Source organism: Xenopus laevis, chromosome 3S, assembly GCF_017654675.1.
Source record: "Xenopus laevis strain J_2021 chromosome 3S, Xenopus_laevis_v10.1, whole genome shotgun sequence".
NCBI lineage: Eukaryota > Metazoa > Chordata > Amphibia > Anura > Pipidae > Xenopus > Xenopus laevis.
This window is the reverse complement of record NC_054376.1, coordinates 64716779-64855881: the sequence shown is the minus strand read 5'-3', so window position 1 is coordinate 64855881 and position 139103 is coordinate 64716779. Positions and strand designations below refer to the sequence as shown.

At 38.6% G+C, this 139103-nt stretch overlaps 2 protein-coding genes across 10 annotated transcripts; both read right to left on the bottom strand.

The window, feature by feature from the left end:
- Window positions 1-27010: 27010 nt before the first annotated feature.
- nrf1.S (nuclear respiratory factor 1 S homeolog) lies at window positions 27011-63356 on the bottom strand. 2 transcript variants are annotated; one of them, NM_001093407.1, is given in 12 exon segments: window positions 27011-29983; window positions 38550-38600; window positions 40006-40130; window positions 46040-46197; window positions 46673-46774; window positions 47678-47872; window positions 49342-49500; window positions 51575-51715; window positions 53200-53326; window positions 53500-53614; window positions 54914-55157; window positions 63200-63309. In NM_001093407.1, coding segments are annotated over 11 exon segments (1572 nt in total). In that variant the 5' UTR covers window positions 55149-55157; window positions 63200-63309; the 3' UTR covers window positions 27011-29819.
- Window positions 63357-65471: 2115 nt separating this feature from the next.
- ahcyl2.S (adenosylhomocysteinase-like 2 S homeolog) lies at window positions 65472-132420 on the bottom strand. Of its 8 annotated transcripts, none has more exons than XM_018254314.2 (17): window positions 131987-132420; window positions 96501-96612; window positions 93162-93290; window positions 91518-91618; window positions 89902-90004; window positions 89519-89613; window positions 84024-84130; window positions 82459-82575; window positions 79704-79767; window positions 77295-77383; window positions 76472-76542; window positions 75462-75556; window positions 74967-75065; window positions 74619-74687; window positions 73899-73977; window positions 71638-71758; window positions 65472-70234 (listed from the first exon to the last, which is right to left on the bottom strand). In XM_018254314.2, exons 1-17 carry the CDS (start codon window positions 132281-132283, stop codon window positions 70228-70230), a joined length of 1755 nt encoding a protein of 584 aa, XP_018109803.1. In that variant the 5' UTR covers window positions 132284-132420; the 3' UTR covers window positions 65472-70227.
- Between the last annotated feature and the right edge of the window lie 6683 nt (window positions 132421-139103).

The following is a 139103-nucleotide window of genomic DNA, read 5'->3' as shown; positions in this document are numbered from 1 at the left end:
ATATTTGCAATTTGTACGCGGGATCTCTCTTAGGAATCCAGAGCAGAAGCAGAAACAAGAGAAACTCTTCAGAGGGTGAGTAGAACCGTCCCCTCATCCTTTGCATTGGTACATTGAAGAGCCAGGTGGCTTGTCCCCAACAGACTGTCATTTTTGCATATACCTGCCCTGCACTGATTTGCCTCTGTCTGCAGCTCTGGCCTTGTCTCTCTCATGCAAATACCTGGCAGCCGCTCTGTCTCTCCCTGACTGTGGGCAATAGGCAGATGTACAGCAGCCAGGGAACAGGTGGGCTGGGGATAAAGAGTTGGGATTTGGGCGCCTCAGACAGCTATAAAAGCCACACAAAGGCAGAGACATCTGCCACTACCTGCTATTTGCCTGAAATAGCCGCCTTATAGTTTATTTAACTTATTCGATTGTAATAATGGGAAATACCGGTATCATTCACCTCTTGTCACTTCCCTCTTATGTTAGAGATTGTCAGCTCTTATGCGCATCCTGCTGCTATTATACCTCGTGTTATATTCATTTTATATTCCGCTTCACATACTAGCTTGGTACCAGCCTTAGACTGATATTGTATCAACGTACTGGTACCAAACCAAATCTGCCATTGTATACAACCTATATATATATATATTATAAATCTAGCCAGCTATTCTATTATACCCAGCCCTATTACATCAGCAGGCTTGTACTATATATATACAGTAAATATGCAACCATATAATAATAATATACAAGATGTGTATTATAGCTAGCTTGATATTATGGGGGCAATTCGTTTTAGGCTAAAAAGGTATATAAACTGTATGCTGACTTGTTTATAATTCATTAACCAGAATGATATTTCTATGGTGTTGTAATTATAACCGTCACATGACATTTAGTGTGTGTTAGGCTCCAGCAGTTTATGTAATATACTGTCTGATATGATGATATAGTGGTATTGTATAAAGAGCCTTATGTGCATATTGTGAGCATGAGGACGTGCAGTCGTGTTAGAGAGGGAAATAGTCTCAATGTAACACCCACTTGCCAAGCTTGCTGATGCTGAGCCCAAATAATATAGGGATCTCTACCTGCCCCTGACTAGTAAGTGCACAGTCTCCCTAGCCCTGCTATCATTATTAGAATGCTACTAAATTGCCTATAAACGCTTTACATTACCTAGATCCCCAACGTTTTTGCTTTGAGAGACAATCAAACCCTGCTCAGGCTTAGATAAACATCTTTTCGCTAGTGCCCTGAGGGTGGCGCTAGGGAGAGGCACTGCAGAAGGACATGATCCACACCCAGCTTGTTTCTTCTGTATGTGGCTGCAGGGGAGAGGCTCTAGCCCCAAGGTATCAGCTGCCAAGTGAGTGCAAGTCATCAGCTCAGTGTATTATCCGCAGGGAGAGCAGAGGAAGGGGCTGCTGGTGCTACTGGGACTTGTTAATACTATACCCAGGGGGGAGGCACTTAACCCAAGCAGCCTGGAGATGTTGCTCTGTCCAGGGTGATGAAATGATATGCTGCATCTCTGGGCCTGCTCAGGTATAGTGTCTTGTGCACGGAGATTAGGCCTTCTTATAGCATTACTCCATTTTATATATATATATATATATACATACATATATATATCTCAATTGGCATGGTATGTGGCTTGCCTTGACTTTAACAGCAGAGGTGGGAGGCCAAGGCTGAATGAGATGGCAAGACATGGGTAACTAGGCATTGCTTGGCACACAGAGCTGGCAGAGTCACTATATTGCTTCTGAAATCAGCAACGAGACAAGAGATGAATTGACCTTTATATAATCTGATCCCCACCCATACTATATTCTATTTCCATTTGTCAGTATGGAGGCAAACAATGCTTTCTTGGGCAGATGGCCCTAGTCTCACCATTCAAAAAGCCAGATAGTCTCCCAATTAGATACATACACAAACAGATAAACTTATATACTGTCTAGTTACAATATCACTCCAAATCCTGCGCTACTTCTCAACGGGGCAGTGCACTGAACCTCTCACCTGCAGTTACCAGACACCCCAACCCGACTCACAGACATCATTTCTCTTATAATTACTCCCCATTCCCTATTCACGCAAATACACATAATTGTACAGTGTCACTCGCATTCCCACAAACTGCCATAAGGACATTACATTCATTATTTGTTTTGCTCTACCCACCCATAAGAGCCAGGCGTGTGTGTATATATATAATATACACACGCACACACACAATATTCATCCATTCGTTCGCATTAATTCCCTGTTAGATGGAATCGAAAATCCCCAGCTCCGTAACACAATTTAAAGGCATATATTAATTAATCATTAATAGTAATACACAATAAATTTGATTTTCTGTGAAGCAGATTTATGGTGTATTACTATTTATGATTAATTCATTTTACAATACACACTTTTGAGATTATTATATCATTGGCTTGCTTATGTCCTCGTAGAAGTCTTTATTTATCATTTATTATAACTACACATAGTACAGTTTATATTCGCATGTTACTTATTTTAAACCCATTCTTACCATTGCATCTGGTAGATAGGTAATTGTTTTGTCCATCTATTGCTTGTTTTCTAAGTTATATATAACTAATATATATAATTCTAGTTATATATTTGTGTTATGTTTGTGCTAAAACGAAAGCTGTCCTTTGCGAGCCTTATTATTATAGGCTTACCTGCAGATATCATCCAAATTATAAGAGAAATAGTGAAGCAGGGGCAATGAGAAAGTGAATGTATATGTGAGTTTCTACAAATTAGACGATTTATTGAACTCTGCTGTATATTGCTAGTATGTGTACATCACAGCTATTGGGATACAGTTTCTAGCACAGTATAATATAAGATGCAAATTGTTATGTTTTTTTTTTATATTTAAATTGCTCTTTATTTTGATTAGTCTCAGTACAACAGGAAACAAAGTCAAATCGTTGCCATTTCACAATTAATCTTGGTGGGGGTAACATTAATGCGTTTATTTTTCTACTGTAACAAAAAGAAAGATATTTGTATTCTAAAGTTTGTTTAAACGACTTACACTATACGGAAATCATTTTCGATTAAGAGCTATGTTTATGCGAATAGGAAAAAAAACCCCCCCGAATATCTAGAAATGTAAGATCTGAAAATGTAGACGTCGCTTAATGGATTTCTATGATTAAATGAAAGCCGCTGTACAAAATACAGGTTGTATAGAATAATCGGATTGAGTGCAGTAATGAATGTATTATGTGTGGGGTAGAGAGGGATAATAAAAATAATAATAATAATAATTTCCAGCAATCTGCTGCTTGGCACAGTTGCACCAGGGTATAATAACTATTATTATTGTTCTCAAAGCAAAGCTTTTCGTATCGATATGACTAAGGGATAATAATGTTTAAGGGACGGCGGTGGCCAGACGGCTAATTGAATGTGGCCAATGATTGCCCCATGTTGGCAAGAGAGAAGGCGCAGAGTGTTGCTGATGGGGAGGCACAGCAGGCTGCTCGTGTATCTTTAAATATTAATCATCTTCTTAAGTGATCCTAATTGATGCCTCGGGCAGATCCTTGGCTGGGTGGGGGGAATATTATTCTTCGCATCCTTCTGACCCTGACATCTTTTAGGCGGTATTGATTTCAGAAGGAAATGTGCGAGGAGAAGATGACCTGTTAAGGGAGCCATTTGGCTACCTAAAAATCACTTAGTGTGGCAGGATCAATGCCATGTGTCTTTTGTTACTGGGGACACTGAGGAGTGACACAGAGATTAGGAAACATAAAGGGGATGATGCCAAGGGAGAGCTGATTATTGACTGGGGAAGGGGTGAATATAATGTGCAATGCTGCTGCCCCAGGTCTATAGGTGGTGTCCAAGTTCCAGACTGTGCTCCTGATCCACATTATCTCTTGTTCCATACATTTATATTTATTTTATTTATATCCACTAGTGATTAGCTACTGCAACTTTCCTGCTAGGGATTATGGGACTTGTAGTCTAATAACCCTGCCTTTTCTTTTTTTTAATTAATTTTTACATGCAGATAACAATCAGATGTATTTTGAACCAAAAAAAAGTTGTAATACAGCAGGTACAAAGAGTCAGTTGAAATCTGTAAACATTATCAAGATAACCCTGCCTCTACTTTTGAGTACATAGCTGCCAGGCTAGTGGGTATTCCTTATATGCCAAGCGGAAACATATTAAACTGTCTGGGTACAGCTAAAGGGAAAATAAACTGTTTAAGAGAAGACAGTATTAGTGGCTGCTGTATACAGAGAGCTGGTGGCTTTTATGTGCCAGTACCTTCCTGGGCTGCCGTGATGTAACCCACACAATCATCAGTACCAGCACCTGCCTCTAGAGCTGTGCAACGCTATATATTTAGCAATTTAGGTGCTTGTAATCTCTCTCAAGGTCAGAGGAAGGTGATTGCTGCTGCATGATCAGCATGTCAAAGTGCTGTATTCTAATAATGACTAAACAGGTAAAGCAGTAAGGGATCATTTACTGTACATTTGTTTAAATTTACTTATTTCCAAATATTTCTCATGTATGGTGTGATAACATTTTAACATTCTTTCAAAGGATGGAACATGTCACACCGAGTACCAATGATCTCTGTATTACTTTACAGACAGGGAAGTGGCTAGAAGCCTTGGGCACTGTGTAAAATATGTCATAAGGACCAAATGCATAATCTGTGCCCAGTGACCTCCCGCTTCTTAATGATCTTAATTGGTGGACAGAGTTTTTTAAAGTGTGTTCTTCCTTTTTTTTAATATGTTGGCACTTTATAAATATATGTTAATACTTATATTGCCTTTCAATTATAAGCACTTAGTAACTGGTCATTTGTAGCACTGTTTAGTAAATCTTGACCAATAATAATTCCCTCCCCTGCAGGCACATTTTCAGAAACTGATTGAACGTCAGTTATTTGCACCAGATACATGCACTCTATCTCTTGTTTGGTGCTGTGCAATGGGACTTAAAAGAAGAAATTTAGATAGTACAACTTTCTTATCATATGTGCAGTTTATCCAGCCAATCACTGTGCTATATCTACTTTATGTTTCCTGTGCCTGTAAAATAAAGCTGTCCATACCTGTACCAATGAAATTGTACAAAAAATGAGTTTCAATCTGACCAATGTACTTGTTCCTTGGATATCAGTTGGAAAAATTGAACTACAACTTCCAGCAGAAGCCTTTGGCTGTCAGTGGGTGAGAGCTGTGCTGTAATAACAGAAGGGGTGCAGATTGGGCACCACTGATACAAAGTCTATAGTATAAAATGGTATTTTCAACTTGATTGCTATTATCTGGTTAATGCTAATAGCTGATTTGTATTGCAGAGCCGTGATTCTGACAATAACATAAGTAAAGTTCTTCTGTAGCTGAGTGCAGGTACTCACCCCTCTCTCTTGTTTGGCTCAACTACCAAGCTACAAATATGGCAGAAGGCTTCCCTGTTACTGAGCTCCTCCAGGATCTTTATAGAGTCCCTTTCTGTTTCTGTACAATGGAGAGATTGTTAGGGGAATGGCTCGTCGGCACTTACACCAGAAATATCTACCTGCTATTCACTGCATATTGGGCTTGGCAAAACAAACCATGGCATGGTATGTTTAGGTGCACTCTACTCAAAATTCTGCCAGGAGAATGCTGGGAGTTTTAGTTCAATAATAACTTGAGGTTCACGGTTAATGGGAATTATCTACAGTATATATTATGTTTTTATTGTTTAATGCACTTAGTGATTATTGCTACTCAGACCACAGACTGCAGGGCTAAAATGTAAAAATATTTTATATAATTGCATATTTACATTATGAATTTATATTCATAATATTTATATTTATAAAACCAGCAGTGTAAAAGGTGATAAGGTATATTTTCCAATATTTATATTTTTATATATATATTTTTTTTACATTTTTAAATCTGCAGCCTTGCAGTTAATGGATTAATTTCCGTGCAGATGAACAGATAAAATATTCCCCTAATTTGCCAGGATTCCTTTCTGAATTAAATACTGGAATTTTTGACAATATTATTCCTGGCCCATTTTGCAAACCACAAATCCCAGCATTACTTTAAATGGGAACAATTACCCTAAGAAATAATTCCAAATCTTTTTCTATGGTGTTGCTCAAACCAAATAAACTTTAATCACACTATATACATTATTTATATCTTGTTTTCTTCAGTCTTGGACTTCACAGTCACAATATGAAAGCTGCTGCCTTTGTGGACACTGTTATAAAGGCAAGCTTTTTGCATCTTCCCAACATTTTGTTTATGGGTGATGTGATGCTCATGCCCTTGCACTGGTTACACAAATATAAGCAGTGAAGAGGGAGGGGAGTGCTAAGAAGAACAGAATGGAAAGTGAAAGTGTTTCCTGCCCACCTCTATTCCCAAGGCCAGGCAGGCAATATGTGATTGGCAGCTACGATTTTTAAATACCTTTATAACAGATAAGGTATGGGTGCTTTATTTAAATAAATGGGTTGGGGCTCATGTATAATAATAATATAATTGTATTAAAGGATCCCCTTTAAATTAAGAAATTTGGACGTTGCAGTTTACAATAACATACCTCCCAACATTTTGGAAGTAAAAAGAGGGACAAAAAAATTTTTCCCGCACGTAGCGCAGCAATATTTTGACCACACCCCTTTCAGTGGCCACACCCCCTAATTACCATGTTTGTTTTACAAAATTTGGCAGGTTATGAAAGTTTGAAAATATTTCTCCTTATCTAAACTGTGTTTTTGTGTCTCAAAATTGTTACAAAGTATCTTATTTGCACCTGTTAGGTGTTCTGGGCTCTCTGCTTAAAGCCAATTAAGTGAGAAACTTTGTTTCTTTTTCTGGCTGTTCAGTGCATAGATAAGAGAGACTTTCCAGTACAAATGAGGGACTTCGGGTTGAGCTGTCAAAAGAGGGACTGTCCCTCCGAAAAAGGGACAGTTGGGAGGTATGCAATAATAGGAGGCTCCTACCGCTCTTCACTCATATTCTGTTCAAATGGTTTACATTTTTTTTCTAAACTATATAGATAACTACAAATTATCATGGTGTTGCCAGTTATAACAAACCAGCATATTAGAGGTACCAGTATCTGAAGGATTGTAGATGCAGAAATGTTCACAGTACAGCAGCCAACATAAATTAATTGAGCCAAATTAGATACTTATTTTATTAGAGGGCCTTGCATGCTCTGTGTTTTAGAAGACAACAGGAAAGCTAAATGTGTTGCTTAATGGTATTGTTGATGCCTGGTTCCTTTTATTGTTTTCCCATCTCTTGATATAGCAGTTAGGCCAAACCTGAACTTCATACATTTGAAGCAAGTCATTAATTGGCTCCCATTGAGGTCAGGAGTAAATTGCAAGAGTGGAACCCTGCCAAGCATTACTCTGGACATTTAGCAGTGCTCCTCATTGGAAAAAAATGTTGCTATAGGTTGTCATTCACAGTTCTCTATTAAATTGACTGGAGCCAAATTTTTTATCTCTTATTTAAAGTGGGCAAATTAAGTACCTAAGTGATCTTGCAAATATTAATTGAATTCCTTTATAGATAACTTTAAACTGCAGGTTCTTGCAGAACTACCACTCCAGCCACCCTACTACATGAGGGGTGAGTAGTAGTAGTAGTAGTAGTAGTAGTAGTACACTAAACCTGGAGGCCAGGCACATGGCACTTTTATTTTTGTGAACGTCAACGTTCATACTCCTTATTAGCCTTTAGCAGTCAGGGATAGTCAGACTTATAGCTTCACAGCTTCTAGAAGGCCTCCTGTGTCTAGAACCATAGGAAGGGATTATTACTCTACCCTCATATTGTTATACATCAGCTTTAAACATGCCACTACAATACTGACAGCATGCAATATTTCTGGTTGAAATCTAATTACAATAACATTAAACATGTACAACTGTAATATGATGAAATAATGAAAACAAGGTTTGGGATCCATTATCAGGAAATCCATTATCCAGAAAGCTCCAATTTACAGAAAGGCCATCACCCATAGACTCCATTATAATTAAATTATCCACATTTTGAATTTGTTCCTTTCTCTGTAATAATAAAACATACGTATTTGATCCAAACTAAGACATAATTCATCCCTATTGGAAGCAAAATCAGCCTATTGGGTTTATTTATTTATTTTTTACATGATTTTCTAGCAGTCTTAAGTAGGAAAATCTGAATTATGGAAAGACCTATTATCCGGAAACCCCAGGTCCCTCGCATTCTGGATAACAGGTCCCATAGCTGTGTATGATATGCAGACACAGTCTGCTCTCTACTCTTAAAGTGCCCAAAATGTAATGGAATTGTAACCAAAGTAGTATGTAATCCTGTAGTGCTATATGCAAAAAATAGGAAATGTTTTTTAGGTGTATGTTTGACAACGATATTAGTAATTAAAAACATTTTGTGAATAATAGTAGTGAATAATAGTAGTTGTGAATATTAAAAGTGAAACCTTGGCATGTGAATAAAGTACACAGTCCCACCTTCTGCTGACCACACATTTGCTTACTCCAAATATTTTCTTTCCAGGCCAACGCTGGGTGAGCATCCCTCCTGTTCTGTGTATGGCACTGGTAGAATTCACTGTGAAAACACAAAATCAGTGAATTACCATAGGGCCATAAACAGAGCAGAGAAAGAACCACAAGACCACGTAACTGTTAATCAAGATTTACAAGACCGCCCAATATCAGCTTTGTTTCCCTACAGGAAGGAGGGGCCAGAGAGAGTATCTTGGTTAGAATGAGTATGGAACTCACAGAAGAGAAGAACCAAGCCACTGTAAAAAAAATCTTGCCAGGAGCACAAAATGCATTTGGCTGTGTTACATTTTTTTTTTTACACTGTGTTACCCTGAAGACAAAATTTTCTTAAAAAATATCAATCTACATTATAAGTTACCTATAAGTCACGTTGATTTTTTTCGCTGATAGTTCTGCTTTTGTACGTAATTATTACTTGGAAGTTTCTAAACCTGACTGTTTTGCCAACCTGAATGCCCCATCTCAGTCTGTCAGTTAGAGTTTCTAATGCTAACAGACTCCTGCTGCACAAATATGGCAGCCCCCTTTTTAGAGGAACATGGGGGTAAGAAAGGTAATGTAAAAGCATCTGTAAATACTTTTATGGCAAAATGATAAATAGCATTCAAACATAATGTTATGATGGTTATACAAAAGGTTATTTTCTGGTGGCAGTATCTCTTTACATCCCAAATACAGAATGAAGTTGAAAAGTCATAGATCCTGCTTGTTGGTTGATGAAAACATTGCTGTCTGTATTATATATATATATATATATATATATATATATATATATATATATACATATATATATATATATATATATATATATATACAAATAGAGGTATGAGACATAGCAGGTGATGTACACTATAACCAGGCATCTGGAGAGAACTCTGTCTGGCCTGCTTTGGCACTAGCACATTTTTGCTTTTGTATATATACTTTGAGCAATTATGTGTAGTGCCAATATAGGACAATACAGAATATTCTGCAACTAGCCTAAGAAACATACAAATGTCACTGTCTTGAGCACATTCTACCACCAGGAAGTTCACTAATTTCTTGTACTTTCCAAAGATTTCTGATCCTTTTATGATGTATCCAATGTTATTCCAGTCATGTGTGGTTCTAGTATGGTTTAGCGCTAAATAAGTCATAGAAAATTGTCAGTATTGTTGCATTCTTTTTAACAAATAAGGCTTGTACCTTCTATCCTTTCACTGTCTGGCACAGAGAGTACTATGAACACTATGATCTGTTTTTTTTTTGCAAATAATCTGCCTCAGGCTTTTTTGTATCCATGGATATAAGGCAAATTTTATAGAGAGGGAGGGTAATTCCATGCAGGCTTAGGCTTGTCAGGGAAATCTGACATGAAGTGATCCAGTTATATATTAACTCCCAATCAACCATCAACACACACTCCTTGGTCAGTAGTAGTTCTGGGAGTCCTCGTTGAAAGACCACCGTGGACCTGCAAGCATTTCTATGTTATACTCAATATTTTACTAACTGTGTTTATGTTCCATCTGAAACGTTTTTATTTGTGTGTGTGTGTGGGGGGGGTCAACATGTAGCATACAGCTATTACAGGAGTAGGGCCAGATTTATTGTGTGCCGAAATAACATTCTTCTTCTTCTCTTTTTAGTACTGACATTCAACATTGCAGAGATTACACATCATTCACAAGTAAAAGGCGATTTTGCGCTGTAGCCTATGGGGAAAAAACGCTGAGGCAGTTTGGGGAGATAGTCGCGCAAAAGACGTGGCAATAAGTCGCCAGGCGATAAAATCTCCCCGAATCTCCTCGTCTGGCCTTACTAGTGCAAATGTCAGTGAGGCTTGTTCATTCTGGCAGTTATCCTGGTTTGGTTGGTTTGAATGAGTGTAACCGGTAATATGGAAGTCTAAGGGGTTGATCACATTACTGTGAGTGGTAACTGCTGCAGTTAGATATATTTACAGATGACTGCCACTCACAGCTATTGTGGTAATTCAGTGACATAGGTAATATAAGCACAGGACATAAGTCTCCTTTGCTGCATTGGAGCATGGATATGAATGTTATGCTGAGGGTTTTTTTCTTTAAAAATAAACCAGATATTTTTCCTGTTTCTGAAGAGTGTATCCTCTGTTAGTTAGTTCCTGTTAAGTATTGGTTTCTTCCTGACTTCACAGCTGTAGGATGTATAGGACAAACCCAGTCAGTATATAATACAAATCAATACAGAGCAGCATCTCCAATCACCATCATCCCTTACTATGGCCCTGACAGGGCCGGATTTACATAGTGGGCGCCCCTAGGCCCACTGCCGTTAGTCGCCCCTGTCTGCCCCTTTATTCGTGCAAATTTTCATCATCTGGACTGGAGCAATGGGGATTGGCGCACGGGAAATTTAAAATATTATTGTATCTCCAGTGCCTCCCCAGTGTTTTTGAACCAATGTGGGTGTGGTTGGGCAGCATGCCGCCCCCCTAAAATCCTGCCGCCCTAGGCCCAGGCCTAGGTGGCCTTTCCACAAATCCGGGCCTGGGCCCTGAGTGCATAAATGATTAATATTACTCTGTAGCTGCAGCTCCAATGCAAACTGAAAGTTCAGGAGGTAGAACATATGCAACTGATGCCAGCAACCTTCAGTTTGGTGCCTGGGGGAAGGTATTCCTGTTGTTAAATGGCAGGCCACACCTTAAGATTTAGAATAGACAGAGATGGTTTACAAGAGAAAATCAACTGAAAGAAAGGTTGGAAGAAGAATGGTAGCCAAGGGCATATTATATGAAAAAAAAAACAAGTAGAAAAGAGGTGTATGGGACATTGCTGGGCAATATGCCACTAATGTGAAAATGAATTAATGATTCTGCTAAATAAAATGAAAACATTATCTTAAGAGGTGAGTTAATTGAGCTTGTTAATTAGGCATAAAGAAGACAAACATGATGATACAACATTAGCAGAAGGAGATTCTTTATGGCATAATGTCAGTATATTTTCATAAACAATCATTTGCCAATATTGCCCTGAATTCATTACTTCTATTAAAATCTGTTTAAATGCCACGTGCTGGGCAAACCATTCTGCAGGAACAAACACATATCCATATAGTAAGTCAGGGTTCCCCAACCTTTTGAACCCGTGAGCAACATTCAGAAGTAAAAGGATATGGGGAGCAAAACTAGCATGAAAAATGTTCTTGGGGTGCCACATACAGTAAGTGCTGTGATAGGCCATTTGGTGGATTGTCAACCTACATTAAGGCTCTGTTTGGCAGTACACCTGGTTTTTATACAACTAAAACTTGAATTCAAAAATCAACTCCTGCTTTGAGGTCACTGGGAGCAACATCCAAGGGGTTGGAGAGCAACATGTTGCGCGCGAGCTACTGGTTGGGGATCACTGTAGTAAGTGATACAGCAAACCTTATCAGTAAATGGGACATTTTAATCACACAAACTGTGATGTCATGGTTTATATACACAAATACAATGATACGAGAAATCTGTGCATTTAATTTGGATCTTAAAAAAAACCTGTTTTGTGTGTATATGGGAGCAAGCATATTCAAAAAACGACCTAGTAATACAGGCTAAATATTTATTTTGACACTTTGTACCTAGGGAGAACAATTTGCTGTAAAAGTAGAAGTCAGACAGAGCCAGGGACTGTCTCTAAAATATCTACTGATAGTCTGGACCAAGCTATTCATTAGATTAGGGTTTCTGACGGCAAGAAATGCAACCACGGGTCAGAACACAGAAAGCTAATGGAAGTGATCTTGGCAATGAATGTGCTGGGAAAGATCTCCATTGGGACTGTGCTCTAAGTTCTGTTAGGAACAGGGGTTTAAGGTTTCCAGCAATAAAACATAAGGTGTCTGCAATTTAGAAATAATATGCAGCTAGACAGGTTCTGGATATAATTACCATTACCATGGCTATATGCAATAACCTGCATAATATATATATATATATATATATATATATATATATATATATATATATATATATATATATATATATAGTATTTGGTATTACTTCCTACATAAAACATGATGTGCTATGAATACTCTCAGCTGGTTCCACAAAAGCTGGTATCACACCCATTGACTTTAATAACTTTTTTCAGCAATTTTTTTTTAATTTGAGCAATCATAAAGATAAATGGGCCATAACACCAGTATTCATCATGAACCTATGTACTTAATTGGTGTACTAAATAGTTGCAATTACAATTAGTGCAGCTGGAGAATGGATTGTTTTATAGATATACTTACACCTGCACTCTTGGTTATTAGGATGAGGAGCATATAATCAGTCAGATTCTCTTTCTTAGTTTAACCCAAGTATAACAATCTATTGACGATTTATTCTGCCTGAAATATAGTACCACAGAACTGATTTTCACATCTTAAACTACAGATGCTGAGTGCAGAATGGGTGCAGGATAGAATAAGAACTACTGAACTTAATATTGCTCCTTTAAATTTGAACAGATGGTTTTACTACTCTTATTTGCTTAAAATGTCAATGGAGGGCTGCAAGGAAGACATATTTTAAAGCATAATACATATTTCAATATATTTATTGTATATGGGCACTTTGTACTTATTCTATTTTGTTTTCTCAGGGTCAAATCATCAGGAACAATGACTTCTCTGGCAGTGTTTGGCAATGGTAGAACTCACACTGGTGAGCTATGTAGATCCGGTGGTTCTAGACTTGCCAACTATGGCCTGAGAATAAAGCAACATTTGCATCGAGAGTCTTTCCAACAGGTTTGGGACTTAAAATCAGCAGCTTTAATTGAGACACTGTCGTTGGAAATAACTAACAGGCCTGGCTATGGTTACATTATTTTACTGTACAGTATTTACAAACGGCTGGAAATATATACTAGTTATATTCATTATTCAAGCAAGAATATGTACAGTGTGTTAGTTAATCCTTTTAGACATCATGGGAGTTTTTCTTTTTATATTTTAACATATGTCTCAACATTCAGTGGCTGAAGGTCGTGCAGTAGGGCTCAGATTATATATTCCTCTGCACACCTAAAGTCACAGGATCCATCGTCTTTGAATCACCATATGAAAACCCAAAAGCACATAAACAAATGTATTTTTTTTTTCATTTAATGTGGAGAGAAGTAAATGTACACAATCAATAAAAAAAGGTGTTTTTTTTTTAAAATACATTAAGGTCATTAGAGTCCAACATTCACAAATGTCTTGGGGTTAGATAGCATTATTATTATTAATATTATTAATAATTTTAACAATAATTATTACATATTATTATTATTATTCTGCTTGTGCTTTATTTAAATAAAAATATTTTAGGTAGGAAATCTATTCATTAACAGATGAATAGAAGATGTCTATTTCATTTCATGCTTCCTTATCCAGGGTTTGTCTGGGCTGCTATGTTAGCTAATACTCTAGAGGGGGCAGATTTATCAAGGGTCGAATTTCGAAGTGGAAAATACTTCGAAATTCAACCATCGAATTGAATACTACGAAATTCGAAGTCGAATTCGTAGGATCGTACTTTGAATCGTACGATCATATGATTTTCCTTTGGAAAACAAAAAACTTAGAAATATGCTCTGGAAGGTCCCCATAGGCTAACATAGCACTTCGGCAGGTTTAAGTTGGCGAAGTATTGAAGATTGAAGTTTTTTTAAAGAGATAGTACTTCGATTATCGAATGGTCGAATATTCAAACGATTTTACTTTGAATCGAAGGTTGAAGTCGTAGTAGCCTATTCGATGGTCGAAGTATCCAAAAATTTTTTAGAATTTCGAATTTGTTAACTTCAAAAATTCCCTTGATTTCACTTCAACCCTTGATAAATCTGCCCCTAAGTTTCTGATATAGAGATACACACACATAGCACTATTTCTATAACCTACGTATTTGATTTATTGCAGACCTCCATTCAAGTGGAAGCTGTGGCTTCTGATAGGCTTCATTTTATATAAGCATACATTTAAAATATGCTGTCACGGATGTATTTATTATACAAGAGATATCTAAGATAATATAAATGCAACCTACAAGAAGACAAGAAATGAAGAAAGAACTCTATGTACAAGATGCATCAGTAAAGCTGGCAGGGTTAGACAGGTAACAAGAAATTTGTTGTATTCCAGAAAACTGGGACCTGAAAATGAACACAAAACTGAATTAGCATGTCTATGACCAGTCTCAACAAAAACTGTACCATCACAAAGCTGGAATTTATGGCAAGGCGCCATTTAGTATCAACATGCAACCAGGACCAACACCAAAAGACACAAAACCCGATGTAAGGTGTGCAACATCTGGAAATCTGAACAATGGAAAATGTACATTTTTCATCTTTTTTTCTATATCGAGATATGTTTAGTTTTGGAGAAAGACAGATACTACTGGCAACCATCTTGTCTAAGTCGCTGTACCCAGGGATTGCTCCTCAAGGTTGTATAAGAACTAAAGACATAGTAGACCCTTTTACACTACTGAATGTTCTCTTTGATGCGAACATGGTTGCCTTATGATATTCCCATACTGCAAGATTATAGTAGCACCATGAACTGAATATCCTAATCTGGGACCCAGCTCTTCTAGGAGCCAGAGTGATCTATGAAAGAATTACAGGAAACAGTTGTGAATAGTATGGGGGCAGTGACTGTAGGATAAAATGTAAATAAGTAAAGTAAAAGTAAAGATAGTATTGGTGTTGCCCAGATAAATAGGTCAGGATGTGGCTCAAATCAGTTGTACTAAACCTGGAACAAGTTGAAGAAGTGAATATAGTGGCCATTTCATAAAGACAAAAAGTGTTGGTGATAATGTACTGCTGTTGCTACAGATAGAACTATTTGCTGCAAAGTGTAAATGAAACCCTTAATTGTATGTTCTGGTTTATACAGAGAAGCTTACACTAAATTCCTGTGACAGACCATGTCTCCCGCAGGTTATATTTTATGGCAAACACCCTCCCATCCAGTTAACATGGAAATCCATGGATCCTACACCTATACAACTGGAAAAACATGAATACAATGTCCTGTCATTAAAGAAGATGACACGCCATGCTAAGGGATGTCCGTGAACATTTTGCAAAATATGGGGTAACTGGATAGTTTTTAGAATTTTAAGAGCCTATCATTAATGGACAGACGTAACTGGAGGAAGCCTATGAGACCTCTCCTCCCCAACATTCAGTAAGGAAGGAAATTAAGATAAGAATTGAGGAGATCAAGCCTGAATATTTATCTGTGGTTGTGTAATCTGGAATTCTGTACTGCAGTAATATACAATATAAATGTAATTGACAATGTGTTAAAATATATCATCGTTAAAACACAAAAATACCACCCTTCTGTTTACATTCATTAACTCCAACTGAAAATGGCAACGTTTGTTTCTGAACGTTAGTGTATATATATGTGATGCTCTTTCCTGGACAGATATTACAGTCAATCAATACTCTATTATGTGATACACTGCTCTGGCTTTCTTGTGTAATCAGCATTAAACTGTAAGGATTTTTAGAAAGAAAAATTCAGCTCTACAAACCTAGATCTGCAAATTTTTTTATCTCCATTCATAAAACCTTTAGAAATGCCAAAGTATCAAATGTAAGAAGTTCCTGGCACACCATAAGCTGTGGTTTTGGCCCAAGTCCTAAAACCACAAGAGGATGCACTGCAACTGCACAGCTTAGCAAATGGATCATTAAATAAATCATAGTAAATTATTTACAGAAATAAAATGAGAAGAAATGGAAAGGAAATCAATTTTCACTCATAAAATGTCCAATAAGGGGTGTAGCCAGTCTGTAGTTGAGATATGATAAGAAGCTACTCTGATTGGACTTACCTATAGGGTGGGGGTTCCAAATCTTTTCACATTCAAATGAAAAAAGAGTTGGGGAGCAACACAAGCAGGAAAAAAATTCCTGGGATGCATAATAAGGACTGTTATTGGCTATTGGTTGCCACTATGTGAACTGGCAGCCTACAGGAGGCTCTGTTTGGCAGTATACATGGTTTTAATGCAACCAAAACTTGCCTCCAAGCCAGGAATTCAAAAATTAGCACCTGCTTTGAGGCCACTGGGAGCAACATCCAAATACATTGGGGACAACATGTAACTTGCAAGACACTGGATTGGGAGCACTGCTATAGGGTATTCCATGAAATGGGAATTTTAGGAGTAAAAGTTGATATCCATCCTAGGAATACAGCTGTTCTGCATAACAGTTAATGGGATTGCTCACCTTTAACTTTCAGTTTGATGTAGAGGGTGATTTGATTGATTATTTGCAAATCGTTTTCATTTTTTATTATTTGTGGTTTTCAAGTTATTTAGCTTTTTGTTCAGCAGCTCTCCTGTTTGCAATTTCAGTCCACATTCCATAGCAGCTGCGCACTGACTTGAATAAGAGACTGGAATATGAATAGGAGAGGGCCTGAATAGACAGACGAGTAATAAAAAGTTGCAATATAAATAAATTAGTAGCCTTACAAAGCATTTGTTTTTTAGATGGGGTCAGTGACCCCCATTTGATAGTTGGAAAGAGTCAAAAGAAAAAGGCAAATAATTCAAAAACTATAAAACAAATAATAATAATAAAGATCAATTGAAAAGTTGTTATTAGTCATTCTTTAATATACTTAGGGGCAGATTTATCAAGGGTCGAATTTCGAAGTTGAAAATACTTCGAAATTCGACCATCAAATTGAATTACTTTCGACTTCGAATATCAAAGTCGAAGTTTTTTCGAATGATTTTTTCAAATGATTCGAATGACAATTTTTCTTCGACTTCAAAAAACGTAGAAAACTGCTCTAGAAGGTCCCAATAGGCTAACATAGCACTTCGGCAGGTTTAATTTGGCAAAGTATTGAAGGCGAAGTTTTTTTTAAAGAGACAGTACTTTGATTATCGAATGGTCGAATATTCGAACTATTTTACTTCGAATCGAATTCAAAGTCGTTGTATCCTATTCGATGGTTGAAGTATACAAAAAATTAATTAGAATTTCGAATTTTTTTTACTTCGAAAATTCCCTCAAATTCACTTTGACCCAGTGTCGGACTGGGACACCAGGGGCCCACCAGAAAACCTTAGGTTGAGGGCCCACTTTCTAAATTATTATACCTCTCTTCAGTCAACCTCTCTTTTCTCTACATACTATACTCTATTCTTCCATTAGTATGCCTATTTATTCTTAAAGAAATAGAGAATGAACATGAAATAGGCTAAAAGGTTAGAAGAAGGAGGGGCCACTGAAACCTTGGCCCACCGGGAGTTTTCCTGGTATCCCAGTGGGCCAGTCCGACAATGCTTCGACCCTTGATAAATCTGCCCCTAAAAGTTATCATAAAGGTGACCACTCCTTTAAAGGAGAAGGAAACTTAAAAAACAACACCTACTTCATTGTGTTTGCCATCAGGTCCCCTCCTGAAACGCCACATTAAAAACTGCAATATTGATACTGGTTTTGTGCACCAGTGCTCTGAAGTTTCGCGTAGTTTAAAGTTTGGCGCCGACATTTTCCGTCCTGCGTTTCCTCGCTCCTGCGCCTCCTTTGTCACCCGGGGATGCAAACGTACATCAGACAGACCGGAATGCTGGCTTGATTTACTTGAGCTCTGCTCCTCAGCTTTTGCGCTCGCTGCGCAGGAAGTTCAAAGCTTCCCTGTGTTACCAAGCAATGGGGAAAAAGGAATGCAGAGGTCAACGATGACGAACAGCTGCATCATGTGACCTCAACGTCATCGCTTCACAGGGAAGCCACAAGATCCTTGTGCGCATGTGTAGGGCTTGCAGAATTTCTTCTGCGCATGTGCGAGCCCTAATAGAGCTGGATTTGTTAGCGAGAGGGATGTCTTTTGTATTACATGCACACAGCAAAATTTTTTACTTTGATCTTTGAATACAGCTGAAGGGAAAACATATAGATGCCCAATTCTTGTAAGCTTAATATATACAACATTATTTGTTTTTTACCTTTCCTTCTCCTTTAATTTATAAAAGTTATCATAAAGGTGAAAATTTTTATTTTTATCCAACTGGCTATAGCATAGCAAACAACATGTATTAAAGCATGCCATAATCAATCATTACTTTTCTTATAAGACCCATCTACTAAGGCATGTCATTTTTTTAAAGTCCATTAAAGAAAGAACTATGGATAACAACACAGTCTTACATTAGTCATATGATCACTGTCCAGTAAACAGCTATACACACTCCCTTTCTGCTCACTCTCTCTACTCTTGGGACCACCAAATGTAACCTGAAACTTGATGTCTAGGGAACATTAAGCTCTTCAGTCTTTTGCAAGTGAGAATACAAAGAAAGTATAAGCATGTTTATGGAAAAGCTTGTGCTTTATGTTTCTGATAGCAGCACAGACAAATAGGCACATCAGTGAATAAAAGAAAGATACGCTTAATTGACAGTCAGTTCCTCCATAAAGGGGACCCGTCAACCAAAAAAATGATTCAAAATCCTATTTTATCACATTAGTCAAGCAAAATAAACTTCAATTACACTATATAAGTTATTTGAATCTTGTTTCCTTCAGTCTGGGAATTCATAATTATAGCAAGCAAGCAGGAGCCATTTTGTGGACACTGTTATTAAGACAAGCCTTCCATTATCTCAAAATCTTGTTTGTGCACCAGAATGGGGGACCTGATGTCCATCCCCATGCCCTGGCTACACAATTAAACTGTGAAGAGAACGGGGAAATGTGGGGAGAGCAGTGACATCTAGAAAGTTCTGAATGGAAAGTGAAAGTAATTGTCTGCCCTACCTCTATGCCTAAGGCATAGAGGAGGGGCAGGCAATATTTTATTGACAGCTGAGATTTTTAAATGAGTTTACAACAGCTAGAAATTGGATTTCATGTTTAATTTGAAAAGAACTTTTATTATACAGATTTTTGTGTCTGGCTGACAGGTCCAATTTAAGTTTTAAAAAAATATCCCACATTTATTTGAGAGCAATCACTTATCGTTGTATTAACCAGGTGCCTTTCAGGCTGTAATACCGCCCCCCCCCCACCATCGCAGAGAGTGAAATTGTGCTCTCTGTGCTAGAAAAGCCGAAATTCCAGTTTAATAACCTGGAAATTCGACTCTTAAAGTTACCAGATCGGCTCTTTGCTGCCCCTGGTAACTTCTGGGGAGCTGCCATCTGAGGCAAGGCAGAAACGCCCCTGATAATAACTTTTTAATCAAATTTGGCAATGTGAATTGTTTTTCATTATGTGTGTGCATAGTAACATTACTGTGTACTTCATAAAATGTATTCAGGTGTACCTGTATCATGTTGTATTATTTTTTCTTTTTGTTCTTAAAAATGTTCTATAAATAAAGAGACATTTTTTAAAAAAAAAAAAAAATGTATTCAGGTAGATATATCAGGTGGGTGGCAAAATCCCTTCAAGCCGTGACTGCACTGGGCCGTAGATGTGGTTCTTTTTCGAGGGGCATGCACAGGGCCAGTCATTAGATCTGATCATTGGGGCTAATTGATCAAATTAGTCCAATTTAGTCCAGTGTATGAACAGCTCGGTTCTTAAGAAGTCCATAAGTAATTCAGAAAGGCTTGCCTTAACCAACAAAAAATCAAAATCATATTTTTATGCAACCTCTATTCTTGCAGCTCCTATTGACCCAACTCCCTTCATATTACAGCTGTCCAAATAGTTTGGGAATCCACAGTTTTTTTTTCTACCAGTGAGCCACATATAAATGTTAAAAGAGTCAGTGAGCAACACAAGTGTGAAAGTAGTTCCAGGGGATGCCAAATAAGGGCTGTGGTTAGCAATTTGGAAGTCTCTATGTCAGTGATCCCCAACCAGTTGCTTGTAAGTAACATGTTGCTCTCCAACCCCTTGGATGTTGCTCTCAGTGGCCTCAAGGCAGGTGCTTATTTTTGAATTCCAGACTTGGAGGCAAATTTTAGTTGCAAAAAACAGGTGTATTGCCAAATAGAGCCTCCTGTAGGCTGACAAACCACATAGGGGCTACCAAATAGCCAATTGCAGAACTTATTTGGCATCCCCTTTTTCATGTTTGTGTTGCTCCTCAACTCTTGAATTGTTGGATCTCTATGTGCACTGGCAGCCCACTGGAGGTTCTGTTTGGCAGTACATCAAAACTTGCCTCCAAGTCAAAAATTCTTGCTCTTTCTCACGGGAACCAAATTACATCAAGCTATGCTCCCCAAAAACTGGTGTAGAACAAGTTTTGCAGCTAGTTGTAACTACTATTCTATATGATGATACATCCTAAATGGCATGGTCTAGTTCTATTAAGAAAGCAGACATTTTAGTAAATGGGTGAAGTTAGTAGATTTTTAGAACATTTTTATTCCAATTCAACTCTCCTTCCTTTTTGCAAATACTAATTTTTACTCACTTCATTGTATTTATAAAGTGAGTCATTTTATTAAATTAAAATATAACTGATGATATCTCCCCTGCATAGACCTGGTGAGATAATTTTTATTTTTTTTGGAATCGTTTGGTAAAGTCATCCGTATTTTACAGCACGCAAATGGCCTTGGTGAAAAAGTTGAAAGGTTATTGATATAATGGCATTGCAATTATATTGTTTGACTTTGACAATATTTATGACCACTACTTTCTCTGATTTTACTGGAAAATGTGTAATGCATTAACAACAGGGATATAGTCTCTCATATTTAAGGTGGCCACTCACAAACATACTCATACTTTCATATGAATAGCCCAGTGTCGGACTGGGATGCCAGGGGCACACTGGAAAACCTTAGACTTTCCAAACTATTATTCCTGCTCTCCTCATTCAACCTCTTTATTCTGGTAGTCTGTTATATCGACTTACTATACTTCATTCTTCCATAATTAAGCCTCTTTTTTCCCATAAAGAAATAGGGAATGACCATGAAATAGGCCAAATGGTTAGAAGCAAGAGGCCCACTGACACCCAGGCACGTTTCAGGCATGAACGCCGCATGAGGCGGCGTTCGCAATGCCGCCCCAAGGCTTAACTTAAGATCTCCGACGAAATATCCAGTGAGGGGCGCATTGCTAGCGCAGAGTGCGAAATATCGCTCTCTGTGCTAGAAAATCCGAATTTCTGGTTTAATAACCGGAAATTCAGCTCTTAAAGTTACCAGGAGTGGCTTTTTGCCACCCCTGGTAACTTCTGGGGAGTTGCCGCCTGAGGCAAGGTACTCACCTTACCTCATGGCTGAAATGCCCCTGCTGACACCTGGGCCCACCGGGAGTTTTCCTGGTATCCTGGGACACTGGAATAGCCCACTTTCCGACCAGACTCTATGATCATCTGTACATGCATGACATTTTACAACATGTTTGGTAAAACAACCTCTGATTTTTCCAAGAGGATAGATCAAAGCAGAAATATGAATAGACCTACAGTAGAATAATTGTACCAAAAACCAATCATCCAAAAATAAGCATTTTAAAAACCATTTTACCCTAAAGTGTAGAATCCACAGAGCTCAAATCAGGTTTAAAACATGTTTTTTTTTTTCCAATTTCCAAGGTGGTCTTTGGAGTACCCAACATACCTGTGCATAGAAAATACATCTTGGTAAATACACTTAGGTCTGTTATAGGGCCATCAGAACATTATTTTATTTTTCCAGCACATTTGCTTTATGAAAATAACAAGATCTGAAAGCTATTTATTTCCCATTTGATTAATTTCCCCCAAGTATTTTCTCTCTCTCTCTGGCTAGATGCAAGCTTCCTATTTTGCTTATATCCCCTTTACAAGAAACTATAAGGGGAGTGGTCTTATAACTTGATGGGCGTGGCTTGATATAACTGGAGGCTTGACCAGCCAAGCAGGACACTAGTTATAGAAGAATAAACCCCTAAAGATTTCTTATAACCTGTAATGACAAATACCATACATTTATTCCAGTGCCAGTCCCATGGGCTAATTACATTTTTACTAGAACATTGCAGTGCATATTGGTACACTATTTTATTGATCATTCCCCATGAAAATACAGTCCTATTTTTTCATCCTTAAAGGTTGTTCACCTTCTAAACACTTTTTTCAGTTAAGTTGTTTTCAGATTGTTCACCAGAAATAAAGACTTTTTTCAACTGTTTTCTATCATTTATTTTTTATTGTTTTTTTTTTCAAATTTGAAGTTTAAAGCTTAATCTTTATGCCTCTGGGGTTTCAATACGGGGCAGCTTCTGATCTGTTACATTTTGCTACATTGAGTTGATCCATTTCTCAGCAGTATCTGTGGAACATTAGCAACTATTGTATCAATTCTAACAGCTGCCTTTAATAAAACTCAGGGATTCTGCTCAGCAGGGACAAAGATAAGAAGTGTATCAATTAAATGTATCAGTTTAGAACAGTTAGTTACTATGGACACACGTGCGGATTTTTTAAAAAGCTGCCTAGTAAATATGGTAGTGTAATGTGTCATTGCCTAAACTTGAAACGCTAGCGTATTTACGCAAACAAAACTTTACACTTCAATATTAGAAAAACAGTCACAATTAGAAAACATTAGAAAACAGAAAGCAATCTTTATTTCTAGTGAACAAGGTGAAAAACCCTTTAACCAGTAACCCATGTCAAATTGTAGGTTTGCCTTTCTACTGTGTGTAGTTGTCAGGCTATATAAATATCTGTCAATCAAAAAAATTATCAAAGATATAAAAATATCAGATGACTACAGTACAGAATTACTAATCCAACCTATTTGCATACGCAGTTTTGGAATGAATAAGATTGGGTGCAGATTTATAGGAACCCCCAACAAATGACCCCCAGGATCGTTCTTGCTGTCTGTTTTGTGGGAACGATGGGCACGTTCCATTTTTCAACAGTTGTGGTAGGAGGTCACAAAGATTTTGCACAGTCCCAGGCACACTTGCAGAGCATGCTATTTAGTTTTGTTCCTGGGTTATTTAAACACAGCCCAGGATTAAACACAGACCTACAATGAGCAGAAGGTGGAAGCCAGCAGGTGGGCCTGACCCTCTCATTTAAGAGCGATTAGTGAAGATTAAAGTCACTATTCATCTGTTAACAAGAAAGACTCCCTGCCCACTTACTCCCCTTCACACTGACATGTTCAGGCACATATTGAAACATCATATACAGTATTTAGATCACAAGGGCTGCTCCATTCACTCCCTTCAGACACACTAGGTGTTCTATGTATATTTTGTGTAAATATTTCAGACTATACATTGATATTTACAACCTGCACTCATCTGATTGTTGTTAAATTGCCATATCAGTGATTTTAGAGAATCAGAATATGAAGCCTTTCATTCAATGGAACTGCCCATGCTGCTAAATGTCAGGCTCCTGTACATTGGGGCTGCTGGTTCCAATTACTATGTTATATTTACCAATGTTGTACTTTCTATGTATGAAAAGTATAAAAACAATCAATGAAATATGGTGTGAGACGTTATGATTTATGCCTTTAATAAACGCTGCTCGCTTTGATTTCTGTGAATAATATTTAATCCACATTTAGGTCAATGGAGATGCCTATTAATATAACATCAAACACTGTGTATATGTATGATATTACTAGGATTGTGTGAGCTACCTGTATGCATACACAGCCTTATTTGAACAAAACCATACAGGATGTATTATGGCTCTAAACTGCACATTGTAGGCACACAAAAAACAGGTGCTGGTGCAACGAAAAAAAGGGAGTCCTGTATTTACTCTCTGGTTAAGAGCAAATGTAAATGTAAAGGCAGGACCCCTAACTGCTCAGGCTGCAAGAAAACACGCACAATCCCTTTATGTTTGATATTTTGGCATGTTTGTGAGATATTTTGTTCCCAGTAACACTCCTGCTAATAGTAAATAAATAAGGCCTCAGATTTTTTTATCTATCATCATTCAAGGGTAAGTAAATAAAAATGATCATGGAAGCAAAAAAACCTTTCTTCAGCAAGAGCTGCAAGTTTAAATGTTATTTCCAAAGATGATATGGGGAAGAAGTAATAAATACACTTTTATTAGACAAATCCACAGGGTTCCATTTAAAGTATTTTACTGGCTGTGTATGGTATAGAAGGTTTGTTCCCTCATAGCATGACATGTTCCCTTAGCTGATCACTGGCAAAGGTATTTGGTGGTGCATCCGACAGTTGTGTTGCGTCGGATCAACGCTGCGACACCATCCAACAATGCATTCACTTACCTTATTTCCATTGCATGTGATTTGACGCCTGCGTCTTTGCACATCGCGTCGGATTGCACAGAAAATTAAATAAAGTCGTCTGTAGTCCTACCCTTAGTGAGGTGATCACTGCCGGGGTCACCTGTAAGATCCACAAGTATCATAAAATAAAGTAGAAGCAGAGCACTCAAATAGAAAAAAAACCAGTACTTTATTAGAATTACATATCAAACCCAAACACATTTCAACCCATCATAGAAGGGGAACTAAAAAAAATGCAGGCAGATCTTAAGGTGGGGATACATTAGAAGATCTGCTTTTGTTCGGGTGGCTGTCAGTGGGCACCATACACAGGAGGAAGCGGGAAGAACCAATTAGGCGGCGCTAATCAGTCCAAGTCTGGCCGACTTTATACCTATTCTTAATTTCTTCATATACTTTAGATCTATCCTTGATCACAAGGGATTTTCTTTTTTCGTAATTGTTAAAAATGTGTAAAGAGCTTTGAATCTCAAAGGAAAAACACTATATTAGCCACTATCTGAATCACTGCTCATTTCATCACCTATCTCATATAAGTGCTGGATCCTCAGATCAATTTCCTAATGCTTTAATATTTATTATTCATCTCATTTGCTGTATTTTTTTTTCATAAAGCATCCCTAACAAATAACAGGCCCTATAAGCCGTTATTTGTGCACTGCCAGTTCTGAATATATATTATTCAATATACTTAAATATCAATATCATTAATAAATGTTGCAGCAGTCCGCTCCTCTCCAGCCAAGACATCACACACAAGACCTTGTAGATGCTGGGCTTTCCATCTCATTGGTTCTGGCAAATCAGGTCATGATCTATAAAACTGGGTAACATTTAAGGTCTAGCACAGGTCTTCTTGTGAAGAAGTGGAAGAATCCACATGAAAAGCCTGGAGTGAAACAGGTCTGGTTAGGTGGTCAAGCTGGTAATGCTAGAGCCACACAGAGGCCAAAATAGAATGGCTGAAGCCTCATCTCTTTTTTTGCATTGGATCAGCTCTGATTCAGCAAAGAACTAAGAGTCTCTGCATTTTGAGCCGAAAGTCTGTTTGCAAATTCAGATTGGAAGAGAGTTGAGGCTACTGCTGGTGGTAGGGTTGACAATGTGAAGTGCAACAGTTTTGTATATATATAATAGGCTAGTGGGCTGCCATAATGGTCTTAGAATTCTAACTTGAAATTTTTATAATTTATCATTTGAAGAGTCTTAAAAATTTGAAAAAGAAAATCGTCCGAGTAAATGGGAGATTTATTTTCAACAATCAATTTTATTTTAGAGGTTTTAAAAAATTTTTTACAAATAGTTTTCATTATGTTTACCATGACAAATTGATCTCGTTTTTCCAGTTTGAGTTTTACCGTATCTGTGCAAGAAAACAAAATCTGTGGTGGCAAATAGGCCAGATAGAGTTTAATCACCATTTTCTCCTTCCTTTTTTTCAGTTATTTTAATTGATGTTTTAACATAAGCATTTGGACAAGTAGCAGCGGTTTTCCATGATTGTGTTTTGAAAAAACTTTGATTGATAAATGGGTCTCAAATAATCTGGACAGATTTTAATTCATTCAGGGCAGGACTACACAGCCGAATGCGCCACGATCCAATGTGCTGTGTAAAATCGCAGGCGTCACGTCGGATGCGACGGAAATAAAAGTAAGTAATTCAATTGTCGGACCGTGTCGCAGCGTTGATGTGACACGATCCGACACTGGCATTACTTACCTTATTTCCGTCGCATCCACATGCCCGCGATTTTGCGGATCGCGGCGGAATCGGCTGTGAAGTCCTGCCCTTACAGATGCACTGCCTCTTTAGCTTTGCAGCAACAGGGGGCAACCCAACCGAATATTTTCTATCCACAACAATGGTGGAATTAAAATTATAGGCCCCACAGCAAAATCGTTTTAGGGCCCCTTAAAATCTGGGAACAAATATTTTTAATAAAGCAAAAAACAACTTATCCAGTTGGGTCAGACCCAACAGCAGTCACAGATTTTCTTTAAACAAATAACTGGTGAAAATCAAAATATTCCTCCATCTTTGCCCAGAAATTGATATTTGAATATGGCTGAAAGACTGGCACCTCATCACATGATGTGCCAATTCACTGAGCTCTCTCTCCTTTAGATTGCTACCAAGTATTCAATTCATTCAGCAACTGGACCCACCAGCAATAAACCACACACGGGTCTGTTGAACAATTTATTTGCTCAATGCACACTGAAAGACTGGAGAAATTAATCGGACAACTTAGAACAGTTTATAAAGTTTCTTGCAGTAAAATTTTAGTTGCATTAAACAAATAAGTCATTGGAAACGGACAACACTGATAAAAAAAAAGTTTAACAAGCTAGACCTGGCATATTTATATATAAATGTTACCCTAAACATACACAAAAACTATTGCTATACAGGTTATATGTCATTTGAGAAAACAAAACCAGAAGATAAGGGACTGATATATAGTTCACATCACTTCCTCGCCCTGGTGCTATTGATTCTTTTGCTTTGTTTTGGGACAGGGACAGAAAGCCAGACAGGAGGTAAGGTTTGACACATGCAAGTCTGGACTATATTTTGGAGGCAACGTTTTACAATTGTCTCAAACTTAACTTACTGGCTAAAATTCTAGGAGCACATCAAACTACATGAATCTCCAAAATAAAAAAATTCAGCTGTTAGCAGGGAATCGTGGTGCTAATTATATACCTTTAATAATGGAAATTGCTTAATGAAACAGTGTTGGCCATTGCAAGCGCTCGCATACATTTTTAATACTTAATACTTTAATACTTAAGTCCAATAAGCGTATTATGGGGTTGAAATTAATTTTGCTGTGAAAATGTCATTTACATCAAAAGATTTCAAATGATCAGTCGATAATGGGTTAAAATGTCATACACGTAGATGGAGAAATAAGAATACAGAGCCTGTAATGAAAATATCCGATCTGAATCAATGTAAACAAAATGTATTTACCGATTATTTTAAAATGCAGGTGAGAGATATATTTGTACCATGGGATCATTTCTTTTTATTTACTGAAGTCTGGCTGGTTTGATCCAATTGTTCCCAACAAACACAAATTGTGCGAGAAAACAAACAAAAACAAAGGAAGAAATCAGTGCAACCATTTGGCAGAACCCACTAAAATGCGTGCCCCCCCAAAATTACCCCCATGCCCCTAAGACCCTCACCTCTCATATTATTCAAACCTCTTGCTTTTATAGGATTTTTAAAAGGTTTATTTTAGGGAGATAATCATTTTCGAAAACAAGTGAAAAGGGTCCAACTCTTGTGACAAGAGCACAGTGTTCCAGTGAAGAATTGTCTCCTTACAGTATGTATCTTCTACTCATGATGGGACAGTTAAAAACAAGATATAAACAGAACCTATGTGGAATTTAGCTTTCAAATGAACATTATTTAAAAGGATAGCATATATTGTTGTTGTATTTAGTAAATGAAAGATCAACAGTGGGACTAGAGGACTAAGGATAAGATCACATGGCCTGTTCTGCCATAACACAAGAAAATGCAGCAGCCAAAATACCACTGGTCCGTTACCACTTTCCATATTAATGTAAGGGAAACTTGTTTAAGCACGGGTGGAGGAGCGTAGGCCTCAGCTCAAAATACTCCGTTTCCCAGTTGAGAACCACCTGTTACTGCTACACGTGCTTCAAGACCAATGTTTCCTACAGATAGAAAGAAACAGATGACACACGGGGTGTTTTGACAGCTTTATCAGCATAAGTCTTTTCCATTTCTATTTACCAATCACTCTTTAGTGAATGGCTTTAACCATGATCACCTGCTCTGAAATCGTTAGGAAGCAAAGCTAAGCATGACGTTCTAAAAAGAAACCAAAGATAATCACTGTTTTTCCCTTTTCAAATACCTAAGAGAAACAAACTGCAATCATTTTGGTACATAAAAAGCCAAAATATCTGGGGAATTTGCCAAAGGATTGCTCTGTAGAGTTTTTATACAAAAACAAAAAACTCCACCGTGTCACTCCAACTAGAAGTATGAACAGATGTGCCAGCCTTATCAGCCACATTCCCAGTGCATACCGGCACCTGCCAAACCAAAACTGCCAGTGTTTCCACTACCACATGACCTAGATAATGTGGCTGGATACAATGAAACATTTAAACAAATCATTTAGTGCAATTCTGGTTGTCCTGTGGCTTTTATTTGTTATACCACTATGGACTGTCCATAGAGGAGACTAGAGATATAAATAAGGGAGCCACTGTATCCCCCGAGGAGTCTCACAACATGCTCAGCCTCATTTAACAGATTTCCATTCAGCTAGAAACATGATGGTCTCCCAAAAACAACACCGTTCAACATCTGCCCTTACTCTCGTTGTTTTGCTAGAAGGCACCATGCTTATATGTAGTGATTCCATGCTCTTTGTTACAAATCCTGCCCATTGCAGGTTGGACACGCCATTAGAGAACATGAAAAAAGGAAGCAAGCTATGACTGTTCCTTCAGCAGAACTGCCATGCTAGTTACAGGTGATCAGCAAATCTGATGCACAAATGAGAATTTAATGATGGTATTACTAAAACACCCAGACCCTGCTCCCAGGGATACTACGAAAGCTTTGCTTCTAAACTCATCTGTGTTATGGGCAGATATCTGGGATAAAGCAGTTTATAAATACAAGATGAAGGCATCAGCCATGGGTTTGCTGCCCATCAGTGAGCTGTGTGACCTTCCCCGAGCTTAGAATTTTAAACCGGAAACATATTTTGTTTTGTTTTTTATGAAATAAATTAAACATTTTAAGGAAAGAACAAGACCAGCACATGGGAATATATATATATATATATATACACAAAGTTCAATGATAAAAATATGTCTCTGACTTTTGGTAAGCCTTTCTGTCACACCAAAAGTGTGCATGTTTTGTTGATGCCCGGAAGAACTCCTTAGAACTTTGTGTACTCAAAGATCATATAACGTGTTCTCCAGGGCCCGACAGTCATTGCTCCAATGTCACTACCTCCACTGCCTGCCCATCCACCGTCATTGTAGAGTCAGATATTCTTGCAGTGACTGGTGCCATTGCCACTTGGACAGGCCCATTACCCTGGGTAAGGCTGGTGACCACAGTCTGGTACATACTGACAGGAATCTGGACTAGACCTGAAAAGAAACAAAAATAAAATGTTTAATAAAAAACAAAAAGGAGCTATTGAATAGTTTCACCAATAGGACAAACTGAGAACATTTGAACACATTCACCAGAACACTTGGGATTTCCTACCTTTCAAGTTGGGATGGATTTTAACTGAACTGAAAAATGCACAGAAGGGCAGTCCTTTAACATATTACACTGTACCAGTGCCCGATATCCCAGCAGCAGAGCACATTACTTTATAAACCTTCTGAAATACGTCCAGTTCCACTCCATTTTAATAGAACGCATGAATAAGCTCTCATGTCCCCGACTTTAGTTTTCACAGCCACTTCTAACATATTGAATGTTTTCATAGAACAATAGGTCATCACTTAAACAATATAGATACGCCCACATGCCTGGACTGGAATTCAAAATAATCCCTAGCAAACAGCCCCCCCCCCCCAGCCCAATAAATTGTGGCATCTTACAGCAGCCACAGAAACAACATACTGGCTATAAAACAAAGTACTTAAGAAGAAAAAAAATAATGCAATACAGGACTGAAGTATACACAAGGTTTAGGTGCGGCAACCCTCAGCAAAGGGTGCAGAAAAACTGTATACCTCAGACACAAAAATGGGGATTCAGGCACTTAAAAACGACAAATAAGCCACCAAAAAAAACAAGTTAAAGGAGAAGGAAAGGTACTGAAGCAGTTTATTGTTAATAGATTAGCCACAATAGTGCAAGCTAGTGCAACACTAGTTATTCTGTGGAATGCTTTACCATACCTGAGTAAACGGCTCTAGACACTCTCTCTGTTTGTTTAGGATAGGAGCTGCCATATTCACTTGTTGTGACATCACTTCCTGCCTGACTTTCCCTGCTCAGTCATAGTACTGGGCTCAGATTACAGCAGGGAGGGGAGGAGGCAGGGGGAAAAGGGAGCAAACTGAGCATGCTCAAGCCCTGCCCTGGAGGTTTATGCTGAAAACAGGAAGTCTGATATAGAAGCCCATGTGTACACAATAGAAGGAAAGAAATGCTGTGTTTCTTCAGAGCAGCATTACTTTGAGGGTTTACTGGTGTATTTATATAGACCTTTCTGATAAAGCTTACTTAATTTTAACCTTTCCTTCGCCTTTAAAAAAAAAAAAAAATCTATTTAAACAACATCTGCATTATGTTTTTCACACTTTCTACACAGAGGTTTATTTATTATAATCCGAATTTATCTTATTATTTTCTGAAATATACACAGACCAAATCAGCACGGGTTATTAACCCCTTACTTATCAATACATTTTCCCATAAAATTCCAGTGTGGGGAAAAAAAACCCCAAAAAATTTAGAAAATTGTATGAAGATTCGAATTTTTCAGATTTTCCGCCTCATTTCTTTTTCCAGATTTTTGCCAGGAAGCTGCGAAATCTTTGGATATTTGCATGAAACCCAGTGCAGATCAGGATACCTTCAGGACTGCTCCCATTGACTTATATACAACCGTGGCAGGTCTGAGATGACAGATTTTCAGATTCTGACTTTTTCTATCCACGGTGTATAATAGATCACGAAAAAAAAGTTTTTTTTTAAACTAAGAATTCAGATTTTATATTAAACAAATGCAAATTTTTGAGTTTTTGGCATTCGGACTTTAGTAAATAATCCGCCTTAGTCATGGTAAATCATGGTTTTTGAGTGACTGAATCCCCATTTTTGTGTCTAAACTTACAGTAGCCCCTCTGGCATTTGCCATAGAATTATAGAGTTATATTAAATGATTGAAAGCCCAAATGTGAGTATAATAAAATATGATGTGGCTTCCGAACCCAAGTGCCAGTTTTAGCTCAGCTTAACAACTAAAGTGGCAGTTCACCATTGCATTAACTTTTTGTATTTTATAGATTGTCCTGCTGTCAGCAACTTTTCAACAGGTTTTATAGTGTCATGTTAGATCCTGAGCACTGTTAAACCATACCAGAGAGTCTACACTCCCTAATGTAATGGATGGTGCCAAAGCTGCTCACACAGCAATTATGATGATATTGCATTACTAAAACATGACATTTCTCACAGAGGTCAACATTTAAGTTAAAGTAACTGCCCTTTCCCAACAAAGAAAAAATGACACAGCATGTGTGCTTGCTTAAAATGACATGTGCATGGAAAGCAATAGACTGGAGAGGCAGCATTCTTACAGTGAAGAAGTGATGCACAAGACAAGAGCAATACAAAGGGAGCCCTATACAAGAGCTCGAGAGACACAGAGTGGAATGATTAAGTCCTTGCCGTGTATTAATCAGGTTTGTGTTAGTCCCGACACTGCATCTGGTCAGGCATGGGGCTTTGATTAGGCTAATCTACTCTGCACATGTTCATAATCCAAAGAAGGGGGATTAAGACCCTTTCAATTTTATTAACAAGACAGACACATCTCTATGAGACTGTGTCAAGACTAAGGTGTCTTTTTCTCCCCTAAAATAGATCCAGTTATAAAGGGATCCTACGCATATGACCACAGAAGGAAAAGAAAAACAGAAATATGTTGCATAGCAATGACAAGAATTAGAATTGCGTCTCCAAAATGAAGCCTTCTTTTATAAAAATGGTTTGACAGTATCATATTCTATACATGTTACTATACAGTGACAACCCCCCCCCCCCATATTTTGAATGACCAAAAAAACAACACAATCAACACAACATTTGGTACATGAAACCATTTGTTTTCCCAGCCCTCTGTCAAAGCAAACATCCTCTCTGCAGTTTGACCATCGTAAATTAATATATATTTCTAAAGCAAAAATAATAATTATGAACTTAATCCCTACTACTTTTTTTAATATAGACAGTACATAGCATGTCCCCTCCTGTAACTCTGATTTTGCAAAATAAAATTAGGAAAGACCATGTCCTACTATTTCCTGCTGTTAAAACATTTAGCGAATAAAGTACACCCTATTGTAAAATATAAGGCTATTATAAGTCACCAAGGAGCTCCATGACCATATAAAATCACTAGGCTGAAGGCCAAGTGCTGTTATACAGGTCATGGAACTCCAAGGTGACTTCCAATATCCTCATAATTTGCAACAAGGGGTACTTTATTTATAATACACAAGTTTCAGTGAGTCATGTGACAGGAATGACATCACTATGCTCCGTTTATAACTACTGACATCACTAGTTACCGTTGTCTTGATAAGAATATAATTTACAAGATGTTCATGGCTTTTGTGTTTTATAAGGATATAACTTACAGGATATTCATGGCTCTTGAGTTATATATATATATATATATATATATATATATATATATATATATATATATATATATATATATATATATATATATATATATATATATAAATACATACATATATCTCAAAAGCATCACAGAGTTTGCAGTGCTTTCATAAAACACAAGTGATACTGAAAAAGCAATCATACTGATTAGAGATCCGTGATCAGAGTGACAATTACTAGCTGATTACCAATGAGCTATTAAAGTATGTCTGCAGGAAGCATGAATATAATGGAGTCCTGACTTGGTGCCATTTTAAGGTGATTTTGGAAATACAAGGTTTCGTTGTAACAAATAGGCAGGCAGTGCCAAAAACAGGGTACCACAGATATAATGCAAGAATCTAACAGGGCAGTTCCAATTTAAATGAATGTTACATAAGACTTCTTTATGCTTGGGAAAAGAATGGGTAGCAGCACCCTAAATAAGTCCCAAAATATCAAGTTTTCTATGCTCTATGCAAAGCACCCAAGTTGAGCAGCCCGAGACGCTTCTGCAGTGCAGAACAATAGGCTTGATTCATCCTGCAATGTTCCTAAATACACAGCTGTTTACTGGCTCCGGATTACTGCAGTCACATGAGCTTCTTTACAGCACAGCAAGCTGTCAGGGACTGGGAAGGTCATGGAGAGGAGAGGGGAATCAGGACAGGGGAACTGCACTGCGGTACCACACAAGGAACGGAGAGCAGGGCCTCCATCCACATAACAACCTAGGGCTTTCCATACATCCACACCCGGGATGTAAAAATAAAAGTACATTTGGAATGTTCTAATCTTGTTTATTTATATATAAATATATATTTTTTTAAATTAAGGGTTAACTTTATCTCCTACGGCTCAGGCCATTGGTTGACACAAAAAAACAGTAGACATTTTAACAGGAAATTAATATATGTGATTGTAAAGAAAATTTACAAAGGCTGACAACATAAAAGGAATAATATATATCAGGACCCCAATATCACTGCCCTATCCACAATGCTATCTGTCCCTCCCCTCCATTTATTGTGGTTTAGCTGCAGGAAAGGTGCCATCCCTATTCACCAGCCAATAGAATGCCATAGAATGCTGGACATAATTACAGTGGCCTTTTGGGACTGCAGCCAACTTCCCTTTTGGATCATATTTCTACTCATCTGATCCTTACCAGGGTTATCTAATAAAGCTAATTTATAAGCCTCTGATGCTTTAGGAAACATGAAATATGTTCAGTGTACATGAGAAAAGCGGTTCTTTTTTTTCTCACAGATGTTTATTTAAGGCCATTTTGCAGTTAAATGAAGAATTCTGCAGACATGGAGAAATGGGGCAGGGACAAGCCTTGCACTTAAAATAAGTAGGGGTTTTCTTGTTAATAATTGTGAAATTTAAGGTCCCTAATTTGTGGCACGTGGAGAGGAGCTGCACCATGATTCAAAAGCAGCACTGACAGCTGGTAGCTTAATCCCCAAAAACAGATTATGGTATGAGTTTCAGTGGGCTTTGGGGATGGGTGGTTCGGGAACTGGTATTACAAAATTTAAGAGGGAATTCTCAAGGTCATTAGAGATAGGAAGCCATAATTGTGGAATATCATCAAGTCTTGGATCAGGGTAGGAAGTCAAGTGGAAAATCTCAAGCTGGCAAATTCAGATAGGAACTGTTAGCTATACAAGTATGGCACAGTGGTTTGACACAATGATCTAGAGAACAGGCTCTTTTTGTTGAATTCCTCATTGGTACAGAATTTAGTCAGGGTCTTTGCTCATAAATGAGACATATTAAAATATTCAGATAGGAGCAGTTGACCTTTGAATTAAGTTTTGGCATGTTGTAGAATGTTCTACTCTATGGGGCACATTTACTAAGGGTCGAATATCGAGGGTTAATAAACCCTCGAATTCGACCCTCGAAGTAAAACCCTTGAATTCGGATATCGAATTCGAAGGATTTACCGCAAATCCTACGATCGAAGGATTTTCCTTCGATCAAAAAAACCTTAGAAAAGTGATGGGGAAGGTCCCCATAGGCTAACATTGTACCTCGGTAGGGTTAAACTGCCGAAGTATGTAGTCAAAGGTTTTTTTAAAGAGACAGTCGAACAATTTTTAGTTCAAATCGAAGTCGAAGGTCGTAGTAGCCTATTCAATGGTCGAAGTACCCAAAAAAATACTTCGAAATCCGAAGTTTTTTACTTTGAATCCTTCACTCGAGCTTAGTAAATGTGCTCCTATGTGTTTTAAAAAGTTTTTAAAATATTTGCCCTCTTTTACTGTCTCTTTCCAACATTGAAATGACCCCAAAAGCGAAAAAAACTATTGCTTTGTAAGTATATTTTATTATTGTTGTTACCTATCAATTATTTTTCTATTCATCTTCTTGTTTCTCATTCAAATAGGGATGCAGCGAATCCACTATTTTGGATTTTGCCAAACCCCAAATCCTTTGTGAAAGATTTAGCCGAATACTGAACCGAATCCTTATTTGCATATGCAAATTAGGGGTGGGAAGAGAAAAACATGTTTTAATTTCTTTGTGACAAAAAGTCATGCAATTTCCCTTCTGTCCCCAATTTGCATATGAAATTAAGATTTGGTTTGGCCAGGCGGAAGGATTCTGCCGAATCCTGCTGAAAAAGGCTGGATCCTGGCCGAATCCTGGATTTGGTGCATCCTACATTCAAATCACTGTCTGGTTTCTATACTAAATAAGACCCTAGCAACCAGATATCTGCTAAAATTCCAAATTGTAGAGTAGAGTTGCTGAACAAAGTGCTAAATAGTTTAAAAAAGCAAGAATAAAAAAAACAAAGATTAATTGCATATAGTCTCAAAATCTCACTGTCCCCAACATACTAAAGTTAATTTGAAGGTAAACAGCCTCAGTTCCAGACTGATATTCAAAATAGGCCCTGGCATTTCAAGTACACAGCCCCCTAACAAGCCCAATAAATAGTGACTGTCTATGGCATCTTAGAACAGCCCCTCCACCATTTGCCAGAACCCACAGATTGCCAGTCCAGGCCTGAACCCCTTTAAATGACCCTCTGCTTAAAAATGTATCTAGAAGAGCTAACAGGCAACCACACCAAAAGTAGCTGTCAGGCTGGATCTCCAGCTTGATGGAAGAGTGAGCAAAGGAAATAATTGCTATCAGGCGCTTGTTTTTCCTTCAGAAAATTATTCATTCTCTGCATATATAAGAAAAAATAGGGTTCAGGCAGCAGTGGCAGAAGGAAATCCAATTAAGTGTATTAATTGCAGTCTCAATATACTGTTGCCATAGATTGTCTCAGGTGAGTGTCTGGGTTACAGAAAAGTAGTGGGTGCGTCTAAATGATCACTGCCTGGAAAGGGAGTAGGATATGAGTAGCCAATCAGAGTACTGCCTTCAAACAGCAAAATATACACTGCAGTACTGAGAACTTGAAACAGGCAGACGGCACTTCTGGAAAGGGTTTTATTGGGGTTACTGCTGTAGAACCTTACGCGTTTCGGGAGTAAATCCCTTAGTCTTAGACCTATGACTAAGGGATTTACTCCAGAAACGCGTAAGGTTCTACAGCCAACGCCGGATTCCACTTTTGGGCGCCCCTAGGCCGCGCGGTCCGACCAGGCGGCCGCGCGGTCCTAGCGCCTGCCTTCCCAGCGCGCCGGCGAAAAAACGCCGGCGCAGCTGGTGCATTTGAACGGCGGCTGGGCGGCATGCCGCCCCTATTTCTTTGCCGCCCTAGGCCCGGGCCTATGCGGCCTTGCCGCAAATCCGGGCCTGTCTACAGCAGTAACCCCAATAAAACCCTTTCCAGAAGTGCCGTCTGCCTGTTTCAAGTTGATTGGAAGTTCGCAGTGGGGACACTGTTCGACAGAGCACCTGGTCAGGAGTAGCGGTGAGCAGTAGCGGTCCCTTCTCTTTGTTTTCTATCTGCAGTACTGAGAGCTGCAAACTCTACGGCAAAGCCTGGGAAAGCAGAGCAGTAAGTGGAACAGATGGAGTTCCAAGAGTTGGCGGGTTTTGGGGTAAATTTTCATAAAAGGTTCTTTTAAAATCCTTGTTCTTAGCACTAAATACCCCTCTCAAGTATTGCTATTATTCAGTGTTATATGAGCCTTGAAACATGGTCTGTAATGTACTACAAAGGTGATGTTATACTGTAGGCAAATTTTAAATACATGATGTCATATACTTCAATAAATGTTTTTTTTTTTACCCTAAAATGTATTTATTTTAAAAATAAGTTCATTACAAAGAACCAGGGGAAATTCTGAAATGGGCTGAAAGTAATTAAAAAAATTGATAAAATGCCTTGGAATTCCAAGAAAGTTGAAGAAAGCCAAAGGGAGACCTTACTCATAAGAGAGAGCCCAGTGGCACCCACTAAAAGAGATGCTGCCAGTTCTACTGCAAAGATACCTTGGACTGGGCACCTCTAAATAGTAGAGACAACCAGATTCTGATTCACTATTTTAAATTAGCAGAGCATCAAAGGTTTTTTTTGCCTAAAGACAAATTAATTCTAAACAACTTTCCAATATACAATTTTAATGATTTTAAAGTAATGTGTCAATGTAACTGAAGTTACAAGTACTTTTGTTTTATCCCTTTCTGTTCTCTAGGTCTGACCCTTAAAGCAATGTAACAGGAGTTAGGTCATCCCCAGGTCTGTTTATCAGTAGGCTTAGTGTTGTTAGAGCCAGGACTGCAGAAAATATAAACAGCCAGACACTGCTCTCAATAGCAATCAGACCAAGATCTGATTGTTTCACAACCTTTTCAAAAAAGCACATGTGACATGTACTGCTGTAAGAGTCCTGCGCGGGTCCATTTTTCGGGACCTGTACCCGCATTCTTACCCGCTTGGAACAGCTACCCGACCCTACCCGCAAGTACCTTATCCGCAACCGGGACCCGCTGATCATCAAGAATCAGGAAGTGTTGTCATTGTAAACTGGAAGTGACATCATCGGAAGTAGTCATGATCAGAAAAAAACAGGAACTTCATTGGAATTAGCCGTGACCAGAAAAAAGGAGTAAATATCGCAGTTGAGAAGACCAGTGGCCCGACCCGCAGAACCACGACCCGTGTCTTTACCCGCACCCAGAACTTCTCCCCTCAACCCGCAAGGTACCTGACCCGCTGCAGGACTCTAACTGCTGTTACTATGTCAGGTTATCATTGTTTTTAAGATGTTGTTGTGTGCACTGAATGGCCTGCAGAAAACAAGTTAGATTACTAAAAACAAGAGAATACTATACAAAGCCAGTAAGGGCAAGTACTGATCTGAAAATTTGAGTAGGGTTTACTACCTTTATTTCTGCCATCACTCTCCTTCATCACAATTCTTTTCCAAATTGTACCTGGAACAAGAGAGTGTGCACAAATCTAAACACTAGAGCTAAGCAAATGAAAGGCAAAACAAAATTCTTCTATAACCAAAGTGTAAAACCCCCAAATATTCTGTTTAATTAAAGCTCCAATGAGGTACTACAAACATAAAAATATGCTATCCCTGTGTCATTTGAGAAATGTCTCAGAAACTGTATCAACTAAAGCAATGTCAGTAGGTCTTAGAACTGAGATGGAACAGTGACTGCTCCAAGCTCTACTCCCCCGAATAGAGATGTGCCCAATAATCCCTTCCTGCTTGCGTCAGTCAGCAATAATGCATGGCTGCTTTCAGTATTAATTGATAATCTGGGCTCACTATAATGTAATCCGCTGCACGTTGTCTTTGAAAGAAGTGTGACCAGAGTTTATGCAAAAGCCAAAATTAAAATACAGATGCAAGTAAAATGGTTTGGGGTCAGTCACAAATGTGGGTAAAACACATTATCTATTTTAATACAAACCTACAGTTAAAAACAAAATTCTCTTCCTATGGGAGCTGGTCCAGTTTACATACTGAGAAAATAATTCTCATCGACAAGAATAGTCCATTATCAATGATAACCTTCTATTCATGTCTGTAAGCAGAAGAATCAAAGAATGCAGCAGAGCTTTATGTGCCACAGATAGTAAACTCATGCTTGTGACTCACAGAGAACTGTGTTCTATATTAGGCATACAGGCTAGAAGCAATGCACTGATCCTATAGTGCAAGTCAATTTGATGGTACTAGTTAGTCATTTCTTAACTGTTAAAAGTTTGTGTATATATTTATATAGTGCTGTGCTGTTTTACAAGAATTAGTACTGACAGGGGCTAACAAACAAACAATAAATAAATAAATAAATATACACAGTTAGAGAGATTAAAGGCCAGTGTACCCCCTTGCTAAACCACTAAAACTAAATCACAAACATCTATGTTAGAACTTAATGCATATTATTGGTTGCCAAAGGGTACTATAGTCACTGGGCAACACAAGTAATAATAAGCGATAAGATCGTTCTAGTCTAAAATAGATAAAAGTAGCCCTGGCCACTAAAGGACCTAGAGTGACATACCTTGCTGGGCTGAGTATGTTGGTGGTTACATGTTGGGCCACATTAAACTCCATGAAGAAAACTTACTTCCAAGTAAATATATTCCACACAGATTACTATGGAATTTTCCCATTATAAATTATTTTCATTTAACTGAATCTGGTCTATTATGCTCCCAAATAATTTTAACTGAGCTGCAGTTTTTTGGAAATCTATGAGCAACCAAGACATATATGTGTGTGTGTGTGTTCTTTACACATAACCAATTGCTGACAATCTTTGCTGCCTTCTATGAAAGATATAGCAGACTGTCTGGTCGAAAATGAAGAGCTCCTACCATTAGCATCCTGCACTCCGGTCAGGGCTCCAACAGCTGCTGCAGTTTCTCCAGATAAAACAATCTGTCCTCCCCCCTGCAGGGTGGCTTCGGCTAGGGTGGCTACAGCATGTGCCGCAGCTTCACTGCAGTCAAGCAAAGATAGAAGGAAACAAAAATACAGATATAAAACATACTGCCATTTTCAGTTTTACATTTATGTATGAATTAAAGGACCTACGGTTAAAAACAGTTTGTGCAATAGCACCATGTTTACACATATGCATGCATATTTACCATGTCTTCTTTTATAAGATATGATTAAGTAATGCTTTAAATTGAGATGATCAATATTTTGCTACTATTCAGTTGCATTCCATAGCCCTAACTGAGCTGCATTTTTTGGGAATCTGTGAGCAATTATCAATGGAAGCAATTTGCATATCTGGCAGGTGAATAAGCTGACCATTTTCTCAAGTCTTGAGAAAGGTCCCAAAAAGGACCAAAACGCTGACAATAAATTCTCTTTGTGTTAGACTACATAATGAAGTCGTGGAGTGCGTCAATTATGGGGAACAACTATCTACAATATACAGTTAGGTCCATAAATATTTGGACAGAGACAACTTTTTTTTAAATTTTGGTTCAGTACATTACCACAATGAATTTTAAATGAAACAACTCAGATTCAGTTTAACTGCAGACTTTCAGCTTTAATTCAGTGGGTTGAACAAAAAGTTTGCATAAAAATGTGAGGAACTAAAGCTTTTTTTAACACAATCACTTAATTTCAGGGGCTCAAAAGTAATTGGACCATTGACTCAAAGGCTATTTCATGGGCAGGTGTGGGCAATTCCTTCGTTATGTCATTATCAATGAAGCCGATAAAAGCCCTGGAGTTGATTTGAGGGGGGGGGGTGCATGTATGTGGAAGATTTTGCTGTGAACAGACAACATGTGGTCAAAGCAGCTCTCCATGCAGGTGAAACAAGCCATCCTTAAAGGAGAACTCAACCCATTTGTAAAAAAACAGAATACCTCCCACCCCAGGTAGACCTCCCTCCAGGCTAACTGCCCACTGGGGGAAATGCCCCATACTTTATACCTACCCCATCTTCTGGGTCCTCACTAATCGGCGCATGCGCAGTTAGAGCAGTTTGCGACAACTGCGCATGCGCGGAAATTACAGTCAGCTTACCGAGGACTGGAGGAGGGAGGTCTACCTGCAGGGGGGGGGGTTACTCGTTTTTTTACAAATGGGTTGAATTCTCCTTTAAGCCTCAAAAACAAAAAAAAACCATCAGAGAAATTGCTACAATATTAGGAGTGGCAAAATCTACAGTTTGGTACATCCTGAGAAAGAAAGCACTGGTGAACTGAGCAACGCAAAAAGACCTGGACGTCAACGGAAGACAACAGTGGTGGATGATCACAGAATCATTTCCATGGTGAAGAGAAACCCCTTCACAAAAGCCAAACAAGTGAACGAAACTCTCAAGTAGGTAGGCGTATCAATATCCATGTCTACCATAAAGAGAAGACTGAATGAAAGAAAATACAGAGGGTGCACTGCGAGGTGCAAGCCACTCATAAGCATCAATAATAGAAAGGCTGGACTTTGCTAAAAAAAAATCTAAAAAGCCAGAACAATTCTGGAAAAACAAACATTCTTTTGATGAAACCAAGATCAGCCTCTACCAGAATGATGGCAAGAAAAAAGTATGGAGAAGGCATGGAACAGCTCATGATCCAAAGCATACATCATCTATAAAACATGGCGGAGGCAGTGTGATGACTTGGGCATGCATGGCTGCCAGTGGCACTGGGACACTAGTGTTTATCCATGATGTGACACAGGACAGAAGCAGCCGAATGAATTCTGAGGTGTTCAGAGACACTGTCTGCTCAAATCCAGCTGAATGCAGTGAAATTGATTGGGAGGCGTTTCATAATACAGATGGAAAATGACCCAAAACATACAGCCAAAGGAACCCAGGAGTTTATTAAAGCAAAGAAGTGGAATATGCTTGAATGGCCAAGTCAGTCACCTGATCTGAACCTAATTGAGCTGCATTTCACTTGTTGAAGACTAAACTTCGGACAGAAAGGCCCACAAACAAACAGCAACTGAAAGCCACTGCAGTAAAGGTCTGGCAGAGCATTTAAAAGGAGGAAACTCAGAATTTGGTGATGTCCATGAGTTCAAGACTGCAGGCTGTCATTGCCAGCAAAGGGTTATCAACCAAGTATTAAAAATTAACATTTTATTTTCAGTTTTTTTATTTGTCCAATTGCTTTTGAGCCCCTGAAACAAAGTGATTGCAAAAAAAACAAAAAAACAACTAAAGCCTTTTTTTAACACAATCTTTTTGTTCAACTCACCGAATTAAAGCTGAAAGTCCGCAGTTCAACTGCATCTGAGTTGTTTCATTTAAAATTCATTGTGGTAATGTACAGAACCAGAATTAGAAAAAAAAATTGTTTGTATACGACAGCAGCCAGGCATGAGCTGAACTTTTACCGGAGTGCACCACATATGGAACTATATATATCTATGTATACACCTATACACTGAGTAGTACACACTCAACACTGCTTAATTATATTAATCTTGGATCTTGGTATCTAAGAGCTTTGAAAACAAATGGTCTGCACTTGAGTGCCCTCTGCTGGTCAGAATATGCATTTGTTTTAGAATCAGACCTATACAACCAAATTGTTGTTGTTTAACCAAAAAGTATAGGTTTTATTTCTGCTGTGTATGTTTAAATAATTAAGTTGAAGGTATGAACAACTGTTAGATTCAACTTTTTTGTAGTGAAATATTTTATTTTTGAAAGTATTCAGTTCAGCCAAAGTCAATGGATGCTAACAAATGAATCTGAACCCTGGTTTCTCTGACTTTAGACCCCAAAGGATGTTTGCCATTCAGTAGCAGAAATATAACCAATCGAAATCTTAAGGTTCAGTTTCAGTGCAGTGCTTGGCAAATCTCTTATGGAAGATTAAGTATTCATATCACACACCATAAATTTGCTGAGTTCCTATTTCTTACATTTTGCTGTACCTAAAACAAGTCTACCACAAAATGAATTATGACCCCCACCCTCTTATCTCCTCTCTGATGAACTCTTGTCTGAAGGATAAGATTCAGATGATTTTCTGTACATTATACACTGCTGCTCAATTTGTTGATTTTAGAATGACATATAAGAGTATTTCATTCTGGAAATTAATTCCATGAGATTGTTCTCTTTGACTGGAAAGAAAATGAAGGCTAAAGAGCAAACCTGGAGTTTTCAGTGGTAACAAACCTTTGCTTCCCTTGATAAATCTGAAGCTAACAAGACCTTAGGGACCCAGATTCACACACTTCCATCCTAAGTTAAAATGACATTGATTTGTACCATGTGCCCTTTGTGTTATTTACAGAATTATAACATACAATACTGGATTTTTGATTATCACTTCCAAAACAATAACATTATTTAAATAAAAACCTGAAACTCAAAAGCATGACTTTATCACAAAAAAACCAATGGTCTGTCTTGCAAACCACAGATACATCCATATTCATATTATACAGGTAAACCTGTATGTATTATCTACAAAGACACAGCTGTACACATTGTCGGAGTCAAAAGTCAGAAGAACCAGAGTTTGCATCCATTTAGCAGCATCCATTGACCTTGGCTGAATCAAATAGTTTCAAAGATAAAATATTTTGCTTTAAAAATATTAATCTAAACCGTAGCTCTACAATCTGTAATTGAAACAGATATCGAATTTTTCCCTAGAAACCAGGCAGTGGTCTGAATAAGATACTGGAAGGAGAATGGGCTAGGGTCTGAACAGAAGAAATACAGTAGGTACATTTAAATACAATAATAATAAAATTGAAGCCCAGAAGAGCAGTCGTTTCTTGGCTGATGGGGGGTTGATGAACACCCCACTTCAAAGCTGGAAAGAGGCAAATATTTCTTGAACTGTAACCCACAATTGGGGTTACGTTTTTAGATTTCTCCGTTTTGTTTTCAGAACAGGACTGCCATTATTTTTCAAGGATGACCATGGAGTAAATTCTTTCTTGATTACTGAATTATGTATATTGTTGTAGGTTGTAAAACAAGTTGTGAATCATTGTCATTAATATGAAGCATTTTTGCTTCCAAGCAATTACAGGTATGGGGTTTGGTTATCTGAAAGCCCATTATCCAGAAAGCTCTGAATTATGCGAAAGCCATCTGCCATAGAACTCTATTTTAATCTTTTTTTTTTAAAAAAAAACCTTTTCCTTTTTCTCTGTAGTAATAAAAGTGTACTTGATCCAAAAATTTAATGAAGTCACTTCTGCTGTCGATAGACGATGCTTGGATGTTTATGAAAAGTACAGTTATGGGACTTGTTATCCTGAATGCTCTGGTTCTGGGGTTTTCCAGATAAGGGATCTTTCTATAGTTCGAATCCTATACCTTAAGTGTACTTAAAAATAAGTTGAACAATAAACAAATTATCAATTATTTATAACTTAAGATCAAGTACAATGAACTGTTTTATTATGACAGAGAAAAAGGAAATCTTTTTCAAAAATATGAAATTATTTGATGGATGGAGTCTATGGGAGATTGCTATTCCATAACTCTGAGGTTTCTGTATAACAGATCCTATACCTGTAGTAGACATGGGAAAGGTACAGTCGACATGATCCTTAACCTGGTACATCCCACCACTGACATGCTGCCCACTAACCAACATACTGCAAAGGTTTTGCCAGGATTGCTTTTTTTATATATTACATGGCTCCATGGTATGCATGGTTTTTAATCTCATTATGACACTAAATATATGTATGTGTGTATGTAAGTGTATTCCCTTACAATATGGTTAATGGACCTGCAGCGGCCCATCATTATGCCGCCATCAGTATCAACATGCATTTGTTTCTTTCTACTACAGATCTGCTTATAACATTAGATCCAAGTCATGTTGGAACACTGGTTGTTTACATTGCATACTATGTTAACTGAGATTCTTTTGGTGCCATTTTTACATTAGGGATGGGTATTTATTGGTTTGTACTGGCTACAGTTGTTTGTTTATTCCTGAGAAATAAGTTATCGAAATATGTAAGTAAAAATTATGAACTATTTTTTTTTAAGACTAGAACGGTGTCATGGTTCCATGTTTTTGTCAATTAGTTAGGCATTATAAAATCACTTAAATCACTAACCTTTTACCCTGAGAGCCTCTTAACATTTACCAGCACAATAACCTTTTTCCTGTAGATTTTGCCACCACCATGTTTTCCCTAACCTCAAGTGTGCTTTGTGATACCTAGGAGGAGGGAAAGCATGGTGTCTCTGCACTGACCGATTTGTTTTTTTTAAAGAAAAAAACAAAAAAAAAAAACAAGCATTCTAGTTTGGGGAACAAGGTTAACGGTTTTAGTGCCTGTAAGGTACCTAACACAATTAGTACCACCAAATGATTATTACTTTTCTCCATCTTTTTGAACTGGTCTTTTTTTAAGTTTTTTTTGCCTACATATGCTGCATCTTTTTAGTTGCTAATGGGTGTCACTGACCACAGCAGCAAGAAAAAAATATAGCTCTGTGAGGGTACAGCTTTATTGTTTCACTACATTTTTATAACTTATCTTTCTATTTAAGTCTCTGAATTCACACTGGTTTCTAGGATAAATGGGACCGAAGCAACTAGATAATCAGCAAAAAATTCAAAAAGTATGGAGATGCTAAACAAAAAGCTAAACAAACTACAAAAATGTTAAAACAAATTGCAAATAATATCACACTATCACTGTGTATATCATACTAAAAGTTAGTGAAAAGAAAGGTGAAAACTTTAAGACATTTACACGGCTGCATAAAATCTACACAGCACCATAAGTGCACACCATGAAGTGAAAGAGCAGTTCTGTGCTTGCACTGCTAAGTGGCTTACTAATGAGCTTGCCCTAGTGTTGAGGCTTGAGGACAGGTTTTACAGTCTATATTCTAGTGTATTTATGCTATGATGAAAAAAAAAATGTAACCACCTGTTCAATGCCATTGTCACGGTTGCTCCTGGTGCCATATCATGTGATGCTGCCACTGCTGCTTCTGCCAAGGATGCTACTGCTTGGGTCGCCTCCGATGCCTGTGTTGTCTGGATGGTCATCTCTCCCCCTTGTAGCGTTGCCCAGTTCTGCTCCACCTGAGGGAATTTATGAATAGTGTTTTATAAAGACTAATAAGAGCATATCCGGTATAGACCACAACTACTTGAATAATTAACAAACCTACGTTAACATATTAATTGGGAATTATGAGTGGAACTAGCAGCATTTGAATATCATGTCTAATTGCACATTTTACCGGGACCACATTTTTTTTTTCAACTCAAGGTAAGGAGAAATACTAATTTACAAATAGACAATTTAAAATCATATTTCTTTTTAAAATAAACATTACTAATAAACATTATCACCATACTGAACATTTTACAGTTACAAACTGCCTTTGCTTGGTGATTAATCTGAAATATTTGTCTTCCCTAAGTATTTTCTGACACTAAATATGACACACACTACACTGCGTATCTTGACAGCGCTATACAAATAAATGATGATGATGACTACACAATATTTTAGCATACAAAATTGAAAAAATGCTACGGAGAGAGCTCTTACCTCACCATCACTGACTGTAGAGTAGTTAACTTGTGCAACTGTTACGGTTGTTGGAAGTTCAGATGCATCTGCAAGAGTTGCAACAGTAGCCCCTGTGCCAACCTGTGAATTATATAAAGGAAACTAAGGATTTCCTAACAGCAAAATGAATGGTCTTCTCCAAATTAATGGCATAGTTCAGAAAAAAACGCAGTAAACAGTTTGACAATTGCTGGCAGAAGTAGAAGTCTCATTTTGCTATACTTTACGTTTAACATTAAGATAATAAAACAGCTAGTGTTTCATTATGGAAAACAGTCCAGCCTACTAGATATAAGAAACATTAAATCAGGAAAGATAAACACTTTGATAAGAAGGGGGCTAAGGCATAACATTATAGGAGTATGAAAATCAGTATAAATGTAAACAGGTTGATTAAATGAGAACTAAAGCTTAATTAAAGAAGTAGGCTAGAAATGTTGTGCATAATGTTTGGGCTTCTGTACCAGCCCAAGGCAACCACAGCCCTTTAGCATGAAAGATGTGGCTCCAAAGATGCCCCAGTAGCTCCTTTTCTGCTGATTTACTGCACATGCTCTGTCTGTTACTAAGCTTAGTAACTCACTCACAATATACAGTACACATAGAATATAAATGTCACAATATAAGGCTGATAATTACTATTGGCAGCACGAAAAACAGTGCAACTAGCATCAGAATTAAATAATCAGCCTTGTAGCATCAGCTTATATTACAGGTAAAACTCATTTTGCAACAACCCCTAAGCTTAGCTTCTCAACAGCTGCCACTGAGCCCACTGAGCATGTGAGTGTTGCAAACACTTTCCAAGATGGTGACCCCCCTGTGACAAGTTTGAAGTCCTGGATCATTGCTGCTATTGAGAAGCTGAAACTTTAGGCTGGTGCAATAAATTCAATACGTAAAATATGGCATTTTTAGACATAAATTTTAGGGTTTAGTTCTCCTTTGAGACACATACAAATCTGTTCAGAAAATATACTGCACCTGAATGAGGGACACTGTGCCATCTGGGTTACTGATAGTCTGTACCACAGTCTGTGAAGGCATTAGGTGTGCAATTCCATGTGCTGTCGTCAATTGTGGTGCTTGTGAATCTTCAAATGCATATAAAAGGTCCTCTCTCCCATGATGCTTGTAGCAATTCTTTACAATTGTTCGTAGTGCTTGAGTCCAGGAAACCTAGAAACATTGGAGATGATGTCTTCAGACTCTAAGAATGATCCCTCCCCACTTTGTGGTCCAGTATTTCTTTTTTTTGGCTAGCCCTTTAGTTCATAAGATTACATCGTTCAGAGTTTATATTCTAATAAAGAAGGTCGTGTAAGAGTCAGCAAATAAAGATAAGGCATAGAGCACTGCGTTTAGGAAGTGCTTATAGCTGTTATTTCAATATGTCGGATGGCCAAATTAGATGAGTGTGAAGAAATGTGTTTTTAGAATGGGAGGGGGAGGGGAAGTCTAAGAATATGGATAGGAATTTTAGAGAAGTGGTGTAGCTCACTTGAAGTCTTGAGAGTTTGCATGTACATCATTAAGAAGTTAGGTATTAATATTATATGTAGCATCCCAGGATCTATCAACAATTTTTTAGTACACAGTATCAATAATATAATAAAGTACTGTGAAGAGACTATATTGAAATTGACAGAGTCCTTGTAGAGTAATGGAAGGGATCTGTTAAAATCCTTTGAGGTGCCACATACAGTTCCTGAGCCTTCGCTTCGTCGTGCAGTACACATCAGGTATTTTCTACACTAAAACACTTTCAAAATCTAAATGTGCAGTGCATAATATACTGAATTTGACATAAATAAGCCCCAATATATGTGACAAATTTTCACCTTGGCAGTTACCCATATTTGGCTGAGGAACTCACAAATACAACTGTAAATATTTAGAAGATATTCTACAATTTCCCCTTTAATTAAATGATCCTTTTTTACACATTATATCTGTTTACATGGGCAGGTAAAATATTTAGGTATAAATGGTTAAATAATCTTTTACATAAACCTATGTTCAAGCTGACCTGTGCTGAGATGGCTAAACATATACCGATAAAACTGTACTAAACATATGTTATTTGGTAAAGGTGTAATGAGCAGACGTTACAAACTAATCAATACTTTCATCAATACTTTCATCAGTCAGAGAGGTTTAAATATATGGTCAGGGGGCATTTATATCAGTAGGGGTATTTTGAATCTTACAACTCCCAACTCTGTACAATTCTTTAGTTGCTACCCTGACATTTGCCAGGGTTTACTCTTTCAGTTAGTGGTGCTTTGCATGAATGTTCACTATCAGTAAGATCATTCTTTACGTGTATATATCCAGATTAGGAGTGAACAGAATAATTGCATATGTTTGTTTTATTGGTTGTGTATTTTCTAACAGGCACCAATAGCATAATCTGCATGCTACATACTTCCTTTTTCCATCTTATGACTTGAAGCTAAACAATGTGCAATATATTTGAAATGGTGGTACATACTGTACATTATCATAGATAAAAATGGCCACAAGGAAGACAAGTAACAAAAATGTAAATAAAACATGCTGAGTGGCATTAGGTTAGCCAAGATGATTATTTGCATGCCCCTGCAGTTTCCAGTGTGGGCGTCATATAAACTAATGGGATCACTTACTCTCTGTTTCTGTTCCTCTGTGCGGACATCACTACGAACATTAGCCCAAGGGATATCATCCGGCCACCAGAGTGGCTTACAGCTCTCTTTGCCCCACCCAGGTTTTCCCCTTCCTGTAGAATACTTCAGCATCTCAGGGATAAATGCTCGGAGCTGGGCCTGAGAGAAAGCATTCAGAGGAAATTCAAACACTTTTGTCTTACAGAAAACCTAAGCCACATTAAAGGGATTCTGTTTTTGTTTTTTTCCCCCATAATGCATCAGTTCATGGTGCTGCTCCAGCAGAATTTTGCACAAAAATATGTTTTTTTGTTTGTTTTTTTAAGAAGAGCAAAACATATTTTTAAAAAATATTTACTGTTGAAATTTGGTGTGGGGCTTGACAGTTTCCCTGGTGCTCCTAGTCATGTGACTTGTGCTCTGATAAACTTCAGTAACTCTTTACTGCTGCATTGCAAGTCAAACCAAAGGTGGCCATACACGGGCCGATAAAAGCTGCCGACAGACCGTGTCGGCAGCTTATTGGCCCGTGTATGGGGCCCCCCGACGGGCTTCACCGATCAAGATCTGGCCGAAAGTCGACCAGATCTCGATCGGATGGGACAAAAAATCCCGTTGGATCACGGCCGCATCTATTCGTTGATGCGGTCCTGCGATCCGACCGCCCGTTAGGCATCGTTAGGATCCAATCGTTGGGCCCTAGGGCCCATGATCGGATCAGCCCGATATTGCCCACCTCAAGGTGGGCATATCGGAGGGAGATCCGCTCGTTTGGTGACATCGCCAAACGAGCGGATCTCTCCATGTATGGCCACCTTAATATCAACCCCCTTACCTCCCCCCTCCCAGCAGCCTATAAACAGAACAATAGGCAGCTAACCAGATATCAGCTCTCTGACACCAATATAACATCTAAAAAAATGCATTTGCTGGTTCTGCATCAGATTTACATAGTACTAAAGTAAAAAGGCATTGTTGCTTATTGTGAATTATTGCAAAGACAAGGTACTTTATAGCTTCTCCAGTATATTTAATTGTACAGTTGTAGCCACAGTATTTGAAGCATATAGCAATAAGCTTATATATCTAAATAAATATCAGCATTTCGTTTTTTTTCTTTAGACAAATGGATTACATCTACAATAACGTAATACAAAAGACATCAGCATAAAAAAATGGTAAACAGCCCCTTTCTGACACTACACAGACAATGAAGGAAATAATTATGTGTCCTCTGGATTACATAGGTACCACCCCCTGATTAACATCAAGCCTCTGGAGACATAATCAACAGACATGGCACAGAAACCTGTTGAACTGTGAGAATCTTTCTAATTAAAGCAAGAACTGTAGAATCCTGTACACAAAAAAAGGCATGTCGAAACAAAAAGATGCTACTGCACATTACCTGACAAAGGTGCTAATAAAAAAAGCTTTTTGCTCTCCCATGCTGACATTACGTTCAAAAAGCAAGAGTAGATAAATATTCAGTGATCTATTTAAATGTATAAAGTCATCAGAACACATGGGTTTTTTTTGCCTGAAAAATATTTGCAATATTTTTTTAAGGCTATGTAGTTCTGGAAGAAATGATACTACTTTCAAAGTAATGCCCACTGTTCTGTTTCCTGAAACCTGAGACTATGTCTGTTTGCTTTTTAGCAAACAGAAGCCCTATCTTGATTTATGACAGGCATATTAGATGCTAACTCACACACATACATACATGCATACATACATACATACACTGAAAAAAACAGCACACATGTAATGTAACAAAAAAGTGACATTGCCAAAACACCACAATCCATGCCCATCTCCGAAACCGTTAGGTTGAAGAAACACAGAGCTACTTAGTAGCAACTACTTCTCACGGCTACAAAATGTCAGAAAATACCTTGCCATAGACAATACATCTGCTACAACACACATTGGGTATAGCCATGAACCATACATAGGACGCACAAGCATACAAAGAAAAGCACACATGCAATAAAAAAAAAAGTGACATAGTATTGCCAAAACACCACTATCCATGCCCCTCTCAGAAACTGTTAGGGTGAAGACATACAGAGCTAGTAGCAGCTACTTTTTGTGGATACAAAATGTAACCATAATACCCTGCCATAGACAATACTAAGAATTGCCTCTGCTAAAACACACAAAGTTATCACTATTAAGAGACAAAATTTCAGAAACACTAATTTCAGAGTACTAGCAACATCTTCCTCACCTGTGTCATCTTATCAACAGACACTGGTATACCATCAATAGTGAGAGGGGGAAGGTCTGAGTTGATGTCCTGTTGTACTGGGGCATGTTCTGCCAGAGCAGACTCCAGGTCCTCCAGGATCATACTCTTATACTTGCGAACCTGAATGAGAAAGAGGACTGCAAATGACATACTGTAGCACCTAGCTAGGCAATCAGGCAACCCAAGCTCTCAAAGACAATACTATAATACAATAATAATAATAATGATAATATATTTTTCTGAATTGCAGGAGAAACTACAGGCAGGAAATAAAGATACATTTTTCGTAATAATCACTCACCACAGAAGTGAAGATGACATTGGGTAACCTGACGCTTCAAATACCAGTTGTAAGTTGGCACTGTATTCAGAAATATTTTTTTTTAATAATTGCACGCTAACGTGTGACGCCTTTGTAAGTGTGTTCCTCTCCATGCTGCTGTACACATGCAATGTTTACAAAAAAATGATAGGGGTTTGCCAATTAATAAATACCTAATCAAAAACTGGATCCGAGTACAAAGTTCTATAACCTCAGTTAGAAGTAAAAGGGGTTGTTCACCTTCAAACACTTTTTTTCAGTTCAGTCGGTTTTAGATTGTTCACCAGTAATAAAGACCTTTTTCCAGTTTGTTCTATTTTTTATTTGTGACGTTTTTCCAATACTGAAGTTTCATTTTTTTCACCTTCTAAAGCTCGGGGGGGGTCACCAACTCTTTAACTGTTCAAAATGGATACATTTAGTTGATACATTTGTTATCTCTGTCCCTACTGAGCAGAATCCTTGAGCTACATTAAGGCAGCTGTTAGAATTGAAACAATAGTTGTTATTGTTCCACAGATGCTGCTGAGAAATGTATCAACTAAATGTAGCAAATTGCACAGTTCAGACTACTCCTGGATCACAAAGCTGTCCGACTAAAACCTCATACAGGAACATTAAACCTTAAACTTAAAAAGGTAAAAAATAAAACACGGAAAGCAATTGAAAAAAAAAGTCTTTGTTTATGGTGAACTATCTGAAAACAATAAAAAAAAACAACTGAAAAAAAGTGCTTGGAAGGTGAACAACCCCTTAAAGTGACACATATATGATTGTAATTTTTCCACTTTAATGATCAGAATCTCGATCATTAAATACATTCTTGAATGTCAGCAGAAGGATTTTATATGCTATCCTTTGCTTAACAGGCAGCCATGCTAGGGATTTAAGTTGGGGTTGAACATGTTTCCTCTTAGAAGAAAGCAGGAGGATCCTGGTAGTGGAGGAGAGTGATGGAAGTGAGGAAGACTGGTTTGTAGGAGAATGCAATAGTGTAAATGGGATAGGATAAGGGCATAGATTCATTTTTGGCTGTCGTTTCTGAAAGAAAGGGCGTACCTTGGCTATATTGTGGAGGAAGAAGAAACAGGTTTTGGCAGCAGTATTACTATAGTTAGGGAAGGAGAAAGACTGGTCAAAGGTGGTGGATCAACCAGTATACCATTGTATAACAAAAGCAGCAGTGACAGAAAGTGTCTGCTGAAGTTTTCTGCTAAATGACAGCATCAGACAAAATGACCCTAATACTACTGACTACTCAGTTCTCAATTCTGAAACATACCACGTTCTCTAGAGGAGCTGCTCCAAACACTTTAAAAACAGGGTTTGGCTTGGATGGAGAGATGCAGAGGACAATAGCCTGCTGTCCTACTCTTGTGGTATACTCATCCAGAGTTGCTCTCAGTTTCCTAAATCAGAGAGATAAAACAATTAATCAGGACAATTCAATGAATGAACAAGGTAAAAAAAGTAGAGAAGTGCTGCAATTCAGAGGCAGAGTAGTTGCAATGTTTGCATCATTTAACCAGGAAAATATTGTTAGTTTATAAAGAATGCAGGAGTGCCATCAAAAATAACTGACCTGAGTAGGCGTGTTTGTTGCCGCTTCCGAATGGAAGGGTTAGATTCAAATAAATGAGGCCTCTTACGTTTTTTTCCTGTTGCCACAGCGGCTGCAGCTGCCATTCCAACAGGCCCTGAAAATTAGTAAAATATGGAATTGTTGCATCCAGCATAACAAAAAAGGGGATTAAAATATATTTTGAGAACTGTCCAAATAATGTAATGCATCCACTTTCACCTAATATAAAAATACACACACAGAAACGTTGCTCTGTATCCAATGCAACCTCTGGCCATACATGATGCTGTTGTTAATTTATTCATGTGTTTAAGTGCAAATCTGCCCGTTTAAACAGCAAGTAAAATAAGTAATAAATACAGATTTAATTAGCCTTATGAAACTTCCCATAGTCATCAGCATTTTATATCTTATGACAGCGCCACCAGATCAAAACATACAAAGTTGTGTATTAAAGGAACAGTTCAGTGTAAAACTAAAAACGGGGTAAATAGTCAGTGCAAAATAAAAAAATTTCTAATATAGTTAGTTAGCCAAAAATGTAATGTATAAAGGCTGGAATGACTGGATGTCTAACATAACAGAACACTTCATCCTGCTTTTCAGCTCTCTAACTCTGAGTTAGTCAGCAACTTTAAGGGAGGGGGACACATGGGACATAACTGCTCAGTTAGTTTGCAATTGATCCACAGCATGCAGTTCAGATTCAAAAGCAAACAGTTATGACCCATGTGCCCCCCCTCAAGTCACTGATTGGTGACTGCCTGCAAAGCAGGAAGTAGTGTTCTGGCTATTATGTTAGACATCCAGACACTGCAGGCTTTATAGATTATATTTCTGACAAATTAACTATATTGGAAACATTTTTTATTTTGTACAGCCTTTATTCATTTAAAGAAAATTAAGAGCCCTGCAGTTCAGCATTGCTGCAAATCAAGTGTAAAAAGGAAACATGCATTTATCAACTGGCTATCTTTTCATTACCTAAAACAGCAACTGCTGACTTTGTCATGCAGTATTATCTATATACCCAGTCCTGTGCAGTTTTGGGCAGCAGTCACTTTTTTGATGTCATATGTTTCAGCAAGTTAAAGTCAAATTACATTTTGGGAATATGCATCAAAAATATGAATAGCATACTCTGCCCATTTTACAGAGACTATACAGAAGAGCTTGTTATTAATCTGGGACATTTTTATAAACCAAAACAGCCTTATGGGCCTCCCCTCAAATTATGTAAAATGTATAGAAACAAGATGGATGCATGAATTGTGCTTTTTCACCATGTCTGCCACTTATTTGGCAAATGGCAAAAGTTGGCTACACATTTACACAAAGCAAAAACATGGAAGTAGTAAATGTTCATATGCAAATGAATGAAAAAAAGAATTGTCCAACAATATGACCTCTGTACCTGCTGCAGCCAAGTGAGCCGTAATCTCATCTGTAGCAGTAGAATTAAGGATATCTGAATCATCATAGGACGTGTCTTCGGGAGAGGATGGAGAATCTTCATCAGCACTCAGCATGTTGTGGTCTGTGTATGTGGCAACATGGACCTGTTGGACCTGCTGGGCTACAGAGTGGGCCACTGTATGGGCTTCAATGGTGGTTAAGCTGTCTGTCTGGGTAACTGCATGGTCCTCCATTGCTGTTTACTGTAATGATACACAAAAGAATACCTAATTAAATAGATGATTAATATATAATAACCTAGGCAATATTTCCTTTATATAAAGACCAAATTTAGCTTAATCCACTGTTATTAGTATTTAAAGCTGCCTTTCAGTCAGAGGATTGCTGATCTTGCAGGGACACAATCGATAAGCACTGCTTATATGAATAATTTGCAGCATATTCATGATTCTTTTGTATTCATAATATATGTATGAATGTCATCAAGGTGTCTTTCTCTAACACATTCCCTCTCAATATGCTCCTCCATTCTTTTTTTCTCCCCGATGGCATGTTTTTCACATGATACTTTATTTACTTCCCTCACTTGTATAGCCCATCCTCCACCATTAAAGACAAGCAACGTGGGAGTGCTCAAAGAGGCATGCAAAGGAGCTTTAGAAATTAAACATGCAACCACGAGCAATGCTTCTGCAACCCCCCCAGCAGTGGTTGAGTATCACAGCTGCACACCCAGTTGTGGAAATAAGCACAGCATTGCCCAATTTAAGTAAATGTGGGTTTCAAATCTATTTATATATTATTAAGATATTCAAAATTGAACATTTTTAGTTTGTCTTCTCTAGAATTTTGCCTTTGCATCATTAAGCAGTGCATAACAGACGTATTATTCGTCTATGTATGTATTATTGCTACAACTTTCCTCCAAAACTGAATATTTCCATTCTGCTGTTGTAGTAACATGCTTAGCAGATTATTTATGATCTGGTATTTATATTGTGCTGACATTTCTGCAAGGTGTTGTTCAGAAATTATACATCATTCACATCAGCCCCAGTAGAGCTCACATTCACATACATTAGGGCCAATCTTATCAGAAGTCAGTTATTTTTTTTTAGGAGTGTGGGTTAAGGATATGGGCACACAGGTTGTTGTCAGTTTATGTATTTTTGCAGGCTGAGAGAAGCAGATCGGCTCAGTGTCCCTACTCCATTGATCTGAATCCCATCCATCTGTGTGAGGTCACACAGTGGAGCTGAAGGTGAAGTCAGTTTTTGGGCTGATCTCAGCCTGTGTCCCACCAATATACGGTAATGTATATATAGCATTTTCCTGATCTTACATTTTTCCAGATGTTCTGGTCCCCTGAGAAATGGAAAATGGGGGGGGTTTAGATTATTATTCTATGATTTTTGTGTTTTAAAGTAGGGATGCACCGAATCCAAGATTCAAGATTTTTCAGCAAAATTTGGCCGAATCCTTCTGCCCGGGTGAACAGAATTTGCATATGCAAAACAAGGAAGTAAAAACTGTTTTCCCCTTCCCACCCATAATTTGCATATGCAAATTAGGATTCTGTTTTGATTAGGTATTTGCACGAATCTTTTGTGAAGGATTCGGGGGTTCGACCGAATCCAAAATAATGGATTCGGTGCATCCCTAATTTAAACAATTGGTATTGTGCCTATTAATAAGACAAAGAAGGGTAAAATTACAGGGAGGTTGAAGTTTTTAGGCAACCTACACTGTTTCCAGTTACCCCATGCTCCTTCAAAAAAAAAAACAAGAAGTACACTGGCCTGGGGTAGAGTTTGAGGAGCAATGAGTTGCAACCTTCTTCCTCTTCTCGTTTTGTACTCCTTAGTCAGGGCTGGTGCATGTACATAGCACAGAATTTTGTTGCCTTAGTGGCAAGGCTGATTTTTTTTTTTTTTGCAGAGGAGCCGCAGCCTGGAGTAATAGGATACTGTCATGGGAAAAAAATATTTTTCAAAATGAACCAGTTAATAGTGCTGCTCCAGCAGAATTCTGCACATGACTTGGGGCAGCTGGGAAATTGATAATATGTCTAGCTCCATGTCAGATTTCAAAATTGAATAAAAAAAAATCTGTTTGCTCTTTTGAGAAATGGATTTCAGTGCAGAAGTCTGCTGGAGCAGCACTATTAACTGATTCATTTTGAATTTTTTTTTTTTTCCCCATGACAGTATCCCTTTAATCACTGGGGGTGCCTAACAATCACTGTGTGGATTGCCAGAGGGAAATAAAGAGAAGTTTAATGAAATTAAGTACCATAAAAGAGTATGCACCGTTGACATAATTGTACCTAGAGCAGACTTTGTTCCAAAGACAATAACTCTTTCACACAATGTTGACGTTGCCTGCGCTATTTATTTATGTGCCAATTAGAGGCAAATTTATCATCGGTCAAATTTCAAATTTGAGTTTTTTAAACTCCCATAAATCTGAAATTCGACTAGTCAAAATGTATTAATAAAATCAAATTTTTTACACTTGAACGAATCTAAACAACATGAAAACTTGAATTGAATTTTATTTGTATTATAAAAATTCTATTAGAGTTTTTTCTCCAAAGGCTACAAACATTACCAAATTGGTCCCTGGACCTCTCCCATTGACTTATACAGTAATTCGGCAGGTTTTAGGTGGCGAATAGTCGAATTTGAGTTCTTAAAGCACATATTTTGCTGTCCTGGCTACCTTCACATGGGGAGATTTGTTGCCTGTGTTTAAATCTGTGCTACCAAGGGTGAATAGAAAATTGCCATTTTAAAAAGTGCCGACCCCTGGGATTGTAGGATTCACGGTACACACATTATACTTGTTAGGTCACATTAGCCAATTAACAGACAGAGTTGTGACTTTTGCTTCCACGCTTCTTCCTGTTACAGTTAAAGTTGTAGTATTTCTGGTCAGGTGATCTCTGAGCCAACACAGACAATCACAAAATGGTGGTTTAAGGCAAGAGATGTAAAAGGACAATATTTACTTATATATATATACCAGTTTGGTAAGATTCTTTAATATGCCACTTAATTTGATATAAACTGTTGCTTACGTATTCATTTTGGGGGTATAGTTTTAATGTGAAGTCGATCATTTGTTACCAAATGACAAAAGTGCATTACTGAGGCTTAGCCCTGCAAGTATTGGTATACACAGAAAGTAGTGCTACACAATCATTCTCACCGCTCTTTACAGCGTCGGGTGCCGACTGTGACTCTGACTGCCCAGGTCAAATCCAGTCTCCCAAAACATATTCCAGCAGAACTCCGGTTCAGTGAAAATTTTTGTTGAAAAAATGATTTGTTGAAAAAATAAATTATATTTTCACTGAACCGGAGTGCTGCTGGAATATGTTTTGGGAGCCCTGCAAGTATTGTAATTGCTATTAACACATCCATCAGTATTGGAATAAAGGAAATCTGAATACTATTGTTACTACAGTAGAGATTCTATAGGATGGTGTTGGATCAACTTACAGCACAAGTTGGATGTAGTTGTATGGGTCAAAATAAAATGGGATTTATCAAAAAAACATCTGCTGTGTACACTACATTTAGATGTATGAACAAAACATTGCATCTGACTTTACCTGATCTGACTTAAAATTACTGATGGGATCAGATTTTGTAAAATCCTACAAAATATTGTGTTGTTGTGTGCTGCTGCAAGACAAGATCAGATAAAATCTGTCCCACAAAATCTGATCAAAATCTTCCATGTATTTTACCCTTAAAGGAGAACTAAAGCTTAACTAAAGAAGTAGGCTATAAATGTCGTATATTATATTTTTGATTTCAGTACCAGCGCAAGGCAACCACAACCCTTTAGGTTGTCTGTGTCTGCCCTGTAGAATCAGCTTATATTACAGACTTGCTGACTATCTGCTTGATAATTTGCAACAACCCCTAAGCTTAGCTTCCCAACAGCTGCTCGGAGCCCAATGAGCATGTGAGTCTCACAGACCCTTTCCAAGATGGTGACCCCCTGTGACAAGTTTGAAGTCCTGGATCATTGCTGCTATTGACAAGCTGAAACTTGTGACCTAGGCTTTCATGAATATAATCTTTATCCACTCCCCAGTAAGCTACCCCACATATTGGGAATCTATGTGCCTACATAAACAAGATACAATTCTATATAACTTTCCAATAATCACTAATTAAAATTATTGGTGTTTTAAAAGTTATTTCTAAATTTCATTTCACAAGAGATTTCAATAGAAATTACAAATAACTTTAAAACCTTGACAGTTAGTGCATTTAGGAAAGTAAAGCAATACAGTAGAACCCCCATTTTACATCCCCTGATTTTAAGTTTTCCCTCATTTTACATTGTTGTTTTGTGGTCCCACCTATATATTATGCATAATACATTTCCCTGATTTTACACCTTTTTTTCTGGCCCCCTGAAAAACATAAAATGGGGGTTCTACTGTATGTAAAAGTGTCACTTTAAATTGAGTTTTGCATTACAATGTCCCTTAGAGGTTCTAAAACAAAAGAGCCATGCCAGGCTCGAAACATTGCTGGAATGCTGCCCTGCCATTACGAATAAAGTATTTTTAAGTAATTTTGGAGTGCTGCCCTTTTCGACTATTTACAAGTGTTACCTAGTGTGGAAGGACAATGTGGGAGAAGCACCCAAACCAACAAGGCTTGAACAAGGTGTATGCGATCTGAATTTGATTGAATCTAAAATCAAAAAATACTAGTGCTACGCTTCAAAATGCGACCTACAACTCAAGAGCTCCAAAGCTCAGGGGGTTTTCTGAATATGCAGATGGCATCCAAAAAACCCTAAATTTATAACAGAAGGCCAAAAAGACCTTAAAGGTGGCAAAGGAGGACTTTAAAACGCAGCAATGGAGAAAAGCAGCTTATTCAGCTCTAATATCTACAGTAGTGATGTGAGGGCCGTCTTGATACCCATGGGACTCGCAGGTCGGGCAGGTTCGGGCCAACCTAGAACCCCTATTTGCGGGTGGGTCCGGGCTGAGCTGTTCTTCCTGCTTTTTTATAGACGTGCGCCTGCTCGCCTGCCTCTGTTGTGACATCATCGACAGGGCTATACAAAGAACACGGGAGTTGGGTGCAGACTCAGGGAGGGCGGGCAGGTGCGGGTCAGATTTTACCCGACCCTCACATCACTAATCTACTGGGAGGTAATGATATTGCAAAGCAGTCTCTTATTGGAGACACTGCCTGCATAATCAATTGTAAGAGCATTGCTGCAACCCTAAGTGATAGCTGCTTAGCTTAGCCCAATGGCCTTTTCACAAGTAAAAACACAGCGGTTATCTTTTAAAATCTAAAATAAAACTGAACTGCACAGAGGCACATTCTTATCAAGATCACATCAATTTTATTCTGACTTTAGAATCCCTTTAATTATTATGGAGCAGGCACTCAAATGAAGGCATTCTTCCACCAGGTAGTTGAAGCAAAGTATTTATTGTGCCCACAGCCTTAACCCCTTTAATAAAAAGCCGTGATGTGTTATTTTTTATATGTCTTCAAACCCGGCAAAATACTGTGCTGCTATTCAGTGGCGGATTAAAGCTGGCCATAGACTCAAAGATCCGCTTGTTTGGCGACATCGCCAAACGAGCGGATCTTTCCCCGATATGCCACTAACAGCATGGCTATATCGGGGGTAATTCGAACATTCGGCTGTACGATCGAATTACGATACGCCAAGGGGCTCCGACAGGTCGGTCGGTTAAAAATCAAACCTTCCCGATCGATATTGTGGCCAGATATCGATCGGGAAGACCCGTCGGAAGCCCCCATACACGGGCAGATAAGCTGTCAAATTGGTCCAAACGACCGATATCGGCAGCTTTATCTGCCCGTGTATGGCCACCTTTACACTACGTGAGGCCCCTAGGCTACACTTTCCACAGGACCCCACCCCCATATACCCCTACATAGCCACGACTACCATATTGAAAAGGCACAGAATGACCAACTCTCTCTCTTCTCTCTAACCCTGAGTCTCTCTCTCTTTCTTCTCTACGTCTGTGTCTCTCTCTCTTTTCTCTATGCCTGGGTCTCCCTCTCCCTGCTTTAGCGGTCTCTCTCTCTCTCTTTTGTGTGTGTCCCCCTGTCCTATGGTTTCAGTAAAGCCCCTCTCTCTCTCTGTACCCCCCCCTCCCTACCCCAGGCTCATATATAGCAGGGGTGGGGGAAGAGGGTTGTAGGCCAGGGAGACCAATGTGAGAAGCCAGGGTGCTGGTAGTCGGTCAATCCTCACGAAACTGCTTCCGCACCTCAGACCGAGCAGGGCTTTCCCAGGGCTGCTGTCACATTGCTTAGTGCAGGTTCCACACCTGGAGTAAGCGGCCAGGGGATCGGGCAGCTCGGGCCAGTGGTTGGGATCCTGCCCCATGTTCTCCTCATCTTCCTCCTGCATACCCGCTCCTGGGCTCCCATGAGCTACAGTCAGACGTTGCAGGCAGTGGACGGTGACATTTTTTTTTTTTAAAAAAACCCTATGGGTCCCTGACCACTATGGGCCCCTAGGCTATAGCCTAGGATATGCCAGGCATTAATCCGCCACCTGCTGCCATTTATAAATTATATTTTGACTTCATGGTAATGAAGGTTATAAAGAAAAAATTCACAGCTCTTGACAGTGAAGAAAAGATAAATATGTAAATCATATATTTGCCATTAAGCCCAATAACTACATGTTTTTTTTAATCACAACTTTATAAACAAAGTGCCAATAAGGAATGAGACACAGAAGTGTAATTGGTGCTGGAGTTGAGCTTAGCCAGACCAGAGAAGCTCAGTCTCAGAGCAGCAGCTGTTAAGGTGGCCATACACGGACATCACCAAACGAGCGGTTCTCCCTCCGATATGCCCACCTTGAGGTGGGCAATATCGGGCTGATCCGATCGTGGGCCCTAGGGCCCAACGATCAGATCCTTCACGTTCGCAAACGGGCGGTCGGATCGCGGGACCGCATCAACGAACAGATGCGGCCGCGATCCGACGGGATTTTTAACCCCATCCGATCGAGATCTGGCCGACTTTCGGCCAGATCTCGATCGGGGAAGCCCGTCAGGGGCCCCCATACACGGGCCAATAAGCTGCCGACTCGGTCTGTCGGCAGCTTTTATCGTCCCGTGTATGGCCACCTTTACCAAACTAGAACTATTAGTTACAGTAGTGCAATAAGTGCTGCAAGCGGTCAGGCTAGCCCAGGGGTAGGAAACCCGTGGCTCCCGAGCCTCATGCAGCTCTTCATCCTGCGGCTCTGTCTTGCAGCTTTGCATCTATACAACCCCCACACACCTGCTGGCGGATTCTTGAGTGTATGACCACGGTAAGCAAACGGCGGTAAGCGGCCAGCAGGTGTGAGGGCTGTAGAGACGTCCCAGGAGTGACAGGCAAGACCTAGCTGCAGCAAGATGATTCATGGTCCTTACCTCGGTCACACACTCAAGACAATAGAGGGAAGATCAGCATGGAGCTTCAGAAACAGACATTAAACAGGTGAAAACACTAGTATTTAATAGGGCAATTCAGTGTTTAATGTATTTCAAAGTAGGCCTACACATACACACTGTACTTCTGTTTGTTGTATTCTGTTGTTAAAATTAAAAAAAAGGTTAAAACATTTATAAGCTGTGTTATGTTTTGTTTCTCCAGACAATTTTTCTTTCATGGAAGAGGGGGCCAAAATGGCTCTTTTGATAGTAAAGGTTGCTGACCCCTGGACTAGCCCTATATCACATAAAACGTAACAAATAAAATCATAATCCACAGGGACAGTACTAATTGAAAAAGGAAGCAGTATTTCCTGCGATAGGGATGTGACTGTGGACGAGCCATTGTATATTGTAGGGGTCCGGCTGTCTCTAGGGCCATACATTTTGGGCAACCCTAGGGAATGAGCTAGATGCGCTGCATGTACAAACTGCAGATAAGATGTAGCGGAGCAAATCATATAACCACTACCGAGGCTCTATTCTGGAATCAGACACACACATCGGCTGATAATAACCAAGCCTTTCTCCATACATAAAATGCACTCTGCATATCGCAATCAGCAGGGCCTAGTGCGGCCTGCTGCAGCCTCCCTACATTTGCCTGTTCCCCACAACCTCTGGTTGGCTCCCCAGTCCCCACTATACTCCCCGGCAGGCTTTCTACGGGGCGGAGCTGCTGGCAGAACCCCGGAGCCCGAGCTCCGTGTTGCGGCTGCGCCAGCAGGGCTGAGATAGCTGGAGATTGCGCGGTAGGGCACTCACCTCAGAGCGGCTGCGCTACAGCGAGCCTGCGCCGTGACACACAAGCGGGGAACTCTCTAAGCTGCAATGGCTGCGGGAGCCCAAGCTGCACACGGCCAGGACTGCGTTACGTCACTGCCGTACTGACGTCTGCCTGGTTCAGGACGTGGTGTACTAAGAAGGTCGCCATTTTGAGAAGGCCTCTCACTGTCGCAAACATCACGAATCCAATTTGATTTGTTTTATACTTTCCTTATATAGGACAGTCTCCAGGGGTAGGCATATAATCTTCACTGGAAAACAGTCTCCCTATAAATAACATTGGCATCAATTGTTGCACTTGCCACCTGGCCCAGCCAAGCCTGGTATAACAAGTTACCTTCAACTAATAATTCACATTTGCAACAAGGAAGTGCTGCAGCCAGAGCCAGAACTGGGGTAGGCAGAAGAGGCAGCTGCCTAGGGCCCAACGATAGAGGGGTGCTGGGCAGGTCCGGACTGGCAATCTGGATTCTGGCAAATGCTGTAAAATGCCATTGACAGACACTATTGGGGCTGGTGGGAAGCTATTTGGGCCCTTGGATAGGTTTTGCATCCCAGTCCAGACCTGGTGCTGGGCAGGTACCTGTTAAAAGGGTATTCTACCTACCACTAGTTCATGTTCACTCCCCTCACTATCTGCCGGGTATAGCTTTCCCCTCCCCTCTCTGTCATTGATGCCCCCCAGCAAGCAACGTAGTTGAGATATGTATTAATGTGTGCTCTCATACAGAGCCCATAGTAATCTGATAAGGTTTCATGCGACATGATTTGTCTGTTAATGCAGAAGCGTTAATACATTTATAACTTCTTGAAACAAGTGAAGCATGGTGTCTGTGTGCATTTTCTCCTGTCTAACAAAAGCTGCAGGCTCACGTGACATTGAGCTACCAGTTATCCCATCTCTTAAGCAGAATGGCAACAGGTTATGGGCCCAGAAGAGAGGGAGGAAACCGATGGAGCAGGCTGCTATTTGATAGAGATAAAAATAACTATTTGAGACGTTTCTAGGCCACATCTGCCAGATGAATCTTATAGAAACTATCCTGCATGAACCCACAGAGGACACAGACTTGGATGAGGATAGAAGTAAGAAAGAGGAGGCTTATGCTGAGTTAATTCAATTTTTGGATGATAACTCTGTCTCTAAATATGAGAGAAGCAGCTGATGATGGAAGGAAAGCACTTCGAATCCTTAGAAACCACTATGCTGGCAAAGGTAAGACACAAATAATTAGCTTACACAGAGTTAACATTTCTTCAGAAGGCTGCAAATGAAAGTGTCAGACTATATAATACGTGCAGAAACCGCCATTATTGCACAAAGAAATGCTGGAGAGATACTAAGGGGCAGATTTATCAAAGGTCGAGATTAATTTGGATTTCGAGCTATTTCTTGTGTACTTCCACTAGGGAATAGTCCAAATTTGATTTGAATTTAAAATAATTCAAATATCTTAATCTATTTATGTACTGTCTCTTTAAAAATTCAACTTCGACTATTCGCAATCTAAAACCTGCTGAATTGCTGTTTTAGCCTACGGGACCTCCTAGAACCCATTTGGAGTCAATTGGTGGACTTTGACAAATCAACGTTTTTTTTTGGGAAAAACATTGATTCGAAATCGATCTAATGCGCTATTACTGCAATTCGTACGATTATGATTCAGGCAACTGACCTATTCGGCCAAAAAAAAAACTTAAACTTAATTTCGGTTGGTCTTTTTGAATTAGAATTTCGAAGTTTTTCAAATTCCAAATTCAGCCCTTGATAAATATGCCCCTTAGTGATGGACTGTTGATTGCAATGATTCTTAAGGGACGACCTGAATCATTTAAACCCTTTGCTATCTATATCACACAGGGTGATGGAAAAGTGACTTTTAATGAGTTTCAAATTAATGACTAAAGCCCAGGCAGTGCTGCTGTGCCTCACATATAAAAAGTATTATTCTACAAGAAAGATGCCTCCTTTAATGGCATACTTTAGTTCAAATGTGCTATTATTCCAAATAAACCATGACCTGTGCGTTTATGCAACTACAAGAAAGCAGTACTTTAGCTCTCTTGGGTATAAAACACATGTAAAGGTACATTAATGAAATACATACACTCTAGTAGTCCAAAAACCACCAGTAGACACAGTGCTTGTAATAATGCCAAAATAACTGTACTCCCATAATAAAAACAAAAATATAAATTTAATTAAAAGGTTAAGGGTGTCCCTTAGCATGAAGATAACAGGACAAGACCATGATTTATACATCATTTTATTTATGTTTTTGTGATTACAGATTCCTTATTGCTGATCTAATACAATTACTCATGTTAAAAATTTAAAAGATCCTTTTAGAGAATTCAAATTTCTGAACACTGCATATCCATTCAGCCAGTGAGGAAGATAGACACAAATGTATGCTAAACTCTGCTGTCTGTGCAAAGAAAAATGCACTAAAACCTTTCCCAATAGCATGTGTGATTAATTATCAATGCCCAAATTATTTTCATTAGCACAGTTTGCCTTGTATCACACATCTGCTGCTTGACTGTAAAAGAAAGCCTTAAAAATACACACAAAGTATCGAATACATAACAGCTACCCAAAAGATAATTTAAAATGAAGTGCAGTCTAGTTCCAGTAATAAAAGGTTTTCTATGCAAAAGAAATGTAAAGATCAGAAAAACACACATGTATATAACAAGTCTGCAGTAGTCTCCTCTATACTACTCCCTTACATATTTGCATTTACTGATCATTACATTTTAGTACACCTGTCCCAGCTTGCATTGTGAAATATTTAACAATGGGAAAGAACCATTATCTAGAGGTGAAGAAATAAAAGCGTTGGTTCTATTTCTGCCACAGGGTACAGTAGAATTGAGTGGCTGTAAATTTTAAAGGGTTAGTTTACCATTACGTTAACTAGTATATTTGTTACAGAATGATCTATTCTAAGCATCATGTCAATTTGTCATCAGATTTTAATATAGTGTCACGATTAGCCTTTATCCTGTCACTTTTATTGTCATGGTAATGTTTTATTACTTATATATATTTTTCTCTATTCAGGCGCTCTCTTGCTTATCTTCCTGGCTTTTCTTGCAAACTACTGCCTGGTTGTCAGATACCAGCAACCAGATAGCTAAATCATTTTAAAAAACAAAAAGTTAAGACCATTTGCTAATTGTTTCATAAAATCACTATCTACAGCATATTACAAACTAAATAAAGGGCAAACCAACCATTTAGCCACTACTAGAAAAATCATAGCATAATATTGCAAATGTTTTAGTGTAAACAGGTGCTCACTGTTCTGTCAGGCAATGTACAGTATTTTTATGTATTCACAGTAACCATGACAATGTAATAGCAGCAGCATAATATTTAAATATAATAGGTTTTACATTAGTTTTGTAGATAATGCTTACATTTGGGATAGGGGACTGGGTGCCAGGATGATTAGCAATAAAGCAAACCTTTAGGTTAGGCATCATAATTACCTGAAAAAGTGTGCTTTTTATTGAAACCCTCACATTTATTTTTCTTAAAGTGAATCGGTCATGATTTGTATGGTATAGTTTTAATTACTAAATTGCACAGTGTAAGTAATTCTACCATTAAAAACTTTATTCTTGAGCCAGGAAATATAATTTTGTTGTTGTAATATTGGTGTGTAGACAGCCATCTCAGGTCATTTTGCATGTTTATGTGCTTTCATAGCGAGACACCAATTGAGAATGGAACTGCTTTCAGACAGGCTATTTTTTCTAATAATCAATTATCACATCTACCACTACGTGGGGCATATGGAGCATTTTAGCAATGTAGGTGTCAGAGGCCATTGTTTTGTTCATAGGCTGCTGGGGTGGAAAGGTAGGGGTGATATCACCCCAGATTGCAGTGCAGCAGTAAAGAGTGACTGAAGTTTTGAAGAGCACAAGTCACATGGCTGAGGACATCTGGGAAAAAGTCGAGACCTATGTCAAATTTCAAAATTTAATATAAAAAAAGTCTGTTTGCTCTTTTGAAAAATGGATTTCAATGCATGATCTATTACCGGATGCCTTTTTGAAAAAAATTAAAAATAAAGTTTTCCCATGACAAAATCCCCTTTTTAATGCTATCCCCCAGCCACTGCCCCAAACCCCATCAGCTTACTGTGGTACTGTACAAAGGACAAGAAAATAAAGCCCTGCAGCAGGCTCAGTGACCACTATTTTCATGCCAGTCACCTCCTAGATAGCTGATCACACAAATCTAGCTAGGCAGCCTACTGAAAGTGACAAAAGGCATGTGGCAATCACAGATCAGTCCAGCAAAGCTCTGCAATTCATGTCATAAATGCAGCAACACATGAAGGCATTTTTACAGCAGGGTGCCCCTGGTAAAGAGCTCAAAATTTTTAAAAAAAATAATTGGGAAATAAATACAGTGGTTACTAAAAATTTTAAAATCTCTTTAAACAAATACCCAGTAGCAGCCTGTATTGTTTGGCATAACTAATACACAGACATAATTAATTCACAGCTTTAAATGGGAATGTGAGGCAAGAAGGATGAATGGTTTCCTAAGCTCGAAGTACAATTGGTGCAGAGAGAGAGGCTGCATATGGCTATTAAAAGCATAAAATCACAGTAAAAACAAGCATGTCTTGAATATATGTGATCATAGCAGAATGAAAGATGTTTTACACACATAAGGCAGATGGTTTAAAAACAACACATTCAAAAAAATAAGAAAAAAAAACCAAATGTTTTTGATTGGCTAATTTAAAGAATAACCATCATACAGTGACTGGAAATAAAATCACGGTATGGTAATACCACTGCAGTGGCTGGTAGCTGGTAGAAATGAGGTACTCTCTAAGAGCAGCAACTTGGGTTTCATGTTGGATTTCAAGATTCAGATTTGCCTTGATAATTCTCTAAAGATGACTACATACCATGAGATTTTATTATTCTAAAGGCAAATGTTCTTTTCTCTTCCCTAGACTGGGGGACACAGGCACCATTGGGATGTAGATCCTGCAGCTAGAGAAAGGACACTAAAAGGTTACAATTGACTCCTCCTCCAGCTCAGGGCAATATTTAAGCTCAGGGGTCAACTTTAACTTTATAGCGTCCCTTCTCCAGCTGCAGGATCTACATCCTCATGGTGCCTGTGTCCCCCAGTGTAGAAGACGAGAAAGATTTATTGGTAAGTAAAAAAATCTCTGTATAACTGAATTCTGAACTAGCACCTAACTATACACCTACTTAAAAAGATGAAGAGACTGCAGATGAGATTAATTTCCATCTATGAAAATAAGTCACTTCCTGCACAATGGTTTCATGTTCATTGATTGAATGGCAGTGTATAGACAGATGTAATAGTATGCTAAAAATTTCAACCCTGACAGATCAACATGGAATCATTCACCAATCATCTGTTGGATGGGTGTCCATGTCATTAAGTGTTTACCCAAAAAAAGGAAGACTGCAAGCAGCTTTTACACTTTGTGTGTAGAGAACTGCAGCAAGACTGTAGGGACCTGAGGAAGATTGCAGGTAAGAATATAAACCCGCCATATATGGCCGATTAGTAGTTAATGTTATTAGGCACAGGCTATTCCTGTATGGTTTCTAAAAAATGCTTTCAGATTTCTTACATGGAGAGAATTATCAAACATAGTGTACTAAGAGGTTAAAAAAAAAAAAAAAGGAAGTCTAATGAAAATTATAACTGTAAAAGGCTGCAATGTTTCCCCAGATTAGTACTGGGGAGGCTATACCTCTCCTTTAATAGAGGGCACATACCACAGGTATATACGGTCTTTTATATTACCCTCCCATATGCATTTTTATACAAGCATTTGCATTACATGTAAGGAATGTATGCCTTACACAGCACAAATAGTCTCACAGTAACAGGAGCACAAAACAGAACATCTTTACCTACCACTTCTAGGCATTAGATACATTTAATGAATTTCTTATAGAAACACAGGCAGGGGTAGATATTATACAGCAAGGTGCTCTTTTTTTGGGGTCCTTAAAATACGAGGGAACACAATATGGCTCATTTGACAGAAAAATCGTGTCACTGTGATGGGCACTAAAATGTATAATACTGGCCAGTAACATTGCCAGGCCAGTACTAAGCAAAAGCTCAGCTGATCATGTGAAGTATAAAGATCAATAAGACCTTGTTAACAGCCTCTAATGGCTGATATAAATTTGGATGCCTTATTTCAGGCTACCTGAGCAAAGCAGTATATTACAGGTTATCATAAACACTGCTTATTTTTTGTTGCATGGCACTAAATGAGTTACTCATTTATCATCAGGTGGAAACTTACAAGCTTAATCAATTTGATTGAGTGCTTACTAACTACTGCAAACCACTAGAACAGTTTTAAAGAAGGATTCCTTAGTGTCAAAACAAGGATAAGTAACTAATACAGCAGCATAACAGGTGCAGGCTTAGAGTTTGTTATCCAGAATAAGAGACAAAGGGAATATCCCATAAAAATGCTGAACTACAATTAAAACCACAATAAAATAGATTTAGATCACTAGACGGCTTGCTTGAAAAGGTCCACACTGTTCTGTCTTTGGAAAAACCAAACATTTAAAAGAATAAAATAATAAAAGTGAATATTAAAGCAATATATCAATTCAACTTGAAACCCATGATTCACACTAGTTAACTGGTTTCCCTTCCCATTTAATGATGGGATGAGCAGTGAGCAGAAACTAAGAAGCCTATTGGTACATTATATGAACCTTGGTCTCTCTCTGTGGCAGGGTCACATGACTAAAAGAGGCAACAAATACCATATACTACACATCTTCTGTTCAATAAATATCTTAATGCAAAATTAGATAATATGGCAGAAAATCCAGTTTTGCTTGAGAAGTTGTACAGCAGTTTCTGAGAGAGGCATTTCTTTCCTTTGTGTTTTTTTTTTTTTTTATTCCAGGCATTTCCAAGTCTTTCTACTTCTTCTTGTTATGGTGGCCATCTGCAATTAATACCTGAGAATAAAAGCAGACAGAAAAGGCATTAATACTATAAAAATTACTTTAAAACACTAAAATTATATTTTCAGTATACTTTTATTAATTGGGATATTATAAAACATATGTATTTTAAAAATATATATTTGTTTCCTTTGCCTTGCTTATTGTGTGTGTTTTTTTGACCTTTACAAACTTCCTCTTCCTGTCATAAGCAGTGAAGTCTTCCTCAATGCAGTCTTAAGAATGATACATATGGGAACATTTTCTCAAAATTTTAATTTTAAATTTTTACTGGTGTCAAAATGTAATGTGGTTTTATGAACCTTTGAAAAATCAACAACTCAGTTTCAATATAAGCTGCAGAAACATCATTTCTAAAGGTAACATTACTCAGGTTTTGTTAAAGGCAAAGGGAAGCATATTGGTTTTTGAGAGCTCAATTGTTGGCTCAAATGGCCCATAATTGCATTACTTTCATCTCAGAGACAACTTAAACATTGATGCTTGCATTTTCAAGCAAAAGTCGTCTCATTTTCAAGTGAAACATTTACTTCTTTTTTTAAACTCTATTAAATGTAAATAAACTCGAAATTCGACTAAAACTATCTAAAACTCGGACGAATATTCCCGACCTAAAAACTCAAATCGGATTAGTTAAATTCCACTAAACTGAAATCGAAGTTTTTTCTAAGAAAAAACCTTAATTGTCGGGAAGGCTATTAACAGCTTAAAAATGGTCCCTGGTCCCTTATACATGAACTCGGCAGGTTTTAGGTGGTGAAGAGTTGAATTCGAATTTTTAAAGGGCCAGGATATGATAAATCTCGAAATTATAATTTAAATTCAAATCGAGTTTGGATAATTCACAATTCGAATTTGAGAGGTTTGACCATAAAAAAAAAATGTGAAAATTAGAATTTTCAATTTCAACCCTTAATAAATCTGCCCCTAAATGTTGTGCCAATATTTGTTCCTTTGTATGTTCATTGGTGGAGGGTGCTGATTGATACGAGTATACCATGCACCAGTCGTTTGAGGAATGAGAGGTCAGGGTGTGCTGGTGAGTTCTTTATTGTGAACCATATGCAAACAATCTTTTAACAATATTATAGCAGACCCCCCCAACCTTCGCCCACATACACGGGTAATACAGTGTTGCAAGTCCATAATATCAGCTGGGCTGCACCAACTTCAGGCACTATTTATATACAGCTGACTGAGTATCAATCACATTTCACCATATCAGCAATACCAAATACCAAGTCCCAATAAAGAAAAGACTGATCATACTTAAACCTGCTGTGTACACTAAGCAGTCCCTTGCTGCCTGGCAGCATTTACACTTGCAATGTCAAGTTTCTAAACAAACTTTATATTAATTGGGACGGGCCATATGACATTGCTTAAAGAGAACCCACCTGTAATAATTTGGTTTGAAAGGGCCATTCTTGTTGAGCCCAAGGTATTTGGCCTGCTCATCTGAAAGCTCTGTTAGGTGGGCATCAAAGGTGGGTAGATGAAGGCTGGCAACATACTCATCTAAAGAGAGAAAAATATTATTGATCTGCCAATATGACATAAGAAACATCTATATTCAGTATTACAATAAATTTGGCACACTTAAAATATTAATTAAAATACCTTAATATGTTATAATTTGATTGCTTTAAGCTGTTTAAGACACAGTAAAAGCTTGAGGCAGCCTGACATGCCTAGTTCTACCATACCAATATAATGCCAACTATAAAAATTTATAAAATTGTAAAGTTAAAGCTATAGAGTGTAAACTAAGGCACATCACTGCAGATTAAAAACTAACAATAATTAAGGATTGGAGTAAAAAAATATTTGACTGAAAAATAAACAAGCGTTAATCTCAGCAATGATACTAGTCATTCAATTTAGCCATTTACTTCCAAAGAGCAATTTTAAATTAAAGTACTGCAAATGGCCTGTAACAAGAACCCTATACTTCCACAAAATCCTCTGGGCCTCTACAGGAAGAAGCATATTGCTCTGAAGCAGGGCTGTCCAACTGGCGGCCCGCGGGGCGCATGCGACCCCCCCTTCTGTGGCCCCCACCTACCTGCTGTGGTTGCTTACCATATTTAACATTTAAAAGGTATCACTACAGTTATTAACTGCCCCCTGCACTGTTTAAAGCTCCAATTCAGATTTATCCCCTGTATTGTTCACATCTGTGATCCCCCTGCATTGTTCACACTTGTGACACCTCTATTGTTTATATCCTAAAGGCCTGTACTGTTCACACCTGAGACCCAGACTCAGGGCCCACACTGTTCACACCTTATTCAAAATGCTAATGGGGCAACAGCACTGTCACTATATGTAGTACATATTAGAATGATAGATTTCCCTGTCTCCTGCTCTGTTCTGCCTTCCCTCCCTGTGTGTGCCATTTTCTGCTTGCCCAGTGCAGCTTGTGTGTGCGCCATTCTCTGGTTGCCCAGTGCTGCCTGTGTCTGCCATTTTCTGCTTACCTAGTGCTGCTTGTGTGCCATTCTCTGCTTGCCCAGTGCTGCTTGTGTGCCATTCTCTGCTTGCCCAGTGCTGCCTGTGTGTGCCATTCTCTGCTTGCCCAGTGCTGCTTGTGTGTGCCATTCTCTGTTTGCCCAGTGCTGCTTGTGTGTGCCATTCTCTGCTTGCCCAGTGCTGCTTGTGTGCCATTCTCTGCTTGCCCAGTGCTGCCTATGTGTGCAATTCTCTGCTTGCCCAGTGCTGCTTGTGTGTGCCATTCTCTGCTTGCCCAGTGCTGCTTGTGTGTGCCATTCTCTGCTTGCCCTACGCTACCTGTGGAAAATAAGCCTGTTAGGGGTTTGTTAGCATTTGGAAATTGTTTATTCGGGGCCCCTAAGGTGTTTGATGATGTGTTGGGGGTTGTTGTATTATCCACAGGGGAGGATGAGGCATATGGATTTAAGGGTATGTTTTTACATGACTTCAATTTTTCACATATGAGTGATGAGGGATTTCCCTGCAGTGAGCACCAACCATTTGGTTTTTGGTGTGCTACCACCATTAATGTGGATATGATCGTAAAAGTTCTTGTGGTAACATGGGTGTGGTTTACAGTGGGTGGGGATTAAAAGGGGGAGTGGCCAACACTGACTTCTATTATCGGCCCTCCACCACATTGGCCAGTAAAATTTTGGCCCTCGGTACACAGAAGTTGGACAGCACTGCTCTGAAGCATTGTCTAAGGCAGTGTTATGTTACTTTCAAACACTTATTGCATCACTGCAACAGTATAGGGTACCTTATAGTCCTGCCCTGTAAGGCTACAATTTTATTGTTACTTTGTATTACATATAATTCTCTCCAGGCACGATTCTATTATTTTTTTTTAATTGTCTGTCAGTCAAATCACTGCATGGTTGCAAGGTTAAATGGAAACCTAACAAACTGATAAAGGCTGAAAGACACTGGGGAGCTAAAGAAACAACAAAATAAAAAAATGTCTTACAATGATGCTGTCTATATCATTATAAAAGGTGAACTACCCCTATAAATAACCAGAACCTAAACAATTATATCCATATTTCTTAAGGCTGATGCTCCCAAGTATTGATTTAAGCTTAATTTTCCCCTGAGAAACAAACAGAATATCACATACACTCTGCCCTAATTTGTACACAGCAGTTAAGTGTTTAAAACATACCCATTTTCTTGGGAAGCAAGTACACATCTTGCTTGTAACGTCCTTCAGGAGCATTGTAGAGTTCAATTAAAGCCAGTGCCTGAGACATATAAAACATTTGTTCTTTATCAGTTACAGGGTATTAAAATACAATTTACGGTAAATGCTTTTGATAATTACAAACAGCCAGCAGTACAGTACATGGATACAGTACATGAGCTGGCCACACAAGGAAAGATCTGCCCGTTATCGTCAAGTGAAGGGGTCGGAGCAGCAGCTTATATCTGCCCATGTATGGCCAGCTTTGAATGTAGGAAAAATAACACATACGTTCCGTAAGGGACCATAAGTTAAATATATTATGTTTTCAGCAGAAGGAAGTCGCATTTCTTCATTCAATGGCCATTCACTTTTTTATTAAAGACCTGTAAAAACCCAATATTCTTTCTGCTCTTATTTTTGTGGTTGCACCTGCCATTTCCCTGAACGTCAGTTCATGAAAGGAGTTCTCAACTCAAAAACAATTTTACTTTGCATAATGAAGGTCAATGTAATTTTAATGTTATTTACAAATATATGCCGAATACTTAGAACCCGTAACAAAAGACTTTTTCCAGGTCTGCTAATTTGCTGGCATGCAACATTGTTTAAGATGTCTGAGCCAGGAGTGCAGAGACTACAAACAGCCGGACATATGCTACTTTAACAGCAATTGCATTAACAACAATGATGTCAACTTACCTGTGTAGTTGCAGTGATGGACAGCACAAATGTTGGGACTGTTGAACAGCTCAGGTTTAGCAGACGACCCTATTAAAGTGATTGAAGGTGCTTGTCAATAAGGTTCATTTACACTTTATGGGAAAACACAACCACAACCCTAGATGCTTTGTGGTCCCTCAATGTCACTTTTTCTAGTGACTAAGCGTTGTGTCAGAGCTTACTCTCAAATATCATGTTTTAATAAATATGTGCAACAAATTAAAAGTAGAGGTTTTTACATACTTCCATAAACATAGGTTCTCTTTACATAGTGAAGCTCTGTTTGGAGAAGTTCTATACAGCTGCTAGAACAGTCAAAATGTATACCTCTGCCAAGAGAACCATCCTTTTGCCATCGGGCCAGATCACATGATCTACTTGAGATCGAACACGCTCCCAAGTCAGTTCAGGAGTGCGAAGGCTAGCCTGGAATATATAAAAAAAAGAATGAATTCTTTAAAGGTGCAATACAGCTATCAAAGCAGAAAAGGATTTTGAAGGGTTTGGAGCCAGACCATTTGGTGCTCATTAATTATGGGAACCTACGTACCTAAAGCAAGGATATGGTACACAAATATCATACCAGACAGGTATGGAAAATGGGAAAATATTCCCCCCATTTTAAAATGAGGTAATTGAGTTGGACTTATGCAGAAAAGGTACATAACCCCATCTGAACTGTCAAAATAAACATAACTGTTTTTACACAGGAAACCATGATATGTCTATGTCTGTCCAAGGGTTACATTACACTGTCAGCCTATATACATACATACAAGTTCCCAGTTATGATCAGTTTAATTGTATCAGCACAATACTTACTACATCAATCTCTGTATTGGAATGCCCCATGTTGCAGACGATGCATCCATTCTTCATGCGGTCCAAATGTTCTCTTGTCACCACATTCTTGTTGCCTAAAATATTTACATCAAATCAGAACCTGTGAGCCTAAACACTGCTACTTGTTTATATTGTGGTGGTACAGTATAAGAATGTACTACTTATCTAAAAAAAACTATAACAAAAAACAAACATCAAAAACAATTTCATTGTAATCATAAAGATTTATCCTACACAATTCATGATGAACTATGTGCACCTTGGTACTTGATCAGAAGAAATTCACTGGCACACAGGTACTGCTAGCAGGGTAAACCCTTTCTGATTTATTAAATGGTTTGCAGCATGCATGCTTGATAAAGGGGGTTACCCCGAAACGTTGCATGCTGCAAACCATTTAATAAATCAGCAAGGGTTTACCCTGCTAGCAGTACCTGTGTGCCAGTGAATTTCTTCTGATCCGTTGTTACAAGGTGGGACGTCGATTCCTCCATTGCTGTGTACCAGGGATTATCCTAATTGAAGGCCAGGGTGTGCGAGTGCAACTCGATTACTTTCCACCTTGGTACTTGACCAATATATAAATAGGGATACAAAGTATATCTCAAATGGCCATTCAAACAAATTACCCAGTTTCAGCTTGTGCTTGAATGGGAGAGTAGATTCTTTATTCAGCTTTAGAGCGTACAAATTGGTTTATTTACCTCCCTGAGAAAGTTTCTATATAGAAAGTAACAACAGGATCATTCACTAGAAATCCACCATGCTAAGGCAAACATGTTAAAGTTCTATTGAAAATATATAATTAAAAATAAAAAGAGGAAGAAAAGTAAGCAGTGATTGATCTTCAAAATTTTTTCAAGGAAGACACAAATAGCACAAACTTAGCCATCATTTTGCAAGTTTTTGATGGAGTGATGTACATGAAACACTCAAATACTCATACAAGATGTAAGGGCCTTTCACTTATGTAGGCTATTAAGTCTTACCTGTGCATGTGATGACTATATCTACTTGTCTGATTACTTCGTTCAGTTTGACAAGACGAAAGCCATCCATGCTGCAAGATACAGAAAGAATATAAGTGAAGTAATTATTAATAGAAAACTGAAAAACATGACACCAAAATTAAGTCCTATAAATTAGTATATACATTACTATCTAGGGTTTTTTCGGTACCCTGCTCTAGTTCCCTCTCTTCCTTCCCTTGAGACATCAGGGTTTCAAAATCCTCCTTTTCTGGGAAAGCACTGCATGATCTATGATGATTTATGATGTACTGGAGGCATTAAATGTGATATTGTCTTTAGTACTAATTTTAATTTCCCATGATATATAACTTCTTTATTGTTCCTATTACAAGATATGCTATAGAATTATTTCATGTCCAACCCTCATTTTCAAATACAAGCTCTGTACATTTACATTTAGAAAGATTGTATTGTAATTGTGGATAGTCTTAGTAGAGACACTGCCCACAATACTCAAACTTATCCATCTCCCTCTTGTCAAGTTGAAATTCTTAACCAAACTTTTGCCTTTCTTTCTCCTAGAACAGCTATACCCTTCGACTGAGGTGCAAGTCCTCACTTCTATAGAGACTGTACCCAAACAAATATTTCACATTTTCTGAGCATGCCCTAAGACTTGTCCCTACTGGCATTAGGTTAAGAAAATTACCAAGAAGGTTTTTGAAAGCATCCTTCATTTGCAAAGGATATTTGTATGTTCAGTCTGCCTGCATTTGTATGTTATTTCTCTGCTGCTACCGCCAAGGGCTGGTATTTAAAAAAAGCACAGAATTTGACTTACCATGCTTGCAGGGCACAGATTGGGTCAATTTCTGTCACATACACAATTGATCCCATTGCCTTAAGAGCAGCACAGCACCCCTTACCCACCTAGAAAAAAAAATGGAGAATAGGTTGAAAATGTAGTCTTTTTGGAAAATTAAGTTTATTCACTGAACACGAACCACTGTACTAAAAGAAGAGGGTATGTAAAACTGCATATAATGTTTGAGCTAGATATATATAAGTGCTACTAATCTTCCGACACAAGCTTTAGCACTGTACAAAGGCACAAAAGCACACAAATATATGCACAGTTCTGGAGTGGCATGCAAAGACTGTCAGGTAATGTGTTGGTGCCACAAGAAAAAAAAGACAACACTGTGAATACACTGTTGATGGATATATAGGATTCCATAGCAAATTGTTATACATAGAGTTACCAGACATTTACAGGATAAAAAAAAAAGACTCCATACTGTGCAGCAATAAAATCAACACATACAATGAGGTGGATAAATAATTAAGCAACATAATCGTAAAAAAACTAATATAATTGACTTTACAATGACGTATTCAACTATGAAATCAACTGATATGCCATAGGCCAAATGAACTACACACACACTTTCTATTCAATTCTAGAAGACTTTAAGAATCATATTCTTCATCGGGCGAATATCATTATTTGTTAATGTTACTAAAAATCCCATAGGAATGAATAAAAAAAATGTGAAGAAAAGTTTTTCTGTCATAAATCTGCCCCTTAGTGTTGCCCCCTTTGGCAGAAGCATCCTAAAGTTGGATAATCTCCAACATCAAGTGGAAGAAGTTGTTTATAACTCTTCCCATGGAGATTTTGTGATGTTTCTAGAACCCTTGATTTAATTTGTGTTTTGCTATTTACTGGATAGGGTCACTGTCATGTTGCAAGGTCCACTATCTGTTAAAGCTCCAATCTTCTGACAGATGGTCTACTAGGCTGGTGGCACACGGGGAGATTAGTTGCCAAGTGTTAAATCTTCGCTACTGTGGGCGACTAATCTCCCTGAAATGCCTTCCCACCGGCAAGAATGTGAATCGCCCGGTGGGATGGCATTTGTGTTATTACTTTTTCTGAAATCGGCTGAAGTTTCCTTGTGAGGCAACTTCGGTCGACTTCGAAAAACTATGTCACACACATTGGTGATTGGATGGACTGCGGAAGGGGAAGAGAGTTCTAGCCACAAATAAATATGAAAATACTCTAATCTTTTAAATCTGTAATTTGGATCCTTTACCTCTAAAATATTTGAGGGTAAAGAAACACAGAGCTACTAGTAGCAGCTACTTTTTGTGGCCACAAAATGCCTTGCCATAGACAATACTGAAAATTGCCTCTGCAAAAACATGTAGCATCTTAGGGCAGACACGCACGGTCAGATTCGGGGAGACTGCCTTCCGCCGGCTAGAATGAAAATCACCAGCGGGGTGGCACTCTGAGCGCTTTGTTTTCTGAAGTTGCCCGAAGTTGCCTCACGAGGAAACTTTGGCCTACTTTGGAAAACGAAGCGCTCCAAGTACCATCCTGCCAGTGATTTTCATTCTAGCCCGCAGGAAGGCATACTGGGGAGATTAGTCGCCCCAAAGAAGAGGAGATTTGTCGCCGGGCAACTAATCTACCTGAATATGACCGTGTGCCTCTGCCCTTAGACCAGGGGTAGGCAACCCGCGGCTTTTCATCCTGCTTGCTGTGGCTCGGTCTTGCAGCTTTGCCTGTCACTTTGTCTATACATCCTCGCACCTGCTGTGGCTTCGTGAGTGTGCGACCGCGGTAAGATAGCGGTTAGTTTACCACGGTCCCACACTCAGGAAGTGGACAGAAGGTGCGAGGGCTGTATAGACGTCCAAGAAGTGACAGGCAAGACTGAGCCACAGCAAGATGATTCATCATGGTCCTTACCTCGGTCACACACTCAAGACAAAAGAGAAAAGATCAGCATGGAGCTTCAGAAACAGAAGTCACATTAAATAGATGAGAACTCTAGCATTTAATAGGGCTATTCAATGTTTAATTTATTTCAAAGTAGACCTACACATACACACTGCACTTCTGTTTGTTGTATTCTGTTGTTGTAACAGTTGAAATTGAAAAAAAAAATTAAAACTTTTAAAAGTTTATGAGCTGTGTTATGTTTTGCATCTCCAGACTATTTTTCTTTAGTGGAAGAGCGGGCAAAATGGCTCTTTTGATAGTAAAGGTTGCTTACCCCTGCCTTAGACAATAGTGATAATTGGCTTTGCTATTTGTAGATGTGACAAATAGTTGCTACTAGTAGCTAAGAGTATGCCAGAATATCTGTATGGCAGATTGGTACATTAAACAAATATAAAAAATTTACTGTACACATAAATACTTTCTTGTAACTAAGTGCAGTAACTTTAGACCTACCTCTCCATATCCACACACCACAACCTGCTTTCCACCAAACATCATATCTGTTGTCCGCTTAAGTCTAGATGAGAAATAACCAACATTTTATTAAGACTTGTGGTCCAGCAGAAGCCATACTGGTTAACCATGTGTATGCAACTGCAGTTTGATTACACATTTCACAGTATTTTAACAACATGCCCAAATGAAAGAATAAATTTAAAACTGTCACCAATTGGGTGATGGCTTTACAGGCAACCAAATCATCTGAAGTCCCTACCCTATGTAGCTGGTGCTAGAAAGAAGCACACTAAACTTCTGGACAAAGTTAAAATTCATTTAGATGGCTAAGACAGATCAAAGGCAAGATCCTGAAACTAAGCGAGGCACATATGCAAGAAATATGTACATCTAGCCATGCCAAACTTCTGATAGATAGACAGACAGATAGGATCTATGGATCAAACTGAAAGACTTAACTATAATCACTTTCTGTCTCTCATGCTCTAATTTTGTTGTTTTTCAACTTACAAATTAAAAGAAAAAAAAAAGAATTAACTTAGGATAGTAAAGCAAAGGGAAGTATTATTCAAACAAAACACTGGTATGGTGCCATCTTTTTAAGACATACCGTATATACTCGAGTATAAGCCGACCCGAGTATAAGCCGAGGTACCTAATTTTACCTACAAAAACTGGGAAAACTTATTGACTCTAGTATAAGCCTAGACACAACTACAGCCCTGTCTCCCAGCAGCGCACATTCTGCCAAAGCGACCCCCCCAGCGATTAACCGGACTTCTTTGCAAAGTTGATGGTGACAGAGAATTGCCAAACGGATTACTGTGTGCATTATCCCACTGTCCCACTACCATGTGCAGAGGGTGCTGTTTGATATTGCCATCACTGTTAATCTTTCGTATAACCAACAGAGGGCGCTGTGTGATATTGCAGTCACTGTTATTCTTTCATATAACAACAGAGGGCGCTGTGTGATATTGCAGTCACTGTTAATCTTTCATATAACCAACAGAGGGCACTGTGTGATATTGCAATCACTGTTATTCTTCCATATAACCAACAGATGGCGCTGTGTGATATTGCAGTCACTGTTATTCTTTCATATAACCAACAGAGGGTGCTGTGTGATATTGCAGTCACTGTTATTCTTTAATATAACCAACAGAGGGCGCACTGTTATTCTTTCATACAACCAACAGATGGCGCTGTGTGATATTGCAGTCACTGTTAATCTTTCATATAACCAACAGAGGGCGCACTGTTATTCTTTCATACAACCAACAGATGGCGCTGTGTGATATTGCAGTCACTGTTATTCTTTCATATAACCAACAGATGGCGCTGTTTGATATTGCAGCCACTGTTATTCTTTCATATAACCAACAGAGGGCGCACTGTTATTCTTTCATATAACCAACAGAGGGCATTGTGGGTATTGCAGTCTCTCCCCAAGTGTACTGTTGGTATAGGAATGATTAAAAGTGACTGCAATCTTAGCTACTCGGTTCGGGTACCTCTGACCCGTGTATAAGCCGAGGTAGACTTTTTCAGCACATTTTGGATGCTGAAAAACTCGGCTTATACTCGGGTATACGGTATTACCAGCATGGCTTTAATATATTAAAACAATATACTACAACATGGCTTTAATATATTAAAACAAGTTTACATTGCTTTATTGCAAGTTACTGTACATGATCAGTTTTTTTTTTGTTTATGGCACTTATTTTTCTGTTGTAGTTTCTATATTAAGAAACTTGAAACATTTCCGTTGCTTTCTTTTTCTTATTACTATAATGAAGTTTTAACACTTGCCCCTTAGTGATTGTTGACTGATGAAATTTTAATGTAAATAATCTTGATCAACCTAAATAAATAGAGAAACTGGGCCAGCTAATAAATCATTGGCTCTGCTTGGGTATTTGATGAGGAGCTAACCTGGATCAGAGAACTTTGACCATTCAAGTATGACTGACCAGCATAAGGATATGGTAGATGGTCTGCAGGGTGACCAATCAGATTTCCCTAAATATCTGTTTAAAGTCCTATCACTGTAAGTGGGAACCAGTAAATACTAGGGATTCGGCCTTTTTCAGCAGGATTCGGATTCGACCGAATCCTTCTGCCCGGCCGAACCGAATCCGAACCCTAATTTACATATGCAAATTAGGGGCGGAGAGGGAAATTGAGTGACTTTTTGTCACAAAACAAGGAAGTTAAAAATGTTTTCCCCTTCCCACCCCTAATTTACATATGCAAATTAGGGTTTGGATTCGGTTCGGTATTCGGCCGAATTCTTCGCCAAGGATTCGGGGGTTCGGCTGAATCCAAAATAGTGGATTCCCTAGTAAATTCTCACTAGTTAACCAGTTTATTCTGCCTTAAGTAATGGGATTGAACATGGTGATGTTAGGCTTGTTTATTTTTGACCACCCATAAAATCTCTATGTTCCCTTCAAATAAATCTTGTGTGGATATCTAGATCCAGTTTGGAAAGCAGTCAATGTTCCAACTGAGAATACATTATTTTAAAATAAACCTCCCTATACTTTTGGCTAAAAATCTGTCTGAATACTTTTTGTCATATAGCATGGACTGAATTAACTGAATGTAATTTTTAAGCTCCAGTTAATCTGTGAGCTGTTTTTCTTTTATGGCCACTATATCCATATCGTTAACCCCAAGACAACAATTTGTTACACATTTTTAAAAATACTGCAGATTAAGATTAAGATTACAGAATGCATCTTACCCATCTAGGATGGATTCCCTGCAGCAGTAGAGGTTGTCAAATTTTTGCTTTGTGACAGAATCATTGACGTTCATTGCAGGAACACATAATTTTCCAGCTTTTGATAACTGGTATAGGCTGAAGAGGAACAAATTAAAAGATTACTTAGGATTTCAAACAGTGCAAGAAATTAGGTTGAAAACTGGTGAGGCCTATAGGCATCCATTAGGTGTGTTGGTCCTACTAGTTTTTTTCCCCTCACCCTTTTACAGCCTCTATTCGATATGTGGCCACTGAACTTGGCTCCCCTAGGACACAGCTGTCCAAATGGCATAAAAGTGACCAAATTAAACAGAATGATCAGCTTTGAAGAGATCAAAGATGGGTAGAGAAATGGTAAAATTAATCTGCAGGAGATAAATATTGTGTTGAGCAGGCGCCTGCTGCCCTAATGGGAAGTTTCCTTAATGGTGAGTATCTGCATTGATACTGGAGCTATTTTATTTGGCCTCTATATAATTAATGAATTACTATATACTGTATGTACAGGACATAACAATATAGGCAGTATACACCTACATACTTATTATTTTTCATCAATAGCACAATAAACACTAGTCTTGAAAGTGTATTTTGCATATTATTTTAAGTTAAAAAAAAGACAAACTTTACTAATTTTTCATAAACACTAATAGATGGTTGTCCCCTTTAATGTCCTCATCTCTCTGGCCTCTGTAAGGGCTATGACACACAAAGAGATTAGCTGTCCATGGTACATTTGGGCAAAACATATGCATCATCTGTGCTTCTCGTAGAAGTTGCCTTGTGAGGCAACTTATATCAATACCATTGTGGAAGCATTTTCAGGAGATTAGTCACCCGTGGTCATTGTGTGCCATCACCCTAATGAGCATAGTTTGTTTCAGGGTTAGACCACACTGGGCGTTTTGGGGAGATTTGGTCGCCCTGCTACTAATCGTCTCGTCTTTGTGGCGACCAATCTCCCCAAATGCCTTACCTGACTCTGCGCCAGCTAAATCGAAAAAAACGCCAGCGCTTATCACATTTGGCTATTCGTTTTCCGAAGTCGCCCGAAACTTCCCACTGGCTAGAATGTAAATCGCCGGTGGGATGGCACTCAAATCACTTTGTTTTCCGAAGTCGCCCTCACAATTAAACTTCTGACGACTTTGGAAAACCAAAGCAATCCACGTGCCATCCCGCTGGCGATTTACATTCTAGCCAGCGGGAAGGCATTTCGGGAGATTAGTCACTGCAAGAACAGGTGATTTGTCGCTGGGCGGCTAATCTCCCCAAGTAGCCATGTGTTCCACCACCCTAAAAAAACAAAACTCTTCCTTTAATCAGCTGTAGCCTTCGAGAAGAGGAGATAATTAAACAGATGGCTTCTCTGTAAACTGCTAATATACTGTAAGTTCAACACAAACCCTGTTGATTGAACTCATGCTGAAAAAAGTTATACTGCTCCTTTAACAAAAAAAAAACAAGTGAATCTGAATGGATAACATTTAACTATTTAAATTAAATTTCTGTTGCATTTTAAAGTAAAAAAAATTGTCACTTACCGATGTACACCAGTAACGCTTTCCTCTACAATTCCTTTAATTTTTTTGAACATATTAGGATACTTCTTGTAAATCCAGTGAGTGAGATCACCACCATCATCTAGAATCTGTAAGAAGCAGATTAAAGGTTTATTAGGAGGATCTTTAAAGTATTACATTATAATATTTTAAAGCAGCAAACTCTGAAGCCAAAAGATGGCACAGATTTTTCCAGACTAGCAGATCTAATTTAAATGCAAATGCATATTACATTGTTACATAGTTAAATTGGGTTGAAAAAAGACAGTCAATCAAGTCCAACCCCTCTAAATGAAAACCCAGCATCCATACACATACCCCTCCCTACTTTTAATTAAATTCTATATACCCATACCTATACTAACTATAGAGCTTAGTATCACAATAGCCTTTGATATTATGTCTGTCCAAAAAATCATCCAAGCCATTCTTAAAGGCATTAACTGAATCAGCCATCACAACATCACCCGGCAGTGCATTCCACAACCTCACTGTCCTGACTGTGAAGAACCCCCTACATTGCTTCAAATATTCACTACAGAAGAGACATGTTTCTTTATTTACTGCTTACTCAGCCTGACAAAGCTACCCCAGGAATTTTAAAGCAGCTCTTGAAGGTTATTGTGAGATTCCATTCTCTAAGTCTCTGTGCAGCCATCAGAATGAGCAATGTTCTATTGTGGAACAAACACGAATACAGAAAGCTGCCCCTAGCAATGGAAAGGATGTGGGAATAAATTCATATTCTTTATTGTGTTGATGATCTACTAACTTATATGTTTTTTTTTTTACCATGGGTGAATTGCTATGCAAGTTGTGATTCTAAATGATTACACTTTCTGTACTTGAAGGAGAACTAAATCCTAAAAATGAATGGCAAAAAATGCCATATTCTGTATATTGAACTTTTTGCACCAGCCTAAAGTTTCAGCTTCTCAATAGCAGCAATGATCCAAGACTTAAAACTCGTCACAGGAGGGGGGGGGGGGTCACCATCTTGGAAAGTGTCTGTGACACTCACATGCTCAGTGGGCTCTGTGCAGCTGTTGAGAAGCTAAGCTTAGGGGTTCTCACAAATTATCAAGCAGAGAATGAGTTGTCCTGTAATATAAGCTGATTATTACATTCTAAAGCTAGTTGCACTGGGTTCTGTGCTGCCTTGTAGTAATCATCTGTATTCATTACTAATCAGCCTTATATTGTGAAAGTTATATTCTATGTGTATATTTTGAGCCAGTCCCTAAGATAAGTAACCGACAGCAGCACAGAGCATTTGCAGTGAATCAACAGAAAAGAAGATGGGGAGCTACTGGGGCATCTTTGGAGACATCTTTACTGCTAAAGGGTTGTGGCTGCCTTGGGCTGGTACAGAAGCCCAAAACATAATGTAGAACATTTCTAGCCTATTTCTTTAGTAAAGCTTTAGTATCCTTTAAATTGCAGAATGCACTCCATTCTTATGAAAATACACTTTGTTACGCTGAAAATGAAGTATTAAGGGGGGTGGGAGATCATGGTTTTCACCTTAAAACAAAGAAAAAGAAAAGGCACATCTCACTGTATTTCACAGAAAAATGTTGCAGATAACTAAAATTAACTTAATTATGAGACAGAACAGACACCATCCAAAACCTACTGTCAGATGTAGTAATGGAAAGATTCAGGTGTGAGGAGAATTCTTTTTCCTATTGTAATAATTCTAGTGGCACACCTCTTCTGACACAATGCCCTATTTATCCCATAACCCAGGCAAACCTTGTGCATATTGTAGCAGATCACATGTGTGGTGAAGATATTGGTGATAAAGTTCTGTGCTGTGCTTGCACTTGCCCAGGGTGGTGCAGGGGATAGCCTGGGACTCAGAAAGACATGAAGTGAAACTCTCGAAAGTAAAATACCCCAGGCTTGTTCATTTTTTGAGTGCTAACCTGGTGTAGGAGATAAAGCACTGGAATTACATGCATTACACATGCATGAAAGCTAGGCTATTTGAAACCCAGGGAAATGTAAGTAGTGCTTACTTGCATGTCTTTATATTCATTTTTATTATTATTATTATTATTAACATTTATTTATATAGCGCCAACATATTGCGTAGCACTGTAAAGTAAATGTGATTATACAACTAAATCACTTGAATTATATACATAGAACATATGGAGTTACATACATCACAATCAATACCGGTACAAAAGGTGAAGAAGGCCCTATGCAGAAAGAGCATACACTCTAAAGGGAAGGGAGTAATACACAAGGTGTGGGAGTGGGCAAGATTAAATTAAGTGGGTGAGAAATGTGGTACTGTATGTGGTGTTGCATTTGGTAGTTAAGCAGAGTGAGGGTAGGCTTCTCGAAAGAAGTGCGTTTTAACAAATTTCTTGAAAGCAGAAAGGTTGGGAGAAAGTCGGACAGACCGTGGGAGAGAGGGGTGCAGCCCTTGCAAAGTCTTGAATGTGAGCATGTGAGGAGGTAATGAGAGAATAGTTGAGTAGCAGATCAGTAGAGGAGCGTAGTAAGCGGTTGGGTGAGTATATAGAGATGAGTTCAGAGATGTAGGGTGGGGCAGAGTTATGAAGTGCTTTGAATGTCAGGGTCATTTCAATTTGATTCTGAAAGGTAGTGGAAGCCAGTGCAGGGATTGACAGAATGGCGTGGCAGAGGAGGAGCGGTTGCTGAGGTGTATGAGCGTCGCAGCAGTGTTCATTATGGACTGGAGAGGTGACTGTCTCTGGATGGGAAGGCCAATTAAAAGAGAGTTACAGTAGTCTAGACCTGATATGACGAGAGAGTGAATAAGAATTTTGGCAGCATCTTGGGTGATAAATGATCGTATTTTGGATATGTTCCTTAGGTGGAAGTGACATGAAAGTGACTGGATATGAGGAGTGAATGACAGGGCATAATCTAGGATAACCCCAAGGCACCGGGCCTGGGGAGAGGGGGTGATAGTGAAATTGTTAGCTATGATGGATACTTCCGGGATGTTACTGGTGTTAGTTGGAGGAAAGAGAACCATTTCAGTTGTAGAGTGGTGTAATTTAAAGTAGCGTTGCGACATCCAGGTAGAGATATCTGACAGGCAGGAGGATACGCGAGTTAGGAGTTCTGGGTTGAGATCAGGAGATGAGAGATAGATCTGAGTATCATCAGCATAGAGGTGGTAGTGGAAACCATACGAGTGGATTAATTTGCCGAGGGAGGAAGTATAGAGGGAGAATAGTAATGGTCCCAAGACAGAGCCTTGAGGAACCCCAACAGAAAGAGGTAGGGGAGATGATACTCCGTTGTAGGAGACACTGAAGGAACGATTGGTGATGTAAGAAGAGAACCAGTACAGGGTTGTGTCACGAAGGCCAAGCAAATGGAGGGACTGGAGTAGGAGAGGGTGATCTACAGTGTCAAATGCAGCTGAGAGATCAAGCAGTATTAGTAGTGAGAAATGATTGTTGGCTTTTGCGGTTAAAAGGTCATTAGTTAGTTGAGTCAGGGCAGTTTCAGTGGAGTGTTGTGGCTTAAAACCAGATTGTAGGGGGCCCAGCAGGTTATTGTCAGGGAGGAATGAGGTTAGTCGGTTGTAGACTAGGTGCTCAAGTAGTTTAGAGATGAAAGGTAGCAGAGAGATAGGTCGGAGGTTGTCAAAATTGGAGGGATCAAGAGAGGGTTTTTTCAGAATGGGGGTGACAAGAGCATGTTTTAGTTGAGAAGGAAACAGTCCAGTTGAGAGTGAAAGATTAAATAGGTGAGTTAAGGCTTTGATTAGACAAGGATTGGTATTGCGGAGAGGTTTTGAGGGAATTGGATCAAGCGGGCAGGTGGTAAGGTGAGAAGAGGCCAAAAGATTTGAGATTTCCTCATAAGTGGCAGGGCTGAAGGAGCACAGGAGAGACTGGGGAGTGTGGAGGGAGGGTGGTGGAAGTCTAGGGGGGTTGAGTAGAGTAATGTCCCTTCTGATAGTGTCAATTTTGTTTTTGAATTGCTCAGCAATATCTTGAGCGGAGACAGATGTGCACAGAGGGGGTGGAGAAGGGGAAAGGAGAGTGTTAAAGGTGGAGAAAAGTTGTGCTGGTTTTCATGCAAAGACATGTTAAAGCCCAATTGATAAAGGGCCAGGAAGGGTCTAAAACGTTGCCTTTTTGTGAATGGTAATGGACTAAATAAATCACCCCTTCCACATGCAAGTTAAAGCCTACTGAGTAATTAAAGGGCATGTAGAGGCAAAAAAATAAAATTCCATTTTTACTTTCTTTAATGAAAAAGAAACCTAGCTCCAATATACATTAATTAATATATATACACACACACAGGTAGGCAGACATGCTGCGGGAATTAGAAAGCTGTGATGGACTGGAGGTTAAAGCATCTAAGTACCCTATTCCTATTCGATTTTGCCAGTGTCAGCTGATTGGACCCAATGTGCTTACTTGATTATCTAAGAAACAGCACTGTAGGTCTGTTAATTAATTTGCAGGCACTTATTCTTGCTGCATAAGGAAATATGTGGCATTCTGTCCTATTCTACCTTTGAACTAATGGTTCTAGATGTGTAGCATAAGCCTTATCCTGATCTAAACCACTTATCATTGCTTTACAGGCTGTGGAGATAAATTGTTAATGCTATAATAAAATGATTTTGCTAATTTTTATACACATCTAACGTTTGCTTTAAGAAAATTGGTTCCTCTATATAGTTGGTTTCTGGGGATGAAATAAAATCTAATGTATCTCATTACAGTCCGTATTGTTTCATATAGTAAGAATTTACTATAACATATATTAAACATATTTCACTGCTCTATTTTTGCACATGTTTTTCGTTTAAAAAGCAAACAGTGCTGCTTTGAATGCACCTTTAAAGGGGTTGTTCACCTTTAAGTTAACTTTTAGTATGTTATAGAATGGCTAATTTCGCTTTGTACTTTGATTCTTTCCATATTTCAAATGGGTCTCTGCCACCATCTAATAACAAATGTTCTTTAAGGCTTAAAATGTGTTATTATTGTTATTTTTTATTACTCATCTTTCTATTCACGCCTCTCCTATTCATATTCATATTCCAGCCTTTTCATTCCAATCAGTGCATGGTTGCTAGGGGAATTTTAGCCCCAGCAACCAGATTGCTGAAACAGCAACGGGAAAGCTGCTGAATAAAAGTTAAATAACTCAAAAACCACAAACAATAATTAAATGAAAACGAATTGCAAATTGTCTCAGGATATCAGTCTCGGCATCATACTCAATATTAATTTAAAGGAGAACATCCCCTTTAAGTAAAATGAACAATGAAAACACTGTATACTGTATATGCGACTGTAAGGCATGTGCTAAATACACAAAAAAACCTATTTTATTTTCAAGTAATAAACATTTTTTTATGAAAAATGTCTACACATTACTATTTGACTTCATTATATATGTATTTTTAAAACAATTATGAACACCATTGCTGTGTGACTTGAAATACAAAGGTTAAGACTCACCATATTGGGCTGCCAACCTTCCACATTCACACAGCGGTCAATGCACCACCAGAAATCATCTTCAGACTCCCCCTTCCAGGAGAAAACAGCGACCCCTTGAGACAAATAAGCATTTTATTTGTTTTGCACATCAAAAATGTGTTCCAAACTGGTGGAAAATTGAGCTAGCAATGATAAACATGCTGTGGTAGCACTTTCATTCTGTAAAGAGTCACAAATATTCATACATGTACAGGGTGCAACACATTGAAAAAGGTAAAATAACCACAAAATGGAGATTAAAAAGAATTTAATAGCATTTTCATTTTGTACAATGACCTGGCAATTATCACTATCCATCAGCAATTAAATTAATTTAATCTGATGATCATGATAAAACGTACCATTTTCAGCCAAAGCTGCTGCCACTTCATTGAGTGTAGAATAAATGTTGCAGGCAGCCCATCGACACTGAGCACCTAAGGCACCCAAAGTTTCAATCAGAACCTGCCCAGAAAGCAAGAATGACAATGTTAGCCCCTGACACTTGCTTCTGCTGCACAAAACTACATGTAGAGTAATAAACTAGAGACTAAAGACTAAAAAGCAAAAAAAATTCTAAATGTCTTTTAAAATGCTGTTTTTAGTTAATTCATTATTTCCAGGGGTTTTTCACATCAAAGTTACAGATGTCCCTTCTCTGTCAGATGGCCTAAGGGTCATCTATTATATAGTCAGTGTAAACAGTTTTATAGTTATAAAAATTAAAGACAATTGGATGTTGTTCAAATGGCAGGCTAATTGGCTTATCTAAGTGCAAGTCTCCTGTTTATTGGTTGGGAGTAGGACCCCTGGTAGTGCGGACAAGCTGTGTGACAAATTTTGAAGGGGTTAAATACTTTTTTTTTCAGTAGTTGTTTTCAAACAGTTCACCAGAAATAATTACTTTTTTAACCACTTTCTATTTCTGAACGTTTTTTCTAATCGTGGAGTTAAACTTTTCAATAACTACCTTCTTGTTAGTGGTGTATAGGTCGAAATATTCTCGACCTGCACCCAACCCTAACACACCCTCTGCCCAGCCTGGTCGTTCCCCCTCAACAGACGTTGATATATATGTTTCATTAAAGGCAGCTGTTAGATTTGATACAATAGTTGCTAATTTTCCACAGCTGTGAAATCAACTAAGGTAGCAAATAGTAACCTTTTAGAATCTGCTCCTGGATCACTGAGCTGCCCGACTGTATCAGGAAAACTAAACTTTACATTTAAATTTTGGAAAACCGGTCATGAATAAAAGATGGAAAGCAACTGCAAAAAGTCTATCTCTGGTAAACAATCGGAAAATAGCTGCACTGAAAGAGTGTTTGGAAGGTGAACATCCCCTTTAATTTGCTGGTCTGTGGACAAGCTGTTTGCTGGATGAGGAAAATAGTCCAAAGACACAAAAAGAATGAAAAATTAGTTTTCAGGCTGAACTTTAAAAAGGACAATTTGTGTCCACTTATTAAATGATGAAGAAAGTTTGTTAGTCTAATGGCAATCAGTATACAAAATGCTCATACACAGGCACACACAGGCTGTCAAACCAACAACTTTTGTCCAACTGACAGATAATTATTGCATACATGAGACCCAAACCATCTTTTTACTATCAAAGATTGGTCTGAGGCTAACTATACAATGGTTTTGCAGGTGTTTGGCAACTTTTGTTAGTCTGAGGCCAGGTTGTACCTTAGGCATTAACATTTGTTAGACTAAGGGGCAGTTTTAACAAAATGTGAGATTAAAGCTAACCACAGGAAAATTCACCCACTTTCCATTCATCCATTGAGATAGTATGAATGTGGATGAATTTTTTTCTATGGTGAGCTTTAATCTCACATTTTTGAGAAATCTGTCCTAAATCTTAACTGGAGTTCTAAATTTGTGTGTGTAGAAAGATCCAGAGGATATTTCAAAATGTTGATATAGGCAACAATAAAGCACGCATGGTTTTATAGATCAGAATGAAACTCACTGCAGTCTGTGCTGTAATATGGGTACAACCCACAATCTTTGCACCCGCCAAAGGTTTTTCGCCCTGTGCTCTCTTCCGCAGAGCCATAAGAGCAGGCATCTCTGTAAACAAATAAAAGATAGACCACACCTTGAAATAAAATAACGTATTAAATGTGATAAAACCTGGAAATATATTTTTTCCCTACAAATCCTGCCTATTGTTTTTTTGATATATTAATATATTTTTAGACCAACAACTCTTTTCCCCTACAAAATTTCTCTCAATCCTCTGACTCTGGAATTCCTTGCCATGGAGTATAAGGGTCAATCCACGGAAGCAGATTCAGGGAGATTAGTCGTCCCAGCGACTTTGGAAAACGAAGAGCCGCGTGTGCATTGCCGTAGGCAATTTTCATTTTAGCCAGCGGGGGGCAAGGGGAAGGCAGTTCGGGGAGATTGTCGCCCCGAAGAAGAGGCAATTTGTCGCTGGGGTGACTAATCTCCCAGAATCTGCTCGTGTGGCCTGACCCTTAGACTCATCCTTTCCATTTCACCATTCAAATGATCCATGACTTACCTGTTAAAAGAAGCCTATCTAATGCAATCTAAATCAACAGAAGTTAATAAACTGTGAAGATTAATAGCAAACGCTTTCCAAAAATCAATAAGCAATTGTTCTCCATCCCTTTAGAAGGTAAGCACGGCACTCTAATTCTTCCGTTTCATTTTGTAACCTTGCCTGTTATATCATTGTTAGTCGTCTGTTACTACAACAATACGTGCTGTGTAAACTGTTAAACAAATAAGATGTGTACAATTAATTTTGGCACCTTAATCTGACAATAAATGGGAAGATTTACTCTTTTTGTGACCTCAGTTTGGCAGTAGATAAAATCAGGCTGAACGGTTTGTCTAGCATATGGCCTACAACTGGCTAAAACAAAGGACACTTGGATGTCATAGGCAGAGGACCATATATTTAGCTTGCTGTATGTAGCCCTTCCCTCGCCCTAAGGAATTTTTCAACCTTGCCGATCAATAGCTGACCAAGTTCAGTAAACTGCTAAGTCAGGGGAGGTGATAGAATAAATGTGTATAGATGAGAAAGCAGGAAAAGGGTACTGTTATATTTATTGCTTTCAGCTACACTGAGATAAAGATCCTTCTGCCAAAAATGTTATTTCCTTAGAGGTATTCAAAAGATCTTACCAATTTTGCAAAATACACAAATTAATTTCCTGATTTCTTACTGACCTTACTTTACCTCAAGTATATGTTTGCCATGATAGGTGCTCATAAGTGGGATGAGATCAATATGAAAAAAGATAAAACCTGGGAAAAAATAAAGCATGCGGGACACCAAGGGGCTGAAAAAAATGTGCTGTTTTCAACTTAGAAAGATGTTAGAAGGGGTTTAAAAAATGAACCTCTAGCATTTTAATTACTCACATGTCATGAAAAGGAGCAGAAAACCTCTAGTGCCTACTGGACTCTAGGTGAACGAATCAAATATATAACATATCAATTGCTTTTGCCATACTAGTCCCATTTTAAATAAATAATATTTACAAAGAACAACATACAGCACGAGGCTACCAAGTCCCAAAGAATACCAAAGCATTGGATAGTTTTAAAAAAAAAAAAAATTCTCTCTAACAAATACCTTGCTCAGCAATTTCTATCTCCCGACGTCCAAACTCTGCCTGCTTTATGTTCTTCACGCAGAAGTCACTGCTACCCTTTGAGTTTTTCTGTTGCTTGTCCCTCGGGGAGGTCTCATCATCCGAGCTATCTGTGTAGGAAGCAGCTAGTGATAAAGGATATAAATAAGCAAAGGCAAAGATTTTGTTGCTTTGTTTGCGGTTGATTTCATAACAAATAATATGCAAGTTAAGTATGTGTATATTCATCTGCTATTGTTAACCAGCGGTACAAACAAAAGCATGACTAAAGGACATGCCATCCAATAATGCAGCCATCAGACCTTTCTGTACTTTACAAACCATATGCCTATGTACCTCTCCAATTTTTTTTCTGCTGATTTGACAGCATGTAATGTAAAATATTAGAACAGTTTACAGAGTTGGTGATCCCTCCTTCCTCCCAGAGCGGCTCAAGGGAATCATGAAAGAGTGAAAAAAAAAAAACTGTATAAAAAAAATAAGAAAGCTATTGAAAAAAAAAGTCTTAATTTCTGATATACTGCAGTATCTGAAACCAACTCAAAATTGTGAACAATAGGGTGCAATCATTTGGAATCACAGTGCCTCAATTATATGCAATAACAGAAAGAAAAGCAGAACTTCACCATAGTATAAATGAGAATGACATGCTATAGTCCATCTACTAGTAGAACAATGCAGGGAAATAAATCTCAGTGTGACATAAGACTGACATTTGCAGGCCTGGATTCCCAAGCCTAAGTATCTGAGAAATCTAAAAGACGTGGCCAGAAAGTCTGCACAAGAGCAAGGACAGAATTTGGAGTAAAGACCAACCAGTTAAAACTGGATTTCAGTCAGAAAAATGTTGATCTTGTGACTTGCGTAACTCACTTCTAAAGATGGTTTAGTGATCCAATAAAACACAACCTCCTCATTATCAACTGTAGCTTTGTTTTATTTTAACAAAATGTGTCAAATGCTTGTTAACTCCGTGCCAAACAACAATCTAGATAATAAAACTAATCTGCTTGTGCTGACCAGCTTCAAATAAAAAAAATGTTGTGCAAGTAGCCCTCACCATGGAATCCTCCTTTCCCTATTGCCAAATACTCATAAAAAACACAAAATGCTGTGTCTGATCTGCCCGCCACCGCAAACATTACACACCACTGATCTATTTCAAGTAGGCTAGTACCACATCAATACTAAATAAGACAGGCTGAATAGCAAGTTACAGTGAAGGAAAGGTGGCATTGTAAATGCATGGGGTCTGGAAATCCCTCAATTTTGCTAGCAATGGGATAGGGGAATATGTTAGTGCTATGTAAAAGGAGAATTCACACAGAAAAAGAGAGTGCTGGTTCAGTGAGGGCTCCAAATAATGAAATACTCTGGACCTGAGAAACCCTTCCTGCAACAAAAATACACTAGAGCGAGAACCAGAGTGAGAAACAGTGAGGGGGAAAAATAGGGAGGCCATAAGGAGAATGGGAGACAAAGGCATAGGGATAATAGAGATAGGGACAGCAAAATAAGAATAGGAAGGGAAGAGAGAATGAAGGAAAGACTAAAAAATGAAATCTTTGTGAAAAAGAGCTCGAAAAAACAGGTTAACAGATGAGAAGGGAAAAGCATGACATAAAAGCAAAGGGGAATAGAAAAAGGGAGCGGAGTAAACGCTTAAAAGCACAGAAAACAATGTTCCCCTCTCTGTTCTGCCCATTCAACAAATGTGTCTAAGGTGGTCTCAAAATTTACGTGAACTAGTTACCCACCATTATTGGGAAAATATATGCAGTGCCTGTGGGTCTGAATAGCTTAGCAAACCAGGATTTACACTGTAAGCATACTGGTGTGAGGCTAAGTTATACCATCTTAATGTCCCCCAAAATGTTCCAGAAAGGATTATCACCCGAGGCCTGGAGGATTCACACAGAACATGGACTAAAGTAAACAAGCACTTAAACCTTTGATTGGTCAAAACTGAAGTCTTTGGAGACACCCTTACAGGGGTATAAAAAGACCAACACTGGGGACTGTTTTTGGAATGATTATGTACTACTTGTGTCGTACGTGAGTGTCATTACCCGCGCGAATAATCCTTATCTGATTTCTTTATCTCATGAGTCTAGGTGGAGGAGATTTCCTCTAAAGATAAATAGACTGGTTGCCTGACACTGGCTTAGCAGCTAAAACTTTTGTATTGCATTGCTGGGTTATTGCATTTGATCCTGCATTGTCTAAAAGGACTTGAAACGGTTCCTTTAGGTACTAGAGTTTACACCCACACCTTTAAAGCCAGGTTAATTGGTTCCTGATAAAATTGAGCCTAGTGTGTGTTGGGATATGTGAATGCCTAACAGGGACAGGGACTGCATTAAAGAAAAAAATTCTCTGCAAATAACAAAGCAATGCAAACAGGTCAGACAATGAATAAATACTCCATTCAAATGACATTCCAAAGGATCACAAGCCTGTCTCAGGCATCCATTGGAAGCTTAAAAGGGATTTAAAAATGAAGTTACAAGTAAAAACAGAGCTGAGTTACTGGTGCTTGGAAGACAAGGGACCAATGGCATGAATTGGAGCATTCACTGTGTTTTGCCAGTGCTTTCCCCTCTATGCCATGGAAAGGCCATCTCAATTCTAAGCAATTTATTTTTTCTTATTATTTTCTTTCTAATAATAATATACTACATGGTTCTTGAGCCTAATTAAGCTATAAAGTATGCTGATCCTAATTATTTAAAAAAAAAAAAAAATTATATATTTTTTTTAAAATTACATTTTAAACACACACCCACAATGCCTACACATGCAAGTATACTCTTCAACACTCAATTATTAGGGGGATTAGTAGATACATAGGGGAAAACAATGAAGAAAACGGCGAGAGGGGTTAAGGGATACAGAAATAGAATTTTTGCAATTTAATGGGGTTATGTAATAAAAGCAATGAGTTTCCCAAGGAACAGTAACCTGTAGCAACCAACAAGCATGAAGCATTTACTGGTCACCTGTTTAAAAACAAACCTCAAATTAGTTGCTATGGGTTACTGCTTCTGAGCAAACTTAGTGGCATTTATTAATGGTTTGTTAAAGGTTAACGGTTGTTAGCTCAAAAGCTCTCATTGTCAACAACCCTAACGTGTCTATGCACTCCCATTATTTCACAAGAGTTCCTGACTCACAGTTAAGCCAAAAGTCTGTAAATTAGAAGTCTAAAAAAATAAAGAAAATGCTAAAAATAGAAACAGATTTTTGGGGGGGTTAAATCCCCTTTAAAAGAAGGGGAAACAATGGGGAGAGTCCACGATTCCACTAGATTCTTTACTCACCTGAACTATAACTATCAGTTGAAGACTGGGAAATGGAACGAGATAAGGATCGGCGACCAATTTTCGTTGGGCGCTTGTTAAACTCTCGCTTCTGGTCTGCAAACTGGATCTGCTGAGAGGAATACAAATAGTAACTAGAAGCAATATCTGGATGGTACAAAGTTTGCTAGGATACCCTAAATACAAAAGGCATCACCTCTATGGAATACATTTATCTTCCAGCATCAAACTTGCAGACATACTCGAAGAGGCAACAAAAGCTTTATTGTATTCATTTATATAGCACCACAAAATGTATGCCAATGCTTTACAAGGTATACATTTAAAAAGGTGTACAGTTACCATAAGTTAAAAAAAGTGCACACTACGTTCAGATTGGATACACTTACTTAGATTTTAATATTCAGTGAAGCACGCAGAAAGGGGCAGATTTATCAAACTGTGATAGAACTCACCACAGAAAAACTCACTTTCTATTAATTCCTATGAGATTTTTAGAATTGTATTTATCAATGGAGTTCACCATTTGACAAATATGCTTTTAAAATCCCATAGGAATGAATAGAAAGTAAGCTTTTTTTTGTGGTGATTTCTAGTCTCGCATTTTGCTAAATCTACCCCAAAGTGTTGACTTGTTATTGTACAAGTACAAGTAAGGGATCTGTTATCCGGAAACCAGTTATCCATAAAGCACCTAATTAGGAAAAGGTCATCTCCCATAGACTCCCTTTTATCCAAATAATCTTGATTTTTAAAAATGGTTTCCTTTTTCTCTGTAATAATAAAACAGTAGCTTGTAATTGATCCAAACTAAGATATAATGAATCCTCACACCTGCATTTATAACACGAGTGGAAGTTTTCAGCGTTATCTGTGCCAAAGTAAATGTAAACTTTTAGCCAACTGGAAACATATTTTGATCAAGTCTCAGCATCTCACTTGGACCACACAGTGGCCCTCTTGCTGTGTCTTCTGCCTGCGGCAAATTGTCAAGTAAAGACACATTTTTAACTTTTTTCCCCCTAAAACTGCCCTGTTATTATTTGTCACGTATTCCCAACAAAGGGCCAGTTATTCCCCCCTGAAATGTTGACTGTTGTGTCAGATGCATTTCTAGTAATAAAATGCTAAATGCCATTTTACTATTCTTGGCAAGTGCACCTTCCTATCTTCTCTTCAGTCTGATTATTTTGCATTGATCTCAATAATTTTTAAGTTTTAATATGTAATCATTTCTGCACTGTTTAAAGAACTGCTTTTATTTGTGATATAGTTGGGGTGTCTACAAGTCCTATACAACTTTAGAATGGAACAGTTGAGAAGACTCCTGGCATTCATATTTATGATATTTTATCTTTGTACCATAGATTATCTGGCAGATATACATGTTTGTACCCATGAAAATGTGGGAGATAAGATGCTCTGAACTGTAAGATTTGACGGTGTTGATGATGCTCTCACACCTACTGTTGGGTCTCCTCGCACAGGGCCCTAAGCTGAACATATGGAGCATATTTCTTATATGAAGCGATTTTTCTTGTGCTTTAGCATGCCTAAATGTTTATATGTTCTACACTGCCACAGAAAAAATATATTTGTGACATTATTTGTGACTCAGCGCATGTGCAGTTGTTCAGGACCAGAATATTACTCCATCTCCGCATTTGTGCTTCCCAAGTTTCACAAAGAAAAGAAGATGGCGGCCATGAACTCCCAAGGACAGAATCTGCAACGAGGGGTAAGTAAAACGTTAGGGGCATTTGCCCCGGGTACCAGGTAGGCTGGGGGAGGAGGGAGGGGGGTCAACGTAGGGTAGGGTTTTTTTTTAATGTTACGGGTTTTATTTTTACATTTTTGAAGCACTAACAATTTTTAATAAATTCATATTGGAAAGTTGCTTATAATTGTGCTTTCTTTTACAAAGTAAAACATTTTTTGGGTCAATATGTCCTTTAAATACATTTGCCTAAAGGTTCTGATTTTCAAGAAGGTGGTACAGTCCAGAAACTGTATAGTCATGTGCTGCAAGAAACATTTCAAAAGGAGCCTGTACTCAAGCTTTCTGTCATTCTATGGATAGATACAGAAAAACCACAAAACCACTAAAACTGAAATCCACAATAAAAAGTTAATGGTCAACCATCTCAGTTACAAGAAATGTAAGCCACAAAGCCTGCTTTTAAAAAGTGTGATAACAGTTTATATTTGAATTTAATGCCTCAATAAAAAAAGTAGTAAGCTTAAAAAAATGGTACTTAGTAATTCATGACAGCATGACCCTTCCCAATGGTAAATGTAAACTCTTACCAACCAATTCCCAAGTGCAGGCAATGCTAAAAAATGTAAGCACTTTAGCAGCATGCCAGTTACCTTATTTGCATTTAGAACAACTAAATATCAATGTAAGGATGGTTCCTCTTTTTATGAAATTTTATTTTTTAATCATACAATGGATTACCATGTAATAGATATCATTATACAGACCCAGAAAATGCAATAAACCTAGCATTACATATGTTGTAATAATCATACCCTCTGGTTCAAGAGACATCATAAGGCTCTGCATCAGTGTCTGAGATGATTACACAATGGAGAACTAGATTTAGAAATGTAAATGTGTAAACTACACATTGAATTAATATGCACAATTATATTCACAACAAAATAAAGAGTTCCATTTTAAAAAAAAATTGCATAAAACATCTCACCTAATATAAATGGAATGCATTCATTTCAGTTACAGGACATTGAGATAAAAAGCAATACTATTATCCCTTTATAAGGAACAGTAAAAATAGATAGGACTGGACTCCATTCGGTTTGCAATGCAGAAGGCTGGATGCGTTTTTTCTTGTGCATATAAAACATAATAAAAATGCTTCACAACAGCCATTCAACACATGCTAAAAGTATAATCTCAGTGTGAGGGCTACTCACCCTGGCGGTCTAGTGGGCCGGCGGGGACGCCCGCCGCACTCTTGGCAGGGATGCCCGCCAGGCTGGTCTTCTCCTTCCAATACGCCTGTTTCCTAGTGCGCGCGCAACGTGCCTCTGCTAGTTTTGTGGCACAGTCGCGCTGGCATGATGACGCCAGAAAGCAATGGCGCGAAATTTAAACATATTTAAAAGGGCTTTTGGTATTTTTCAGTTGCCCGTTATAGGCTTTCTCCTAGTGAGTTCCTGGTGCTTCTGTGATATTTAGCTTCTATTTCCTGATATCCGATTTCCTGTTGTGACCCCTGCCTGTTCTAAGACTATCCTGACTTCTGGAATCCTGACCCTGCCTGGTAACCGACTCTTCTGTATCCGTATCCCCTCTGATTGATCTCCTGGTTTGACCCTTGCCTGTCTGACTCCGCTTGTAATCAGCCTGCCTCAACCTAGCCTGATTGAATACACCTTTTTGTATACGCTTTGTACTGCAACCTTCTGCCCAGAGACTTTGCTTTACCGTCGTGCCCCTTTGCTCATCCAGAACCCTTCGCTTGGCACCTCTCTTAATAAGACCTGGCGGCATCCGATTAGCCGAGGGCTCCTCGCGAGGTGAAAGGCGGCTGTTAAAGGCGGAAGCAACAGCCGAGAACAGTGTGCTTAGCATTGGTTCTGGAATTCGGGTGCCGACCGTGATACTCCGTTTATCTTAGTGCTATTTGTATACTGTTCCCAACAGAAACCATAACTGAAAACCCTAAACACATAATATTCCATTTGTCTTTACCAATATTCTGTGCTTATTTGGTTTAGCCTCAACCAGGTGTTTTAGCTTCAATGTCCCAAATTTACCTTCCAGATAAAAACCTGTACCAAAGGGAAATGTTTTTTCCCCTTTGAAGAGAGTCGACCATTTCAACCTATACAAAAGCTTTACATAAACACACTTTGCACATGTTTTTAAAGGAGGGTCTGTTTATCCCTTGCTATTCTCTATCAGGAGAATTAATTTTATCATTAAAAGTAAAGTCTGCTTTACACACACACGGACCAAAATTAATTTTAACCAGGGTTCAAAATAGCAGTCTGACTTAATAGTCACGAATCAAAATACTGGAGATTTGTTGAAAAGAAAGATATCTATAGTAGAAAGGTATGAGACCGAACATAACCCTACATAAACAGTCACAAGGTATTGATTTACCCAGCTATCAACATTCTAGATTTTACCACCTCTGAACCTGGGTCTCACCTGTGATTTTAACTCTGAGCCACCATTCATGTTGCATTTCTTTTCGTTATTAAGCATGCAGATAGATAACAAGCCTTCTGTCATCTCCAGATAAGGCTTCAGCGCAACCATTCCATGTTTTTATACATTCAGTCCAGCCAGCTCTGGTTCCAACCTGCCTTGCCAGTGTTCTCTTGGTTCCCTGACTGAGGAAGGGTTGATCCCCAAGTTAATGAGGCATTCCAGAATTCAGAGCTAGCTTTTAATACCTTATTACACAGACTTGTAATGACCTCTAAACTGTTAAAATCAGTCTCTAACATGGCCTAACCAACAACAGCTTATTTAAGTAAGCAGCACTCTATATAATTAAGTTGTTTATTAGACTCATTTCAAAAGTGTTTTGCATTCCCCCAGGCTATGCCTACTAATGCTACTCAGCACCCTCCTAGAAGTTGGAGTATACCGATTATTCCATTAAGTAAATCTACCTTCAGTGAAAGATCAGATTACATCAGCAAATTTTAAGGCTATCCATTTGCAAAAAATGTGCATTAAGATTTATCATTTACATAACCTAGAGAAATCAACTTCCTATCTTTTATCTACTGTCTATTCTTATCATAAAAAGGGAGAAACATAAGAAATTGCATTTTTATGTCACCTGTCCCAGAAAAGGGAGACTAGGGTAAAATATTAAACTTTCTACTGGAATCCGAGACAGAGACAAAATGTACTTTCACAAGAAAATGCGTTTAAGTCACATTTTTCCTGGGACTGCCTGCTCCAAAAACGGATGTTCTAAACCGAATGTACCTTCTAATTCCTACATTCTCTGTCAATCATGTGTTTTAGCAGTCACCCTCCTTCTCTTCTGCTGCCAAGTGCTAACTTATTTAATCTTGCTGAGGTAGATCCAACAAATCCATTTAGGTTTAAATAAAAGTGGGATTAAAACAATCTTCAGCAGAAAAGAATCGTTACAATGAAAGAACCATAAGAAAAGGTTCTGAAAAGAAAGCAAGTAATAAAACACCAGAAATTAAACCTTTTTTTACATCTACCATAAAATTTACTTTGCATGCTACTTATAATTTTGCCATAAAGTAGAAAACCATTTAAATAATTTAATGCTTAAAATGTACTCTATAGGAGCTGGCCATCTCAGAATTTGGAGCTTTCTAGAGACCAGGTTTCCGGATAAGGGATTCAATAAAACAAAACCCATTACTGGGGTTGCTGAATGATAATATAGTCCATATCAGAATGGGCACCAAGGGCTAGAAAGTATTCTATGTTCACTGTAAGAAGCCCGGGACAGATTGTTGTTTGTAAAACAATCACTGCTCATTGAGGTTACAGTAAATGAGAATAAATTGCTTATTGCATCCAAGACAGTGGAGTCGGTACATAAATCCTTCGCCTCAGACTCTGCAGTTTATGGTTACCTCCAACGAGGTTTTTAAAGAACAGTATCACCAAAAACTGAAAGTGTAGCAAAGTAATTAAAATAGAATGTATTTTTTATCTGCACTGGTAAAACTGCTGTTTCTGCTTTTTCCAGCTTGAATGTCTGCCCCATGGCTACACAGCATTTATATAACTATAGTAGTCTTTACTAAAGCAAACACACAGCTTTTACCAGTGAATATTAACAGTATATTGTATGCTAATTACTTTAAAACGCTTTAATTGTTTTGTTACTGGCCCCACATTTCATTATTCAGCAACTGTCCAGTTTGCAATTTCAGTAGTCTGGTTGCTACGGTCCAAATTACCCTAGCAATCATGCACTAATTTGAATAAGGGGCTGGAATATGAATAGAGCCTGAATAGAAAGATGAGTAACAAGAAGTAGCAATAACAATACATTTGTAGCCTTACAGAGAATTTTTTTTAGATAGGGTCAGTGACCCTCATTTGAAATCTGAAAAGAGATAGAAGACAAATAATTTAAAAACTATAAAACATTTTTTTAATGAAGACCAATTGACAAGTTGCTTAGAATTAGCCATTCTATGAACCACCCCTTTAAATAATATCCAAAATTACCTGAAGTATAATTCTTAGAAACAGAATTGCTTCTGTCAGATCCTCTTTCATAGAAGCTCTTAAATCTGATTTGACTATTTTTATTGCTTGTATACTCCAGAATAAAATGATGTATGTGTGTCTGGTTGCATAATAATAGTTCAGATGGACTTCACACTAGTGAAACAGTTAAGATGGACTTTTATTCTTACAGCAGGAAGTACTTTATTACGGCTATTATCTGTGAAATAGGACATTGCATATTTTATTTGTTATTGCAATTTAAATTTATTTATTATTCTATCTATTTGCATAACCCACTCAACATGTTCATTATTATGAAAGAAACATCACTGAGTTGACTATACTGGTTTCCCTCCTTTTTATCCAGGAGAGTGCATGTGCTGCAGCCATTATTTCATATATTTCCCTTTGACACATGATTTACTAGCCTTCTCAATCTGTTGGTCAACTACCTATAGTATAGTAGGTTAAAGAAAATAAAGCATTATCTTTACGTGCCACTGGAAACTGCGCCACCACTCTTGCATATTAACTACATCCACTGAAAACAGGTCTATATAATTTTCTCTTACAGAGAGCAAAGCCTTTGCTTGGAAGTGAGCTAGTAATCTAATAGCGCCTTGTAACGGGCTCTCAAAATTAATCTGCCTCAGGCTGAATGCCAGCTTTGTTGTACAATGAAGTATTTGCTTCAGATACAGGAAAACAAAGGTATTATGGAGCAGACCACCCTACATACCTAGGCCACATGAGCACATACCAATGAGATCAGTATGGAAATTTGCTTAGCAGAGCAGTTATCCATAACCCTGAATTAAAAGCTTTAGTTGTGTTTAACAGAATAAATTCACTTGTTCTTAAAGGACAAGAGAAGCATAACTCACTGGTTTGGTGTGGAGGTGCAAACAGGGAATACAAATATGAAACTTCAATGAGGCGAGTTGAGACACTCGCCTCAGGCGGCAGCGCCCCCCTGGTTGCCAGGGGCGTCAAAAATGCCGCTCCTGGTAAATAAGAGCCGAAATTCGGCTCTTCTTGTGCAGAGAGCGCTATTGCGCTCTCTGCACTAAGCGTCGCAGACCGCCCCTGCCCTCTCCGGCGCTGTAAAGGTTAGTGACGTGTGGAGGGGTGGAGGCGGCGAAAGAAGGCCGCCTCAGGCGGCATAATAGCAAGAATCGCCCCTGGTGATAGAATGTCTAATTCTACGTAACTTTTCAGTTAGTCTTCATTTTTTCTTTTTACTAGTTTTTTTAATTATTTGCCTACTTCTTCTGACTCTTTATACCTTTTTGGGGGTCACTGACCCCATCTAAACACAAATGCTCGGTAAGGCTATAATGTATTGTTATGGCTACTCTTTATTACTCATCTTTCTGTTGAGACCCTCTCCCATTTACATTCCAGTCTCTTATTGAAATCAGTGAATGGTTGCTAGGGTCATTTTAACCCTAGCAACCAGACTGCTAAAACTGCAAACTGGAGAGTTGCTGAATAAAAAGCTAAATAAATCAAAACCCACAAAAATTAAAAATGAAAACCAAATGCAAATTGTCTCAGAATATCACTCTCTACACCATACTAAAAGTTAATTTAAAGGTGAACAACCCCTTCAACATACTTAAAAGAAATAAAAATCTTTCACAAATATCAACAATATATCAAAGAGAAAACATTGCCGGGCTGTACATAAAGACAATACTGACAATCATACATTTGCTCAGCACTATCACTCTACAGAACTATACATAGAAATGACAGAATAAATTAGGAACATACATATGTACATAACCATTGTAACAGGGCACACTGTAACTAAAGCGTAAACTTGGCTAGGTTATCAACAATAAGAAATGCTATTCAACTGCAACTGAGCATTTACAAATACACCTACAGTAAGTGGCATTTCTACATAAGGCACTAGCTAAATAATACCTTTCCCTTTGTTTATGTCACAAGGAAATGGTAAACATTAACAAAGTATTGTCTGTAACTGAGCACACTTTATGGGCTTTTGTCTACAGGCATTTGTCAATGACCCGCTGCACCAGAACAATATATTCCAGAGTTTCAACCAACAAAATACAGGTAAGTGGAGAGATATTAGGTATATTGTTAAAAATGGGGGCCTAATTTATTCTTTAAGACAAATATTGACGGCCTTCATCTTACCATCCAATCTGGCATGTTGAATGCAGTGGTATCTTGGGTGCTTTCTGTCCTTTCCATTTCTTCACCTGTAAAACGACTGTACTCAAGCTAAAAAGAATCGACTCTTTGAATGTTTGAGGAAAAGCTGTGTTCCGAAAAGGACTGCCAAATCTACAGCTAGCCAGTCAAGCGCTTATAGAGATTCAGCCCCCACCTTTGCTTTCCAACTGTGCACAGAAACTGCACTATACAAGTCAGTGGCTCACACAGCTAATGTTTCAAGATCTGAAAGGACTCTGCTCCCCAGTCATATCCCTTGTGAAAAAAAAAAGTATCAAGCCCCTCCTTTCATGAAACAAACCTACAATTTCCCCTTGCTCTACTCGTGGTATCTGCCCAGTGTCTTATCAACACCTTATAACAATGACTCATTCATTCTCTGGCTGTCAATACATTAGAACAAGGTCGAGGAATTCAATTTTTAAAGAGTAATTACAAAGTTTCACACCCCTTCTACTTTTTATCTTCCACAGGCAACCTTAAAATTAACTTTGATTTCAATCATAATCAAACAATACATATAAATGTGTAAATGGAATTGTTACACGCCGCAGCTGACAACAGCCGGGGGACACCAGGACAGTAACACCTACAAAGCAGAACAAATTGTGCAAGTTACATTGAATAGGACTGTGTTATTGAGTTAGCACTTTAACAATACACTGACCTTGCACAGAATAGGTTTCTACCTTTCAGCTACTACCTAGTGTTCTCTCCAAAAATAAACCGTGGGGCAGGAAAAATTTTAAGCAGGTGGGGAAGTATAATAAATAAACAAATGCCCCCCCATACAAATTGTGATAGCCTACCTCCTAACTGTTCTGTTTTCTGCAGGACAGTCTAAAACCATCTAAACCTGCCAAATTGCTGTTTTAGCCTATGGGGGTTCTCCTAGAACCTATTTGGAGTCATTTGGTGAAGAAAAATCAAAGTTTTTTGGGGCAAATACTTCGATTTGAATTAGATCAAATGCGCTAAAAGTTCAATTCAAACAATTCTAATACATCCATTCACCCGAAGTTAAAAACTTCGATTTATTTTAATAAATTTCGATTGGTATTTTTTTTTATTCGAATTTCGAAGTTACGGGAGTTAAAAAAAACTCCCATTACTTCAACATTCGAACCTTTATTAAATCTGCCCCTAAAAGTCCCAGAAATGTGTTCAAACTTAATATCCTAGCAAAAAGAATCCCAAGGCACATAGGATAAATGCAAGCAAGCTGCCTTGCATGTTTATTGCGAAGTGCAACGTTTCGGGGTTACGCCCCTTTCTCAAGCATAAGGAACACAGTGCAAAAGGTGAATATAAAGCATTTGATATGCAAATAAAGTATTGTCCAACAACCAATGATAGATCATTCCAAACTTTATTCAAACTTAATAGCCTGCCACATTTTTTAAATGGACATGGTAAATTAGGGGGTGTGGAAATAAAATGGGAGTGGTCAAAAATTCAAAGAGCTGCTTGCAGCACTAACTTTTGGTCCCTCTTTCCATTTCTCAAAGGTCGGGGGGGAGGGGGAATGACGATAGGACTATGTGGGCTTCGGCAAATACAGCACACAGGCCTACGGGCTTCTTCTGAAAATTTAACTGCAGCCCATACCACAAATTTTAGAGTGCAAAATATTTATATAAAAAACAAAAAATCCTACTCCTACATTAGACTTAAAGGACCAGTAACATCAAAAAAAAAATTTAAAAAAAATTGTTAGCATACATAGAAAAAAAAAAAACAACAAGACAAATTAAACTTTAAAATTGCCAAGTCTTTATTAAGAAATAACTTACAGAAACTCCGCTTGTGCTCCTCTTCAGAAAGCGATCGGGCGATCCATTGTGCGGCGCTCAATTTCTCCTCCATGCCTGTCATTATTGGAGATAGTCAGGGAGGAGAAATCGAGCGCTGCACGATAGATCGTCGCCGTGTCACCTTTTCTAAAGAGGAGTTTCAGTAAGTTATTTCTTAATAAAGACTTTGCAATTTTAAAGTTTAATTTGTCTTGGTGTTTTTTTTCCTATGTATACTAGTGAATTTTTTTAAAAAACAAATTGGATGTTACTGGTCAATCAATACAAGATGCAGAGAGGTCTAACTAGGAGGAACGAACTATCAAACTTAAGCATAGTGAACTGTGTTAGTGTTAGTATGGAACCGATTTGATTTGAAGGAAGCAAAGCAAAGGTCTTGGATTAATGCTACTCAGCAGCAGAATTACGGCTATTTACTAGCAGAAAGAAGAAGTTGCTATTGTACATGGGTATTTCAAGCTCTTCTTTTTAGTTATCAAATAAGTATTGTATATCCCAGCGCACTACCAAAGCAGTCCCTGCACTGAATGAATCAATCCTTTTAAAGGGGAACGATTGCGAAAATGAAAATTAAATTTAAGCATCAGCATACTGAAATGAGAAACTTTATAAATAGAATCATACATTCTGTACGGTTTCTGAAATAATCAAGTTTATCTTCACCATCCCTCTCTCAGCATCTGTTTCTCTTCATTCTGTCTTCATGCAGGAGTTGGGTGTCAGAAATTCATTGACAGTTAGATCCAATATATATTATAGGGGGGGCTCCTTTTGCCTAAATGTATTAGAGCTCATTCTATTAAAATCACCAGACCTGTTTCTCTACATGCAGGATTTGTGCAAAAGGCAGTTATTTTGTTAGATTTTGTTTGTACTGGAATCAGTTATTTCAGTGAGCTCTAATAAATCTGCTAAGAAAGGAAGCCCCCCTATAAGATATATTGGATCTAACGGTCAATGAATATCTGACACCCAACAGCTGCATGAAGGGAGGATGAAGAGAAACAGAAGCTGAGAGAGGGATAGTAAAGTTAAACTTGATTATTTCAGAAACAATGCATAATATTTAATTGATTGTATTTAGAAAGTTTCTTATTTCACTATATATTAAATTTTCATTTTCACGATTGTTCCCCTTTAAAGACATACCATCCACCTTGAATATACTTCTAATACAAGTGGAAAGAAGAGCACTCCAAAAAGCATGTTAACTGCTAAAGTGAGGTTTATTTTAGACTGACATGTTTCGGGCTCAAAACTGGCACACTTTCTCAAGTTGAGAAAGAGTATCAGTTTGGGCCTGAAACAGGTTGTGTAAGTTAGTCTGAAATAGAACAGCAGGACCTTCTACACAAGCACCAATCACTGAGAGAAAGGGGCATGCTGCAGTGATGTGCGGGTCGGGCCGACCTCGCATCCCCCTTCTGCCCGCCCCACACATCACTAGCATGCTGAGGTCTGGTGTCTAGGGAGTGGACCTTAAAGGAGAATCCAACCCTTTACCAAAAAAAACCCTACACACCACCCAACGTAGACCCCTCCTCCCCCAGCCTAACTGCCCCCCCCCGAGCAAATGCCCCTAACTTTTTACTTACCCCTTGGTGGAGTTTCAGGCATTGGAGTTCACCGCAGCCATCTTCCGGGTATTCGCGTCTTCTTCCAGAGCTTTGGCAATTTCCGTCTATTTCGGCACATGTACAGTTGGAGCAATTTACCGGTTTGCGACAACTGCGCATGCGCCGGTCTCCGTCTCAGCTTCCCAAAGACCCGGAAGATTCCTGCGGTGAACTCTTGATGCCTGAATCTGCGCAGAGGGGTAAGTAAAAAGTTAGGGGCATTTCCCCGGGGGGGGGGGTCTACGTGGGATGGGGGATAGGGGTTCTTTTGGTAAAGGGTTAAATTCTCTTTTAATACTGCCCTGTTTGTATCATAGCAGAATCAGCCCGGCATAAATAGATGAGGAACTAAAGAGGAATTACTGTTCTTTTGTCCTGCATTTCAGAACATTTGGACTCTAGGTCCAAGTAAATGGAACGTGGCCATGCACGTGTAACTGCCCCCCCGGGCAAATGCCCCTAACTTTTTACTTACCCCTTGGCGCAGATTCAGGCATCGGAGTTCACCGCAGCCATCTTCCGGATATTCACGTCTTCTTCCAGAGCTTCCGCAATTTCCGTCTATTTCGGCGCATTGATTATTTCAGAAACAATGCATAATATTTAATTGATTGTATTTAGAAAGTTTCTTATTTCAGTATATATTAAATTTTCATTTTCACGATTGTTCCCCTTTAAAGACATACCATCCACCTTGAATATACTTCTAATACAAGTGGAAAGAAGAGCACTCCAAAAAGCATGTTAACTGCTAAAGTGAGGTTTATTTTAGACTGACATGTTTCGGGCTCAAAACTGGCACACTTTCTCAAGTTGAGAAAGAGTATCAGTTTGGGCCTGAAACAGGTTGTGTAAGTTAGTCTGAAATAGAACAGCAGGACCTTCTACACAAGCACCAATCACTGAGAGAAAGGGGCATGCTGCAGTGATGTGCGGGTCGGGCCGACCTCGCATCCCCCTTCTGCCCGCCCCACACATCACTAGCATGCTGAGGTCTGGTGTCTAGGGAGTGGACCTTAAAGGAGAATCCAACCCTTTACCAAAAAAAACCCTACACACCACCCAACGTAGACCCCTCCTCCCCCAGCCTAACTGCCCCCCCCCCGAGCAAATGCCCCTAACTTTTTACTTACCCCTTGGTGCAGTTTCAGGCATTGGAGTTCACCGCAGCCATCTTCCGGGTATTCGCGTCTTCTTCCAGAGCTTTGGCAATTTCCGTCTATTTCGGCACATGCACAGTTGGAGCAATTTACCGGTTTGCGACAACTGCGCATGCGCCGGTCTCCGTCTCAGCTTCCCAAAGACCCGGAAGATTCCTGCGGTGAACTCTTGATGCCTGAATCTGCGCAGAGGGGTAAGTAAAAAGTTAGGGGCATTTCCCCGGGGGGGGGGGGGTCTACGTGGGATGGGGGATAGGGGTTCTTTTGGTAAAGGGTTAAATTCTCTTTTAATACTGCCCTGTTTGTATCATAGCAGAATCAGCCCGGCATAAATAGATGAGGAACTAAAGAGGAATTACTGTTCTTTTGTCCTGCATTTCAGAACATTTGGACTCTAGGTCCAAGTAAATGGAACGTGGCCATGCACGTGTAACTGCCCCCCCGGGCAAATGCCCCTAACTTTTTACTTACCCCTTGGCGCAGATTCAGGCATCGGAGTTCACCGCAGCCATCTTCCGGATATTCACGTCTTCTTCCAGAGCTTCCGCAATTTCCGTCTATTTCGGCGCATGCACAGTTCGGAGCAATTTACCGGTTTGCGACAACTGCGCATGCGCCGGTCTCCGTCTCAGCTTCCCAAAGACCCGGAAGATTCCTGCGGTGAACTCTTGATGCCTGAATCTGCGCCGAGGGGTAAGTAAAATGTTAGGGGCATTTCCCCGGGGGGGCAGTTAGGCTGGGGGGAGGAGGGAGGGGGGTCTACGTAGGATGGGGGATAGGGGTTCTTTTGATAAAGGGTTAAATTCTCCTTTAATACTGCCCTGTTTGTATCATAGCAGAATCAGCCCGGCATAAATAGATGAGGTACTAAAGAGGAATTACCGTTCTTTTGTCCTGCATTTCTGAACATTTGGTCTCTAGGTCCAAGTAAATGGAACGTGGCCATGCACGTGTATGGCCACCTATAAACTTGGTCTGTTTAGCCCATGGGCCATTTCTGAACATTTGGTCTCTAGGTCCAAGTAAATGGAACATGGCCATGCACGTGTTTGGCCACCTATAAACTTGGTATGTTTAGCCCATGGGCCAATCAGTCTGACAACATACACTCTTTGGCATAAAGGATAGGTTACGATTACAATTGTTCAAGGGCTAATATACACAATAAGCATCATTTTAGTGTTACAAAAATCCCTTTGCATACCACTGACTTCTAGCAATTTAAAAATGGAGCAAGTCATAAAATCTAAACAGACACATTCAAGTTGATGGACTTTCATGATTTTTTTTTTTTACTTATTAATCTATTTAAAATTCCCCTTGCAGCAATTCCTTATCAAGTGCCTAAAACAGAAAATGACATGCATAATTAGCATGCATTTTGAAAGATGTGCCCCTTATTTAACTAGTGCATTTATTGTGCTTTATTTAACTAGTGGATTGTAATTTGTCAAGCAAATACTACACAACCATGTCATGAAAACATGAAACCCATAGGGGCAAATTCACTAAAGGGTGAATTTTCCCTGTGTATGCTTCGCCACACTTTGCACCACTTCGCAAGCCGTTAATTTGCTACCACTACGCTAATTCACTAAAATGCGAAGTTTCGTCTATGCAGCCAAACGCTAGTGTAAATTCGTCAGCGTGAACATTTCATAGCGAACTTTCACTAACGTTCGTTTCTGCTTCAAAAATTCATTCTTCATTCTGATTCGAAACTTCATGAGTACACTTATGCTTAGGTCAATTTAAATAGGACGGGTACATATATGTCATATATATGTCTTTATTAGAGATGTTGGTGCAAATGCTTGAAGTGAGCACTTATTAGTACAGATGTCCAAGGAAGCAAAATAAAGACAAAAGAGATCCTCTAATACCCTAGACATGAGCCAATCCTAAAACAAATGTGGCATGCCCCTCAAATGGTTAAAAAAAGTTACAAAAAAATATTAAACAGTTTCAACTTTTAAAGACAATCCCACTTTAAAATATAAAAAAATGGCAGCATTTTTTTTTCATTTTTATGACTCTTCGGCATACAGAATATGATTTCACTAACATAAGATTTAGGAGCATATAGCTTCATCTTATCAGTTGCCTGGTCTAAGCCGACGAAGGATACTCTGCCAAAAGGGGTAACGGTATGGAAAATTCAGACTTGTGAATAGTGAATTTGCGTAAAGATCGCCTGAGCCAAAATTCGCCTGGCAAAAGGGTGTGAAACTTCTCTTCCGCTAGTGAATTGTCCTCCACGCTTGTTAGTAAATATGCAATGCCCCTGTGGATTGGATTTCTGGCGAATTTTCCCTAGCAATGGCCACTTTGCCCTTTAGTAAATCTGCCCCATTGACTCCCTTTACCTGAAATTGCACAGACTTATTTTGTTGTTGTCCCATTATGTTAAAAAAAACAATACAGCAATGTGGTAAAGAAGCAACAAAGCTATGCCACAAGAGGGCCAGCAGTCTGAAGAACTTAGTAATAGTAGTAAGAGGCAGAGAAAAATTGTTGTCACTTTATAGTACAGGTATGGGATCCATTATTTGGAAAACCATTACGCAGAAACCTCTAAATGAAAGAAAGGATGTCTCAGTTTTATATAAATAATCCAAATTTGTAAAAAAATATTCCTTTTTCTATGTAATACTAAAACAGTACCTTATACTTGATCCAAACTTAGATTTAATTAATCCTTATTGGAAGCATAACCAGACTATTGAGTATATTTAATGTTTATTGATTTTCTAGAAGACTTAAAGGAATTGTTCAGTGTAAAAATAAAAACTGGGTAAATAGATAGGCTGTGCAAAATAAAAAATGTTAGTTAGCCAAAAATGTAATGTATAAAGGCTGGAGTGATTTGATGTATAACATGTCAGTCAGATCACTACTTCCTGCTTTTCAGCTCTCTTGGTTTACACTGACTGGTTACCCTGGCTACCAGGCAGAACCCAATCAGAGACTTGAGGGGGGCCACATGGGTCATATCTGTTGCTTTTGAATCTGAGCTGAATGCGGAGGATCAATTGCAAACTCACTGAACAGATATGTCCCATGTGGCCCCCCTTCAAGTCGCTGACTAGCTCAGAGTTATAGAGCTGAAAAGCAGGAAGTTGGATTCTGGCTGTTTTATTAGACATCTGTTCACTCCAGCCTTTATACATTACATTTTTGGCTAACTAACTATATTAGAAACATTTTTTATTTTGCACAGCCTATCTATTTACCCAGTTTTTATTTTCACACTGAACTGTTCCTTTAAGGTATGAAGATACAAAATACGGAAAGTTATGTTATCCGGAAAGCCCCGGGTCCTGAGCATTCTGGATAACAGGTCCCATACCTGTATAGAGCAGAAATCAGTGTTGGCGTGTATGTTTTGGTTATGTGCAGACAAAATAAACACCATTTAATGAGTAAAATTTCAAATATACTCTCCAGTGCAAGCTAAATTAATGAATTGTCACGGCCGTTAAATAAGGCTTCTCTTGACAAATAACCTAAGCCAGTGTAAATATTACTGAAAGCCCTGTGTGTGCAGGAAGATGTACAATAATCCTTGCAGTGAAGGGTGAGAGAAGCCTTCCAGAACTGTGTGTTTGTATGTCATATATCCTTTTATACAACAAACTGACACAAAAGATAAACATGGCTATCTCCCTGGGTTCTACTTTTATCTAGTTTAACAATGGTACACTACAATCCTGTTCCTCAGACTATAATACCAACCTCCTTTTTGACATTAACTTGCAATTATTTTAAAACCCATGTAGATTCCCGACTTGCCATTCAGATCAAGATCTTTTTCTGCACCGACTACTGATTGAAGATATTTTCTTTTTACTGGTAAGTTCATGTGTTTGTATTTCTAGGTTAAATGCTGTGATAAGATGTTTTTTTTGGATAGATTTTTTGCTGATGTAAAAAGTAATAACATACTTAGTAAAAAGGTAAAGAAATACTTCGTAGTTTTGTAGCACAGAACAACTAATCTAGTGACCACAAGATGTCGCTCATATGCAACTATTGAGTAACAGAAAATCACTTGACCTACTGTTAAATTATGTATTTTATTATTTATGTTAACTATTCACGCCATGCATCTTCCAGCATCTCACATATGATATATACCAAAAGCAATACAACTCACATGTACTGCTTTTAGCTTTTCACATTAAATTCCAAGTTACATAACTCATTGGTATTCTTACATGTATAAAAGTATCTTTGGAAGCCACGCATTGTTCCAAAAACATATCTAAAATAAATTTCAGTAGTTTTATTTTTTTAAAGTTATAAATTACTACTACAGATTATTTCAGAATACCTGTGAACACGTTATCACTAATGGGCCTTAAAATGTTAGCAGTCATCTAAATGTGCGTGTGAAGGTATGGGTGATGGTGGAACATATTGCTGCACTGCATACTTGTTCTGTTATAGCCTTATTTGCTTGTGCCCACAAGGTCCTTGAGGCTTAAGTAGAGTCAGTGTGTGATAGAGAGGAAAGGGGCCAGTTTTCCATGTGGCCTGTATGCTAGATTAATAGCATGATCCATCTGCCGATCGTAGACTCAGTTGCCTTGTTTGCTTAGTCAGGGGAAGCCAACAGACAGTGGCGTAACTAGATACTACGGAAAATTATTTTCAGGCCCCCAAAATGTCTAGAGGTCTAGACCTGTTTTACCAATATTTATTGAAATTGTATATGACTTAGGGCCTCATGGGGCCCCTATACCTCCTGGGTCGCTCCTACACAAAGCAATGGATCTGCTGCTCTAGTATTTTTTGCAGGCTGAGAGAAGATGATCTGCTCCATGCCAGCACTACATTAATTTGAACCGCTTCCGCTCACGTGCAGGCACACAGCAGCAGACCAGAGGTCGACCTGAAAATGCCTGCTTTTGCATATTTGGGTAGATCTCCACTGTGTGTGCCTGTATGCAAGTGGATCTAATTTAAATCAGTGGAGATGGGGCATGGAGTGGACCCACTTCTCTCTGCCTGAAAAAAATATGCAGGCTGAGAACAGTGAAGCCAATGCTCAATCTGCCTATGTTCCAACAGGGTGCCTAGTGATGGTTGCTTGAACCACACTATCCAGTAAAACACTTGAAGATCACAATGCAGTGAAAGGCCATGCTGGAACGTAGCTTGGGACTTGAAGGTTCTGATGTCCTTTCCCCCTCCAGATTGTGTGCCAAAGAAAAATGTTCATACAAACCGGTAGGACTGTGCACTTTGCATTTCCTATTGGGGTTTGTAAGAGGTTGAGGAGACATTTTTATGTGTGGCTAAGCACAAGCATGCCTGAAATTTTAAGATCTCTTTCACTGACCCATTCTCAGTGTGGCTTTGAATAAAAGCATGCCCCATAATGTGCAAAGGACATGGGTGCATCATGGCCATAACTTCTGTGCTGCTGTGCTCTCTGCTCCACTACTTCAGACAGTTATTGGAGGACTTTGGATGATGATTCTATGCATTTCAGTGGAAAAAATAAGTTATGTTTTGGTTGTAAATTGGTGACAGTGTCTAACTGAGCTGTTACTGCAAGTGATTGGGTGAGGGGAGTTGATTTATCTATAGTCTGTATGCCTAGGAAATCACTTGGGATCTCCTGGACAAAACAGAAAAAAGAAGAAACACTTTCTATGAAGCAGGAAGACAAAAAACTTAAGAGGTAAGGGCTATTGTCAGGAAGAGGAGGAGCGACATCCCCGCTCAGTTTTTTTCTGTTCATCCTGCCTCCCAACATCAACTCTTTGGTACCTGTGGCGATCAGAGAAAGCAACTATCCTCATGAAAAAAAAGATATCAGTATTCACATACAGGGACAGACAAATGTGTAAGAAATTCCAAGGTCATTACAGCGGAAAATGAAAACAGCTTAGCATGGGAATCAAGGTTTCCATTTATTGTGGTTTACATATTTGGAATGCACAACAAAAAAGAATTTTAGCTTTGCCGAGGTGCAAACCATGTCATTAGAGACAAGGTCATCAGTATAGGACCACAGCAATTATCTACACTGATAAAAAAATGACTAAATACAAACTCTGTAAATAATTAGCAGAGCTTGTAATCAATACCATTAGAAAAGGCAAATCAATTTCCCATTAGTGTAGCACACCTACGCAAACGTAAAAGGCAACCAGGATTGGCTAGTCATGAGAAGGAGCCCAATTTCAATGACACCTTAGCTGTAGCAAGCTTTACAATATATATCTTTACAACACTTACACTGTTTTGCATGCACAAAGGACAAGCATGTAGATGGGGGAAGGGGCCTGCATTTCAAAGCTTGCAACCTAATACCTGCTATACATGGAAACAGTGAGCAGTGCCTCCTTGTAATAGTTACTTTATTAACTTTACTCACAGTGCTGAGCTTTGTTCTCATAACCCCTATATGACCAGTTTTGTGCATAGTGCACCATAATCTGTACTTAAAGATTAATATTTTACCCTATTATTACAGGTGTGGTTAACCTTTAAGTAACATTTACTATGTTATAGAATATCCTATTTCAAGCAACTGTTTTTGATTATATTCCTTTTGCTTCTGCATCATTCCATCTTTTAAATGGAAGCACAAAATCTATTACTCATCCTTCTATTCAGTCTCTCATCTATTTACAATCCAGCCTATCATTCACTGCCTGGTTGCTAGGGTCTTATTTACCCAGATAGGTGCTGAAATGCCACACTGGAGAGCTGCTGGAAAATTGAAAAACCACAAAAAATATAAAATGAAGACCAATTGCAAACTGTCTCAGAACATTACTGTGAATTAACTTTTAAAGGCAGCAATATAATGTAGTGTAAACTGGTAGAACTGGTGTATTTGACTTAGAAACACTACTATAGTTTATACAAACCAGCTACTGTGTAGCCCTGGGGGCAGCCATTCAAAGCTGAAAAATGAGAAAAGGTGGGGATACCAAGCAGATACGCTTTATAGCAGTGATCCCCAACCAGTAGCTCATGAGCAACATGTTGCTCTCCAGCCCCTTGGATGTTGCTCCCAGTGGCCTCAAAGCAGGTGCTTATTTTTGAATTCAGGGCTTGGAGGCAAGTTTTGGTTGTATATGACAATCCACATATGGCTACCAAATGGCCAATCACAGCCCTTATTTGGCACCCGAAGAACATTTTTCATGCTAGTGTTGCTCCTCATCTCTTTTTACTTTTGAATGTTGCTCATGGGTTTAAAAGGTTGGGGATCCCTGCTTTATAGTATACAATGGGATTTTTCAGAATTTATCTGTTATTTACAGTGTGTCCTGTGCATTAATGGCTGCCCCCATGGCTCCGCAGCATCTTTTTTATATAAACTATATTAGTGTTTCTGAACTACAGTAAATGGTCCTTCCTTCAAAGCACATTAATTTTTTGATGTTACTGTTTCTTTAAATAAACCCAATATGCTGGTTTTGCTTCTAATAAGGGTTTATTACACCTTAGTTTGGATCAGCTACAAGGTACTGTTTTATTAATACAAAGAAAAGGGAAGTCATTTTAAAAAAATTGGATTATTTGTACAAAATTGAGTCTATGAGAGATGGCATTTACTTATTTCGAAACTTACTGGAAAACAGGTTTCCGGATAACGGATCCCATAGCTGTATTAATTTACAGATTAAAATAAAGTTGTTATATTATATGCCCTTTTTTTGGCTGGTATATCCCAATCCCTCTACATATTGTGCAAGTGGGAAGGGCTATAACTATATGCTATATCTTTTATATACATTTTGTTATCATTTAAAAAATAGGAAAAGTGGAAAAGCAAGGATATACTTTTTTACGTTCAACACAGAGACTGGAAATTGTGATTTTTATTTTTTTTTGCTCTGTGAGGGACACAGTCTTTTATATTCATAAGCTTTACCGTTGTCTGAGTTTCTGTAACACGGTTTCGCTTTACAACATTCGCAGAGAAAACATCTAAATTGCTCTAAACAAGAATGGCTTTGTAAGAATGAAGTAAATGGACAGGAAATAAAAATCAGGAATGTTAAACTGACTAGAAGGGAAGAGTCATGACTGCTGTGCTCATCTCTGCTCATAAATTATAAAGCTGTCCCTCAAACTGACTTTGTTTTTCCACACTTACAGGAGGTTTCTTGCCATATTATTAATAAGATTCCCTGCAAACAGTTGTCAGGCTTGACTATGGTCAGTAAACCTAAACAATGAGCTACATCTAAGTATTTATTAGTGGCATACACTATAGGGCAGTTCTGTACCTCTGGTAGAATGGACACATTTCTAAAATAGAGTAAATCTATACTATTCACAGGATAAATAGATACTCCCCTTAGATATTTACACAGTTATCTCTCCCCTTCAGTGCCTCTACTCCCGAATAAATAACCCCAACTTGGACATACCCTTTACCAGCTTAGTTGCCCCTTCTTTGGCCCTACCCCAATTAAATGATAGCCTGCAAAAGCATTAGAGATCAAAACGGCATAGCAAATCCTAGGTGGGGCCTTAACAATGCGAAGCAAACTTGGTTGTGTGGAGGGCATCTTCAAACAGGAATCGGAGAAGCCAAACTTGTTAAAATGAAGAATCTTTATTATTCCATGTTAAAACACACACCATGCGAGCAGGCAGGGGAACAGCCTAACGCGTTTCGTGACCTACAGTCACTTCATCAGTATTTCCACAGCCAGAGCGGCTCTGGATGGTGCATTCCTATAACAAGTTCATATAACAGGCAGTCTGCTCAGAGATGCTCAAGTGAGCAGTGGAGGTGTAGCACTGCTCTTTGTGCTACAGATACAGTGAATGTTCCCCCCCCCCGGCAATTTACTTTATTAGTAATGTAACTCACCGATGGGAAAGCATCCGAAGGAGATTAGTTGTGGGCAACGAATTGCTACATGTGTCTGGACCCTTAGTAACAATAACAGCATCACTAGGTGTTTTCTAGAGAAGATTTAAAAAGGGGACAGTAACTCGCTGATTTGACTCAAAAAACATATTTGATTACGTATTTCCCCACAGATGAGTTTTCCAAACCGCAAGGTTCAATTCAATTCAAAATCTTTGTCAATATACTGTACTTATTTCAGTACATTGAAATTTCCGTTCCACCCAAGAACCCCCATGGTGCAAAATAAAAAAAACAACAACAGTATAAAACAATGTATATTATAAAGGGAAACGAATAAAGTAAAACGCTTGATTGTTTATATCTCACTATTTAAGAAGGGATTATAATGTTACTAATGTTACACATATTAAATCATAACATTTCCTTCCAGAAACTACAAAACCATTTCTCAATATCACCCTTACTCCTTTCTCTAATATAAACTCATATAACACATGACATGTGCCTTGTCCAAGTGATTCATTTACCACTAAATCAACCTTTAATCTATAATATCAAATATATATTCCAGTGACGTGTATATATATATATATATTGATGTCTTTATTTCAAACTCAGTCTGGCCTTACATTCTATTAAGTTTAAACACAAATGCAAGAAGAATAATGTCTGTTCTAGTTTATTATCTGTTTGTTCTAAAATAAAACAATTTAAATCTGCATGTAAATCATTAATTATCAATAGACCCACAAAGACTGCAGGTTGCCTAATCAATATTTTTAACAAGGGGTTTGAAGGTATTTTTGTTTAAAGGAATAGTTCAGTGTGAAAATAAACACTGGGTAAATGGATAGGCTGTGCAAAATAAAAAATGTTTCTAATATAGTTAGTTAGCCAAAAATGTAATATATAAAGGCTGGAGTGCACAGACGTCTAATAAAACAGCCAGAATCCAACAAAAGGCAATTAAAAAGGGCAATATTTATTGCTATTTATATGCGTATTTAACAAGAGTCTTGGATAGGTCAGTTACTACTAATTATCTGTAGGCTACTTTTCTTTCATAACAAATTTATCCTTAAAATAATGGTGAGAATGACCCTTTAAAGTGAAACTTTACCCCTGAACATTGCGGGTCTTTATTAAAAATATATCACATAAAACAGCACATTCGTAAAACACTTTCATATGGATAAAACATATTCATGAAGTATATACTTTTGGTCCTTTTACTGAACTAAAATCTGCCCTCTGGCTCATTATGTATATCAGTGATCACATAATTACCAAACATACATACATTGACCAATGAATTCTTTTTTGCCAGGTGTTCACTGCACACTGATTTTTTAAATTTTTTTTAGTTCTAATGATAAATTTACTAATCACATTCCTAATATAATGTCAAATTGGCATTGCACTCAAAAACAATTAAAAAAAAATATTCTCTAGTCTTTTTACACTAGGGTATTACATGTAAAATTAGATACAAAAACGGCATGTTTGAGTACATTGTATCCACAGATTATCAGAGGGTCAAGGTTCAGATTATTGCTATCAATCTCACACTTTCATTAAAAATTGCTAATAGCAATGCAAGGACAGCTTTATGGCTGCAGATAACATGTAAATATAATCCCCATTTGCAGAGGTCAAAGTGAGATCTAAGTCAAATGCAAACTGTTTAGCACTTAAGCAACCTAAAAGTTATCAGATACAACTGTCTTTTGAACTAAAGTTTTTTTAAAGAAACAGTAACATCAAAAAAATAAAGTATTTAAAAGTAATGAAAATATAATGTACTATGTATAATGTGCTGAATTGATAAACCTGTTGTGTTTGATTCAGAAACTCTACTATAGTGTATATACAGACAAGCTGCTGTGTAGCCATGGGGGCATCCATTCAAGGCTGAAAAGGGAGAATAGGCACAGGATACACAGAAGCTAATAGATACATACATACATACATACATACATACATAGTAACATAGTAAGATGTCCATCAAGTTCAACCTTTCAAGTCTATATATAATCTGCCTAACTGCTAGTTGATCCAGAGGAAGGCAAAAAAAACTAAAATTTAAAGCCTCACCAATTTGCTTAAGAGCAAAACTCCTTCCTGACTCCAAGAAGGCAATCAGACCAGTCCCTGGATCAACTTCTACTATAAGCTATCTTCCATAACCCTGTATCCTGTTTGAGCGCTGGAGACCAAAACTGTAAGGCATATTCAGTACCATAGGCATAGGCATAAGGCATATTCATAACCATATACTTTGCCCCTTTTAAAGGGGTGGTTCACCTTTTTTTAATCAATAAATTTTTATTGCATTTTAAAACAATATTTATGTAAGACTGGAATGTTACAAAAAGTCCTGAAACATGTATTAAGCATATTATTTTACATATAATGCTCTTAATATCTTAATAAATTTACTTAAACATAGATCCTAAAAGAAAATAAAAACAAGAAATAAGAAATCTGCCTTAGCATACACAACACCAATGAGTCAGAGAGAACTAAACAGAGATCCACAAGGTAAAAAGATATGTTACACTAGGCAATGATCCGGAATTCCCTCTCAGGTGACCAGCATATATTCTATAGTGATGATCTCATCACACCCGTTAGTAAGGACCTAACATGGTACTAAATACATTATATAAGTCATAATGAAAGAAGCTGTCTTGTGGTGGGGTCGCTACGCCTGTAATTCTACCATGGTTGCCAATCTTTTAAGTACTTATTGTGGGTATTATTAAGAAAGCTAACCAATTTTTCATTCACCATAATCCAATCTACTTTATGTTTAAAGGTCAAAAGGGGGATGGAGCTGGATTTCCAAGCTTTAGCTATGGTTTGTTTTGCGGCCATAAATATTATTGTGAGAATAATGTTGCAATTTAAAAAAACCTGCACATTTACCATTCAAGAGTGCTATCAGTCCTATCCTTCTGACATTAATGTGAAAGACAGAGAATATAATAGTGTGAATTCTAATCCAAAAACGGACGACGCTAGGGCACGTCCACCATATGTGATACATTGAGCCAACTTGTTGGCAGCCTCTAAAACAGTTTGGATCAGCTGATGCAACACCTTTTGCTATTCTATCAGGTGTCAGGTACCATTTAAATAATACTTTATATGAGGCTTCCAACAATACAGTGTTAATGGAGCTCGATTTGGTGATATCTCAGCATTTCTGTCAGATATCAGTGTTATAAGTAGCGGATATGTCCTTCTCCCATGCCCGGACATAAGAATGTTCCCTAGGGTTATATATTGTTATTCCTTGAATACACTTTAATTTGTTGCCGTTATTGTTCCTTTAAGCAGGCATGTTTGTATTTTTTGAGCCCAGCCAGGTTTGATATTTTTAGCCCTGAAAATACAGAAATTTGAAAATAAAAGCCAGTGTGGGGCCCTGGGGACATCACTGTTTCTACTTGAAAATGCAGTTGTTTTGGCATCAGTGTCACTTTTGTCCAACAGCTGCACATAAAACATTTCTTGGCAGCAACATTCTTCATTGTTTATCCTATGGGTGTGTAGAGAGCTCTGAGTGATATTTTGACCCTATGTATCTTAATTATTGTAATCACTGCATTCTAATCTGCATTTTGTGGGTTCGACTAAATCCAGGGTTACGGATTCAGCTGAATACCACAAAGAATCTGAGCTCTTCCACAGCGCTGGAAATACAGAGGCACCAGTGGAAAAGAACGATGTGCACACTGAACATGCCAATTTGTTTCAAATTAGATAGGGTTTCGGATACGGTTCCACCAAGCTCTTGGTTTCAGCTGAATATTGCAGGAAATACCTGGGATTCTACCAAATCCCGAACCAAATCTGGGATTCCATGTACCCCTAATTCTAAACAGCATACAGAAATTTCAAGTAATCAGTCTCCACTGTTCCACTTGCACTCACCTCCGTAAGAAATGCAGAAATGAGCAAGTGATAACCACCTGAGTGAATGCACTTACCTGGTCAGCCACTAATCGCTGCAGAGACAAAATGTTCAGTATTGCCTCATGTGCCACTTTCCTTAGGCCTCAGAAGGCTTTGGTAAATTTAGCCATGTCAGACTGGCATTAACTCCACAGAGTGCAATTACAATTACTAGGGGAAAGGTTTGATGAATTAAAAAATAAATAGTGTCCCATCTCTATTAGTGACATAATCCTTCTCCAAGTGGAGCTTACACAATTTAAGGTCCTGATCACATACATTGTATACTTTATATCAGGAGCCATTTAACCTTCCGGTTTGTTTTTGGATCTTAGGACACTTTAATAACAACATGAAAAACGTATGTATGCCAGATGAGTAAAGCTGGCCATAGATGCAAAGATTCAATCGTTCAAATCCTCGAACAATCGGACTTCCCCATCTCCCGCCCTGCCAAATAAACTAGAAAAGATCAGCCGATGTTCTGCCCCTGACAGCAATTTTACAAAAGTTATGTCCAACAAAGCTGGTGGCAGTCTCTAACTGAAAATATGTAGATCGCCAATACATGCAGAGAAATTATCGGCAGCCGACAGAAATCTTTTCACCAGGCCGATCGACCAAACGGACGATCTCAGTGGAGAGAAAAATGTCGGGACGCTCAACACACAGTCTGAAAATCGTACGAATCCTCGATTCGTACGTTCGGATCTTTGCATCTATGGCTAACTTAAGATAGAATTAGAAAAAGCTTCACATTGGCAAACCTAAGAAAATAAAGAGCACATTGCTAAGCAGATCCAGTAATGTAGGAAACAAAGAGGTTCTAAAAGCTTGCTGCTGATCTCTCGTGACTGTACAGCACAGATCCTTCCTGGTTCTCCTACTAAATAGGAGACGGCTGCTGCGTGGGATATGGGAAAGAGTCAGCGTGTGTGTGGCAGCAACATGAAAGACTGGTTTTAAAAATCTAAAAAACAGATTAACACTTCACTTCAGATCAGTTGGCACTCTGATAACTGCTGGGGAGAGAAGGGAATGTTCCCTCACGAAAGACAGAGAGAAAGTAACTATGTCATTATTACTATGATATTTTTAAAACTCATAAAATACATGAAAGACACTATATTTCTACGAACTGAACAATTCTGTTTTTTTGCTCTTCAAAACAAATGCTATACGTGAAGCTGCTTACATACCCTTTGAAGCAGTCTGTTTCCAAACAGTCTGTCCAAATTCTCACTTACTTATCAGACATGAACCCTTCTATTGTACAAAGAGGGTAATATGCTGGTAGTATATGACTTATTAAACGTGCAGTGTAAAAATAAAAAATGTTTCTAATATAGTTAGATAGGCGAAAATGGAATCTATAATAGCTGGAGTGACTGGATGTTTAACAGAACAGAACCCAACTTCCTGCTTTTCAGCTTTCTAACTCGGAGTTAGTCAGCCACTTTAAAGGAGAATTCAACCTGTAACTAAAAAAACCCTACCCCCCTACCCTACGTAGACCCCCTCCCCGCCAGCCTTGCTGCCCCCCCCCCCCTGGGGAAATGCCCCTAACTTTTTACTTACCCCTTGGTGCAGATTCAGGGATTGCAGTATATTTACTCTTTAAGGGCTTATAAATTAATTGCAGTTGTAATGTATACATGTTCATACAATATGTAATCACTGACACAAAAAGAAGCCTATTGTGTCCTTTATGTCAATCATATCAAGCCTTCTTGTTTGAAAATTAGCTGAGTCAGTGACTTCATGGAATCCAGTTTAGAACAATCTTCTGCATTCCTACTGTATGTGTTCTGCCTGTGCATAGATTTAAAGGGCACAAGCCAAAAAAAAGGTATCTGCATATGACAAATTTAGTTGTGGACATCTGTACTAAGTTAAGTACTTCAATGCAAAGAGAAGTAGGACGTTTAATGATGAATTCCGCTTGAAATCTGAAATAATTATTTTAAGTGCAGTAGCACAAACATGAATGAAGCAAAAATATTTGAATCATATCAAAACAAGAAAAAATCAGGCTGGCTGGTTTTAAGCTAATAATTTTGGGATGAATATGGTCCCCTTCTGTAGAGATAACCGTAGAGATAACATGTATGAATGAGATTTGGCCATTCACTTTAATATCAATTGAAGATTTATAGATCACACCTGGCTTTGCATTTTCTCCCCAGTTTAGAAAACATCTGGCGTAAAATGGCTCTTAATCACCAGGACAAACAAACTGATCTTTAAGTGCATGGACGGACAACTTATTCCTGAAAGTATAAGTGATTTTACCTTTAATAAATGAGGCCTTAATGTTTTATTAATAGTGAACACAGATTGCTAAAGAAAAAAAATCATACAGCAAACCCTTCTGTATATCTTCCTATCTTTCAAGTTTATAATTAATGTGCTGGAATTTAAAGGCAATCTTCACAAAAGGTTAAAGGTTGCATGACAAAGGATAATTAAGCGCTGTTATACAAAATGTTCACAGTTTACAGTCAATAGATATTAAATGAAATTCAGGTTGTAAAATATAATCTCTGCACAACGGAGATTAGAAACCAAATAAGTTTACACTTCAGATGCATGCATCATGTTAATATAAAAAACTTCATTTATACCTGGCAAGCTTAAGACAGGCTCTGAATATAATAGCCACCTCCAGGGGAGTTTTTGCCATGAGGAAGGTGAGATCCCCTTACTAGGGCATAGGGCAGATAACACAGAAGCAGCCCTGGCCATTTCATGAAACAAGCTTTTGTTTCAAGTCTTTTATGAATGCCATGGCTTCATACTTGAGGACATTAATCCAAGTTTGTAAAGTAGATGACCAAAGCAACAAAGGTTGCTTGAAAAACCTGAAAGAGGACACGGTGCAACACTAAGCTACCTTGCAAGCTGATCTGATTAATCATGCAGCCTAAACGTTTGACCTTTTTATTACACATTTAAAATGCAAGGCAACTAATATACTATATTTTTCAACCATCTCAGTCCGTGTCCAGATTAAATTAGAAAAATGTGATTAAATGTTAATCAGTGTGCCCTTGTAGAATTTATCAGATCTGAGAAACCTTAGTTGTTTTCAAATGACACACTAAAATTCTTGAGTGTAACTATTATGCCTATAGCATACTGTGCAATTTTTAGGATATTTTTCCAGTGTATCTTTTGCAGCGTGTCTTTTCAACTTGGAGAATTTTGATCTATAAATGGCAGAATACATTTGAGGGGAGTGAGGGAATGCCCGTGTGCCATGTTACAGACAATACAAACATTTGCTGCATACAGTTGTGAGCTGTCCTGCAGAATTGATGTCACCAGAGTTCATTGTCCTGACTATTCCCAGCATCCACAACTGTGAAGATAATAACCTTTTATAGCTATATTTAAACTGGAGCTAGCTACGCTGGATTGCGTCTGGCAACGTAGGTGGCCCTGCACATTGTGCCAAAAGATATGATACCAAAAATCCCTCAGCCTAAGACCTCCATATAGGGTTTACCTTGTTGTGGTATGATGATTTACAAAACGTATGATCATAAACTTTTAAAAATGTTTCAGTGTAAGAATGTTACATATTGTACAAAAAAGGTAATTATAATAATAGAATCCCTAGCAGCTGTGGGGAGCTTTTATTTTTAATACGAACATGCCAACCTTTATCATAATGTAAATATTGCACAAAATGTTGAAAAAAGCACACTTATAAAATAAGACTATTTATGGGCAATGTGTTTTTTCAATACACCATACTGTCATAGAGAAGAATATGACAGAAGGCCACTCAGCATAACGGACGGAAAAAAAAACATACCTTACTCCAAGCTACGTTAACAACATATAAAAGGGCTTTTGTTAGAAATAGAAATATAGCCTGTGAATGAAGATACCTGTCACAAAGGATCAAATTGTACTTTAGGTGAAGAAGGCTTTTCAAAGATATTTGTTCAATCTCTTTCACTATCTGCCTAGGTAAATAATGTCATGAAAAGTACACTGAGTAAGTGTTTATCAATTTAACTTCATCTTAATTAATTTCAAATTGATAACAGAAGTCAAATGAATAAACAGCAAAAGCCTACACCAACTCCTTGAAATTCAAATCAAAATCAGACAGCATTTTGAGCATATGAAAAGTTTCTGAATTTTATCACTGTCAAACTTCAATCTATATTCTGTTTTTTTACCGTTTTTTCATGGTCCTACCACAAAGTGACACTTTGATTGTAGGTTCCAACAATTTTAGTAAAATATTGCTTTTTGCTCATTATATGAGCTTTTTGGGTTATCACAAATAGTACCATGAGCCAATGAACATGTAAGGAACAGTAACACCAAAAAACAAGTGTTAAAGAAATGACACTGTAATGTACTGCTTCCCTGTTCTGGAACAATTTCAGAAACACTACAATAGTTTATATAAACAAGATGCTGTGAAGCTATGGGACAACATTCAAGCACATGAGACACAGTAGATATCAGATACGTTCAGAAGAATACCACTGTATTCTACAGAGTTTCTCTGTTATTGGCTAACTGTCCTGTGCCTTTTCTTATCTTTCCAGCTTGAATGGCTGCCCCCGTGGCTACACAGCAGCTTGTTTATATAAACTATAGAAAGGTTTCTGAATCAATCACACCAGTTTTACCAGTGCAGCACTACAGTATATTATATTTTTACTACTTTAAAACAATTTCATTTGTTTGGTGTTATTGTTCCTTTAAGGCTGCAGGGCACAAGCAGATAACTTTCCAAGATTTAAAAAACACACCAGAGGCAACTGGATCCGCATATCTGGACTGGAAATTTCTTGTGCTTAAAAAACAAAAAAAAAAAAAACAGATATTCCTCATACGGGATATCTGAAATTGGTATATGCCACCAGCGTCCTTTAAACAAGCCTCCACTAAAGGTGCATTATGAGACCCATATATACGGTGTTCATTATACAGAACTGGATACTGTCTTATCCGGCCAGAACTGCTCTGAAGAACCAAAGAGGTGGGATCGAGTGTAAAATTACACCATTATGCTCTGGTAGGTACAACAAACTATTCATATTTTAATTAAAAAGAGACAGAATGCATGTCCAGGACAAGACCCTACTTGTGTTGCACAGGTGTATAATGCCAGCTTAAGGGAATGCACATGATCGGTTATATAAAAACAAAAATAACGCACTGCTAATGCTGCACTGAAAAAGGTAAAAGAGGACAAGGTCTTTCAACTGATAACCATGTGCCATTAGTAGAATGACCATAAATGCATCCTATAATCACTGTGGCATAAATATGTTTACAGAAAACCCAAAGAAATCAAAGAAATGCACTGCTGTAAAGAACAGATCAAAGAGGTACCCCCTGAGGATGCCTGACTTCTTGTGAACAAAAGAAGGTTATTATACAAGAAAAACCTTACTCAATTAGATGCACTTCCACCCTACATTTCATAACAAATGCAACATACTGCCTGAAAGCATACAAAGAATCACACAGTATCTGAAATAAGACTACACTGAAATAGATGAAAGGCTTAAATTATAGCCTCGCAAAGAACAATATGCCAAGTCAAGGAATCTGATGAAGCGGATAAACAGCCATCTAATCTTAAACAATATAAACATTCATTCCTGAACCAGCAAGTGTATTTTTTCTAGTTGTAACATTGGTGTGTAGGCAGCCATCTCAGGTCATTTTGCCTGGTCATGTGCTTCAGAAAGAGCCAGCACTTTAGGATGGAACTACTTTCTGGCAGGCTGTTGTTTCTTCTACTCAATGTAAATGAATGTGTTGCAGTGGGACCTGGAGCAGCACTATTTACTGATGCGTTTAAAAAAAAAAAAAAAAAAGTTTTTTTCCCATGACAATGTGCCTTTAAAAAAAATCAGTTATAAAGTCAGAAACTGATTAAGTGGCAAATTTATTATGCCCATATGCCAATATAAATAACCATAAACCTTTGTATGCATTATTTGGGGCCCTCTTGCCTTTACTTGTCAAGCTAAATGGTTTAAGTGCACCAGGCCCCCATCACTGCAAAAACGGAGGGGCATAACACACATCGCAGCTAGGTTTGCCCCCTTTTCTGGAAAAAAATACCTATATTTTTATGTTTTTTCACTATAAATAACATTGGGATCAAGCAACATTTTTACCGGCCAGGCCAGTAAAATACTGGCCAGGTGGCCACCCTAACAGCAGCTCTCACCTGGATCACCCCGCCTATCTGCACATATTTTAAGAGGGGGCAATTTTATGATATCTGTCTGTCTGGGAAACCCTGTGACTGCAGCGATCTGTTATTGTTACGCAACAGGTCCCTATATTCATTGGCCAAACAACTAGCATTCATTTTAAGGTTGTTCAGTCATGGTACATATGGTTATATAAGAGAGAAGATGCTGTAAAATGAAAGCTATGAGGCGATTCTTATCATCACCAATTTTGGATTTAGAACAAATTGTACTTTCCAAAAATATATGCTGACCCCCTAGAAAGAATATATATTTCTTAAAGCTTTTATCACACACAAAACAGTATGCTATTGGAGTAGTTGAAATATGAGCCATTAAATTAGTATGCATGAGATATAATTTGGGGTCTTCACATGCCGGATACTTTGGACAGCAAATTATTCATCAGATGCCTGGTATTCTTATTTAGCATGTTTTATCTTGGTGAAGTGGGTGATAACATACTATGAAGTGGAAGATTGGAGACAATTTTCAGAGATTTAATCCAGATTGCTAAATTATACCACACAGACTGATGTTTTTGAAAGACATCGAACTTTCCAAATCAGTTGTATTTTTGAGCTTACATAAAAGTGGTTTCTGAAACATGTTTGTATATTATGAACACATTTATTTTTTGTTTTCGTTTAGGTATTTATATCTTGCTACAGAAGCAGAATTACACAAAACTTTCAGCAGATTTTGAAAGCTTAGGTTCTAGAAAGAAAAATAGATATTTCCTATTCCCAGGTAAACATAAAATCCCACACTGCGCATGTTCCCATGCACCATCTTCTGCAGCTTCGTATCCTTTTGGGGCCCAACGCCAACACGAAGCCTGCAGGAGAATGCACAGTTGAGCCAAGTGAGGAATCTGCTTCAAATGCACATGCTCAAATCAGAGAGGGGAGGGGGGTAATGGCAGTCAGTTTAGGGGGGCTTTTGGCCTGGGGGGGTTAGTTCTCCTTTAAGGTTTACCTGGTCAGCCCAGGGACTTTAGTTATGAAGAATACACACCTAGGGGCATATTCCTTAACTGCCAAAAATTCGCCAGCGAACAACACTTCGCCAGCAAATTCGCTAGGACAACAGCAATTCACTAAAGTGCGAACTTACGTCCAGAGCGCTGGCGAATTTTCGCTAGCGTTACTTCAGCAATCAAAGAGAAGATGCGCTAGTGTTACATGGACGTATATGTTGCAGCAAATACATTACATTACACAAGTTCAGGAAACCTTAATAAAGAAAATAGAGTTGTTATAATGCCCTACACATGAGCCCAGTGTATAGTTTATTTTCCATAAGTTAGAAAATGGAGGGGGGAACCCGGTTACCCAAAAAATTTTTTACGGACCTTTGCAGGCTATCACAAAAGGAAAAGACGCCAGAGTTTTTTGGGACTTACAAAAATCTTGCACTAAAATTGAGCAAGTCCTATGCACTCCATTGCACTTCGTCTGGTCTGAGCTGGCAAGTCTGGCGAATGAGGTTACATTCAGTAAAATCCACATCTTAGTGAATTTGTGGAGTTACGTCTGTTCTCCAGAGCGAAAATTTGCATGCGAAGTAACGCTGGTGTCTATCTCCTTCGCTAGCAAAGTGATGCCTGCACCCGTTAGGAAATTGGCAAAGTTCCGAAATTATATCACGCTGGCAAATTTTCGCTAGCGTTAGTCACTTCACCCTTTTAGGAATCTGCCCCCTGGAGTGTAAAATGTTGTTTCTGACAGTACACTTTGGTCAAACATAAGTGTTCTGTGCTTGAAAAAAATGTGCTCCCCCCTCCACCACGTGAAGAAAAATGTATACACAGAGCAGAGATTCTAATTAGAGGACCATCTTCATCCACAAGGCAGCTGACCCTAAAGAGCTTGACAAAGTTAGCCATCCATCCTTGGTACTGCTGGTCCATGCTCCCAGCATGCTTAATGTCTGCTTATATGTTAGAATATGCTAGGAACTCAGGTTTAACACAATTTGGGTGGAACAACACTGTAGTGGAAATTAAATCTCATTTTCAACATCTGATAACTGTGCAAGGAACTTGTTTTTATAAGGAAGATAATAACATTTATTTGTGATGGTGGTACTGCACTAATTTTTATTTCTAGTTTTAGATCTTGTCGCTATTTAAAAGATACAACACTTAATTCATTTTCGGTTAACTGAAGCAAAGTGATATTAACTGGTTCAAACACTAACATTAGTGATGTCCAAAACTGAATATTTAGTTTTTGATTAAATACTGGCACTATTTTAGGGAGCTAGCACACGGCAACAAATCGCCTCTTCTGCAGGGTGACAAACTCCCGAACTGCCTTCCGCCTGCTATAATGACAAAACGCTAGCGCCAATACACTCGCGCACTTCGATTTCTTGTCGCCTCATGAGGAAACTTCGGGCAACTTTGAAATTGAAGCACCACGAGTGCATTATGCTGGCGTTTTGTCACAAAGCACCAGCACAGGCACTTGCCGGCGTCCCTCCCTGTGACCAATAGAAAGCAGTTTCAGGTGTTTTAATGCCATGCATTTTGTTGAATAAACAACATAACAGGAAAGACACCTAAAATATCTGAACTACTTTCCTAAAATTTCTAAAAATAAATAAATAAAAAGGTCAGCATTTTTGCCAGGCATAATGCGACACATTTCAACTTGACATTTAATATTAAATTCGTTTTTCCTTCCGGGTAACTCACAACAGTAGTTCTTAACCATTTTCTCAGGAGATATAAAATATGCCACAGAATCCACTTTCAGTGGTTTACAACAACTCATTTGTTAATAGGGGGGAAATAATCTCTTTATTAAGGGGCCTCATAAAATCCCTGTTTGACATGTGAAAATTTACTATATTAATTTAATTTGCCAAAACGGATCTGCCTTGTTGTATGTGGGGGAAATAGACAATGTTACATAAACACAGAACGTCATAAGAAGCACTGAAACAGAAGATAAAGCTCAAGGTCACCTGACTATCGTCAGTGGAGCTGAGCTGCGCATTATTTGCGTCTCTCCCTACATGCATCAGTTAGCTCGCTCAGAGAAGGCAAGAAAGAGCAACCAATCACACAACGGCTCTCGCGCAGCTAAAGAGAAAGAGAGTACCAGTGTAGGGATTTCTGATTATATGCTGCTGCGTTCACCTGTAGGGTAAATCACATCTTAGCAACAACACGATGCCCCTTCGCGTAGAAAAGATGGAGGAAAAATAGTCCCATTCAAAGTCAAAGAGCTGGATACCATGAAACCGGTGATAAAGATGCAACGCTTCAAAAAGGATGCCTAATCTATGTACGTTCTGTATAGGTTATTGAACTAGATATCCCAGCATCCCCCATCTTTAGGGGCTTCTGGGAGTTGTAGTTTGAATAACTGCAGCGGACGATTCCCAGATTCAGCAAACCTGCAATTACCTTTTTGACGGTGCGCGGGGCCTCGCTGACCGCTCCTTCTGGGCTACCTGCTTCATCGCCGCCGTCCTTTGGCCGCAGCGTCGGGTCAGTTCTTTTCATGGCGGAAGCCGGTGCTCCTTTCATCGGAAGGCTCAGCGCTGGGATCGGACTGATCTCCGGCTCTGTAGGTGACACGGCAACTAGGATGGCCGGGACTTCTGGAACAGCTGCGAGAGAAAGGCTCTCGGGTGGCTTCTCACTCTTCACATCTCTTAGTTCCATATCTGCCATTTTGACGGGGGCGATCTGCACAGACATGGCTATTCAAGATTCGATCTCTTCTCTTGTCCTTTCAGCTCCTGCTTACCGCACACAAACACTAACACGCTGCCACCGGCAGCCACCAACACGCCCCTGTTAGCACCGACCGCCTCCGCGCAGTGCATTATGGGACGCGTAGTTCCAGTCATTAGCTCTTACGAAATGGCAAGCACACGTCCGAACTACCATTACCATGGTGCAACGGTGAATGGAGCCTCTGTGCGAGAGAGAGCGTATAATGCAGTTCAGTTTGGAACCTGCTGGAATAGCTATATTTATGTAATACTAAAGCAACAGATACAGATAAGGCTGAGAGTCGAGGTCCAAGTGCCTATCCACAGGGAAAGAGAAAACGACTATTTCCTTTGCACCGACCTCTTTTCTTTAGTGATCGGCACATGCCCAGAAAACACTGATTTGGGAATATTTAAATGTGGTCAATGTGTCACGGAAAATACGTTCTGTGACTGGCAGTTTGTGAATTCTGGCAAATTCTGAGGAGGAGGATGCTGCCAATAGACAGTTACTAGTTATTGGGCCTGGAGGGGGCTCTATGGGCCTCTGTGTACTTGAAATTCCAGGGCCTATTTTAAATAACATTTGTACTTAAATCTATTTGCAGTAGGTTTGTATTTTCACTAGCTAAAAAGACATTCAATACTTTCTTAAAGCTATCTAATGTATCAAGTACATTCAGGGGCGTTGAGGCAAGATGAGCAGCTCCCCAGAAGTTACCAGGGGCTACAAAAGAGCTGAATTTCCGTTTTTCCCAGCTTTTCTATCTCAGAGAGTGCAGTTTCACTCTCTGCGCTGGGGGGGGGGGGGGGGGTGGCATTTTCAGCGCCGCCTGAGCACATTTACATTATTTCAAGAAAAGAATTCCACAACTTCACAGCTCTCACTAAAAAAACAACAACTTTACCTATTTAAAAATTAAATGTTCTGTTTGAATGGATGCCCTCATGTGTTCTGGTAGGCTCTACTGGTCCTCATATATTGTATGCCTAAAGCACCAGTGTAATCAATCCCATACTGGCCAAACTTTCCTCATAACGGAGATTCTGTGCCATCAAACACACAACCCATTTCCAAGCTTACGGTGGTCATAGACGTAGAGGTGGGTGATATTGGGCTGATCCGGTCGTGGGCCCTAGGGCCCAACGATCGGATCACAATGCATCAGATACGGGCGGTCGGATCACAGATGTGGCCACGATCAGACGGGATTTTTTTTAACCTGCCTGATGGAGATCTGGCTGACATGCGGGCAAATATCTATCGGGATAGCCCGTCGGATGGCCCCACACACGGCATTTATGCAAAGGGAGAAGAATAATATTCTGGACTGGCCATCACAGTCCCCCAACTTGAATATCATCGAAAATCTATGGGATGACTTGAAGCAGGCTGTCCATGCTCGGCATTAACTAAAATATTTTGGTCCTGTGAATCCTTTTGAGTGGCGGACAGCCCTGCATCTTTTTCAAATTTTCCCTAAAGCTGGGGGTCTGTGACTGGTGCACCCGGACCACATCTACAACTTGGTGAGCTTTCTACAGTATAATCTGGAGCATCTTGTCTCTCTTACTATTGCAATGTCCATGCTTGGCAGCCATCAAATTTAACTGAACCAGAGAGATTTTGTATCAACGAATGCCGGGGTGCTTTGCCAATGAGGCGAGTTGAGGCTGTCGCCTCAGGCGGCAGCACCCCACTAGGTACCAGGGGCAGTACTTTAAGAGCTAATTTCCAGGGGAGGGGGGGGCAGCAGATACTGCTGCTGCCTCAGGCGGCGGAGGGGCCAGGATTGTCCCTGAACGAATGGTCAAAAATGCCACCAACCAGAATCCAGACACCCATCAAAGGCTATAGGAGGCGTCTAGAGGCTGTTACATTTGCAAAAGGAGGCTCAATTGAGTATTGATGTAATCTCTCTGTTGGGGTGCCCACATTTATGCACCAGTCTAATTTTGTTATGATGCATATTGCATATTTTCTGTTAATCCAATCAACTTTGTCACTGCTGAAATACTACTGTTTCCATAAGGCAAGTTGTATATTAAAAGGAAGTTGCCACTTTGAAAGCTCAGCCAATGATAAACAAAACTCTAAAAAATTAAGAGGGGTTCCCAAACTTTTTCATATGACTGTTATCCCTAAACCCTAAAAGGACTTTTACCAAAACTTTAGACCTTTTCAACTTGCATTTCTGTCTTTTCACAAATTTCTACACAATTTCAATCCCTCAAAACATCTTTTGTTTCGTCTCCAGTTGTCTGCTCTACCTGAACAGAGATCTAGCCATGACAAGACATCCCCCCTAATAATAGTGTTAAGAAAAAATTTCCATTTCTCATAAATCAGAGTCAATATGGAGTCCTCAAGCAACATATGTTAAACTAAAAATATCCCAAATAAAGTGTTTTCCTAATCCACAATTGATCAAAGTCTCTTCAAATTTCAAATGCAAATTCCAAGTAAATGTGTGTCACTGGATTGCTCCAGAAGCAGAGCAAGGGAAAAAACCAATAAAAATATAATAACAGTGCAGTACTTTCTAGTACAGTGTATATGTACCACCAACAGTACTAGTAGCAGCAATTATACTCACAAATGTTTAACGGCTTATGGGGTGGATTTATGCATTCAAATCCTTGACTCCAGACAGTAACTACATAGTCTCTCCTGTTCCTTGTGTAAAGGTAAAAGAGAGTGCAAGGGCCATTAAAAAGTTAAACAAAAGAATTTACACTCACACACTTTTTGTGCTCTGGGGTTCAATTGGCTTTCCCAAACCCCAGCTGTGCAGGCTACAAGTTTGTATGTGCGTCTTTGTGTACTACCTTATGTAGGACAGATGGCTCGACTAAACGCACATAAGGGTCAGGGCACACAGGCATATTCAGGGAGATTAGTCGTCCGGTGACAAATCTCCTCTTCTTCAGGGCGACTAATCTTCCCGAACTGCCTTCCCGCCGCCTAAAATGTATTCGTTTTCCGAAGTTGCCTCATGAGGAAACTTCGGGCGACTTCGAAAACCAAATTGCGCTGAATGCCATCCTGCCGCCAATTTACATTTTAGCCAGCGGGAAGATTACTCGCCCAGAAGGAAATTTGTCGCTGGGCGACTTATTTCCCCGTATCTGCCTGTGTGCCCTAGGGGCAGATTTATCAAGGGTCAAAGTGAATTCGAGGGAATTTTCGAAGTAAAAAAATTAGAAATTCGAAGTAATTTTTTGAAAACTTTGACCATCGAATAGGATACTACGACTTCGAATTTCCTTTGAATTCGATTCTTAAAAGAGAGGCAGCATGGATTAAGATTGGATTCTTTCCCCTTAAGGACTGAATGAAAGTTTTATCTTAAAAAGTTTTTTCTATAAATGCTATATTTGTTGATGGATACTTTGTATTGATTGTCTTTAATAATGATACTTATATTTATTTTTACATTCATACAGATAAGGAAACAAGGATTATTATGCATTGGTCAGCTATACAAATGATTGATATGAAGCCGTTTAAAACAGTGACTAAATATGTGGCTAAGATGGGGTTAAACGTATCACGTATTTGTATCAGACGGGCTGTAAGGTATTTAAAATGGGTTTATGTTCACAAATGTGTATTTCACCTGAGGAAGGGGTTGGTCGCCGAAAGCTTGTGCTACAACTTCTGTATGATGATTATGCCAGTCACTAACATCAGCAGCATGACATGGTCTTTTCACACAGAGACTGAACAAAACATTGTGAAGGACCACCTCTCAGACATACATTTTTCAGTTAGCCTATTTTGTATGTGCATATGCCTGTAACAGCCACATAATTATTAAATGAGATTATATTTATAAAGCACCAACATATTCTACAGGGCTGTGACACTTTTGCTTTTGTTCTAAACCAGGGGTGTCCAAACTACGGCCCGCGGGCCAACTGCGGCCCGCGACTCATTTTTAATTGGCCCGCAGGCAGCAGCATTTCACACCACCCCAGTGGGTGCAGTGGAAGTGGCCAGCGGTGAACAGGAAGTCAGTGCCAGAGAGGGAGCCGGAAGAGGAGCAGAACGTCGCAGCAGCATGTCACACGCGCACCTGCTGCACTTGAGAAAACTGCTGCCGACTGGGATTCCACCTCTCCTTACATGCCACAGCACAGGCACACCAACCCGCCTCCCCATTCCCACTGCAGCAGCCAGCAGCCTCCGTGAGTTTTTAAAGCTCTGTTCTCTCTCCGCTACATAAACACTAAACTTCTGTCACTCCCCCTCCCTCTCAGAAACTAAAGGTGGACTGGACTCCCTGACTGTGACTTACTTCCCTGCAGCTGCTGCACATTCATTTCTATGTGATCACTGAGACACGTGAGAAGTGAATGTGCTGCTGCAGCTTGATCCTGCTTATCTAACAAGTGTCTCAGTGATCACATAGAAATGAATGTGCAGCAGCTGCAGGGAAGACAGTCAAGGAGTCCAGTCCACCTTTAGTTTCTGAGAGGGAGGGGGGAGCTGGCAGCTCCAGAAGGAGAGGAGCTTATGAGTAACGGAGACCGGAGTTGTAAAACTATGGAGGAGGGGGGGAGGTTTGAGTCAGGGGATAGAAAGGGTTTTTTAGTAGTGTAGCTTTTTTTTCATGCCTGGTTTTTGAGAGGGAGGGGGAGTTACAGAAGGTGAGTGTGTAACGGAGAGAGAATGAACAGTTGAATAAAAAATTACAAGATTACAGAGGCTGGATTCGGGGGTGGGTGGGGGCTGGCTATCAGGCCTGGACTGGGAGTCAAAATAGGCCCTGCCATTCCAAGTACACAGAGGCCCAAACATCCCCCTACCAGCCCACTATTTGGTAACTTTCTATGGAACCATATAGCAGCCCCTCTGGCATTTGCAGAACCCATAGATTGCCAGTCCGGGCCTGCTGGCTATGGGGAAAGAAGGAGATCAGTGCAGTAGGGCACTAACATATCATAGTAGCTTCACATTTAATTTTGCCTGGATCCAGCAGCCCAGCAGCTTCATGAAAATAAACTTAATGGTTCGAGTCAAAGAATGTCAGGCTAAAATGGTCGGCCCCCACACATTTTCACCCCATCAAATCTGGCCCTCGTTGTTAAAAGTTTGGACACCCCTGTTCTAAACCCTTTTGTTTCCCTGAGATTTCAGGTTAGAATCTGACAGGTAGCAAACTAAAGCTTATGGGAATATTTATGAAAGAGTGAAAATAGATCTTACCACTAGAGTGAAATTTTGCCTCTCCCTAAACATTTCTATAGGATACAATGTGTATTTATCAAAGAGTGAGCTCCCACTTTCCACCACTGATAAAGCTGCACCCAAACATCCCATAGCAGGAGTAGAGAGCAGTGGAATTTTACTCTAGCAGACAGTGGTGAGCTCTAATTTCATCTTTAATAAATATGCCCCAGAGTCCTCCATTTCAGAGTGCTTTGCATCCTCCAGTGGTTTGCTCATGATGACATGTTGTCCACTCACTGCACATTATATAGGTTGTAACGTGAATTTTAAATTTAAAAAAAAACATGAGAAGGTAGAAATGGAAGGCTCTGTGTTGTATAGAGAGCTCCAGTACCCCCTGTTGTCTAATTTTCTAACTGCAAGTCATGATTATGACAGTTGTGTCTTCAGTCTCATGAAAGATACACATATACTACCTTCCCAGATTTTTTACATTGACAAAGGGCTGTTAAAGGGGTCGATCACTTTTTAGTCAACCTTTTGTATGTTATAGAATGGCTAATCCGGAGCAACTTTTTAATTAGCCTTCATTTTTCCTTTTTATAGTTAATATATTATTAATAATAATGATAAACTATACATGGGGTCATTGACCCCTTGTAAAAAAGTAATGCTCTTTAAGGCTACAAATTTATTGTTATTGCTACCTATTACTACTTAACTTTCTATTAATTTTCCAGTCTCTTATTCCAATCAATGCATGGTTTCTAGGGTAATTTGAACCCTAGCATCCAGTTTGCCAAAACTGTAAACTGTTGAATAAAAAATGAAATAACTTAAAAAGCACAAATAAAAAATTAAAGCCATTGTAAATTGCCTCGGAATATCATACATCATACAACCAGTTCATTTAAACGTGAACAACCCCTTTAAGATTTTCATTATCATCAAAGTGCAATTTTACTCTTCTTTACTCAATAGCCATTGATCGCACCACAGAACACAGGCATATTTATCAGTTTGTTGTGCCATGGGGGGTGGGCAGGAAAAAAATGCCCTGGACAATTCGTCACAAGGCTTTTTTTTTGTATTTTCCTACCATTATTCCAGACTTAAATACGGGCAGAGTACGAAATTAAATAGTAAACCTCATTTCCCAATGTTTGGAGAGCAGTACAGTCCAATTGTATGGAAGTAGGATTATATGGAAGGCTGGAATCACATTACATAAGTAAGAAGCAAGCCTGCAAAGTACTCATGAGGTATAACAGTCATAATATGTATAAAATGTGTGCTTTATTCATATTTACAAGTACAATACTGCTTATTATTTTGTATTTAGAACATTCAAATTTTCATAATTTACACAAAATATTTCAAATAGGTTTCTATACCATATTAAAAAAAAACTAAATAAAAAAACAAACCAATATTAATTCTGCTTACAATGTTTAGCGAAGAAAGATACCTCAGCCATCTGTATCAAGGTAGAGGTATAATATACAGGACCTGTAGTTTCTCTGACAAGGGATCTTTCCATAATTTGGATCTCCATATCTTAAGTCTGCTAAAAATCATTTAAATGTTAAATAAACCTTAGTATGGATTCATGCAGCATAGTTACCAT

What these genes read in the sequence shown, in the direction of transcription:
- ahcyl2.S (XM_018254313.2), bottom strand. Translation starts at nt 132,283, where the DNA reads ATGTCTGTGCAGATCGCCCCCGTCAAAATGGCAGATATGGAACTAAGA. An exon ending in TGGTGTGTGGATATGGAGAG is followed by an intron (nt 77,384 to 79,703) that starts GTAGGTCTAAAG and finishes TTTTTTTTCTAG; the next exon opens with GTGGGTAAGGGGTGCTGTGC. An exon ending in GGATGGTTCTCTTGGCAGAG is followed by an intron (nt 74,688 to 74,966) that starts GTATACATTTTG and finishes TCACTTTAATAG; the next exon opens with GGTCGTCTGCTAAACCTGAG.
- nrf1.S (XM_018254293.2), bottom strand. Translation starts at nt 55,148, where the DNA reads ATGGAGGACCATGCAGTTACCCAGACAGACAGCTTAACCACCATTGAA. An exon ending in CTGTTGATAAGATGACACAG is followed by an intron (nt 49,501 to 51,574) that starts GTGAGGAAGATG and finishes GCTTTCTCTCAG; the next exon opens with GCCCAGCTCCGAGCATTTAT. An exon ending in GCACAGTGTCCCTCATTCAG is followed by an intron (nt 46,775 to 47,677) that starts GTGCAGTATATT and finishes TATAATTCACAG; the next exon opens with GTTGGCACAGGGGCTACTGT.